General features: G+C 45.2%; 1 protein-coding gene across 1 annotated transcript; it reads right to left on the bottom strand.

The window, feature by feature from the left end:
* Positions 1-43,215: 43,215 nt before the first annotated feature.
* LOC143927993 (uncharacterized) lies at positions 43,216-113,443 on the bottom strand. The gene is made up of 4 exons (XM_077452536.1): positions 113,279-113,443; positions 58,783-58,942; positions 51,406-51,518; positions 43,216-45,434 (listed from the first exon to the last, which is right to left on the bottom strand). The coding sequence occupies exons 1-4, from the start codon at positions 113,331-113,333 to the stop codon at positions 45,424-45,426; spliced, it is 339 nt and encodes a 112-aa protein (XP_077308662.1). The 5' UTR covers positions 113,334-113,443; the 3' UTR covers positions 43,216-45,423.
* Positions 113,444-144,179: the final 30,736 nt, after the last annotated feature.

Genomic DNA, 144,179 nt, shown 5'->3' with positions numbered 1-144,179 from the left:
TCATTAACCACTACTCTCTGAATTCTGTCTTTTAGCCAGTTTTCTATCCATTTACAAACTGATATTTCCAGGCCTGTAGATTTTACCTTACACATGAGCCGTGTGTGGGGAACTGTGTCGAACGCTTTTGTGAAAATCCAAGTATACAACGTCCACAGCCACCCCTCTGTCCAAGGTTTTACTTACCTCTTCATAAAAAGAAATCCGGTTTGTCTGACAACTTCTGTTTTTCATGAATCCATGCTGTCTGTTTAAAATGTTTTTTTTTCCAGCAACAACTCGTCTATCTGGTCTTTTATTAAATGCTCTCCAGTATCTTCCCAACTATAGAAGTTAAACAAACAGGTCTATAGTTACTTGGTAAAGACTTTGATCCCTTTTTAAATATAGGCACCACGTTCACCCTGCACCAATCCAGTGGTACTATTCCTGTCATTAATGAGTCCCTAGAAATTAGATACAATGGCTCTGAAATTACAGAGCTTGATTCCTTTAGGATCCGTGGGTGGATGCCATCGGGGCCAGGTGCTTTATCCACCTTTATTCTGTCTAAATATTTCTGGACCATATCATTTTTGAGCCATTGTGGATCATTAAGGGCTGTGTCAATACCACCCCCATTATGGACATGAGCTCCCCCATGCTCTTTTGTATACACAGAGCTGAAGAAAGTATTTAATAAATTAGCCTTCTCTTTGTCCCCCAGTGACCCACTCTAGATTATTTTGTAAAGGACCTACATGCTCAGACCTGACCTTTTTACTATTAATATATTTGAAGAATTTTTGGGGGTTTGTCCTATCTTTTGCAATCTGTCGTTCGTTTTGATTTTTTGCATCCTTGATTTCCGTTTTACATATCCTGTTAAATTCTTTGTAACATTTAAATCACACTAGTGTTCCTTCATTTTATATTTTTAAAAGCTCTTCTCTTATTGTTTATAGCTTTTTTAACTTTGGCCGTGAGCCACATAGTTTTTTTTTTTTTTAGCCTTTTAAACGTATTGCCCGTGGAAATATACTTTGCAGTGAGGTCCCAAACTGTTTTTTTTTTTTTTTGAAGAGTTCCCATTTCTGTTCTGTGCCCATTGATGCCAATATTCTCTCCCAGTCTAAGTCCTGGAGAGCAGCCCTCATTCTTGGAAAATTTGCTCTCTTGAAGTTAACTGTTTTTATCTTACCCGTATGTATTTCTTGTTTAGTGCTAACATCAAATGAAATCATGTTATGATCACTTCTACCCAGGTGTTCCTTTATCTGGACATTAGAAATAAGCTCTGCATTGTTTGAGATTACCAGGTCTAACAGAATTTCATTCCTAGTTGGGGCCTCAATAAACTGGACCATAAAATTGTCCTGTAATAGGGTTATCATTTTTTGCCCTTTAACTGTCCCAGCACTGCCATTACTCCAGTCAATTTCTGGGTAGTTAAAATCCCCCATTATTATCACTGTCCTAGCCCTTGCAGCCCTTTCCATCTGTGCAAGGCGCTGAGTCTCCACCTCCTCATTAACATTCGGTGATCTATAACAAACTCCAATGATTAACTTTGAACCACGCCCATCTATATGCAGTTCTACCCATAATGCTTCAGACTCATCACATCAACCAGGTCCTCTTTCACACTTGCTTTGAGATCACTTCTCACATAGAGACAGACCCCGCCACCTTTCCTTTTTACCCTGTCTCTCCGAAAGAGTGCATAGCCAGGAATATTAATAGCCCAGTCATGTCAGAATTGAAGCCAATTTTCAGCAATACCAATTATATCATAACTCTGCTCATGCGCCAGAGTGTCCAACTTGCCTATTTTGCTTGCCAGACTTCTGGCATTGGTGTGCAAACACTTTAATGCATTATTACATTTTGCTCTAGTGTTTTTTCATATCATTTTTAGTAGTACAAATGGCAACTATAGTTTCCAATGGCTGTTTGCAACATGGGAAATTTCTAGTCACCTGCCATAACCCTACCTCCATCTATCCCCATTCCACCCTCCATTAATAACTGACCTGTCTGCCCGATGTAATTCTGGTTCACCCTCCCCCCTCAATCCAATTTAAATACTCCTGGGGGGAAGACTTCTGCATTTTGCAGAAGTCTGGCAGAGGGAAACTCAGGACAGATGGTCTCTCTCCACAGTGACTCTAGGATACAAACTAGAGTTTCAGGAGTTACCATCTCACTTTCTGAGATCAATCGTTCCCAAGGATCCAGGGAAAAGACAATCCCGGTTTCAAGCATTAGACCGATTATTGACTCAAGGGATAATCATACAGATCCCCACATAAGAACAAGGTTTAGGTTTCTATTTAAACCTGTTTACTGTACCATGGAGATGTCAGGCCCGTTCTGGATCTAGAAAATCTAAATCGGTTCCTAAAAATTCACTGATTTCGAATGGAGTCGATCAGGTCCGTGGTCTCCATTCTACAAGGTAGAGAACTTCTGGCGTCCATCGACATCAGGGATGCATATCTGCATGTCCCTATATTTCCTGCTCAACAAAGGTTTCTGCAATTCAAAGTGGAACAACGCCACTTTCAGTTCGTGGCCTTACCCTTCGGGCTAGTTACAGCACCATGGGTATTCACAAAAATACTGGCCCCACTTCTAGCCAGGTTGAGGGCACAGGGCATAACAGTGTTGGCGTACCTAGACGATCTATTAATAGACCAGTCAGTGACTCACTTAAGCCAAAGAGTACGCATTACAACCAGTTACCTGGAAAGTCTTGGTTGGATCCTCAACCTAGAGAAGTCTTCCTTAAAACCAGTAAGAAGGCTGGATTACTTAGGCCTAATCATAAATACAGCCCAGAAAAGGGTGTTCTTGCCTCCAGCAAAGATCAGTTCCATACAAGAGCCAGTATGGATGGTCAGGTCAAAAGCAAATTCTTCAATTCGCCTTTGTATGAGGTTCTTAGGAAAGATGGTAGCTTCATTCGAAGCAGTCCCCTATGCCCAGTTCCATTCAAGACTGTTGCAAAACAGAAACATCTCTGCTTGGAACAAGACGATCCAAGCTTTGGACTTGCCAATGCAGCTGTCCCCAAGAGTGTCTCTAAGCCTCAGTTGGTGGTTACGAAGCCAGAATTTGCTAAAGGGGAAATCCTTCAGATCAATAATCTGGAAAGTAGTAACAACAGATGCCAACCTCTCAGGCTGGGGAGCGGTACTAGAGGAGATGACTGTCGGGGGCGTGGCTTAGCAGCGAATGTAGGCGGACGTGTGTTCCCGGAGCTCTGCCGCCCATCCGTGCAATTTTCCTTCCCAGGCTTCCCCTGGACAGCGGTACGCCCCAGGATTGCTCCGCCGGGCACCGGGAGACGAGCGGGCTCTGCCACTACCCGCCGAAAGACCCCTGACCAAGATGGCGCCGGCGGGCGGCGAAAGATTGTTACAAGGAGGCCACACAGAAACTCCTGTATGGGGGAAAATTGTACAAGGATGCCCTGGCTGGCCAGCCTACATCGGGGGCTACCCCTGGAGGGTCGCCGGACGCTGATGATACTATCCCCTTGGAGGATGCAGATGGATTGCCAACAGTGTGGAACACAGTGAGTACCCCCAATGGCGATATACATGGGTCGCAAATTCACTCCCCTAATGCTGATATGACAGAACCCACGCTGAGAGACATATTTACTGCGGTTACCTCATGCAATCAATCCATAACTGCTCTCTCTGCTGATATAAAAGGGGTAAAAGCTGAAATTGCATTCGTCCACCATGACATGCAAAAACTGAGAGAGGGCCTCTGCCCTGGAAGGGAGGTTGAGCACAGTGGAGGATGACATGGTACCTATGCAGAGGGACTTGAAATTTCACCTCATGTGAAATGTCATCTCACTGAACAGCATGCTATGCGACTTGACGAAATGGAGAATCGCATGAGGCGCAGTAATATTTGTGCCCTGGGGGTCCCGGAATGGGCCGAGGGCAAGAACCCAGTAGACTTTATAGAGAATTGGTTGATCTCTACGTTTGGCGGAGAATCCTTCTCCCCAATCTTTTCTGTGGAACGTGCCCACGGGGTGCCCTCTCGTCCGCTACCCCCGAGTAACCATCCCAGACCCTTCCTGTTTAAGCTACTCAACTACAAGGACAGGGATGCAATACTGTCCAAGGCAAGGGGGTTTTCTGGCAGGATGGAGATTGATAATTCCAGAATCTTGTTGTTTCCTGATTTTTCAGCTGAGTTGCAGAAAAGGAGGGCAACATTTGCTGATGTTAAAAGGAGGCTCAGGGATCTTAATATCCAATATGGCATGCTGTACCCTGCTTGACTTCGTGTTACCGCCCTGGGGATGACCCATTTCTTTGAAAGTCAATGGCTGGACTGGGAGGATAAAGCTCTTGCCAGACAACAACGGTCTCCTGCATAATTAGAGACCCGGATGCATCCTTCTGAAAGGGACTATCTACATGCAGATTCGGTGGAGTGAGGAGAACGCAGAGGTGACTTCTACCTAAGAGTTGACTTATGTTGCTTGCTCCAGTGAAACCCCTTTTGTTACCTGGAAGTGATTCCTTTGGGTGTTTCCAAAGCCCCCCCCCCCCCCCCCCACACTCCGTTGTGTTGGGGCCTTGTTACACCTTAGCCTTGCAGGAACTGAGCCCGGTTGGCTCTGCAAATGATGATTTTACAATCTCAAATTTTTTGATTATTTTCTTTTCTTCTGTGTTCCCCCCCCCCTTTTTTATTCCTTTTCTCAGAACCCCTCGGATTACACACTTCTCTTTTTATTGCCATGGAACTACCTTTACAACCTATTTTCAGGACTATCACTGGAGACCCTCATTTGTCCTGCTCGGGTATCTCATTATACAGAGTGACTGTGCTTAGGACGATGGACTTGGCGGTGTCCACTTACTTAACCCTACTACTGTTGATGTATATGTTGTGTATGCACCTTATTATGTTATTTCCCAATGACAGTAACCGTTAAATACCTCTCCTGGAATGTTAGGGGGCTGAGTAATCCTGTGAAACGTTTGGCGGTCCTGAGACATTTAAAGGCCATGGGTGCAGGAATTGTTTGTCTGCAGGAAACTCGTTTTGCCCTAGACAATGTACCTAGTCTTACCCCCAGGGTATACACCACCCAATATCACTCTACGTTCTCTGCATTTGCTAGAGGAATGAGCGTCCTGATTCGTCAGGATGCTCGCTTCTCCTGCTCACAAAAACTCATTGACCCAGGGGGAAGGTATATATTCCTACTAGGTAAAATAGCTCATCAGGTGTGCATTGTAGCTAACATTTATATACCACCCCCTTACTCAGCTCTTAGATGTCGGGCCAAATTCATGGCCCTGCATCCCAATGTCCCCTTGTTGGCGTTGGGTGACTTTAATAATTACCTAAACTACAGATGGGACAAGATACCTGTCCCCCCTCCCATGCCTACCTGCCCTAATGGTGATACCCCCTTTGCAGATTTACTGGCTGAACTTGGCTTGACAGATGTGTGGCGAACCGCTCATCCCCTGGTCAGACAGTACTTGTGTTGCTCCTCAGCTCACGGGGGCCTGTCGAGAATTGACCTGGGGCTGGGGAATGCTGCCTTGCTTCCTCTGGTTATGGACTCTGGCTACAGGGAAAGACACATTTCTGATCACTCATCTTTTTGGGTTGAACCTACATTGTCCACTAGTGTCAAGCCTAGAGGGTGGAAGTTAAACCCTTTCTGGCTGGTGCTATTTCCCTTACCCAATCCCATAAGTGATGACCTTAAACTTTTTCTGCAGGACAATCTAGACTCCATTGGGTACTGTCTGGGACACGGCGAAAGCCTTTTTAAGGGGGCAGTTCATAACTACAATTAATTCTATCAAAACGAACACCAAGGCCTGCGAAAGGGAGGTGTGTAGGACACTTAGGGAGTCGGAAGACCAATATGTCAACCACCCCTCAGACGCCATTAGGAAGGCCTGGCTGGGAGCTCAGGCTATGGCTAGCCAACTTGCTCTCCAGCTGGTGGAAAACAAGAGATTTTTTTTGCAGCAAACACACTTTGAGGAGGGTGAGCCCACTGGACACATGCTGGCGCGGACCAAGGGCTCTGGCTTTTTCTATAAACTGGAACAAATCGGTATTACTGCCCCTGGATCCCTTACCAGCTTCCCTACCTGACTGTGCAACTATGATTCAGATAGTGTACACTTTTAGATATTTGGGGATACAGGTCTCCCAATATATCCCCCTTAACCTGGTGCCTCTGCTGGCTAAATTTAGGGAGAAGTGCAAAGCTTGGTGCAAACTACCACTATCTGTGGTGGGACGAGCTAATCTTCTAAAAATGGTGTGGGCACCCCAGCTGCTATACGTCTGTCATAATTCCCCGATGTGGATCCCTAAGCGATGGTTTGACAAAATAGACTCCCAGTACTGAGAATTAATTTGGCGCAAAAAGACTGCCAGAATTGGTTTGAGGACGCTACAATATAATGAGGAGGGGGCCTGGCAGTCCCACATGCCAGGGCCTACTTTTTAGCCTCCCAACTACAGCATCTTGGTGGCTGGGGTCTGGAGTATTTACTGAACCCCATACGGAGATTGCTAGACTCCCCAGTTCACCACCGCATAGCATTCTCAAATTTGGAAGCAGGTTTCCCTCAACTACATAGGGGCGCACAAACCCTAGCCATGTTGAACACACTTTGGGCATACGTTAAACGGTTGTTGAAGGTGAGGGGTTTTCTCTCTCTTACTCCTATTTGGGATAACGCTCATTACCACCAGCTAATGAAGCTCAAGGGTTTTAACGGCTGGAAAGTAAAGGGCATTGAATATTTGTCTCAACTATACAATGGTCAGGTTCTCAAGTCCTTTTTAGAGTTACAGATGGATTTTGAAATACCACGAAATTACTTCTTTAGGTACCTTCAATTGAGGCACGCTCTACAGGTACAATCCAGAACCACACCGCTTTGCCTGACCGACCATACCGTCGTGCAATCGATAATAATGGCAGATGGTAAGAAGGGTATGATCTCAAAGGGGTATGGCACTGTTCTTGGTGTACTTCAGGATTTAGCCACGTTGCCAAGTAGGCGCAAATGGGAGGAAGATCTGGGACCGATGGATGGGGAGACTTGGAATCTTTGCCTCGCCTCTGCCCCCTTGGTCTCAGTGTCGGCCTCCCAAAAACGATCGCATCTTTATTTGCTACATGGAGCTTACAGAACGCCAGCCAGGCTCTATGGTTGGGGCCTGCGTGACTCACCCATGTGTCATAAATGTAAAAGAGACCATGGAGACCTTCTCCATATGTTCTGGAGGTGCCCCAAGCTGGTTCGGTACTGGACTGGGATTCTGGAGACTATTACTCAGGTATTCAGGGTTACCATTCCAAAAAATCCTGTGATCTGCCTGCTGGGGGCCCTGTATGAGGAAACCCTAACTCCGGCCGCACACACGGCGATACTTCAGCTGCTCTATGTGGCCCGGAAATTGATAGTACAATTGTGGATCACGCCCAGGGTCCCCGGCAGGCAACAGTGGATTGATCAGCTAAACAAAATGCCGATACGAGAGAAGCTGACATACCAACACAGAAATGTTCCCCAAAAATTGTATAATCTCTGGCAGGATTGGCTTGAAGTCCCCGGCCTAGCGCCGCACCTGTTGATCCAACATAGGCTGTTACTAGGTTGACCCAACCCTATGGTATGTAATTTACCTATTTAGAGTTTATGTACACCATTGTTTGGGGAGTGGCGATGGTCACTACTGCTGTGTCAGCTCCAAGGGAGCTTTTATCTCTGCACGCTATAACTCTCAGGGGTTTCTGAATCTTTTTACCCCCCTTTTTTTTTTGTTATTTTTCTTTCTGTTAGGTTTTCCTGTTTGGATAGCTACTTTTTTTTGTTACTACTGCACTTGCTTTACATTGTCATGATAAATGTACCCCTCTGTTATGTTATTGCTGTGGAGACTCTGTATGGTATACAGGTTCAATGCTATGTATTTTAGTGCACTGAATTTTCAGTGTTACTGGTGACGTGTACCATTCTGTTTTCTAATAACTTTTCTGATTTAAAAAAAAAAGAGGAGATTACTGTCCAGGGACAGTGGCCAAAACTCGAAAGAGCCCTGCCAATCAACATCCTAGAGATTCGGGCAGTGTATCTGGCTCTGAAAACCTGGACCTCCAGGTTAAAGAATTGTCCAGTCTGGATTCAATCCGACATTGCCACAGCTGTGGCCTAAATCAGTCACCCAGGGGACACCAAGAGTCTCTCAGCTCAGAGAGAGGTGAACCATATGCTAACTTGGGCAGAAAGGAATGTCCCATCCCTATTGGCAGTTTTCATTCTAGGAGTAGAAAATTGTCAGGCGGACTATCTGTCACCAGCAGTTATTCCCAGGGGAATGGTCTCTTCAACCCAAAGTGTTTCAGGCTGTTTGCCAAAGATGGGGGACTCCGGACAAAGATCTTCTAGCGTCCAGATTCAACATGAAGTTAGTCAACTTTGTGTCCAGAACAAGGGATTTACTCGCATACTGAACAGATGTGCTGGTAACTCAACGGGATCACTTTTCACTGATCTATGCTTATCCCCCGATTCAGTTGCTGCCTTGACTTCTTTGCAGGATCAAGCTGGAAATAAAGCTTGTAATTCTGGTAGCACCAGCATGGCCCAGAAGGTCATGGTACACAGAGATCATAAAGATGGCAGTGGAGGGTCCTTGGCCTCTCCCACTAAGGCCAGACCTGCTATTGCAAGGGCCGATATTCCATCCTACTTTACGAACGCTATATTTAACGGCTTAGCTATTGAAACCCACATCCTGAAGAAGCGTGGACATTCCAGGTCTGTTATCTCAACTTTAATCAATGTAAGGAAACCATTTTCCAGAGCTGTATATTATAGAGTTTGGAACGCTTACGTTTCCTGGTGTGAATCCAAGGGTTGGTACCCTCGGAGATATATTATAGGCAGAATCCTTGCCTTTCTACAATTGGGCATAGAGATGAAGTTGGCCCTAAGTACTATTAAGGGCCAAGTCTCAGCCTTATCGGTTTTATTTTAAAGACCGCTTGCTACACATTCTTTAGTCCGGGGATTTATGCAAGGGTGATGCGGATTAATCTGCCAGTCAGCACCTTTAACCCCTTGAGACTTGAATTTCGTTTTTCCAGTGTTATAAAAAACACCATTTGAATCATTACAGCATGTTCCCTTAGTCCTTCTGACTAGGAAGCTGATATTTTTGGTTGCTATATACTCAGCAAGGAGGGTTTTATATTTGACTGCTCTTTCTTGTAAAGAGCCATATTTGATTATTCATCTAGACAGAGTGGTATTATGCCCTCGTCCAGACTTTTTGCCAAAAGTGGTTTCAGGCTTTCTGAATGAAGACATTGTCCTGCCATCGTTTTCCCAAAACCATGTCCCAGGGAAGAAAGTCACTACATTGTCTTGATGTGGTGGGAGCAGTGAAAATCTATTTAAACTGCTCAGATTCGTAAGACTGATGTCTTATTTATTCTGCCAGAGGGTCCTAAAAAAAGGACAGACAGCATCAAATCCACTGTTGCTAAGTGTATTCGGCAAGTTATAATTCAAACTTATGATTTAAGGGGTAAGATTCCCTCTATTCAAGTTAAGGTGTACTCTACCAGAGTGGTTAGTGCTTCTTGGGCAGTGCGTCACCAGGCCTCCTGGGCTCAGATCTGCAAGGCTGCCATTTGGTCTACGGTCCATACATTCACAAAATTTTACCAAGTGGATGTAAGAAGGAATGAGGATATCGCCTTTGGGCGCAGTGTGCGGCAGGCAGCAGTATAAGTCCTCATGGTCTGGGGGTGCCCTATGGGTTGTCTTCCCTCCCCTCAAGTAGCATTACTATGGGATGTCCCACTAAGTAAATACTTAAGGCTCTGTGTCCAATGATGTATGATAAAGAAAATACGATTTTTATAACAGCTTACCTGTAAAATCCTTTTCTTGGAGTACATCATAGGACACACAGGTCCTGCCCCTCTTGTTTTATAGGGTTTAAGTATATCGTGTGGCTACAAAAACTGAGGTACTCCTGGAAGGAGGAGGGGTTATATAGAGGAGTCAACTTCCTGTATTGGGTGTGCCAGTGTCAACACCTGAAGTAGCTATAACCCACTAAGTAAATACTTAAGGCTCTGTGTCTTATGATGTACTCCAAGAAAAGGATTTTTATAGGTAAGCTGTTATAAAAAAAAAAATATTATTTTTCCCCAATCATATTTATCTAGGTGGATGCAGAATTGGTCCGCTGTTGTATCTGTCCCCCGGCACCTCTGCACTGAAAACCGAGTGATTGAACACCGCCAATCGCTCAGTTTTCACAGCTCCATGAGCAGAGAGCTGTAGATTGTCTGTCAGTTACAGCTCTCTGCTCATTGGAGCGCTAAGCTGGACTTCTCCTTTAACCATTACTAATATTTTTATGTAAAGTATTTTATCTTAGTAATTCGCAAAAAAAAATCCTCTCTGCTTTTTTTTTTTTTTTTTTTTTTTTTTTTTTTTTTAAGCAAAGAAAGGTGTGTAAAGTGTAACTTTTTTGCCGTGTTTGTTAGTGAGCTTCATTAATGACCAATATTCAGTTTTAGACATCAATGCACTTGCTAGCACATGGCCTCAAATGCAATCTAAACCTAGCTTGAGAATATGTCCCCTATACATCCAAAATGTCTTCAAGGACAGCATATGAAAGAGATGGAACAAACAAAAAGGCGCCCGTAAGTGCAGCAGTACAAAACTTTAATAGCCGAAAAAGGGTTAAAAACACTAGACAAAATATAAAACGGCTCATCCTGGTAAGTAAAATGGGTTAATGGTCCAGTGTCGGAGTGGTCTTGATTAGGTGGTCTGGTGTGCAGTAGGGGGCTCCCAGCCGACCAGCAAAGGGAAGCCACAGTGGAATTAGGCACCTGAAGGATCAGGCAGGGTGTTTTTAACCCTTTTATGGGCTAATAAAATCTTGTACTGCTGCACTTAGAGGTGCCTTTTTTTTTTTTTTTTTTTTTATCTTTACTAGAGATCGCTTCCCTCATGAAGTGCTGCCCAAGTGTTAGACACCACCCTGCCTGAATTGCATCTTTCCCACGTTGCAAACATTGCCTCTGACCAGTGCTTTTATTCAGAGGGCTCTACACCTTTATGAAAGAGATGGGCACCGCCTTCAACAGAAACCAAAAACACATTCACAAAAAAAAAAAAGAAAGGTAGTCCCTGCTAAATTGGTCAATGTTTGTGAACTTTCTACTGGAACTCTAGGTTGGTGGAAAAAGCTTTTGCGCTGTTCCCCTCCATCTTTCTTGGTGTTTTATCACGGTTACATGATGGTTTGTGTGTGCGCACCCTGGTACGAGACTACCTTATTCCAGTTTTGACTGTGGTATATACAGGTCTAGTTGGTAGCATTTTTACCAATTATTACTACCTTTTTCCAATAGTTATACCTTTTAAGGAAGGTGGCATACATTCCTTAGTCAGTTTGGAAGGACATTCCTATAGTGTGAAGTCATCTAAAGTAAAACCATCCTTATATGGCCCTTTACCAGGTTTTTGGAGGCATTCTTATACATTTGTAAGCTACAATCAAGCGGAGGAACCGTTCTTCTCCTTCCAATGTTGACATGATGCTCTCTCTGGCTGTAATGCCAGGGACGCGTTACACGGCGACTTATATAGGCATAAGGGGCGGGGTCACCAGGTGATGTCACATGGTGACCCGCCCCTATGATGTCACAGTCCCGAGCAAGACCCCCGGAGCTGCCTAATAAACTACTTTAAAAACCTGTGTTTTTTTTATTTACACTTTTTTTTTCCCCAGGTGAATGGGTAGGGGGTACATCATACCCCATACTCATTCACCTAGAGTGGTGGGGCCGGAATCTGGGGGCACCCTTATTAAAGGGGATTCCGATAAGCCCCCCTCATATCGACATGGGGACAAGGTGCTTTGGGGTGGGGCGCCCCCTTCCCCAAAGCAACCACCCCCCATGTTGAGGGCACGTGGCCTGGTACGGCTCAGGAGGGGGGGTGCTCGCTCGTCCCCACCCCCTTTCATGACCGGCCGGGCTGCGTGCTTGCATAAGGGTCTGGTATAGACTTTGGGGGGACCCCATGCCGTTTTTCGGCATAGGAGTTACCCTTAAAACCCATACCAGGCGATGGGGCTCGCGAGGTGTCAATCTCGCTTGTCCCGACGTACCTGAAGTCACGTTCAAAATGAACGGACTATAGTCCTTGTGTGGACAAGTCCGTTCATTCAGAAAGTCCGGCGGACCACCGCCAAAAATTTTCCGGAAAAGTCAGTTCGTGTGTGAGCAAGTCCGCTCGTTCGGAAAGTCCGATGGACCCGCACTGGAAAGTCCAGCGTATTGTCCACTGGATAATCTGATCTTGTGTATGCGGCATTAGAGTCTGCAAAAGACTTGAGACAGAGGTTAGAGGTTCACCTTCTAGCAGGATAACAACCTAAACATATAGCCAGAGCTCCAATGGAATGGTTTAATTTAAAGCATATTCATGTGTTAGAACGCCCCAAAGTCCAGACCTAAATCCAATTGAGAATCTGTGGCAAAACTTGAAATTGCGGTTCACAAACTCTCTATCCAATCTGACAGAGCTTGAGCTATTTTGAAAAGAATGGGCAAAAATGACTCTCTCTAGCTGTGCAAGGCTGGTAGAGACACACTCAAAAAGACTTGCAGCTGCAACTGCAGCAAAAGGTGGTTCTACAAAGTATTGACTGTGACCATGTTGTGTACTGGGAAAAAAAAAAAAAGACATTTAAAGGGTCTTATACATTTCAGTATTCAAAGACACAGACACTCCCCCTACCATAAAGTCAAGAGTTTCATAGATCGCCCCACAATGGTTGTCCACATGCTCTAAGAAAAATAAAAACCTTGAAGATTAAGTATCCTTGCCCCGCATTACTTTCTTTCTCCAGGAAATTTGTATACTTTTGTGCATTGAAAGAATCAACGTTAATCCACTGTTTCCACAATCCTTAATTAGAAGAGTGAAGCAGGTGGCACATAAGATGGTGGGCTTGATGTATAAGGTCAGAGAGCAAGGTGTGAGAAGCCAAATCACAAATACTTAAAATGGGTAAGTAGACAACATAAGTTAAGGCCTCCTAATTAAACAATGCTGTTGCCACTTGTGCCTGCAATCAACAAGGTTTTCTCCTCAGATATATGATCCTGAGGACACAGTAGTAGTATGTACAGACTACCTAAACATGCACAGGATTCCAGGTTTGTGTCCCTGTTACAGAGTCCAGAATGGAAAGTAGCCCACCAGAAGCCCACTCCCTCCCCTCGTGATTACCAGGCTGGAACCCAAGGCCCAATCCCAGTCCTTATTGGAAGGACGGCACAGTGGTGTAGTGGTTAGCACTCTTACCTAGCAGTAAAAAGGGTTGCTGGTTCAAATCCCAACCACAACACTACCTGCCTGGAATTTGCATGTTCTCCCTGTGCCTGCTTTGGTTTCCTCCAGGTACTCCAGTTTCCTCCCACGCTCCAAAGACATGCAGGTAGGTTAATTGGCTTCTGTCCAAAATTGGCCCTAATATATGAATGGGGACTCCTTGAGGATTGTGTGTGAGTGTGCAGTGTGCAATGTGATGTGTGCAGATTGTGTGTGAGTGTGCAATGTACAGGGATAGGGGTAGACACCCACTCAGGATGGACTGGTGTCTTTATTCAACCTTACTATGATGCTCAAGATCACCAGTTAAGGAGTTGCAAAGCTAAATGCAGGATTGGCCCAAAGGACCTGCAACTCCCAGGGTGGTTGAGCCTTGGGAAGTCCTGGATACCCAGGATCATGAAACACAGAAAGGAGGCCTTACCTGTCAATGGTATACTCATTCACATAGGGTGGTTGGCTGGAATCTGGGTGTCCCCTTATTAAAGGGGGCTCCAGTATTCTAATAAGCCTCCCACCCGCAGACCCCGACCAACCAACGGCCAGGGTTGTCTGGAAGAGGCTCTTGTCCTCATCAACATGGGGACAAGGTGCTTTGGGGTGGGGGGGTGGCATGCAGCCTGGTACGGCTCAGGAGGGGGTGCCCGCCCGTACTGCATGCTCGGATTTCGGCGTAGGGGTTACCCATAAAACCCATACCCGGTGACGGGGCTTGCGCGGTGTCAATCTCGCTAGTCCCGTCGTACCTGAAGTCACATTAAAAATGAACAGACTTTAGTCCGTTCATTTGTAAAGTCCGGCGGACTAGCACACAGATGAGTGCATTGTCAGCCAGAAAGCCACATCCGGCAGACTTTGAAAAAAGTCTCGACTCAAAATTGCCTGCCGGACTTGGCAGAGCCCTCACTCTGGTCCGCCAAATAGTCCGATCATGTGTACGTGGCATAACAGGTTTTCTGCTAGAAAATACAGATTGCCCTGTATTTGGCTCCATCCATCTTCTCATCAACTCCGACCAGCTTCCCTGGCGAAGAAAAGCATCCCCACAATATGTTGCTACCACCACCATGTTTCACCTTGTGGAGGGTGTGCTCAGGGTAGATCAGTATAAAAGCGTTTCCAAAACCAATTTCCAAAATTGGTGTTTGGCAGAGATATCCGGTTATCCCCAGCATGGACCTGACCTCTTTCCAGACTTTCATTAGTAGCTGCACTGTGGGGCATTTAGCAGGGACCCTAGGAAACCCCATTTCCATTTGAGATAGGGCAGTGTAAGTTGTATCCGGGCTTAGGAGTAAACCCTTGGAAGAATCTTCAACTGTCTCAAGATCCCAACCTGTGAAATGGTGTAGCTGGGCTGCATAATAGTCATTGGTGGAATGAACAGCCATTCCACCTTGATCCTTAGGGATCTGCAGGGTGGCAAGCTTAATGTGTGTCTCTCCAGATGAGGTCCCTAAACTGCGAATCTATACGTCTGAACCAATACTGTGGTATCCAGACCGGGCGTTATGTAGAATGTACAGTAATTGCGGAGCCCAAATCATCTTTATTAGATTAACACGTCCGGTCACTGACAGCGGTAACTTACACCAGCTGGTATGTTTATGTTGGAGCTTTTGAAGGATTGGTTTCAGATTCAAAGTTATATAGTCTCTTGGGTCTCTAGTAACCACTATTCCTAGATATCTAAATTAGATGACTAGCTGTATATGAGACACGTCGTCTGGCAAAGAGGATCCAAAGGTAGGAGGGACGATTTTATGGCAGTTAATCGCAAAACCCGACATCTGCCCGAACCGATCAATCCCTGGTGTCTCCTAGGTACAGCAGGGTATCATCTGCGTACAGGGAAATCTTGTCCTCCCTTTGTCCCCTGCGGAAACCCGTTATGTTGGGGGATGCTCGCACCATGGCTGCCAGGGGTTCTAAAGCAAGGGCGAACAAAAGGGGCTGACAATGGATACCCCTGACGTGTCCCCCGGAACAAAGGGAAAGGCTGGGGAATCGTTTATCCGTATTCTCTGCTGTGTTCAGGGTGATGTGCAGTATTAGTTTTCCGTCACACATTGCATTTTGCTATTAGGAAAAAATGTTACATTTTGGTGTCATCTGACCAGAGCACCTTCTTCCACAAGTTTGCTGTGTCCCCCACATGGCTTCTTGCACACTGCAAATGAGACTGCTTATGGCTTTCTTTCAACAATGGCTTTCTTCTTGCCACTCTTCCATAAAGGCCAGATTTGTGGAGTGCATGACTAATAGTTGTCCTGTGGACAGATTCTCCCACCTGAGCTGTGGATCTCTGCAGCTACTCCAGAGTTACCATGGGCCTCTTGGTTGCTTCTCTGTTTAATGCTCTCCTTAACCAGCCTGTCGGTTTAGGTGGAAGGCCATATCTTGGTAGGTTTGTAGTTGTGCCATACGCTAGATTTTAGTTAGGGGTATCAGACAAAAGGGGGCACGCCACACTTTTCAGATTTTTATGTTTGAAAACCATTTATCATTTTCCTTCCACTGCACAAACATGTGCCACTTTGTGTTGGTCTATCTCATAAAATGCCAGTAAAATACATTTACATTTTTGGTTGTAACATAGGTGGAAAATTTAAAGGGGTATGAAGAGTTTTTCAAGGCACTGTATACTTATGGAGATTGAAGGTGGTATACATCAAAGAAATTTTTTTTTGAAAAGGTCTAAAACAGATGCAGATTTTCAGACCGGGCTGTAATATAGTCCATTGTCATAGCAGGCACAAGTAGCCTATATCAAGCTACCTCTATGTCACTAAGACATTTAGTAGAAGCAGCACCCTTTTGTATCATCTGATGGGGTTAAAAAAACAAATAATGGCCCTTTATAGTACAAAAACATACAGCTGCAGTTAATCCCTACTTTAAGGGGTTAATTTAAGTCATGATGCATATAATAAATATAACCAGAAGTAGGATATAGCGGGTAATTTAACTATGAAGCTACATGAAGGGTGGAGATATACATTTGAATTAGTACTAAAGGCTGAGAATATTTTTGCAAGGATACAATCATTTTTAAATATAATGCACAATACTAGTAAACATTTACTTTAAATTTAATTGCTTTTACCTCATCTATCAACCTCCACCGTCTCTGCGTCCGTATGCTGTTCTTCCCTGCACAGAACCCTTATATCACTTCCTACTCCTGCCTATGACTACATGTGCCATGGGGCATTGCTCCTTGCACATTCCCAAGTTCTCAGGCACTTACTAACATGTATGGATTGTGGAATTGAGGTGCAGTTCTGTATAGAAACCAATTAGCTCTGTTTATTCTTTTGGCATAGCTTAATTGAACAAACTGAATTTAGAAGCTGACTGGCTAGAATGCACAGCTGCACACAGATTTTGCACAATTTAGTAAATCAACCCCTGTGTACTGAGCTATATGTGTACTGCACTGTGTATACTGACATCTAAACAAATAATGCATTCTAAATAAGAGTGAAACAATCATCAGTAATAAACCAACAATATTCAACAGCATCGTGGACAAATTTTCAAAAATGGTAAAAAAAACATTTTTTAATAAATGTGCACAAAATTAGTTGTTGGAGAAAAAAAATGTGTATATAAACAAGTAGTAAATAAGTTCTCAAGAAAATAAATCTAGAAAAAAAAGTGTGAAATCTTGTCACCAGAGAAGCACCTTCATTCCTCCATCAAAGTGATACTTTGAGCCCCTCTTTTTTTTAGGAATAACATTCACCAGACCAAATTGCCACCCATTCTCATGAGTAGGCAATATCTCTTAAAACAGATGTTATAGCTCCTTTAGAGCAGTGGTCATCAATAGGGATGGCCGAACGGTTCGCCCGGCGGTCGTTTCACGGCGAATTTCGGCTGTTCGCCGCCCGCCCGATCGGCGGACTATTGGCGCCGTTCACCCGGCGGACTTCCGTGTTTACTGTGTAAAAGAACTTTGACCTATGATGACACATCCATCATGGGGTACAGGACAGCCAATTGAGACATTACAGCACATGGGCACTTGGACATTCCCCCTAACTTATAAATAGACCCGATCCGGCGGCCATTTTACATTCTTTCTTCTGTCACTATAGGGAGAGGTTGCTGTGTGGAGCAGGGAGAGACTTCAGTGACCCAAATCGCTATCTATTAGGTCCACAAAAGTTCTTTTAAGGACTGGTATCATGGTAGAGGTGTTAGGTGTAGTTCAGGATATAGGTTTGAGGCAGTGCTGTGCTAGTGATTGTTGCAGCAGCCTGAGTGTCTTTTGTCAGTGTAGAGAAAGGGACAGGACGCTGTGTGCTGCAGGGACAGTCCGTTTAATCATTAGCTGTTACTATTAGGTCCACAAAAGTGCTATTCAAGTTATTGTTCCAGCAGCCTGTGTTTTGTCAGTTTAAATAGGGACAGGCAGGAAGCTGTGTGTGAGGCAGTGAGGGACAGTCAGTTTAATCAGTAGCTGTTACTATTACTACCACAAAGGTTCTTTTCAGGACTGGTATGGTAATAGGCTTGTACACGTATAATATTCTTTCTTCCAAATATAGAAAGAATATTATACTTGACTGCTGCCCTTCTGCTGCAGTCTGCTAGTCATTCACAACCTACTTGTTCCACAAAGGTCCTTATAAGGACTGGTAAGGTCTAGGGTGCTACAGTACATAGGGTTGAGTGAGGTACAGTCTGCTATTTCTTAAGGACTGGTATAGGTCCACAATACATAGGGTTGAGGTGCACTACTGCTGACCGCTGCCCTATACTGCAGCAGTCCTTCATCAGTATAGGGACTGACGTACAGTCTGCTAGTCATTCACAACCTACTTGTTCCACAAAGGTCCTTATAAGGACTGGTAAGGTCTAGGGTGCTACAGTACATAGGGTTGAGTGAGGTACAGTCTGCTATTCCTTAAGGACTGGTATAGGTCCACAATACATAGGGTTGAAGTGCACTACTGCTGACTGCTGCCCTATACTGCAGCAGTCCTTTATCAGTATGGGGACTGAGAGTTTTGTCACAGGGTCATTTAAAAAATGACAGGCAGAGGAAGAGGCAGGTCCTTCCGCAGTGGTGGTAGGGGTAGGGCAGGAGCAACAGACTTGAGCCAAAGTGGGAAGTTGCAGAAGGTGCGTTCAATTCATTTAAAGGATGCACCAGACTTGGTTGAGTGGCTCACTCAGCCTTACTCTTCTGCACCCTCCTCATCCTCTTGATCTGCACCCTCTTCTTCACTCTCTGCTATGTGCACCCCCAAAGACACTACCACCAACAACACCACCACCACCACATACCTTCCGCTTGAGTCACAGGAATTATTTTCCGATCCATATCAAGACATTTCTGCTGCGCAGCCACTCTTGGTATTGGATCAGGAAGAGGAGGTAGCAACAACCGCTACTCAGCAGTCTGACGACAGTACCCAGATCAGCCCAAGGAGGAGGTTGGTCCCCGGTGTTGCTGCCTACTCCGAGATCTCTACTTATAGCGGTGGGGAAGGTGACGTCGATGATGACGTGTCTAGTGATGTCACGTGGGTGCCCACAAGAGAGGAAGAGGAGAGAAGTTCAGAGGGAGATATGGACCAGCAGATAGGGAGGAGAAGCAGGAATAACTTACATTGCACAGGAGGGACAAAGCAGACTGCATCTGGCGCTCCCAGGACACCGGCACATGGCTCCGCATTGTGGGCTTTTTTTAACGTGTCCGCTGCTGACAATAGCGTTGCCATCTGCAATCTTTGCAGTGAACGCATTAGTCGCGGTAAGCCCAACACTCACCTAGGGACGACCGCCTTAAGAAGGCACAAGAGCAGCCATCACCGAGCCCAGTGGGAGCAACGGAACACACAAAGCCACACTCCAGGCTCTCATCGTCCAGCCTCGTCTTCTACTTCTCCTTCTCCTCACAATTGTCCTCCACTCCACCTTCCATCACGCCAAGCTCACGTTTTCAGGCTTCCGTGGGCCTAATGTTCGAGCGTAAAAAAAATTATGATGCCGGATAACCCTCTTGCCCAACGGTTGGCGGCTGGCTTGTCAGAACTGATAGCCCACCAACTACTGCCATATAAACTGGTGGACTCGGAGGCCTTTCGCTAATTTGTGGCCATTGGAACACCACAATGGAAGGTCCCAGGAAGGAAGTATTTCTCACAGAAGGGCATCCCAGAGCTATATGGCCATGTTCAGCGGCAAGTGAATGTATCTCTGGCTCACAGTATCGGTGCCAAGATACATCTGACTACAGACACGTGGTCTAGCAAACATGGGCAGGGAAGGTATATCACTTTTACTGCCCAGTGGGTGAACCTTCTGACGGCCGTCAAGTATGTAACCCATTGCACCCGTGTAGATTTGGTTTTACCGCCACGGATTGCATGCAGGCCTGGCTCTTCTTCTCCTCCTCCTCCTACTTCATCCTCCTCCCTCTCCTCCTCGGCTGACTCCTCCTTTTCCGCTGCTAGCGTCTCTTCCGCTGCGCCGCCCAAGCTCCCCAGAACCTATTCGACATGCCAGGTGAGACGTTGCCATGCCGTGCTGCGTCTGTTGTGCCTGGAAGCCAAGAGCCACACTGGCCCAGCACTCCTTTCAGCTTTGCGTTCACAGGCAGATCAGTGGCTAACACCGCTCAATTTGACAGTTTGTAAAGTGGTGTGTGACAACGGTGCCAATCTGCTTAGCGCATTGAAACGGCAAAATTACGCACGTGCCATGCATGGCACACGTCTTAAACTTGGTCGTGCAGCGATTCGTTGTCAAATACCCTTAAGTCCAGGACATCTTGCGGCAGGCAAGGAAAATCTCGGCCCATTTCAGAAGATCGTACACGGCCATGGCTCGCCTTGCTGACATTCAGCGGCGACACAATCTGCCGGTCAGACGTCTTATTTGCGATTGCCCGACGCGATGGAACTCAACCTTCTATATGCTTGATAGGCTGCTCCAGCAGAAACGTGCAGTTAATGTATTACCTGTATGAACTCTGCGGCAGAACAGGTTCTGGGGAGCTGGTGTTTTTTTCACCGCGCCAGTGGCTGCTCATGCGCGACGCATGCAGACTTCTGCGGCCATTTGAGGAGATCACCAAACTGGTCAGTCGCAGCCATGGCACCATCAGTGACATGGTACCTTATGCCTTCTTTATGGAGCGTGCATTGTGTCGTGTCATTGATCAAGCTGTGGAGGAGCAGGAGCGGGAAGATGAGGAAGTCGCAATGCTGGATGAATTCCCAGGGGGGGGCTACTCTATCTGAGACAAGTCAACAACAGAAGTCTGAAGAGGAGTCAGAGGAGGATGGTGCCAGGGCGGATGAGGAGGAGTAAGAAGAGCATGCTTTAAATTCTTTATTTACGGATTGCAGGTAATACAGGGAAAAACTGTAAAAGACATAGATCACTCAGTTTTCCAGGGTAACAAAAACACTCACATAATCAACCAACACTTTGTGGGGGATCAGGGAAAACCAATCAGTTTGCTAAAGCAGTGGCCCCAGCCTTGTCTAAACCATCACGTTATCGTAGTCAAATTATCTGGCATCCCAGTGTCCACTTAGAAATGAGGGCAAACCCCGGGGCAACGCCCTTCCAAGCCCAGGTCGAGGGGTAGCCGACATCGGTCACTGTCATTTTATCGGACAAAGAGCTCAGCCGGGACCCTCCCAAGGGACACCCACCCCTAGCTGGGAAACCGAGGAAACAAAAAGGAGAGGTTTGTGCAATCACCGTGCATTTTAACTATATGAGGGGGTTGGGGGGTAGGGAAGGAGGGGGGGGCAAGCAGTGAGGAGAAAGGGATGGGGGTAAGCAGAGTGAAAGTTATGGGGGGTTAAGAGTGCTACAGAGCAGGTGGGAGAGAGTGAATCAGAGTGGAATATGAGAAATGATGGAAAGGAGGAGGACTCCAATGGATTCCCACGGCCGGGGCCCTTCCCCTGTATACGTGCCAGAGCCTACAGATAGGATCTGTAAGCGTCGGAAAACCGGAACAAACTCCAGGGCAACCATCGAGCAGTGTGTTCTTCCTCCTTGTCGCCCAGAGCCGAAGTGAGTTGTTCCATACGGCAGATGTCGCAAACTCTCGCAAACCAGTGAGACACCGTTGGAGCGGCCCGCTGCTTCCACACGCTAGGTATGCATGCCCTGGCTGCACTCAGAAGATGCTTTAAGAGAGACTTGTGATACCTCTTGTGCGAGAGTGGGGTCAGATTGAGGAAAATAGAAGAGCATGCTTTAAACCTTTCTGGGATCCCTGTTGTTGTGCGTGGATGGGGAGAGGAGAATGAAGAGGACGACATTATCCTGGATGATGAGCAGGAGCCAGGCCACCACACCGCTTCCAGTTTAGTGCAAATGGGGGCCTTCATGCTCCAGTGTTTTAATAGGGACCCCCGTATAAAAAGCATAAGGGTCAAGGACCAGTACTGGGTGGCAACGTACTTAGACCCCCTGGTACAAACACAAAATGGCGAAAATGTTACCGCCGTCACAGAGGGCTGTCAGAATGGAGCACTTCCAGGCCTTGCTTCGAGAAATGCTGCATTCTGCTTTTGCGTCTGCAAGAAGAGGCCGGTTTGAAGATGTGTTGGTGACTTCGGATATGAGGTCATTCTTTCAGCCAACCCATCAACAGGTGTCATCCGGATCCAGCATCAGGGAACGCCTAGACCGTCAGGTGTCCGACTACATTGGGTTAACGGCCGATGTGGATGCTCTGAGGAGTGATGAACCCCTGTACTACTAGGTGGGCAGGCTTGCCCCTGGCCAGAGCTTGCCCAATTTGCAATCGAACTGTTGGCTTGCCCCTCATCCAGTGTCCTGTCCAAAAGGACGTTCAGCGCAGCAGGGGGGATCGTGACCGATAAGCGTACTCGCCTAGCTCACGACAGTGTTAACTACCTCACATTTCTAAAAATGAATGAGGCATGGATCTCGGAGGAATTCAACACATGTGACCAGTAGACCATGTATATGTCTATAAACAATTTTTTTAATCGAGCACACAGACCTTCTTTCTTCATTTGGCTCACTTCCTTGTCCAAAAAAAGCACACCGTACTATATGCCCGTACCCTCCTGTTTGAAGAGGTTGAGCAGTGTCATATTTCTACTGGGGCTTCTTATTATGAGGGGCTCCCACCATCCCTGTGCTGTGCTGACTTCCTCCTGGGGCTGTACCTCTGCTGTGCATATTATGAGGGGCTCCCACTATCCCTGTGCTATGCTCATTATGAGGGGCTCCCACCATCCCTGTGCTGTGCTGACTTCCTCCTGGGGCTGCTTATTATGAGGGGCTCCCACCATCCCTGTGCTATGCTGACTTCCTCCTGGGGCTGCTTACGGTGCAGGTGTCAGTGCTGTATATCACGGTGCTGGTGTGAGTGCTTTATGTCACGCTGCTGATGTCAGTGCTCTCTATCATGGTGCTGATGTCAGTGCTGTATATCACGGTGCTGGTGTTAGTGCTTTATGTCACGCTGCTGATGTCAGTGCTCTCTATCACGGTGCTGTTGTCAGATCACTCTATCACGGTGCAGGTGTCATTGCTGTATATCACGGTGCAGGTGTCATTGCTGTATATCACGGTGATGGTGTCAGTGCTGTTTCTCACGGTGCTGGTGTCAGTGCTGTATATCACGGTGCTGGTGTCAGTGCTTTATGTCACGCTGCTGATGTCAGTGCTCTCTATCACGGTGCTGGTGTCAGATCACTCTATCACGGTGCAGGTGTCATTGCTGTATGTCACGCTGCTGATGTCAGTGCTCTCTATCACGGTGCTGGTGTCAGATGACTCTATCACGGTGCAGGTGTCATTGCTGTATGTCACGCTGCTGGTGATCATCTCCTGCACCCTCTTCTTTGCCTACCCTGACCTTCCCTCTCCTCCATTGCCTTCATGAGCTCCACAGTCCTGAATTGTCACAACAATTTCACATATAAAAAAAGAATGCTTGTAGTTGTCGATCCCAGATTCACCTCATACATGTGTTATGTCATTGGCCATGTGGTAGGACTATGTTTGCACAGCTATTAATTATTTTGTGGCTGCAAATTTGACCTGTAGGTTTGCAAAGTTCGCCTCCCATTGAAGTCAATGGGGCCCGCCGCGAACGTTACGGTTCGCGAACTATCGGCCGCATTCGCGAAACGTCCCGTCGGAAGTTCGTCCATCACTAGTCATCAACCCTGTCCTCAGGGCCCACTTACAGGCCAGGTTTGCAAGATAACTGAAATATATCACGTGATATAATTTGATGCTCAGTGATTGCAGTGTTCTAGTGTGCATCTCCTCAAGGTCATACATAAAACCTGGCCTGTTAGTGGTCCCTGAGGACAGGGTTGATAACCACTGCTTTAGAGAAACTCCAAATGGCCATTCCACCTTCATTTTATAATTTTAGATCACAGAAAGTATATGTAGAAAGAAGAGAAAGCTTCCAATAGTATATTATTTCAAACACCACGTTATTTATTCAGTTAAAAGATATATACTCTACTCAGACACACCCGGGGGTGTGGCCGGGATATGGCTGAGTGAGGATGTATAGTGCATGAGCTCCATTCGCTCCATCAGTTATAGATTGGCCCTTCTAATATGGCTTGAAAACAGCGGGACACTAAAACCTCCAGTAAGGCAGTGAAAATAAGTGATACTCAACTAGAGATTCAGCATTACTTCAGGTCCCACAGAAATGGGGATCTGGGAATAAAATGGCAAATCTTAAATGATCTAAGGACATTAATACAAGCACTCCCAACAAGGACAGACATGGAGGCTCTTATTAACAAAGTGGAGGACGCTCATCATATGGAAATACAGCAGGTGCAGATGGAGGTACAATCACCAGCAAACAGCACATGAGGTAACAACGATCTCCCTGGAAGAGAGAGTAGTTATGTTGGAGAGAGAGAGAAACGGTGGCGGCATTACAGCTTCGGATCGAAGAACTTGAGGACCGCAGCTGCCGCAGTAATTTGCGGCTCTGAGGTATTCCACAAGCCACGGACCAGGAGAACCTCCAGGACAAGGTAATAGCTATTTTCCATAAAGTTTTGGAGGTTAGGATACCGGCCAATATGGACCTGGAGAGGGCACATAGGGCAATGGGTTCTAAATCCTTAGACCCCCAACGCCCCCGTGACATAATCTGCTGCCTTCACCGATTTACACACAAGGAGATTATACACCAGAAAGCTTGGGAGGCAAGTATAATTGAATTTGACGGGGCATTTGTTAAAATACTACCCAACCCGAGCTACACTAAATGCAGAGCTCTGCTCCATCAGGTATTGGACAGAGTGCATCAGGAGGGCTGCACATGTTGGTGGAGGTATCCATTAGCAGTAACAATAAGGAAGGGTCTGTCTTCATTCACTGTCAGGTCACAAAGCGACCTTCCAGACCTTTTTTCCTTTTTAAAAGTGGAGTCTTTTGCTGTTCTGAACTGGCTGCAACCATTATCGCAGACAAAAAGTCGCATGAGAGCTAAGGCCTCACAGAGAAATGCTCCTATGGACCAATTGGAGATCTGGACTGGAACAGGAATAGGACTTTTTTTTTTTTTTTAATTCCTATAGGAGATTGGAAGAACATTTAAATATGGTGGACTTAAGGATATATAAACCCGCTCCATCTTAAAAAAAAAAAAAAATTCTCCTCTCCCCCTTTGTTTTATCTTTTTTTGTCTTGTCTGGGAAACTACTGATCTTAAAGGAGCCATCCCAGTTCTTGTCTCATGAGTATTTCCCTAACTAAAGGATTTAAATAATGAAAGTATAGAGACTAGTAGAACTTCGCTGGTTTGGGTCCGGCTCGCACGTATGCGATGCTGGACGTCACATGTGATTCGCACCGCGTAGCTGTACGGATCGCATGCGGTGTCTGAACAATGCAATTGCAGCCATACAAACTGTGTGGCAGAGATCACGCCACATTCACAGTAAAACGGTGTGGGACCCTTTTTTTTTTCTTTCTTGGCGTCGGATCGCATGGGTGTTTGCACTTGTATGGTATGATTCCTGCACCAGTCCACAATTTGTCATCTGCTGACCAATCTGGGGGGTCATTGACTTTGCATTAACAACCCCAGCAGCCCAGCGGTTCGTGGATCTCGATGTGAAATACTGTGCGATGCGGGGGCCCGTACTGGATTTGCAGGATTCTTGCTTCGCAGTGGTGGGAACCGGCACTTATATAGTAAGGAGGGAATTGAGGCCTGATATTTTGCAGAAATACATGCCCTACCAAGATGGAAGGAAAAGGATTGTCAAATAGGGACTTTTCATGATAAGAACTGGGAGGACATGGGAACACTGACCTCACCCAGCTATAGGAGGAATGCATGCAGATATGTAGATCAAATGTAAAGGGATAGGCAAAGTGTGATGAGTGGATGTAGGGGAAAATATAGAAGACAGGAATGTGTGTGTGGGGGGGTATAGAAGATAGGGGTAGTAGCAGTAGGGGAATGAATGGATTTAGTAAGAAGCGGACAACAGTGGAAGGAAAGAGAGAATGAATTGAAGAGTTGAGAGTGAGAGATTTAGAGATAGAGTGAGAGGTTAGAAAGGTGAGATAGTATTAGATCAAGTGGACAAGACAGCCTGGAATGAAGGGGGAAAGAGAGATGGCACTTAGAATACATAAATATATTTTACTTAATTTTTATTGCGAGATAGACACTATGGTTTTGGATTTCATAATTTACATATTCTCTTAATTTTTTTTATATTATTTACCTTCCATCTCCCCCCCCCCCCTTTTTTTACACTGGAAAATTATAAAATCCACTATTGGATCACTAATTTCACGAATACATGAAGTACAAAGGGGGGAGGGGGGTAAGTAGGTGAATAAGAAGGGGGAAAGCACGTATAATATATGAATACATTTATATGAATAATTCTCACTTAAATCCCTGTTAAGGGAAACAAACGTTTGTCGTTCTTGTAGAATATATGAATATATACACATTTTTATTTTTTTATCACTGATTTTTATTGGGTGTTTGTTTTTATTTTTTTAACCCCGGGGGGGCTTTTGGTTTGAAGGGCCTTCTTTATTTTCTTTTTTTTCTTTTTCACATACTCTCCAATAGAGGAAAAGTTTCCCACAAATAAAGGGGTAGACCCCCCCCCCCCCCCCCCCGAAAACTGAGGATATAACAAATGAAAGGGATGGAGAAGATAGAGGTACTAGGGTGGATAGAGAATGGTCACGCCTGCCTGGAAAATTGCTACAGATTGTGTAATAAATATATATATATATATATATATATTTTTTTTTTTATTGCTATATGGTATATGATAAGCCTATTGATGCATTAAAACTGATAGAGCCCACCTGGAAGCTCAGCCTAGAGCAGCCATGTATAACTGCCCCCCAATTAGACCAGCACTCATAGAATTGTAGGAATAGAAGCTGAGTGCTTAAAGCAGAGTTGCTCTAGGGACCTTCAGATGGCTGCATTTAAGCGACCAATCTGATAATCATTAGGTAAATATAACCCCCCCCCCCGTTGGAACGGTTCTCCTCCCTCCCTAGAGTCGGTGTACACCCGTGATTAAGGGGTAGGGTACAGGAGGATGGATACCCTCTCTATAATGTCCCTTAATGTAAAGAGATTAAATATTCCTGAAAAGCGATGTATATTGCTTCAAGATTTAAAGAGATTACGGATAGATATTGCATTTATTCAAGAGACACATTTTAGAGAAAATAATCTCCCTCTGCTTAGAAATAGAAGTTATCGATTGGTGTACCATACGTCTAATCCCAACAATAAAACTAGAGGAGTGTTTATTATGATTTCAAAGTACCGCAGAACTGCACAGACACTTGGATAGATACAAAAGGAAGGTATTACTTAACCACTTCAGCCACGGCATCAGAGGCGGCTCTCTAATTAGGCAAAGTAGGCGGTGGCCTAAGGCCTTGCCCTCCTATGGGCCTTGCTCCCGCCTACTTTGCCTAAAGAGTCGCCTCTGGCTATCCTCATACATCAGTCCCAGGTGCCTCCTCGTTCAGAGTACAGTCAGCCCGCCCCACTCCTGTCAAGAAAACTTCACTGAAAGTGGAACTGCAGTGCAGGTGTCCTTCCAGTCAGAACACCGGATAGAAACCGTCAACTGCCCTGCCCCGCCCCGCCCCGCCATGAAATCCTGTCCGTCCTTTCTTGTGCAAGGGCAGGGCACAGCTAGCATCTGAGCACAGGATCGCCGAGTCTACCCTCCTTCCCTGATGGAGGTGGAGCCAATTCAGCCTGTCTGTGTGCACTGTGCAGCCGACGGACTGAACTATGAGGGGTGTCAGTGTGCTCTCAGTGCTGGTGTCAGTGTGCTCTCAGTGCTGGTGTCAGTGTGCTCAATCTCAGCGCTGGTGTCAGTGTGCTCTATTTCAGCGATGGAGCACACTGACACCAGCGCTGAAATAGACCACACACTGACACCAGCGCTGAGATTGAGCACACTGACACCAGGGCTGACATTGAGCACACTGACACCAGTGCTGAGCACACTGACACCAGCGCTGAGAGCACACTGACACCAACGCTGAAAGAGAGCACACTGACACCATTTCAGCGATGGTGTCAGTGTACTCTCTTTCAGCGCTGGTGTCCATGTGCTCAATGTCAGCGCTGGTGTCAGTCTGCTCAATCTCAGCTCTGGTGTCAGTGTGCTCTATTTCAGCGCCGGTGTCAGTGTGCTCTCAGCGCTGGTGTCAGTGTGCTCTATCTCAGCACTGCTGTCAGTGCGCTCTCAGCATTGGTGTTAGTGTGCTCTATCTCAGCGCTGCTGTCAGTCTGCTCTCAGTAATGGTGTGATTGAGCACATTGACACCAGTACTCTTAATATATGCAATTCATTTTTATTGCTTGAATTATTATTTTTTCCCCCCATTATAGACGTGAGTAGGGCCTCATGTCTAGGTTATGCCTAAGGCCTCACAAAGCCTAGAGCCGCCTCTGCCCGGCATATAGTCATATGACGCCCACAGATGGGATCTCCCATCCTGGGTGGGCGTTATATGACGTTCTCTGATTCCCGGCCGTCTAGGGGGCGTGCGCACCCACGGCATCGCTCGGGACCCGGTGCGCGTGCCCGGCGGACATCGCGGCCGCTGGGCACCTGCGTTTGTCCAGGAACACAGCAGGACCGTGGATCTGTGTGTGTAAACACACAGATCCACGTCCTGTCAGTGGAGAGGAGAACGATGGTGTGTTCCCAGTACAGAGGAACACCGATCGGTCTCCTCCCCTTGTGAGTCCCCTCCCCCACAGTTAGAATCACTCCCATAGGGAACATATTAACCCCTGCAGCGCCCCCTGGTGTTAACCCATTCCCTGCCAGTCACATTTACACAGTAATCAGTGCAATTTTATAGCACCGATCGCTGTATAAATGTGAATGGTCCCAAAAATGTGTCAAAAGTGTCCGAAGTGTCTGCCATAATGTCGCAGTCACAAAAAAAAAAAATCGCAGATCGCCGTCATTACTAGTAAAAAAAAAATGCCATAAATCTATCCCCTATTTTGTAGATGCTATAACTTTTGCACAAACCAATCAATATACACTTATTACCAAAAATATGTAGAAGAATATGTATCGGCCTAAACTGAGGAAAAAATTTGTTTTTCTTTCAAAATGGGATATTTATTATAGCAAAAAGTAAAAAATATTGTGTTTTTTTTTGCAAAATGGTCGCTCTTTTTTTGTTTATAGTGCAAAAAATAAAAACCGCAGGTGATCAATTACCACCAAAATAAAGCTCTATTTGTGGGGAAAAAAAGGACGTCAATTTTGTTTGGGTGCAACATCGCATGACCGCGCAACTGCCAGTTAAAGCAACGCAGTGCCTAATTGCAAAACGTGCTCTGGTAAGGAAGGGGGTAAAATCCTCCGGGGCTGAAGTGGTTACGGGAACAATTGGACGGACTAGAGCAGGGATATGCAATTAGCGAACTTCCAGCTGTTGCAGAACTACAAGTCCCATGAGGCATTGCAAGACTCTGACAGCCACAAGCATGACACCCAGAGGTAGAGTCATGATGGGACTTGTCGTTTTGAAACAGCTGGAGGTCCGCTAATTGCATATCCCTGGACTAGAGTAACTTTGGCCTCCTATTATGCACCCAATATTCAGCAGGACCTCTTTTTTTAAAACACATTAGATAAACTAATGGAGTTTAAAGAAGGACAGTTGATTATGGGAGGGGATCTTATGCCTCATCAGGTGTATCGTTAGTTACACCGAGTACAAGGAAGAAGATCTCCCAGACAATTGCAGGAGCGAGAATAGTGGATATATGGCGCCTTTTCCACCCAGGGGAAAGGGACTATACCTTCTTTTCCAACCCACAAAGTATATTCACGTATTGACTATTTTATTCTGCATAAAGAATTACACTCCGTTGTGGAGGTTTCCATTGGGTAGATCCCTTGGTCGGACCACGCTCCAATTTTTCTAAAATATAATCTTATTGACAGTTGTTGTTTAGGTCCCATGATGTGGAACCTCAATGAAAACCCTCTACAAGACCCCTCTGTGATAGAGGATGTCCAGAGGGAGGCAAAATGTTTTTTTCAGATAGTCCAAAACCCACAAAGCAATAATACGGAGTGTACCGATTAAGCATGGGGCAAGAATTAAGAAGGAAAGGGAAGCAAAATTATTAATGATGTTGTCAAATATCCATCGACTAGAGGCGCAACACAAACATGCCCCTACTATAGAAATAGAACAAGAACTCTTAAGTATCTGTAGACAAGTGATTGATTTACTACAGTACAGAGCTAAAATGGCACTTCAAGTGTACGTTCCTTCAATCTTAAATACCAAGGGAGAAGAATTTAAATTACTTAAATCGCTGAGGTGTTTGGGGATTTCTACGCCTCACTTTATAATTTGAATCTGGATGTACCAAACCAGAGTCTGACAACCATCACACAGGAGGAGTTGGAATCACCAATTACACTAAAAGAACTACAAACTGTAATGAGAACAGCAAAGATGGCAAAGGCACCGGGACCAGATGGTTTCACAGTTCTACTATAAGCTTTTATTACACATTTTGAGGTCGTATCTAGTTAAGATGCACAATGGTTTGGGAGATACAACTACCTTCCATTTAGAATCTTTGAAAGACATGATTTCGGTGATACCAAAAAAGGCAAAGATCCTAAGCAATGTGGAAGTTACAGGCCGATATATTTATTAAACCCTGATGCAGAGAAGGCTTTTGATAGGGTTGGCTGGGGGTTCATGTTTTCTGTTCTACGACATATAGGATTAAGAGAAAAAAATGCTCAAATGGATCGCAAGTATTTATAAAGGTCTACAGCCCAAGTCAAGGTAAATGGAGCTATATCTCCTTCCTTTGCGATCACAAATGGGACAAGGCAGGGATGCCCACTTTATCCCTAAAGCTGCGTACACACGGGGCGGACTGTCTGGCCAACTTAGTCCGTCAGACAATCCGACGGACAGTCCGTCATACTTTCGAATGAACGGACTTGCCCACACACGGCACTTTTTGAGCGGACTAATACGGCGTACTAAGTCCGCCATACTATCCGCCCTACTTTTGAAATGAACGGACTCGCCCACACACGCGGAGGAAAGTCCGCTCATTTCGAGCGCGTCTCCAGGTAGGCGGGGCCCGCGAAGGAGACGTCGCTGGCCCCGCCGCCTGGAATGGACTTAAAGGGGAACCCCAACGCCGAAAAAAATCGGCGTGGGGGTCCCCCCCAAGTCCACAACAGACCCTTGGCCGCGCGGCCCCCCCACCCCAAAGCACCTTGTCCCCATGTTGATGAGGACAAGGGCCTCTTCCCGACAACCCTGGCCGTTTGGTTGTCGGGGTCTGCAGGCGGGGGGCTTATCGGAATCCGGGAGCCCCCAGATACCGGCACCCCCACCCTATGTGAATGAGTATGGGGTACAATGTACCCCTACCCATTCACCTGTAAAATAAAAGTACAAAAAAAACACAACACACGAGATAAAATACTTTATTGCACAGCTCCGGGGGTCTTCCGTCTTCGGGGGTCTTCTCGCCGGACTCCTCCGCTATCTTCTTGTAGCTCTTTTGCTAGCGGAGGAGTCCGGCTTTCTTCCTCGCCGCCGGCCTCTTCTCCCGACTTCGGGGGTCTTGTCCCCCTCTTCGGTTCTTCTGCCGGGCCACCACGCCTTCTTATAGCTCTTTTACAGGCGGTGGCCCGATCTTCTGTCGCCGCCGTCGCCGCCGCCTTCCGTTCTTCTTCTTCTTCTCCAGGAGATGTTGCCTCGACGATCTCTCCGGCCGGAATGCCAGGGACGCACTGCGCGGCCACTTATATAGGGACAAGGGGCGGTGTCACATGGCTTTATGTCACATGGGTTGATGTCACATGGGGACTATGACATCGTAAGGGGGCGGGGTCACCATGTGACACCAACCCATGTGACATAAAGCCATGTGACACCGCCCCTTGTCCCTATTAGTATTTTATCTCGTGTGTTGTGTTTTTTTTTGTACTTTTATTTTACAGGTGAATGGGTAGGGGTACATTGTACCCCATACTCATTCACATAGGGTGGGGGGCCGGTATCCGGGGGCCCCCTTATTAAAGGGGGCTCCCGGATTCCGATAAGCCCCCCGCCCGCAGACCCCGACAACCAACGGCCAGGGTTGTCGGGAAGAGGCCCTTGTCCTTATCAACATGGGGACAAGGTGCTTTGGGGTGGGGGGGCCGCGCGGCCCCCCCTTCCCCAAGGCACCCCCCATGTTGAGGGCACGCCGCCTGGTACGGCTCAGGAAGGGGGGCGCTCGCTCGCCCCCCTTTCTTGGCTGGCCAGGTAGCGTGCTCGGACAAGGGTCTGTTGTGGACTTGGGGGGGACCCCCACGCCGATTTGGCATTGGGGTTCCCCTTTAAGTCCATACCAGGCGGCGGGACCAGCGACGTCTCCTTCGCGGGCCCCGCCTACCTGGATACCCGCTCGAAATGAGCGGACTTTTCTCCGGGCGGGAAAAGTCCGCTCATTTCAAAAGTACGGCGGACTGGCACACACACGGGCGGATTGTCCGCCGAAATGCGAGTCCGACGGACAGTATTACGGAAATTCCGAATTACTTAGTCCGCCAGACTGCACGCTGAAAAAGTCCGCTGAAGCCCACACACGAGCGGACTGTCCGCTGAAATGGGTTTTGGCGGACTAAGTAGGCCAGACAGTCCGCCCGTGTGTACGCGGCTTTATTGTTTGCCCTGTCTCTTGAGCCATTTCTGTGTAGAGTCCAGCTGAATGTGGATATTCAGGGGATAATGGTGTAAGGAACACAATACAAAGTGTCAGCGTATGCAGATGATATGTTTTTTTCAATGACCAATCCAATTTCTCTCCCGAATCTCTTTAGGGAAATAGGGCTTTAAAGTGCATTATCTTTTTTTTAAGATAAACTTTTGTAAATCTGAAACCATGGGGGTAGCGATACCGAGTGAAATGGTAAAAGTAATGAAGTTAAACCACAAATTTAAATGGACGGACCAGTCCCCGAGGTATTTGAGGACCTCCATTCCTGCAGACCGATCGCGTATATATATATATGAGCTTAATTTTTTGCCATTGTTATGTAGGGTGAGAGATCTGCGGGAGGGATGGCATAAGGGACTTCATTCGTGCTTTGGTAGGAGTAACATAATAAAAATGAACATCTTAACAAAGTTTCTATACCTTTTTCAAGCTATACCCATTGCTATCCCCAGGATATTTTTAAGAACTATCCACACACTATTCACAAAATGTATTTGGGCACATAGACATGCAAGGATTAGAAGGACACTCTTGATGCTGCCAAAATAATACGGGGGGCTAGCGATCCCCGATATGTACAAATATTATTAGGCAGCCCTAGGAAGTCGAATGATTGACTGGTGCCAACATTGGGACTTAAAAATGTGGCCAAGATTAGAACAAGCACAGGGTAGGGAGTTACTGCTGAGGGCACCATGGTGCTTCAGGGATCTCCCATTCATGACTAAGTCACAACCAACTATAGGACCAACTTTACGCTTTATGCAATAATCTTTTTGCCAAGGGTAAGCTATCCTGAAGGGATTCACCCATAGACCTTATTTTGGGGAACCCACAATTCATTTTAGGTTTAAGGAAGGGATTCTTTGACATATTGATAAAGCAGGGATTATATCAGGCCTCACATTTTTTAAGAGCAGGATGTCTGCAACTGACAGACAGAAATGGCGCTTTTCAATTAGACTTTTGGCAGACGGTACAGCTAAGGCCGCGTACACACGGGCGGACTGTTCGGCCAACTTTGTCCGCTGAACAGTGTTTGGGCGGACAGTCCGCTCGTGTGTGGGCTTTCAGCGGACAGTTTCAGCGGACAGTTGGACGGACAAGGTTTTTCGGAATTTCCGAAAAACTGTCCGCTGAAACCTTGTTTCAGCGAACAGTCCGCTCATGTGTAGGCTTGTTCGTCAAACAAAGTTGCGCGCATGCTCAGAAAGGATTTTCACGCCGAAAGCTTTAATGCAGTGTATAGGACGTCGTATTTTTCGTCCCGTCGTACGTGCCGTTCACGTCATCGTGCACGGTTTCAGCAAACTGTTCGTTCGTCGTGTGTGGCCATGTCCGTCCATGCTAATTTTGAGCGGACTGTTTGCCGAAACTGTTGGACGGACAAAGTTGGGCGAACAGTCCGCCCGTGTGTACGCGGCCTAAGACATTTTTTTTACATACTATGGGTCCTCCTGAATCCTTGGACCGCAGCCTGCTGCCATTTGAGAAGTATTGTATGGAAAAAGGACCACTTTTGCATACGCTCTCTAAGATCTATGCGTTCTTGGTTAAACCAACAGAGAATTACCAGTTGCCTTTTTTACAAAAATGGCCTCTGCACGGTGGAACACTTTTATTATTAAATTAATGCATTCTGTTTGCAGGCCAACTGTTTGGCTTAACAACTATTCGATAATAAAAATAGTTGAGAACTATTTTTATAATCAATTGTTTCAATTGACATCTTGCCCCATGGGTATCCAAATGTATTGACAATAAAAAATAAAAATAATGATTCATAAAGAATTCATATATAATTCTTATATCCGTGTAAATCAATATTTTACAGCAATAGTAATGCATCTAAAAGTAAGTAATGATTACAATACAAAAACATATAATAATTTTTACCACCGATGTATAGGCTTTAATTTGATCTGAATTATTATGAAACAGATGTTGTAAATCGAGACCTGCAGTTCCGGTTTACAGGAAAACATTTTGGTAAAATCCCATAAAGTTTTGAAGAATTTTCGAGCGTTAAGTACCGACACCAGGTGTAATTAAATGAGCTACACCAACTTGATGATCAAACAATGTTTAGTCAATCTGATGGGAAGAAATTGCCAATGATCTTCCCTCTGAAGTGTTGAGAAAATAACATAAATGTATTCTAACCTAAAGAGTAGAGTTTATGTGACATGTTCTCGAGTCTGCAGAGAGAGAGTTAACAATATACAGTATTCCCGAGATGAGAGAGTGAGCATGATTGAACGTAGGTACTTTTTCCTGAATTCTCTGTAAAATCTTTCTGAGCATTATAAAAAAAAAAAGAGAAAAGTCCCCTCCTCTTTTTGCTAAGTGGACAGGCGAACAGGAGTTTACTTCACTACTACACTTGAAAAACTCAAGGAAGCAAGGTCCTCTACTCTCTGCTATGTCATTTTGGCTATATTGTAATCTAAGGCCATACCTGTTCCAAATTTGAACAATTTAGTTAATCTGACTTAACTGTTCTGTATTCAAACACCCACACATGCTTTGTTAATTTTATTAATATTATAATTATTAATTTTTTACTTTTTTTTTTACAAAGGAAGTTTGAGGCCAGGGGCCCCATAAAGACGGGGGGCCATGGGGCAATAGTCCCTTTTGCCCCCTTTAAATCCGGCACTGCATGGGATATACCGCAGGAGAGGAAACTATTGTTTACAGACCAACAAAAACTGTGTGATTAGGTTTTGATAAAAGATAAAAGCAACTATTCTTGGACTTGGGTCACAAAATCGTTCTGGAACGAGTGAAGCTAAAATCGTTCTCTGAGGCATCAGGAAGTTTGTGGCACCCGATTTGGAAATGGTGCTCAATCATAGGGGGTTATTTACTAAAGGCAAATCCACTTTGCACTGCAAGTGCACTTGGAAGTGCAGTCACTATAGATCTTAGGGGGACATGCAAGTAAAATAAAAATCAGCATTTTAGCTTGCACATGATTGGATGATGAAATCAGCAGCGCTTCCCCTCATTTCAGATCTTCCGCTTAGATCTACAGTGACTGCACTTCCAAGTGCACTTGTAGTGCAGAGTGGATTTCCCTTTAGTAAATCAACCCCATTGCATAATTATATGTGTGACGCCGGAGCCTCCGCTCTCGAGTGCTGCGACCCGCGGAGAGAGCGGCGGCACACACACACCGCTGGCAAGCAGCGACCCCCAAGGCCTGGGATCAGCATTCGGCAACAGGGCCCAGCACCAACAGGCCACACGCTGAGGAGGAGTACACTCTGGAGGCTGAGGTAGGCGGTGGCCATCTTGGTACACCCAGTTCACCATAACAGGCCCCTCACACTCCCAGAGACAGATCCCAGCCCCCCCCCCCAGTACTTTATAGCACCCACTTGATGACGGTGGCCCTGGAGGGCCCTGGGATGGACATATAAATTAAGTGGGGGCGTATGCGCGGACGCTGGGAAGATGGCAGCATAGTTTCCTAGCGCCGCGGGAACATTTCACTTGGTGGATAAGGCATATCCCGCTAAAACTCACTGTCACATCTACCCCAACCACTGCGGGCACTATCGGAAAACCGGCGGGTATGCATAATACGCCCCGAAAGCGTCCCCACAACAGAAATCCTCTCCGGTCCGGGGCAAGGCGAAGGGGAAAGGCAAGATGGCGCCTGAACCGCCGGAACCTGATGATGCCATGCAGCACTCAGACGATAGTCTGTCCCAGTTCCCTCTAACCTAGCAAGCCCTGTGGACACTAGATCCGAAGTTCTGCTTCAGAAATTCCGCACTATAGTGAGGGATGAGATCAACGCAGCCTCTCGCAAATTATCTGCTGAGCTGGTGAAGGGTCTTAAAGAGCTAGGACACTAATCAGTTGGAAGAGAGGATGGATCTGACAACCACAGTACTGGAGGGGCATGAGGAGGAGGTGGAAAAATTGAATGCTGAACTTATTAATCTCCAGGACAAACTTGAGGACTCAGAAAATATGGCTCGCAGAGGTAACTTGCGTATACGCGGCCTCCCGGAGACCATTACAGACCTCCAGGGAACAGCTACAGCGTTTTTTCAGGAGCTTGCACCTGATATCCCGACGGAACGCCTAGAATTCGACCGTATACATAGGTCCCTCGCCCCCAAGCCCACTGAGGGTCCTCCCAGGGATGTAATCATAAAATTTCACTTCTACAGAACCAAGGCTTCTCCAAGCGGCCAGGGAATTGCCAGACATTTCATTTCAGGGAAACTCCCTCCAACTGTTTGCAGATCTTTCCCCGGTCACTATCGCTAAAAGGCGGAATATGAAGCCCTATCTGCAAATCTTACAAGCCAGAAACATCCGTTTATAGGTGGGGGTTCCCCTTTAAACTTTTACCACCTGGGACCTCAGTTTCACACTTCATCCTTGCCGGATCTACGGCGGCAATTCTAGGAGCTGCAGTTTGACCTCCCTCCTTCTCAACCTGAAGCTTCCACGGCCCGCCCGGGTCCCTCCTGGGCCCCAACGAGATCCCCGCAATCCTCTCAGCACGGATCCCAAGCCCTCCGTTCTCTCAAGGCCCAGGGATTCCATGAGCTTTCTACACGCGGACATCACTAGAAGGCTGCAAATATCCCCCTGTTTTTTCCTGCCGCCGTACAACTAGCCGGCTTATAGCTCTTGAGCCTGCTGCAATTTATGCCGCCAGGCGGATGGAGCGAATCACCCCTGAACCCCATCTGTGACTCTGGTAAGAAGCAAACCAGTCTTCCTTTGAATTCAAGATGGACTATGCAGATCCACAACCCCGGACTATAGCAGCCCATCTTACATGCTGGTGATGGTGGACTGGGGAACCACCCTGAACTTTCCTTGGACAATTGTTGCACTCAGGTAATGACTGCCTTCACCCCCCCGTTACATACACTTTTTCAATTTTTTTTCAGATTTTTCCCAATATTGTATATTTTTATATATTGTGTTCTAATTTTTATTTTAATTTTTCATTTCTTGTTTTTGAATTTTTCCTCTTCCCCCCTTACTCCCTATTGTCCAGGTCATCGCTTACTGCAGTATTGAGCAAATACGCCCCCCCCCACCCCCTTTTTTTCTTTTTCTGCTCCTTGTAGGCTTGACCAGCTGTAAGCCATGACACACGGTGTCTGGTTTCCTATTGACAGCCAGGCACTCGCAGTCCAGGGGGCCTTCTATCATGGCCATCTGAGGACTATGGAAAATGTATTTTTGTACATACGATATGGGCTTGGACCCTGATTGCTAATGCCCTGACGGGGTGAAGCCTTGAGCCCGCACCGCGGTTTACAGGTTCACTTGTTTTTATGTCCAACTCAGATGGCACCAGGTTCATGTTGTTTGTTTCTAAGCTGAGGTTCACCACATACACAAATCTGTTTCCCAAGCCTTTGGTCACTTGTTTTTTGATGTTCACACTTATATGCCACTGTTGACATGTTCTCTAATATTCATAAATTACGGTTTATGTTACGCCAAGTGGTTTCCGACAGACCACTGCTCTCCATGTGTTGCTTCTTGGCCCAGACTAGTGTTCGAGTCAACACCCGACCAAGTAGTGGGACTTTAAACCCACGACCAATAGCAATCTCGCTGTATAAAAGTTATTTGTAAACAGCACTGCATGATTCTACTACCTTTTCTGACATGACACTTTCTATTTCTTTTCTGTCCCCCTCTTTACTACTTCTGTCCCTTCCTATCTCCTCTGGGTTCGTGGGGTGTGCACTCTGGTTCCAGGTAAGCGGCCACCCGTTGCTATCCCAATGACAATTAATTGGTTATCCCTGAATGTGCAGGGCATGAACTTCCCCCATAAGAGAGTGAAGGTTTTTAAATATCTGCGCAAACAACAAATTGACATTGCTTGTTTACAGGAGACACATTTTTCTGAGGCCTCCCATCCCAAGTACTTTGATGCTCAGTTTCCTCAGGTCTTTTTGGAAAATGCTCCAACTAAGCAAAGGGGGTTCTCGTGGCATTTCGCAAACCAGTTCCATTTAGTTGCACTAAACAGATTGCAGACCTTGATGGCAGGTATTTACTGCTCCAAGGCACCATTTATTACACGGAGGTTACCATAATGACGTACTATGCCCCTAATGTGAACCCGGGGCCCCGTATTGACCCATGTCTGTGCCCTTCTGACATCCCACTGCAAAGGCACCCTCCTTCTTGTGGGCGACTCTAATCTAATTTTAAACCCTAAACTAGACAAGCACCCATCGGAGAGAAACGGCCCGTCGGCAAGCGATAAAATGTTTACTCGTTCCTTGCAAACACATGACCTAGTTGACCTGTGGAGGGAGTGTCATCCACAGGACAAGGACTATACCCATTATTCACACCCTTATCAGGTTCATTCAAGGATAGACCACATGTTTTTGCTTATACGCCACCTTCCGTTAATGGTTTCGGCCTCAATCTTGGCTGTCCCGTGGTCGGATCACGACCCGGTGCTGGTTGTCTGCCATTCCATCCTGGATAGACCCCGATTTTTTCCCTGGGTGATGAATGATTCGCTCCTTTCTCATGCAGGGGTAACAGAGGAAATTATTAGGGCTTCGGAGGACTACTTTCGCGACAATCTGGGCTCGGTGAAGTCGCCGGTGGTCCTCTGGGAGGCTTATAAAGCGGTGCTAGGTGGACGGATAATTAGCCTGGCTTCGGCCCGTAAGAGAGCTAGGGAGACAAAACAGAAAGAGCTTGAGTCCCGATTGGTGTCGCTATCTGAGACGTTTAAGCAATTTCCCACCCCGGGTAACCGTAAATTACTGGAACAAGCCCGATCGGAGCTTGATCTGTGCCTCACTGAGGGGGCTGAGCGTGTATTACGCTGGTCCCGCCAGAGATGGTATATGAGAGCAAATAAGCCGACTCGAATGTTGGCCAACAGACTCTGAAAATTTTCCCCTAAATTAAACCCAATCACCCTGCGAGATCGAAACAACTTCCTATCAGGGAATCCAAAACATGTCCTAGAGGAGTTTGGGTTTCGCCTTGCGAAGCTGTACACGGTGCCGGAGGGGACTGCTGCTCAGAGTATGGCGGACTTCCTTGAGAGCATTTCGCTCCCATCCTTGACGGGGGCTCACGTTACCCTGGATAGGGACATTCAACTTTCAGAAGTTTTACAAGCAATAAAGGAATTTAAGGTGGGAAAGCGACCCGGGCCTGACGGGTACACCTCGCTTTATTATAGGAAGTTGGCACCAGTAGTAGCGCCCCATCTGGTAGCTATGTACAACTCTGTAAAGAATGGTTGTCCCTTCACCCTGGATCTTCTGACAGCAAACGTAGCGATGATTCCTAAGCCGGACCGTGACCACTCATCTTGGGCCAATTTCATCTCGCTCATTAATGTCAATATGAAACTCCTGACAAAAATTTTGGCGACTCGCCTGAACTCTTTTCTCCCTCGCTTGATAAAAAAAGACCAGGTTGGCTTTGTGCCCCAGAGGCAGGCTGGCGATGCAATTCGACGTATAGTGCAACTCCAGCATATAGCACACACTCGCTCTCTTGAATCCATGCTTCTATCCCTCGATATAAATAAGGCCTTTGACACCTTATCTTGGCCCTACCTCATGTCTGTTCTGCAGCATTATGGCTTCGGGACCTCATTCATGACTTGGATGTCAGCCCTATATGATTCCCCCTGGGCAAAAATTTAATATTACGGATTTGAATCCCTCATTTTTGATATCCGAAGGGGAACCCACCAGGGGTGTCTGCTGTCGCCCCTTCTTTTTGTATTGGCATTGGAACCCCTGGCGGAAGCAATAAGAATTCATCCAGATATTAGGGGCATTGAAATAGCAAGTTGTCCCCATAAGATTTCCTTATTTGCCGATGACATTCTTCTTTCTGTCACTTCTCCTAGAATTTCCCTACCAAACCTACACACACTGTTACAGGCTTTTGCAGCTCTCGGGACTCCAGATTAACCCATCAAAGTCGAAGGCACTGTCGACTAACCTCTCTCTGGAGTTACTGCAGGACTTGCAGTCGGCCTTTCCTTATCAATGGGTTTCCTCCTTGCCCTATTTGGGAATCCGTCTCACTTCCACGTATCAGGCTCTATATCAGGCGAATTATCCACCACTGTTCAAAAAATTAATGGATACGTTGTCATCGTGGTCCTCTTTACCTCTTTCATGGTTCGGTAGAATATCAGCCATCAGAATGGCATATCTCCCGAAGCTACTATACTATTTTCGGGTTCTTCCTATTCCGGTTCCTTCACATATCCTCAATACCCATCAGCGTAGGATCTTACAATTTATCTGGGGATCGTCTTGCCCCCGCATTAACAGACAAATCATGTTCGCCAAAAGAATTAATGGGGGCCACCATAGCTCCGCTCTCCCACCTTCATGAGACGTATCAGCTCCCACTATGGGCTACTATCGATCTGCTTGAAGTTGACCCCACCCCAATTTCCTCTTTACCCTGGCTCCCACCTACACACTGCCCTGCGATTACGGGGCCTTGTATGATTCACACGTTGCGAGTTTGGGACTCGGTGAAGTACTCTGCGGGGCTGGTTTCTCCCCATCTCCCTCTAATGCTGCTCCTTCGTTGTCCACTTTTCCCCCCGGGCCTTGATAACTCAGCACAATTCAAATGGTGGACCATGAATGGATTTGTTGACGTACATTCATTGCTTACTCCCACTAGGATCTTATCATTTGAAGCTTTGGGCTCGAACGACTTCAGGTATCTACAGATCCGTCATTTCCACCAAAGTCTCATTAAATTTCAAGACGCCCCATACAGGTTGACACCGTTTGAGAGCATCTGTAGATCTAGGCCCCACTCTCCTGGTCTGATATCTCTGATATACTCAGCTCTGATCTCTATGAAGAGACCTCCGGTGCGGTTCTATCATCTGCAGTGGGAGGGGGAGTTGGGAAAGAGCTGGACCCGGAGGACTGCCAGGCAATGACCCTAGCTTTATCCAAATGCTCGCGCAACGTAATAATTTTGGAAAATGCCTATAAGGTCCTGTATCGGTGGTATTACACCCCGATGCGCCTGGCCCTCTTTGTCCCAACCTGTTCCCCTCTCTGCTTCAGGGGATGCGCCCAGGAGGGCACCATGGCCCATATTTGGTGGACGTGTCCACGGGTGTGTAGGCTATGGGTCAGGGTTTACGCATTACTCAGTAGTCTACTTCGAGTAAATCTTAAAAAAAGATCCGTTTGAGGCACTTCTTGGCAAACCAATCACAGCATTACTACGCCCAGAACGGCAATTAGCGCAACATCTCTTTACTGCGACTAAGTTGACAATAGCGAGAACATGGAGAACCCCAGCCCTGAGTTTTGAGGCAGTCAAGAACCGACTTAACGATGTTATGGTCAATGAAAAATTGTCTTCTGTTCTGTCTGACACTCATACCAAATTTCTCAGGGTCTGGCAACCCTGGATTGAATATCATTCTCCTAGATTCAATGTCACTTTACTGTCACTGTAGGAGCTCGGCTGGGCACACCCTGTGAACCCATTCCCTTCTCCCTTTCCCCTTCTCTGACTTCTCTTTCTTCTCTTTTGACCCTCGCTACTCCTCCCCTGCTTTCCATTCTAAAATCTCTTCTAATCTATTCTTGACCCTTTGTACATCTCCTTCTTCCCTTCTCCTCTTTTCGTCTTATCAATTTTCTGAAAATGATTACTATGGGCTTTCTGTATATTGAACGACAGGCTTGTGTCCAGGAATTGTGTACATTGCTAGGCAACAGCCTGCTTGAATTTGTACTATACTGTGAAACACCTGTACTGAAATCTGAATGTAAGCCTATTGTATTGGAACATAAATTTAAAGAAAAACTTTAAAGTATAACAATTTATAAGGTATTTGCAGGAATGTCATTATATATTGTGGCCTCAACTGGAATGTGCACAGTACTGCACAACCTGCTGGATTCTAGGAAATGTCAGATGCTGCTGTGGGCTCACACACTGGCAGCCTAAATTCTAGACCTTCTATGAGGCCTGTATTTATGCATTTAATTGTAGGAAGGTGGAAGGATCCATGCAGGTTTATTTACTAAATTCAATTCCCCTTTAACTACTTCCCTACCAGTCCAGTTCTGACATACATGTAAAGATCAGTATTTGTTTGCTAGAAAATAACTTGGAACCCCCCAAAATTATATATATTTTTTAAGCAGAGGTCCTAGAGAATAAAATGGTGGGTGTTGCAATTTTATATATCACAGTGGTTTTTCAAATGCACATTTTTGGGGAAAAAAATACACTTTAATGAATTTTAGTGAACACAAACACAATATGAGCAACATTCCTTGTGATAGCATGGACCATGACAGGTCTTCTTTACAATATATTTGATATGCCAATATGTTAGCTTTTATTTCTGCCGCTGCATCCTAGGAGTATCTTTTCTCCTGGAAAATAAAGACGTTTAGCACTGGTGGAAATAAAATTTTTACTGTGAACAAAAAGTCTAAAGACTAATTAGGTAACAAAATATAATTTTATTGCTAAGGATTACATACCTTAAAAGTGAACCTTCACCCTTTTTAATCAGTTAACATAAAATTTCTGTCTCTTCCCACCTCCTACTACATAATTGGACCGATGAATTTTGTCTTCCATCCAAATATCTTAATAACAGGACTCAGGCCTTAGACCCCATACACACTATACAACTTTTGTTGTCTGATTTCCTTTAGATTTACCAAAACCATGTAGAGCAAGGGCCTCCTTGATTGCATACACATTTAAACTCTTAAAGTTTGACCTTATATTATATGGTTTTGGTAATTCTGAAGGAAAAAAATCTATAGAAAATTGTATAGTGTGTGTCCAGGTTTACACTTCTGGCCTACTCACGCCACTGTGTGTCATCAGGGGCTGGCTGCAATACCCTGGAAGAGACAGGCAGCTCTGATCTCAAAGAATATGGTAGCATTCTCAGAACCAATGTGTCTCAGGATGCACTGGGTACAGTGAGTAGGAAAATAAAATGTAAAAGGGAGTGAAATTTCTCTTTAACACCCAGATCTCTGGAAAAAAATGCCTTTAGTCCATTTACAGTTCTTCACATCTATTAGTCACAGGGCTGACTTGTAGATAGTAATACATTGTAACAGGATCATAAACAGGAAAGGGACAGGCAAGGAAGATATTGCAGTCAGTGGAGCTGAATGGGAACACATTGCAAGCACATTGTTCATATGATATATAAGAAGCAGGATAGATAAAATGCAAGAAATTTGTATTACATTCTATTATATCAATAATTACAGATAGTAGTAAATGCACCCGCAGATACATAGCGTAGTGGCCAATCATTACAACTGTTAAACATTCAAACAATGACCTTTCCAGCAGCACAAATGTAGTACTAATATGACTGCAGTGTAGAATGAGATTCAAGTGTGATTCTCTTCTGGTCAGATGGCTATGATTGGCACCAAGTAACATTTCTATACATACGGTATAATATAAAGACATAAATTCCTGCAAGTGACACTTGAGCAGAATTTGAAACCAGAACATTGTTTTTATTTAAGCGAATGATAATACTCTAAAACATAACATAAATGTTCTGCTTGCATAGTGGTTTGAAAGTTTGGAAAAACATCAACATTTTCTGTACAAATTCTCTGCAAGTTTCAATAATTTACTAACTGCAGATAGGAAATAAACTTGGATGTGAAGAGGAAGTGATGAAATATAAAGGGAACCTAAAGCCCAACTCTGGGATATTTGAAAGTTGTCCCTTGCAGTGGGGCTATGCCAGCAAATACACTTCCACTTACCTGATGCTCCACTTCCCTTGCATTCGTCTGGATGATGTCAGAATTTTGTACCACAGGTGGAGAAGACACTGCAGGGACCAGTCTAACAGTGTGGAGGAACAGAGGATCTAGTACGCAAATCTTGCCTATGCTCTCTACTCTTAAACAGCAGATAACCCTGGCAGTGCATGCGCAGCCCCACTGTAATAGAGAGTTTTTATGTTTTTCAGAGATGAGCTTTAATTATTTTTTCATTGGGAATTGTTTTTCTTGGGAAGTAAAAATCTTGATAGGGGTTGCATCTATTTTTAATTAGACTTTTAGGGACGGGTTAAGAGTATAACTTTTGTTTTCTTGTCTACACGCTATTTTCTAGAAGGACTGTTTTCACACCATTCATGCCACTGCCATCCTCTCCCCTGCACAGATCAGCTATTATTTTAACAGATATAAACTGCATATTATGGCCCAATGCTGCAGATAATCAGCATTTCTTGTATTATAATTATTTTTTAATATTGGTGATAAGGTCAAAACAAACAAAAGAGGAGTGCCCACGGTGCCATGGTTGGTCAGCTATCATCACCAGTGCTGAGAAGTAACTAAAGCCAGTGTGACCTCCTGGGCCGCCATACTTTTTCTTATTTTTTAATTGGATACACTTGCTAAATGACCAAAAATAATGTATCTTCTGACATCAAGAAAATAATCAAGAAATTTGATTGCCATTTAAAAAAAAAACAAAAAAAAAACACACAAAAAAGGTACTAATTATTGCTTTTTTTTCTGCTTGTAATAGCTTGAGTTTGTCACGGAATATTCCAGTTTGCTTGTTGGTCTATTCTGTACCCTTAATACTGTAACCCTGCAGGAAAATTTGCTTCTTAAAATGCCGAAGTTCCAGTGTAGACATCTTCCGTTAGATTATATCTAGAAACAAATTAAAAAAAGATATTCATATTGTCACTTTTCTTATCACCAGTAGGGAAAGAAGTCCTAGAGACACAAAATAATGGCTTAGCTCTGGTTCCCACCGGTGCGGCTTTGAAATTGCGCTAATTTGGCGCAATTTCAAAGTCGTGCATCAGTGCGATTTGCACTGCCAATTTCATTGCGACTTCATTTAACAGAGATCTATGCAAATCACAATGACATTGGTAAAAAGAAGTGCAGGAAACTTTTTCATAATTGCTGCATCATGAGTCGGGGGCAATATGAATGGCTCCATTGCCGGCAATAGGATGTGATTTGGAACTGTGAACGGGGGCTTAGTGTTTTCTGTCATAATACAGAAAACATATGTAACCGATCACACTGATGTTTCATGTGTGCAATATCAGGGGGAAACTACACAGTTTTTTGAGTTTAATGTTTAAGATTTTCAGGTTTAGGTACTTTTAGAAAATTCTATGTGCCTATCTACTAAAATCAGGCAAATATAGCCGCATTTGCCTTCCTAGCTGTCCTACATTTGCCAACATTTGCCCTGTACATTAACACTGCAACGTAAATTTTAGGTGGAGGGTCCTTGTTTCCCACAAATGTAAAGGATATCCATGTCACACATTTAAAACTTCAGCCCAATAACTGGTAGAATGGCATATTGACATCAGCATCACCACAATCAGTGATGCAGGAGCGAAGAGTATAGCTAAAAGGGGTGGGGGCAATCTGAGCCACAATGATTACTACTATCATTTTATTGCTTATGTATGCATTTCCACCAAAAATTATTTCTTATCCAGGTATTGTCTTGGTGTCCAGTGTACACTGCATTAATATTTGCTTTGTGTTGCTCTTATATTGCTACAGTTGCCAGTGTGCTGCCTACATATAGCCACAATTGCCATTGTGCTGCCCACAAATAGTCACGATTGTCTGTTTGCAACCCACATTTGTCACTACTGTATCATTAGTATTGTCAGTGTTTTGCCCACGTTTATTGCCCATATATTCACACTATTTCCTGTGTGTTGTCCACATAATGTCACAACTGTTTCTGTGTTTTGCAACGTATGCATGTCATATCACTGTTTAACGCTATGGTTTCATTTGTGTGAGAGTTTAACCAAGTCATGAAAGGGGCCTAAAAAGTTAGACATAGAAACCAAAAAATCTGATGTACAGTGCCTTGTGAAAGTATTTGGCCCCCTTGAACTTTTTAACCTTTTGCCACATTTCAGACTTCAAACATAAAGATATAACATTTTTATTTTTTGTGAAGAATCACCAACAAGTGGGACACAATTGTGAAGTGGAACGAAATCTATTGGATTTTTGAAACTTTTTTAACTAATAAAAAAAATGAAAAGTGGGGTGTGCAAAATTATTCGGCCCCCTTGCGTTAATACTTTGTAGAGCCACCTTTTGCTGCGATTACAGCTGCAAGTCGCTTGGGGTATGTCTCTATCAGTTTTGCACATAGAGAGACTGAAATTCTTGCCCATTCTTCCTTGCAAAACAGCTCGAGCTCAGTGAGGTTGGATGGAGAACAGCAGTTTTCAGCTCTTTCCACAGATTCTCGATTGGATTCAGGTCTAGACTTTGACTTGGCCATTCTAACACCTGGATACATTTATTTGTGAACCATTCCTTTGTAGATTTTGCTGTATGTTTGGGATCATTATCTTGTTGGAAGATAAATCTCCGTCCCAGTTTCAGGTCTTTTGCAGACTCCAACAGGTTATCATCCAGAATGGTCCTGTATTTGGCTGCATCCATCTTCCCCTCAATTTTAACCATCTTCCCTGTCCCTGCTGAAGAAAAGCAGGCCCAAACCATGATGCTGCCACCACCATGTTTGACAGTGGGGATGGTGTGTTGAGGGTGATGAGCTGTGTTGCTTTTACGCCAAACATATAGTTTTGCATTGTGGGCAAAAAGTTCGATTTTGATTTCATCTGACCAGAGCACCTTCTTCCACATGTTTGGTGTGTCTCCCAGGTGGCTTGTGGCAAACTTTAGACGAGACTTTTTATGGATATCTTTGAGAAATGGCTTTCTTCTTGCCACTCTTCCATAAAGGCCAGATCTGTGCAGTGTACAACTGATTGTTGTCCTATGGACAGACTCTCCCACCTCAGCTGTAGTTCTCTGCAGTTCATCCAGAGTGATCATGGGCCTCTTGGCTGCATCTCTGATCAGTCTTCTTCTTGTCTGAGCTGAAAGTTTAGAGGGACGGCCAGGTCTTGGTAGATTTGCAGTGGTCTGATACTTCTCCACAACAGTATTACGGACCTGCCTGGTGTGTTCCTTGGTCTTCATGATTCTCTCTGCTCTTTCAACAGAACCCTGAGACTATCACAGAGCAGGTGCATTTATACAGAGACTTGATTACACACAGGTGGATTCTATTTATCACCATCAGTCATTTAGGACAACATTGGATCATTCAGAGATCCTCGCTGAACTTCTGGAGTGAGTTTGCTGCACTGAAAGTAAAGGGGCCGAATAATTTTGCACGCACCACTTTTAAGTTTTTTATTTGCTAAAAAAGTTTAAAATATCCAATAGATTTCATTCCACTTCACAGTTGTGTCCCACTTGTTGGTGATTCTTCACAAAAAATTTAAATTGTATATCATTATGTTTGAAGCCTGAAATGTGGCAAAAGGTTGAAAAGTTCAAGGGGGCCGAATACTTTCGCAAGGCACTGTAATTAATCTTAACAACATTTACTGATCTTCTAAAAGCTTGTTTCTATGTGTAATTGGTAATCATAAATGATTGTGGGGGCAGCTACATTCACTTACTTCATAGATATGCTTGGCTTACTGCATTGCATCTATGCAGCAGTTAAGTTTCGTTTCTCCTTCTTACAAAGATAGTCTATGAGTCATCTAACTCATTGAATACAATGCCCTATGTGTCCTATTGCTTCACATTCCTTTTAGCAATTGTTGAGATAGCACTTCAGCAACACAGCGAGACTGATTTACGAAAGAAGTTGAGAACCTTCAGTGAAAAAATTGAGTGAGCATTCATTTTAATTATTCAATCATGTGAAAAGCATCTGCACATGATTGGGTATTCAAAATTATCTGGAATTAGCTTTTCACAAGATTGGATGTGTCTGAAATGCTATCTGATCAGGTTTTAAAGGCAATGTGTAGTGGTTTTGTACAAATTTTGTTCTCTTTTTAACGCAGATGTTACATTTTTTTAAAATAAAAAGATAAAAAAAATGTCAAAGCTAAATCTGAAATAATGCGTATATTATTTTTTTGTGTTTTTATATGCAATAAATTGGTGCAGCTTTAGTGTCCTTTCACACGGACCGGATCAGTGCTGATCCGCCCCGTGGATATCCGCTTGCTCAGCGGGGATCACCGGAGCGATCTCCGCTGAGCAGGAAGATGACAGGTCAGTCTCTGCACACTGCGCAGGGACAGACCTGTCACAGCGCCGCTCTCTCCTATGGGGGATCGGGTGACGACGGACCGCAGTGTTAGTCGTCACCCGATCCAATGACAGATGGAAAAATTGCTTTTTCCTCCGTCACACTTTTTCGGATCGGAGCGGGTTAGATGTCAGCGGACTTGTCACCGCTGACATCCAACGCTCCATAGACCTCTATGGAGCATCTATTCAGGTCCACCTGAAAAACTGACAGGCGGACCTGAAAGGATTGTCCGTGTGAAAGGGGCCTTAGGCTCCGCCTGAAAAACTGACAGGCGGACCTGAACGGATCGTCCGTGTGAGAGGGGCCTTAGGCTCCGCCTGAAAAACTGACAGGCGGACCTGAACGGATCGTCAGTGTGAAAGGGGCCTTAGGCTTCTCATCACATTTGCCTGCCTTTCTTTACTACTCTTTACCAACCTACTGTTGGAGGAGCTCAGTGGCTCAAGATGAAATTTACATACACAAAAGTGAAAAAAGTCAGAGCAGTAACTCATCTTTCCCTTACTGCCCCCATTCCTTTAATAGGGTCTATTCAAATGTTTAAATCAGAGATAACATATCTGAAAAATAAAAACTTTCTGCTAGAACCCATGGAAAGTGTGTGTCAAGGGTCAACACCGTATAAAATGTTTACTTGTAAAGCTTAAGTCTATGAATAAAATAAATAATAAAAGATATGTATAAGATGAATCATCAGTATATAAATGTAAAACAAAGAATTACCTTGTGATTGCTGAAAGCTACTTTAAAAAAAAAAGAAATTATTACTGGAACCTCCCTCTGAGAAATGGCTAATTCAGCCCTAAATATAGTGGCAATGTGAAGGTCTGAGCATAGCACTATAGACTTATCTGCCTATAGTGTGTCTATGCAACATTAATAACCAGAGTTCCAAGCATCTTGTGAAAGGTATTCTAAGCCAAACACTGTTAATTAAGGTGCATTGCTAGGACTCTTTACGGAGAGTGCCAGTGTCTACTCCCCTTTGAAATGCAATCTGTAGTGAATCACATTTTAAGGTGGCAGAGCAGCTTTTTTTCGAAAAATCACAATAGGGATTTTGTGTTTAACATACTGTAGTGCTGGCTCCTGAAGAGCACACGCTATATGTTTTGAAATTTAATGTTACCCTCAAAACCGCAGTTTGGTTTGGGTCTAATTGTTCTAACTCAGCTTCAGTCTAACTGGACTGCAGGGTGTTCTACCTGGCCATGGGGGGCGCTGTCACTTTTGGCAGGCATGAAACACAGTCTAGTTAGGTGCATTAAGGTTGCTCTCTTTCAGAATCAGCCCAGTGAGAGTGTCCCTCTTGCTGTGCTTTCTGGGAGGGGGTACTTAAGGTGCGGATGTCACGTGTTTCAGGGTTCCGGTCCAGAAGCATGTTCTGACTGCATGGTCCTGGTCCTCCTGACCAGCCCCCAGGACTTCCATGGCCTGGGGTGTGGATCCATCTGACTTTACGTCTCAGGGCTGGCTAGCCCGAGGCAAGGAAACTAAGGGAAGGATTCGGAGGTGGTCTGGTGCCATCTCGGTTAGTGGAGAGGCCCAGCAACTGTGAAGTTACCCAGGGGAGGACTCTTTGGGAGAAGGCCACGCAAGGGTTGGCTTCTCAACAAAAGCCTGGAAAAGCTGAAGGACCTAAGCGAATCCAATCTCGTGGGGTATCGCCAGACCGGCTTCAAGATACTGGTACCACACGAGTGCTCAAACACCCTGTTGGCTGCTAGGCCTGGTGAGAGAAGGACTATCCAATTAGGGTGAAGATCCAGCTGTGAATGGCTATTCTCTGGATTTATTCAATGTGAGAGACTGTTTTCTATTGAGTTTAACAATAAGAGTACCTGGACTTTTCACCTAAACCCTCTGATCCTATGTTGAGAGACTGTGTTGTTAACTACAGTTTGCAAATAAAAATCCCTTCAAGTGGCTCTGTCGTCAGTCTCTACAGTTCTTGGGCCATCTACCTTGGGAAGCCCCTAGACGCATATGAGGTAATGGTAAGCCCAATTAAATCAGCCGCTCCTTCGGGAGTCAGTGCTACAATATTATACCGCAACCGCAGACCAAACATTTGGTGCGTGGTTGTAGCGTTCTCCCATTTACCTTAACGGGTGCGTTTGACAGGTGGTGGTGCCTGTCAAACTCTGCAAGCTGAGTTAAAACTGCTGCAGCCACAATGAAAAGCATGGTGGCAGTGACATGTGTAAAACCCTGTCTGACTGCAATGACAGAATTTAGCTGGGCGGTAAAGCCATGGCTCAACAGTCTGTTTTTACCACCCTCAAGTGGCCCACGTGAAAGGGCCCATACTGTTTTAGAAGATTTCCATATGCAAAAAATAATGTGTGTGATAGCAATCTGAATAATTTTACAACTACTGAACTGTACTGAATTGTGTCCTAAAGAACATCCTAAATAGCCTGTGTTTTGCTAACTTTTAGCTTCTGTTGGACTGCACTAGTAGAATATACCCAATTTACCTCCCATTACATTACTTACGCTGTGAGCGGTTTCCAAGGCAAGAACTGAACATGCATCTGCAAAAACAACAGACGATGGAGCCAGCTAATAATAAGAAGAGTGTAATGCCAATTCCAATGACCACATAGAGGCTGCAGAAGAAACACAAAATCATTAAAAAAATTACAATGAGAACATTAGAAACACACAGACTGTTTTTAGGGTTACCATAAAAAAAAAAAATAGAACTTTTTTAGCCCTACCTTACCATTGAGCTGCACTGGATTGGACAATTTGGACATGGACAGATTGGATATGGAAAGATTCTCATAAGCAGCAGATGGGGGGGGGGGGGGTACCTCTGCTGCCCTAATGAGCACAGACTGATGCATGTTGGGACCCTGAAGTTTGCCACATGAGCCCCATATCTGGTTCATATATTGATTTTGTTCTTTAACCACTTCAGCCCCAGACCATTTTGCTGGCTTAAGACCAGACCACTTTTTGCGATTCGGCACTGCGTCGCTTTAACTGACAATTGCGCTGTTGTGCGACGTGGCTCCCAAACAAAATCGACGTCCTTTTTTTCCCACAAATAGAGCTTTCATTTGGTGGTATTTGATCACCCCTGCGGTTTTTATTTTTTGCGCTATAAACAAAAATAGAGCGACAATTTTTTAAAAAACGCATTATTTTTTACTTTTTGTTATAATAAATATCCCCCAAAAATATATATAAAAAACTTTTTTTCCCTCAGTTTAGGCCAATACGTATTCTTCTACATATTTTTGGTAAAAAAAACGCAATAAGCGATTATTGATTGGTTTGCGCAAAAGTTTTAGCGTTTACAAAATAGGGGATAGTTTTAATGGCATTTTTATTAATATTTTTTTTTTTACTAGTAATGGCGGCGATCAGCGATTTTTATTGTGACTGTGACATTATGGCGGACACATCGGACATTTTTGACACATTTTTGGGACCATTGTCATTTATATAGCAATCACTAAATCATGAAAACTGACCAACATACAGATAAATGCTACGAGATAATCACTATCCACAGACATACACTGTTATATTGATCAAGCAGCGCTATTATAGTCCATAAATTATCTTGATCATTAATACTATAGGTGGATATCTATTGCCATTAATCAATGAAGTATAATTAATCAATAAATATAATAAATAAATCAATCAAAAAATCAATAAACTAATGAATCACAATCCATCCCTATATCTGTACATCACTATAAATCAGTCCATCTTTCATAAAAGATGCCCCAGAATAGGTTCTTTGTGCTGGAAAGTCCTTCACCACCACCCGTCTTTCTACACCACCTTCACACGTGCATTCCACTCAAAGGAGGTTTGTGATGAGTGAAGACTCCCTTTTGGTAATATTCTTACCAGAATACACTGATATGGTCAGCGTTTCGCAAACACATCAAGCTATTCCATATTGGTTTTGGTTTTCCTTCTTCCACAAGACCTTGTCATCACACTAACTCCAATTCTCCCAAATGTTGGTTATGTAGAAAAAAGGGGACCACATATAGTGTAATTCCGTAAAACACCATTAAACTTTATTCAAATAAAGACAGCAAGTTATCCACTCACAAACACAAATTCTTCAATAGGCACAAAATAAGAGTCACAGAAGGGTCATCAGGTTCTCTAAGGCTCACAGTGCTGCTCACCCATCCCTGGAAACTGCGTGGTTTACATGAATCAGCCACCTCTGATCTCTCCACTGCGGCTATAGGTTCCTTTATCGTACGCTACCACTCTGGTGCGTTTCGTCGTAGAGACATCATCTGATGGTCCCTGTCAGATATCTGCCTGAGATTTTTGTTTCCTTATACTGTACATATTTTATTGTAGTTATCGATTTTATGTTTGATGCCTTGGTTGGTGACCCCCATTGTGTGGTTCCTGTTGGATGGTTTCCTACCCTTTTCACAGTTCCCGGACAAGATGTCTCCCTTGTGGCACCTTCCCATTCACCTCATTGCTTTTGCCAGAGAAGGAATCTATATATATTTTTACATATGTTGTCTGATTGGTGGGCAAGTTATGCATTGCACTGTTTGACAACTATTTCTGAATAAGCCATTTCCTCAGGGCAGATACTTTGTGATTTCTTATTTTATAATATTATTGCCTCCTGAAAAAGTGATGATTGCTGCATGAAACGCATCGAGTGTTGGGATTTCAACTGACTACTTCTATATGAAAATGTGTTACAATCATTTATCGTTCTTTCTCGATCGGGCCCCCCCCTCCCGGTGCCAGCGGCGGTCGGATTCCGTGCAGGAGCGATCCGGGATGAGGGGGCGGCCATTCATTCATGGCAACCCCCTCGTGATCGCTCCTGACGAATGAAATGCTTCCCCTACATCACTTCCTCTCCTGTATTGTAAACACAGGCAGAGGAAGTGATGTAATCTCTCCTTGTGTTGGTCTTTTTCGTTCCGGCACCGAGGAGAGATGATCAGTGAGTTGCACCAACACACTACACTAACAGTAGAACACGCCAGGCACACTTTCACCCCCCTTAACCCCCCCAATCACCCCTGCACCCCCAGTCACAGTGACACCAATTGCATTTTTTTTATTTTTTTATTATTGCATTGGTGTCATTTGTGACTGCAATAACAGTTAGGGTTAGCCCCCTTTAGGTCTAGGGTACCCCCCTAACCCCCCCAATAAAGGTTTAACCCCGTGATCACCCCCCGTTGCCAGTGTCACTAATAAGCAATAGTTTTTCTGATCGCTGTATTAGTGTCACAGGTGACACTAGTTAGGCAGGTAGGTATTTAGGTTCGCCGCAGCTTTTTATAGCGTCAGGGACCCCCATATACTACCGCATAAAGCCCCATGATTGCCCCCTAGTTAACCCTTTCACCAGTGATCACCATATAACTGTTACAGGTGACGCTGGTTAGTTGGTTATTTTTTTATAGTTTCAGTGCACCCGCCATTGATTACCTAATAAAGGTTTTACCCCCTGATCACCCGGCGGGTGATATCAGTTTGAGGTTCAGATAGGGTCTGTGTCGCCCCAGGCAGCGTCAGGGTAGTGCCAGTACCGCTAACACCCACGCGCAAACCATACACCTCCCTTAGTAATATAGTATCTGAACAGATCAATATCTGATTTGATCAGATCTATATTAGCGTCGCCAGCAGTTTAGGTTTCCCAAAAACGCATTGTTAGCAGGATCAGCCCAGATACCTGCTAGCACCTGCATTTAGCCCCTCCGCCAAGCCCAGCCCAGCCCACCCAAGTGCAGTATCGATCGATCATTGTCACTTACAAAACACAACACACATAACAGCAGCGTTCACAGAGTCAGGCTTGATCCCTGTGATCGCTAACAGTTTTTTTTGTAGCGTTTTGATACAGTCGCTGACAGCCTAGGTGCTTTTTTACCTGTGAGTCTCACTAGTATACCCCTAAATTTAGAGCCCAAAATGGCAAAGCGAAGGTACACTAGTGAAGAGGCCTACACGTTTCTGAGCATGACAGATAGTGAAGAGAAAGTCACTCATCTGTCAGATTCAGGCTCAGAATACGATCCTGTAGAGGACAGCGGCTCCATGACAGATAGCTCTGATGACGGAGATGAGGTCCCTGTTAAGGGCAGGCATACCCGATCCCAAACTTCTTCTGTTGTTGAGGTGCAAGAATCGCAGGTCCCTCGTATGGAGCAGAGACGTACTAGAGCCGCTCATCCTTCTGGTGAACTGGCAAGCACCAGCGGCCTAGTACACCTTGAACGTACATCCAGCACTGCAGTAGCACGTGGTGACGTGGCGAGTCCCATAAGTGCAGTTCAAGCTGGCGAGGTGGCAAGCACAAGTAGTGTCCCGCTGCCACCAAGACAAAGACAGGCCCGTCGTACCCATAGTGCCCTTCCTGCAGAATTCGCCAATCCTGATTACTCACTGTTTTTCACAGAAGATCGCTATAGATCTATTGTGGACCAAAGCAATTTCAACACATCGCCACTATTCCCCGGTCCGCCCTTGCCAGACATTGGAAACCAATTACGGTTTCCGAATTTAAGATCTTTCTGGGCCTCTCCCTCAACATGGGCATAACCAAAAAGAGTGAGTTGCGGTCATATTGGTCCACTGACCCAATTCACCATATGCACGTGTTCTCTGCTTCCATGTCCAGGGCACGATACAAGCAGATTTTGCGGTTCATGCACTTCAGCGACAATGAACTCTGTCGTCCTCGTGGAGACCCTGCAGACGACCTTAGAAAGCCTGAAGGCGGTGCTTGGCTTTCGGGGCCCCGTACGCAGCTAGGCTCCCAAAAAATCCCACGCATGTGGTATCTCCGTACTCAGGAGAAGCAGCAGAATTTATTTTGGGGTGTCATTTCACATATGCCCATGGCATGTGTGAGCAATATATCATTTAGTGACAACTTTGTGAAAAAAAAAAAAAAGTTTGTAATTTTCTCGCAACTTGTGGCAAAATATAAAATAATCCATGGACTCAACATGCCTCTCAGAAAATAACTTGGGGTGTCTACTTTCTAAAATGGGGTCATTTGTGGGGGTTTTGTGCCATCTTGGCATTTTATGGCCTTCAAAACTGTAATAGGTGGTGAGGAGTGAAATCAAAATGTATGCCCTTAGAAAGCCTGAAGGCGGTGCTTGGATTTCGGGGCCCCGTACGCGGCTAAGCTCCCAAAAAATCCCACACATGTGGTATCCCCGTACTCAGGAGAGGCAGCAGAATTTATTTTGGGGTGTAATTTCACATATGCCCATAGCATGTGTGAGCAATATATCATTTAGTGACAACTTTGTGAAAAATAAATAAAAATAAATAAAGTTTGTAATTGTCCTGCAACTTGTGGCAAAATATAAAATATTCCATGGACTCAACCTGCCTCTCAGCAAATAGCTTGGGGTGTCTACTTTCTAAAATGGGGTCATTTGTGGGGGTTTTGTGCCATCTTGGCATTTTATGGCCTTCAAAACTGTGATAGGTAGTGAGGAGTGAAATTACAAATGTATGCCCTTAGAAATCCTGAAGGCGGTGCTTGGCTTTCGGGGCCCCGTATGCGGCTAGGCTTCCAAAAAGTCGACCACATGTGGTATCCCCGTACTCGGGAGAAGCAGCAGAATGTATTTTGGGGTACAATTCCACATATAACCATGGCATGTGTGAGCAATATATCATTTAGTGACAACTTTGTGTAAAAAAATATATATATTTTTTGTCATTATTCAATCGCTTGAGGCAAAAAAATAAAATATTCAATGGGCTCAACATGCCTCTTATCAATTTCCTTAGGGTGTCTACTTTCCAAAATGGGGTCATTTGGGGGGGTTTTGTACTGCCCTGCCATTTTAGCACCTCAAGAATTGAGATAGGCAGTCAAACTAAAAGCTGCGTAAATTCCAGAAAATGTACCTTAGTTTGTAGACGTGACAACTTTTGCGCAAACCAATAAATATACACTTATTGACTTTTTTTTTTTTACCAAAGACATGTGGCTGAATACATTTTGGCCTAAATGTATGACTAAAATTGAGTTTATTGGATTTTTCTAATAACAAAAAGTAGAAAATATCATTTTCTTTTTCAAAATTTTCGGTCTTTTTACGTTTATATTGCAAAAAATTTAAATCGCAGAGTCAGTCAAATACCTTTAAAGAAAGCTCTATTTATGGGAAAAAAAAGGACGCAAATCTTGTTTGGGTTCAACATTGCATGACCGCGCAATTACCAGTTAAAGCAGCGCAGTGCCAAATTGTAAAAAGACCTCTGGTCATTGACCAGCAAAATGGTCCGGTCTGAAAGTGGTTAATCACGTATTTGAATAAAAACTCTGATCTCATTCAACATGCCTCCCGGAGGAAGAAGTTGCGGCAGTCATCTGGGAGGTGGAACTAGCTTTTGCCACGGCTGAGTTGAAACACCACCCCTTGACCCATACTAGAGGTCTTGTTGATAAATTGTGCCGTGACCTGGACCTTTGCCTGACAGACATGGCGGAGTACCATCTGGATTAAACAAGAGTTTTAAGATGGGTTTGTTATTGGCTAATCATTTTAACTTCTTTGAATCTTGGGACCCAGCTTTGTCACTTAAAACAAGGTTTTACGGTCTGGACATCTAATCCAGTTAAGATCTTGGACGAATTCAATTTTATAAGTAACTGAAATGAATAAATACATTTTCATCTAGCGAAATTTTCCTAGGGGGCTACTCTGCCTCTAGTGCCGAGCTTCAAGCTTTCCTACAGTCTTCAACCCTACCTTCTCTATGATGGTCCCACAGCACTAAGCTGGGTCCGATATTACAGAAGACGAAGTGTGTCTTGTTATTAAAACAGTGCATAATTGCCCTGGGTCGGATGAGTTCACGGCCTTATTCTGTAAGAAACCATCAGATATAGTGGTCCCTCACTTCTCAACTATGTTTAATAGTCTAAACAAAGATGAACCTTTTTCATACATATTACGGGCCAAAATAGTGATGTTTCTGAAACCTGAGAAAGATACATAGTAGTCATGGGCAAATTTTTGACCGATCTCCCTCATTGACAATTGAAACTCCTAACTAAGGTGCTTGCCAATCGCTTGAATCAGATTTTGCATCACCTGGTTTCAAAAGATCAAACTGGTTTTATCCCCTCTTCAGCAGGCCATTGATATTATACAGCATATGCTCCTTCTTACCCATCTAGCTCACCGTCGAGGCTATAGCCTTGATGTTATTGTCTTTGGACATTCGGAAGGCGTTTGATACTTTATCATGGGCATATCTGAAAGAAGCCCTCCACTATAGGGGCCTGGGGGATCCCTTCTTACGTTGGGTCAATAAGTTATATTCCCAGCTGACAGCCTCAGTTAAATATATTGGGTACGCATTCTCTAAATTTCCCATTTCACCTGGTATGTGTGAAGGCTGCCCATTGTCCTTGCTCCTCTTTATAGAAAATGATAAAAAAAAATTGTTTGGGTACAGTGTAATGCAGTTGTACCAAAGTCAACCAGTAGATTGACTTCTTTATAACCTCCCTGTCCATATATTGGTTTAAAATTTCTATTAGAATTATTCAGAATTCAAATTATATTAGGTGCTGAAAGTTCCTTCTTATTCTTGCTTGTTTGCACTTAACAATTTGTTTAATCTCAAATATAAAAAGGTAACGCCCCTGTATCTCAGGAACAAATCTAGCCACTTGACCCAGATTAATGAAAAAAATTAATAAGCAACCAATCGGATATGGGCATTCCAGTGCAAATTGTGAAAGGACAATGAAAATTTTACCATAAAAGGGAATACACACACATTATATTTCAGACCTAGAGAGGAGAATTGATGTTCATTCCCACAAAATCAGAATGATTCAGATTCACGGAAGAGACAGCTACTTACTTGTTCAAAATACACATAAACTGGGTCTGATCCAGTTCATTTACAGGGATTATAGCACAATATCGGTCTGTGCATGACCCTGAGCAGAACAAAAGGCAGGACTGAGTTTTTTGGAGAGTGAAGTCTGGACGCACATAAGGGACACAGTCATTTGCCCAAACTGAAACCAAAAAACAAAATCAGTTGGTTAATTATTATTATAGATAAACAGTGACAATTTACACACCACTTTATATACTGTACATTCATAGTTACATAGTCGGTAAGGTTAAATAAAGACACCAGTCCATCCATTTAAACGTGTGTGTATTTATGTCAGTGCCATTCTCCAAATCCCTGTACATGGTGTTCACTGAGAAACACATCTAAGAGTTTTTGTAATGTATCTGTACTCCCTGCTGACACCACCAACTGTGGAAAGGAGTTCCACATCTTTACTGCTCTAACAGTAAAGAATACCTTACGCATCTTAAGATTGAACCGATTCTTGTCCAACTTTAATGCATGGATACATGTCTTCTTTAGAGACCTTAGATTTAATCATTTTCTCTCAATGATACGGTCACCATTTAAAGATGTATATATTGTACTCATATCCCCTTTTAACACCTCTTCTCAAGGGAGAGTATGTTTAACTTTTGTAGTTGTGCCACGGAACTGAGGCTCTCCTGCCCCCTTATTAGTTTTATTGCTTTTCTATGGACTTTCTGCAGTTCATGAGCATTGGTAACCAAAACTGGACTGCATACTCAAGATGTAGCCATACCAGAGTTTTGTAAAGTGGTAGAATTATGGTTTTATCTCTTGAATAAATACAATTTTTAATGCATGGTTATAGTCTGCTACCCTGGCTTGCTACGGCTTAGCATTGCATGCAATTACTGAGTCTGTAATCTACAAGGACCCCCAGATCCTTTTCCATACTCGATTCCCCCAGGGGTTCTCCCCTTAGCAACTAATGCATGTATATTTTTGGCTGTCAAGTGCATTACTTTATATTTTTCAATAATAAACCTTATCTGCCATAAATTGTAGCTGCCTAACCTTCTATTTTATCTAGGTCTTCTTGTAAAGTTGCTATATCCTGCTGAAAGGTTATTACCCTGCTTAGCTTTGTATCATCAACAAACACTGAGATTTTACTGTTTGTTCCAACCTCTATATTGTTTATGAAAGAGTTAAACAGAACAGAATTAACTAGATAGATGCATGCCCTTTTTCAACCTGATTAAATATGTAATGCACAGAGCCCTGGGGCACATTGCTCACAATTCTAGAACTAAAAACTATTCTCTGGATGCGCTCCTGTAACCAGTTTTCTATACAAGTACATTCAATACTATCAATGCAATAAGATCTTCATTTGTAAAAGAAGCGTTTGTGGGGTACTATATAAAAAGGCTTTGTGAAATCTTGATACACTCTACATCCACAGGCCTTTCTCTATCCAAATTACAGCTCATCTCTTCATAGAATGATATCTGGCAAGAATGGTCTTTCATAAATCCACGTTGGTTACTACTACTTTTTTTAAACATTGATACCATTTTTGTTTCTTGCCAATCTGTTGTTACAATTCCAGTCAGTAAGCTGTTCTTTAAAATTAGGAACAATGTTCTGACCGAAACATGGCTAAGTGCTCTGAGCTCTCAGCTATAAGCCATCTAGTCCCGGTGTTTTATTAACATTACGTTTTTCTAGTCTTTTTTGAACACAAGATTCTGTCAGTCACAAGGGTACATTCAATACACAGTAAAACCTTGGTTTGAGAGCATTTTGCAAGACAAGCAAAATTTTAAAATACATTTTGACTTGATATACAAGTAGTGTCATGTCACAACTGGATATAAAACAGAACAGAGGCGCCTTTAAGTATAGCAATATTGTTACATTTAATGAAAGTACAACATTTAGCAACTCACATGGTTGATGATTAAAACAGGCACATCTAAGTATACAAGCATTCGGGGTAAAGCTGTCCACATAGACCATTCTCCACAACATCCATCGATGTCATCCCCTCCACGCTGCGCTCCATGAGAGCTTCAAGCCTTGCTTTCAAATCGCTGTACTGCAGGGTAGTCTTCCTGGTCACTATTGCAGACTGAGAGCAATAAGAGTCGGCGGTGTGGAGGACGGTGGAGAGCTTTACTCCAGGTGCTTGCATACTTAGATGTGCCTCTTTTAACCACTTGCCGCCCACCATATAGCAAAATGACGGCGGCAAAGTGGTTGTGATATCCTGACCGGACGTCATATGACGTGATCAGGATTACATAGCCGGCGCGTGTCCGTGGGGGCACGCATTGTAGCATTCAAAGGTGCAGTGTGTCAGTCTCACACACTGCAACTCTGATCGTGGTATGAAGCCTCTGACAGAGGCTTCTTACCATGTGATCAGCTGTGACCAATCACAGCTGAGCATCATGTGAACCTGGAAGTGCCGTAAGCGGCTTTCCTCAGTTCACGCTAACAGGGAGAGCCGATCGGCAGCTCTCCCTGTCAGAGGGGGGGGTCTGTGCTGTTACTCAGCACACTGATTATCAGCACAGCCCCCATCAAAAGGTTTCGATCAGCTACCAATGAGTGACCAACACCTGCCCGCCTGTCCCCATAATATAAGCCTGACAGTGCCAATCAGTGCCCAAAAAGTGCCAATCAGTGCCCCATCAGTAATGACTGTCAGTGCCCCAAAGTGCCAATCAGTGACACTCAATGCCTGTCAGTAGATCCTCATCAGAACTGCCTATTCAGTGCCACCTATTAGTGCCCATCAGTGCCACCCATCAGTTTTTCTTTTTTTCTTAATAGCGCAAAAATTAAAAACTGCAGAGGTGATCAAATACCACCAAAAGAAAGCTCTATTTGTGGGAAGAAAATGATAAAAATGTAAATGTGGGTATAGTGTTGCATGACTGCGCAGTTGTCATTCAAAGTGCGACAGCGCTGAAAGATAAAAATTGTCCTGGGCAGGAGGGGGGGAGTGCCTGGTATGGAAGTGGTTACTCATCCAGCATGCGAGTTGCTAAATGTTGTATCCTGATTAAATGTACCCATATTGCTACACTTAGAGGCACCTCTCTTCTCTTTTATACTCTGTAGCTCCTGCTGGATTTTGCTTCTAATCCCCTTGTGGAGGCTGCCATTTGTGGATGGACATTTTATGGTTACACAATTTCACATTGCTATAATCTCTTTTTTATGGACTATAAACTGAAGGACTTCTGAATAAATGGTTGTGGAATGAATCATCTGAGTTTCCATTATTTCTTATGGGGAAATTCGCTTTGATATAAAGTGCTTTGGATTACAAGCATGTTTCTGGAACAAATAATGCTTGTAATCCAAGGTTTTACTGTAATGTATTAATATTACCATTTTGTTTTTTATCCCCCTCTTTTTCTTTCATATAAACTGAGAAGAAGAATGTATTTAATACAGTTTCCCTCTCCCTGTAACTTCCCAAATTCCCCGATCATCTTTTATGGGGCCACTATGTTCTGACCTAGATTTTTTGTATGTTGTTATACAATATGTGACTTTTTTTTCTGGCAATCTGTCTCTTTTAATCAATTTTAGCTGCTCTGATTGTATTTCCTATTGCATTCTGTGTAGTTTTGTAATTTTTATATAATCTGTATTTGTAAAGAATAACAAACAACTAAAAAGGCAGAGGAAATATTTGTCAAGCATTGACCACAATGAGCAAATGAACATGTTCAATTCATAAGGTACAACTTAATAACATGGAATCAAGGTACTTTCTTCTAGGTAGATCAACAATTCCACTGGGGGGGAAACTCGCCCACCCAGTTTTCACTCCTATCTGCTACAATTTCCAGGAGTTAAAGGTCAAAATTCTCAGGGAGGGCCTGCCTCCTCACTCCTCATATGGGGAGGGGGGCCACAATAGCTTCCATCAAACCCTCCTCTGGCCAAAATCAGGCTTACGGGCGTGGGGAGGTAAAGGACCTGGTTCCTCTATGAATCCCTTCCCCCCAACCAGACAGGGAAGAGACCACTTCTGTTTATAAATAACAAGCCCACAAGTAGAACCTAACCCCGCAGCCTGCATGCTACCTAGGCGAGTAAACATGTGGAGATCTAGAGTTTAAAACAAAAACAGAACGGGGAACAGCAGAGTAGAAAAGTCAGAGACAAAAGGAAAGGATAGAGGAAAACAAGACCACCTCCACCAGACGCGCATGCATATCACTTCGTGGCACTTCCGCTTATTGGCTTACTATAGCGTTCAGCTCAGTTTGAGGACTCATGTGTCTCTGGTCTCCACCTCTGAGACCCACACTGCTCTGTTCCTATGTCCTCGCAGGGAGGGCTCCGCATGCTCCAGAAGAGCAGTATCCAGACTCGAGGGAATAAACCTCTCGTCAGAAGTATGTTGCAACCATGCAGCCCATATGGTTTTAAAGCGATCACTTGTGCCATTGCAGGCTGCCACCCATTCCTCTGCCTCCATGATCTCCCGCACCTTCCTGGTCCAATCCTCCAGACCAGGTAAATGAGCCTGCTTCCAGTAAATGGGACGCAGGCATTTGGCTGTGTTTAGGGGGTGCAGTAGTAGACACTTCCTATAATGGCTGATCGGTATAGAAGGTACATGGAGGAGAAAATGCATTGGCAAAAGTGTGACATTGATATCTAGTATGACCTTAATTCGTGCCTGGATTGTCTCCCAAAAAGGTTGAATTTTTGAGCATTCCCACCATATATGAAGCAGGGTGCCCCGGAGGCCGCAACCTCTCCAGCAGCAATCAGGCACGGTGGGGTAGATGCGTGAGAGCACAGCCGGCACCCTATACCACCTTGACAGTAACTTATAATTTGTTTCTTGAGTTCTAGACTCGGTAGAGCTAGAATGAGTCAGGCGGTAAAGGGGGGCCAGCTGCGCCTCGGAGAACTCCCTCCTCGGGTCTCGCTCCCACTCTCTAATGTAGACCGGCTTGGTTTCCGCTTCAGACGAGTGACTGAGGGAGCACTATCGGTAGAATTTCTGACTTCGAGTAGTTAATTTAAAAATTAGATAAGGTTACAAACACTTGAACTTCTTTCAGGAGGCTTGGCACCGAAATAAGAGGCTCAGTAAGATGGAAAAGAACATCATCCGTATATTCCGATAGCTTGTGTTCCATATTTCCCCACTGTCAGTCCCTTAATGTCCCTGTTTGCCCTCACCCTGTGCAGTAAAGGTTCCAGGGTAAGGGCAAACAGGAGGGGGCAAGAGGGGGCAGCCCTGCCTTGTGCCATTCTTAATCAGAAAACTAGGGGAGAGAATGCCATTCATTTTAACCTGGGCGCTTGGGGTCGAGTAGAAGGCCATGATCCAAGTCAACATAAGTGGGCCCATTCCCACAGTCTACAGGGTTGTTTGCAAAAAGGACCAGTCTACCTGATCAAAGGCCTTCTCTGCATCCGTCAAGAGGACCAGGTATGGGGTCTGTTTTGGATTAGAGCATGCCCAATGAATAAGATGGATAGCTCGTAGCGAATTGTCCCGCGCCTTGTGTCCTGCAACAAACCCCGTTTGATCAGAGTGTACAATATGTGGAATGAGATGTTTTAAGCGGCTGGCCAATATTTTAGCTAAGATTTTAACATCTACATTCAATAATGATATTGGCTAATAATTCTGAGCCAGGGAGGGATCCTTACCCTCCTTAGGGAGCACCGTAATGTGGGCTAATAAGGCCTCGGGGGGGGGGGGGGATCGGGTCCCCCCTGGCTGTCAAGTTAATGTATTTACACATAGGGCCAGCCAGTAAGGGGAGAATGGTGCTGTAATACATCTTTGAGAAACCATCAGGACCCGGGCTTTTTCCCTTAGGCAAAGATTTTATTATTGCTTCGATGTCAGAGGGCACCACAGGAGACTCCAACTCCGCCTGTTGTTCCTCGGTCAAGGAGGGAAGTCTGGCGTTTGCCAGGTATTCCTGAATATCGTGATATTTGGACGCCGCAGATTCAGGCGTTGTGGCCGAGTCTAAAGAGTAAAGCTTTGCATAATAATCACGGAACAAAGAGGCAATTTTGGAGGAATGGAAAACCACCTCACCCGAAGCAGATTGAAGTTTGTGAATGAGAGTCTGGGCCCTACGTTTCCGGAGGGCCCTGGCTAGCATCCCACTGCATTTGTTACCATGCTCATAATATTTATGAGAAAGGTAATGGAGCTGCCTGCAAACCTTGCTATCCAAGAGTCGAGAAAATAGTTCTCTTAGCTCCAACAACCTCTCCAAAGCCTCCAGATCTCCGCAACACTTATGATGAAGCTCTGCTTGCTGCAGACTTGCCAAGACCCTCTGGAAGTCAGCCTGTCGTGCCCTCTTGCACCTAGCCCCTTGCAAAATCAGTCCCCCCCCCCCGATGACAGCCTTATGGCCCTCCCAGATCATCCCCCGCACAGATATCTTCAGTGGAGTTTTCTTTAAAGTAATGTGTCATAGCCTCAGAGACCTCCGCCACCAACACAGTGTCATCCAAGAGATTCTCATTAAGGCACCAAGACCATGTGCGCTGAGCACCCTGTGGCAATATCAAGGTGACTGTTACCGCCGCATGGTCAGACATGGTAATGTTCTCTATGGATGCCTCCTGTAGTAGCTCGAGGGTATTCTGGTCTACATATAGGAGGTCTATGCGGGTGTAAACATCATGAACTTTAGAATAATAACTGTAGTCCCTAGCTGAAGGGGGCAGTACTCACCAGCTGTCAAACAGGAGATGGGATTGGATGTTTTTTAGAAACCTTTTCAGGAACGCATGGGAATGAGCAGAGCGACTATGAGAGGTGTTGAATAGGGGATCCAGGCTGATATTAAAGTCCCCCCCAGGATCAGGTGTCCTTCCCTAAATTCAGTCAGTCGGTCTAGTACAGTATCAATGAATGTCAGCTGATTAGAATTAGGAGCATAGATATTAGCAAAAGCATAAAGAGTGCCAGCTATCTCCCCTTTCAATAAGGCAAAACTGCCCTTTGGGACTGAGAAATGTGCTTCGAGGTGGAAGGAGCAGGATTTGTGTATTGTTATGGCCACACCCTTAGCCTTAGGAACCATGGAGGTGCTAAGAAACCATTGGTTAAATAAATGGGTGGGGAGTTTCAGAGTGGATTGGGCAGTGAAATGAGTTTCCTGTAGGAACACTATCTGGGTCCCCAAACGCTTTAATTCCAACCATAGCTTGCTCCTTTTGTGTGGAGAGCAAAGACCCTGAACATTATAGGATACTACTTTGATCAAAGCCATGAAAACCCGGGAGGTTGGACAGTGCCGGTGAGTGGTCGTTGGTCCCAACCAGAGCAATTTGGAGGTAGGTGTGCTGTGGAAGACTCCAGGTGGAGGTAGAGGAGGGGGTGGGAAGGAGAGAGGAAAAGATCCATGTGAAACAGAGCGAAATCAAAAAAAAAAAAAAGACATGAAAAGACAACATGAGCACATTTATTGTTTTTAAGGTTGAACTGGATGGACTTGTGTCTTTTTTCAACCTGAATAACTATGTAACTATGTAACATATTGGATAACACGATTAGGCAGGTCGGGAGCCACAACCCACCGGAGTGGGCCATGCCTAGCCAGCCCGCCAATGAAACAGATGACGAGTCCACCTTCCCTAGAAGGGAGTACACCCAATGTGGGTAGGCCTACTCAGGGAACCTTGGTCAATATGGGGGAGATAAAAGCCCCACTCCGCTCACATGACCTCTATAGAGCATCTGATTACTTGCGGGGGTACTTTAAGAGCACGTCCCTATCAGGACATCCGGGGCATAAAGAAGAGTGTCAGAAGTCCCGGAAGTGGGATGGCTACAAAACCCTTCTCAGTAAGGGGGAAAAAAAAAAGAAGAAGGGGGCAATTCACAAAAACCCCCCTGAATACAAAATTCAGGTGACCTTGGAGCAGTAAATTTAAGAAAAAAAAAAGTAATGATAGAAAAAAAAAAGTGGGGTTAACAAAACAACCGCAGGCTCATATATATCCAAATGTTAAATTATAGTGTAGCGCTATATAAAATATGATTAAACCACTAAGTGAAGTGACAATAATATATAAGTATCAAAATTGCATGACATACAAAAGTGCTTGCCCAAACTGCCCAGCAATTGCATGAATAATGAAAAAATTATAATGAACCCAAAAAAATGTGAAAACAGTCCAAAAAATCTGTTATTCGATTAAATCCAATCCACACGTGAGAGGGAAAGAGCCATCCACCTTCGTCCTATGAAGACCACATGCAGGCACCCTGTGGCATATCCATCACCAAATAAGATGTAGGCTTACCAGATAGAATGGATCCAAACGAATATACATTCGAAGGATCAATCAAACTTCAGAATATTCTCATATAGAGTTGTCCAACATAAAAAGGCTCTCCTGGGAATTCTCAATCAAGTATTCAAACGATGGGAAAATCTTCCACTTTAAACCTCAACGCCCATTGTAGAACTTCTTCTTCTTCCTCCTCCTCCTGCACAGCCTCCCCCTCCTCTTCCTCCTGGTATTTGAATGTGCTCAGGTTTCTGAGCACATTCAAAGTTTCTGAGCACATTCAAATACCAGGAGGAAGAGGAGGGGGAGGCTGTGCAGGAGGAGGAGGAAGAAGAAGAAGTTCTACAATGGGCGTTGAGGTTTAAAGTGGAAGATTTTCCCATCGTTTGAATACTTGATTGAGAATTCCCAGGAGAGCCTTTTTATGTTGGACAACTCTATATGAGAATATTCTGAAGTTTGATTGATCCTTCGAATGTATATTCGTTTGGATCCATTCTATCTGGTAAGCCTACATCTTATTTGGTGATGGATATGCCACAGGGTGCCTGCATGTGGTCTTCATAGGACGAAGGTGGATGGCTCTTTCCCTCTCACGTGTGGATTGGATTTAATCGAATAACAGATTTTTTGGACTGTTTTCACATTTTTTTGGGTTCATTATAATTTTTTCATTATTCATGCAATTGCTGGGCAGTTTGGGCAAGCACTTTTGTATGTCATGCAATTTTGATACTTATATATTATTGTCACTTCACTTAGTGGTTTAATCATATTTTATATAGCGCTACACTATAATTTAACATTTGGAATTTTCTTCACTACTGTATATCCTTGTGATTGTGTTAGCAGCTTTTTTGTATGTAATTTTTGGGGTTAGCGCAGTGTTGATTGTCATTGACAGTTTTTTTGGATACTCATATATATCCAAAAAAGAAGTGCGGTAGGGTCGTTTTCCACTGAAGGGCATTGTCTTCTCAGTCTGGTAGACACAGGGCCAGAAGAGGTGCTGGCGGAGCAATGTCTGTTTTTCCTCCTGCGCCTTTTACCACTCACTGTTTGCCAAGGCTGCGGAAGAGGGAAAGCTGGTAGATCTGATGTTCCTCCCCAGTCAGGGAAATCCACATCTCTAAGGTGCAGAGCCGAGAGGAAGTGTGGCAGGTCATCCTTGTTACGTAGTGTTACATGACGTCCCTCTTTCATTACTTGTAGGCTAAAGGGAAAGCCCCATCGGTAAGTTAGGCCTTCATCCTGAATGGCTGTGAGCAGGGGTCGCAGGGCCCTGCGTTGCATAAGGGTGCATCGGGAGAGGTCTTGGTAGAAAAACAGTTTAGCCTCATCAAAGTCAAAATAAGGTTTATTCCTCATCTTATGCATTATACCTTCAAGGTATACTTATGGAGTTTACAGATAATGTCACGTGGGGATTCAGGGTCTTGAGAGGGTGGCTTCAGGGCTCTATGGGCCCGGTCAATTTCTATCTGAGCGGTGGCTGGAAGTCCCAATATTTCCCTGAACACCCCCTCCAGAGATGGGATAATATCCCGTGGAGCAGTGGCTTCGGGCATGTTGCGAATGCGTATATTAGCTTGCTTGCTGCAATATTCAAAATTATCCATTTGGGATATTAAGGCCTCCATCTTGTGACTGTGTATTATATTTCTCTTGCAGCATGGCTATGCAGGGGAGAGAGTCTTCAAACCGTTGCTCTAAAGTCTCTATTCTGCCCCCCAGATGTACAGTGTCAGTTTTTAGTTGAGCTATATCCAGGGTAAAGGCTTTCTCTATCCTGGCAGGGAAGCGCTCTAGGTCTTCTCTGGTGGGGAGAGACCAGATATGGTGCTTTAGATCCTCATCACCCAGCAAGTCTGAGAGATCTGGGCCTTGTTCCAGAGAGGATAGGGAGCCTGGGGATGCAGGGGGGGCCGTGTCACTCACCAGCTGAGATGGAATCTGGGATTTTGTAATTTTTAAAATGACAACCTTTTCTAATTTTTTACCTTATCTTTTTACCTTACCATTTAGTCATCCAGGTTTAACTTTTGTTCTCTTATATTTGTTGCCACTTCAGTCCCAGGAGGTTTCACCTCCTTCCTGACCAGAGTATTTTTTGCAATGTGGCACGGCACTATATTAATTGGTAATTGCGCGTTCATGCAACACTGTACCCAAACCAAATGTATGTCCTTTTCCCCCCCACAAATAGAGCTTTCCTTCAGTGGTATTTGATCACGTCTGCATTTTTTATTTTTTGCGCTATACACAAAAAAGGCCGACAATTTTGAAGAAAATGCACTGTCATTGTACTAATGACACTGGCAGGGAAGGGGTTAACATCAGGGGCGATCAAAGGGTTAAATGTGCTCCTAGGCAGTGTTTGCAAACTGTGTGGGAATGCTTTGACTGGGGGAAGAGAGAGGTCTGTGTTCCTTCTTAGCAGAAACACCAGATCTCCATCTTCCCTTCTGACAGAACAGCAATCTACCTTGTTTACATAGGCAGATCACCATTCTGCCTCTCTCGGGAGAGATCGCTGTGTGCTGGCAAACATCAGGCCTGCCGGACTCGCTGATTGACTCCCACTGTGTCCATTCACAGTGGGAGTGGGTCGCTGGAGGCGAGCGCGTATGCCCCAGACCCAGAAGAACCTGTGATGTACAGATACATGATTTTTTGCTAATGGACCACCCTGCTGCAGTAAAAGTATGTGGAGCGATCTGGAAGCGGTTAATATTTCCTTAAAATACTTCCACGTTTCTCCAGTGCTCTTTGGCATAAGAGTTTGCAGAGTAAAGTTGGCGCTTTTGAAATGTATTGTTCGTGTCCTAAGCTCATGTTTCCCTTTCCTATCATTTATGGCAAACATGATTACAGCGATTTTGCAACATCTACAATCAGCTGTGTTTGGAATAGGTCTAGCAGAGCAATTATTTTTAGTTAGTAGTAGGGGCTTCCACCATTTGATGAAATTGTCTTGCATTAGGTTCTTGAAATTACATTGCTTAGTTGAGTGTCCTGTTCCATCTGCCCAATCAATATCAATATATGAATATAACATTGCCCTGCCTCCCTGCCATATTTTCTAACTGTGAAAGGAAATGGGCATGCTCCTCATCCTTGAGGTTAGCCATATACCCAAAATGTATTTACCATTTGTTTTGTCCATTTAAAACTCCAGCCACAAAGACTCTTAGTCCCATTGATAAAGTCATCTCCCATCAAATAATTCTTTACATACAGACACCCTTTCCCCTTTCTACCTACCCTGTCCTTCTGAAACAGAGTGTTCACCATGGATAGTCACAAGCCGCTCATATGAGCTGTCAAACCAGGTTTCTGATATTCCCACAAAATTCAACTTTTCCTCAATTATCCAAAGGTTTAGTTCTTCCATTTTATTAATCAGACTTATAGCATTTTTGTACCTTTTAATTGTGAATAAGTGTATAATATTATATCCTTGCTCACTCTTGAGTTAGTTAGATTCAGCAAGCCTACTAGCATTGGACTTGGATACCTTAGTTTCCCTACCATCTGGTTTGAGGCCCCCAAACTCTGCCCACATCTCATTGAGTGCACTTTGACCCTTGTTCACTGTACAGTTTACCCCTCTCTGCTTCCCCCCACCTCTACCTATCCTAGTTTAAAAGTTTTTTCAGCCTTCTGACCATCTTCTCCCTTAATAGAACGGCACTCTTTCTTTTTAGGTGCAGTCTGCCTCTACTGTAGAGCCAGTAACTGACTGCAAAAATGGTCAGTTCTCCATGAACCCAAACCCTTCTTCTCACACTAGTTTTTTAGCCCTTAAAGCTCCTGCTTCATCTGGCGTGGCTCATGGTACAGGAAGTATTTCTGAAACTACTACCTTGAGCATCCCTCTCTCTCTTTCTTTTTAAATCAGATCCAACAGATTTTGTCGTCGGAAAGTCCGACCGTATGTACTGGGCATTACAGTTACAAACAGATCCTGGTAGAACTTCTTCTACTAGAATATGAAGACATAAATCTTTGTTGCTTGTGCCCATTAAAAAAAAAGGAGTAGGAGCATGGCCTGGACATGGCTGAGGCAAGACACATGTCTACTGAGCTCCTGGCCTCCCCCCGATTACCCAGGCCTATTTTGCTCCATTAATACGGCATGCTCTCGGCAAAGAAAAGGAAGGCGAAAGTCAGCAATAAGGCAGCTAGGAATGTTAAAACCTGAGGGGAAATAACACATTTCTTCCTGAATACTCCAGCGGCCTCCCCCGATTCCAAGATAGCGGAATTGCACGAGGCTCACCGCACACGGCCTCGGACCAACTTGACCAACCTGCTTCCCCTGCTGCCTCCATAGTGTTGGAAGCCTACTCAGACACTCCTGCAGTTCTCTGCTCGGGCTCACAGAGCCCCTCATTCCATCCTCTCACCCTACGAGTGCACACAGAACTACAATCACTTCTCCAAACCCTTTCGACCAAGGCAGACATAGAGACTCTCATCAGCCACCTGGAAGAAAAGCACTAAAAGGAACTACAGGAGGTCAAACAGTCCCTATCTTCTAGGGGAAATCCTCGTTGGTGACCTTGGAACAGCGAGTTCATACACTGGAGTCCCTCCAGGATGCTCACGTTGAACGCCACGGTAACCCTGCCACTCCACTTGGAGGGCATGGAAGACGGGAGTAGGCTCCAAGGACTGCCTGAGCCAACGGGGCCCGAGGACCTTGCAGAGAAAGCTGCTGTCATCTTTCGCAGGGGATACCCTCCCCGCATGCCTGGAATTCGCTTGGATTCATAGAGCCTTAGGCCCCCGCGATGGTAACCCTGTAACTCCACTTGGAGGGCATGGAAGACGGGAGTAGGCTCCAAGAACTGCCTGAGCCAACGGGGCCCGAGGACCTCGCAGAGACAGCTGCTGCCATCTTTCGCAGGGGATACCCCTCTGCATGCCTGGAATTCGCTTGGATTCATAGAGCCTTAGGCCCCCGCCCCTCAGATCCTAACCAACCACGAGATATGATCGGCTGACTCCATCATTAAACCCATAAGGAAAACGCATATGCAAGGAGTGGGAGACTGGGGATATTGCCCGCATTGGGGCAACTGTTTGGATTTTACCTGACCTTTCTAGAGTTACCCTGCAACACCATGTCCTGCTCTGCCTAGTCCTGGATCTAGCCCAACAGCTGGGTGCCACCTACAGATGGGGCTTTCCCCTCTCTATCAAGACCAGCGATCATTCACCCTTCAGGCGCCTGGAGACCTCCCGGCTCTCTTCGCGTTGCTGGAATCTGACCCCATTTCAGTTCTGAATTGGCTGTTCTTTCTACAGCCAGCTGGCCATTTGGGAATGATAGCGCCATGGAGGACCTCCCAACCTAGACCACAGAGAACCAGGTGGCAGTCCCGGGTGTCCTCTCCAGAGGGTCCACGTGAGTCCTAAATGGCAATTGCTACCATTTAAATTTGTTCTCCCCTCAATTCGCACCTACCGTACTCCCTGTGCCTATATGTTCATTTGCCACCTTGCAGCTCTGTGGTGCAACGCTATACTGACTATGTTGATTCTTTCCCCATGTGACTGCTCGAAGGACATGAAGTGGCTCTAAACCCCTATATTACTCCTTAGAAGGGCTTGGTTCCTTAATATCTTTTCTTTTATGGGAAGGCACAAGACACTTCTTACCGATTTCCGGTGCAGAGGCCGTCCATACTGTCAAACCCCAGACAACAGCTAGTTGTCATCAGGCCACTTCTCCTATACCTCATTTAATATAACATTTGGAGGTCTTAGTGCCTTAATAGTTTCACTGTTATCAGTTTAATACGCTTAGCTGCAGCTACATTTCATGTTATGTCTGATGGCCTTTTCACTGCATTACTGTTATTTGTTCTCATGTAGTAAAGTGGGGGAATTGTTTTTTTGCACACCAGAAAACGCTGCTTCATCCTATTCATGTTGGGGACTTCGTTGCAGGTTTTGCCGACTACTCCTCCCTCCCTTTTTTTGGGGAGGGCCTTGCTCCCTGTGCAGTTTCAATTCAGGGAGCGGGTCCTCCTTCCTTGCCATTTGACAGCCTGGCCTCTTGGGATCCCTCTGCTTGACACTCTTTACCCTGTGCCACCCTCCTCCCGTCCATAGTGATACCTATGTGATGGGATAGGAGGGTGGTGAATGGTGGACTATTGTGCAACACACTTGTAGTTTTACAATGCAAGAGTGGGATAGTACATGTACAACATGGGTCAATACAGAAGGAATAGGAGGGCTCTGCTCGTGGAGCTTACAATCTAAAGAAAGGGTGGAGGTAATAACTGCAGGGGGTGATCTGATGGTAGTGACTCAAGTATAGTTTTTTTTAGGTGGAGGTGGGGTAGGCATCTGAATAAATGAGTTTTCAAGGATCACCTTAAAGTGGACAGATTAGGAGCTGACTGGACATACTGGGTTAGGGAGCTCCAGAAGATTGGAGAGGCTCTGGAAAAGTCCTGGAAGCAAGCATAGGTGGTGGTAACAAGGGCGTTAGATAACAGGATGTCTTGGAAGGAGCGGAGACAATATCTGCAGATGTGGTTGCTGATGTAGCACGGGCCAGTGTTGTGGGTGGCTTTGTACGTTGAAGTTTGTATTTTTTATTTTATAGTTGGGCTAGTGGAAGCCAGTGAAGGGCAGAGAGGGACAGCAGTCACGGATCATTTAGCAAGATGTAGAAGTGTAGCAGCAGCAATCATATTAGACTGAGGGGGATAGACTGTGTAAAGGTAGGCTAGTAAGAAGGGAGTTGCAGTAGTCAAGGTGGGATATAACCAAGGAATGACTACATTTTTGAGATGTCATTAGTCAGGAAGGGGCAAATTCTAGAAATGTTGCAGGAGGTTAAAAAGGTAAGATTTAGCCAGTGGTTGGATGTGGGGCCCGAAGAAGGGGTCACAGTCTAGGATTACACCTAGCACCCTGGTATGAGCAGAGGGACCAATGGTTGTGCTGTTGATCTTAATGTTAAAGCCATGGGGGGGGGGGGGGGGGAACAGATGGGAGGAAATATTGCTCAGTTTTAGAAAGAGTAAGTGAGTTTGAGGAAGTGGTGGAACATCCATACTGATATGTTGCTCAGTATATTTGTGATATGTGAGGAGATTCAGGGGGTGAGCTGGGGTGTCAACTGTGTCAAAGGCAGTGGAAAGGTCTAAGTGTATAGCCCCGTACACACGAGCGGACTTTTCAACATCCAAAGTCCGACGGAATGATTCCGTCAGACTATTCGATCGCGTGTGGGCTGCAACGGACTTTTGATTCGCAAAAGTCTGACAGACTTTAGAAAATGGAACATGCTTCAAATTTTTCCGACGGAACTCCGCCGGACCCAGTTCCTACCGAAAAATTCACTCGTGTGTATGCTATTCCGACGCACTAAAACCGACGCTAGGGCAGCTATTGGCTACTGGCTATGAACTTCCTTATTCGAGTCCAGTCGTACGTCATCACGTTCGAATCCGTCGGAGTTTGGTGTGATTGTGTGTGGCCAAGTCCGCTCAGTCGAAAAGTCCGTCAGAACTCTGTCGGAACTCCGGCAGAACTCCTTCGGAAGTCTGTCAGACATAAGTCCTCTCGTGTGTACGGGGCTTATGAGTATGGAGTAATGCTCATTGGTTTTAGAAGTTGGTAGGTCGTTATTGAGTTTTAGTAGGGCAGTTTCAGTTGAATGTTGCAGGCAGAAGCCAGACTGTAGAAAATAAAGAAGGTTGTTGTCGGTGAGGTTGCAACAGTTGTGCACAAGGGATTCAAAAGCTTGGAGGCAAACAGGAGTTATTCAAACAGATGGGGTCCAGTGAGGTTTTTTTTTTGTTTGTTTTTTAAGTCTGGGGGTAACCAGTACATGTTTGAGTGGGGAGGGAAAGGTGCTAGTGGAGAGATAGAGGATTAAGATGTTGGTTAAAGAGTTTAGGATAGAGCAGGAAGGAGGTTGTATTAATTGTGAGGGGACAAAGTCCAAGGGAAAAGTGGTGAGGTGGGCCTCAGAAAGGAATTTGGCAACTTCCTCAGTGGTGACAGGGGTTGAAGGAGGAAACTATTGAGTGAGTGTTGGACCTAGTATGTTGGTAGGAGGAGAAAGCTGGACACTGAATATCTCATCAGGAATTATGTCTGCACTGTCTTTTTGTGGAGGGGACCATTTGGTAGTGGCAGGGTTTTGCTTCCTCTGTGCTTCTAGGAAGAAGAACAGCAAACAGCACATTAGTGACAAACTGTAGTTATGAAATTTTAGGTATAGTAGTGCACAGGCACCTTCAACAGGAAGTTTATTGCTATTTTTCAGAAGGAATTCCAGTCAAATAGAAAAACATTTCAAGGTACTACTTAGACACAAATAACATTTCTTTTGTGTTCCCTATAACAAAGCAAATTTGACTATTCACTATTTGAGTTCAGGTCCACTTAAAAGTCTCCTTAACTCCTTAATAGCATTCTCTATTTGGTGCATTGACACATATTGTGTTGTCCTTTCGTTTTCAGTGGGCCGTCAACATGTGAGCCAAAGAAAATCTCTTTTTGTTTTCAGTGCACTGCAAGACAAAGCCTGTATTGTTTAACACATGTTTTGATGCACTGGGTGGCAGGTGCATTGTTCGCATCACAAAACCTGTTTTTCTATTACCCAATGCCTACCCAATTAAAGTAAGTGTTGATCTGTAATTTCAAAGCATGTCTTGACAACTCCAAGCATAATGGAGCACTGAACAGCAATGTCAAGCCTCCCTTCCCACTTATTGTTTACTTTATCTTGGCTGGAAACTTTTTTCAACCATATACGTGTACCAATATCTAACAGCGCTAGTGCAATACAATAAATGTAAATATAAGTGCAGAGTGCAATAATATGATACTGAAAAGTGACAAAATAAAGTGGCAAGTGTTTCCAATGTCAATTTACACAGCCAGGTAGAAAGGCGTCTCAGAGAACACTCAAAGGACACGCTTCCCTCTTGTGACCCCACCTCACAAGAACTCGTCAACGCATTTCCGGTTTAACATACCAGTGGTGCAACTTCCGGTATCCATGGAACACGCGCTACAGATGCAAACCCGGAACACACTGCTGCCTGTTTTCTCAAGCCGTCCCGTGAGTGGCATTTGTTAAATGTGCAGTTATCCAGTGCCGGTAGTACTTCATTATGCTACTTTTTTCTCTTTTCCAAACATATATTATCCTCCTCAGTCTGCATGAATATTGTCTGGGGAAGCATCTCTGATTCTGGATCTATATACCACAACCCCATTAAGCATTTCTGACCCCTGGACTGCAAAGCTGACGGTCCATAAGTTCTGGTGAGTGGGTCACAAGAGGGGAGTGTGTCCTTTGAGTGTTCTCTGAGACTCCTTTCTACCTGGCTGTGTGAATCGCCATTGGAAGCACGTGGCACTTTATTGTATCACTTTTCAGTATCATATTATTGCACTCTGCACTTATATTTACATTTATTGTATGTTACCACATATTATTACTTATATTGCACTAGCGCTGTTAAATATTTGTACACTTATCCTCTAAGGTTTTAGCTCCTTTGTAATAGTTGCTGTGTTTTCAATTTTTTTTGGTACCATTTATTTTATTGTTTATCATTTCATTAGGGCGAGTTTTAGTTTGTATAGTATATTTTTTTCAACCGTATGTTTTAACAGATTTTTTTTTTCATTCTTTATTTTATTTTATAAGATTAACATCATACAAAAAAAAAAGAAAAGCAAAAGGGAAACATACATTTACTTATTCATTATGTTAATCAGATCCATTTCCCATCCCCCTCCCCCCACCTTGCCCCATCCTCTAAAGGCGATTTATTTTACTATTTGTATTCATCCCTTTACCACCCTTTTCTCATATCGGTTTTTAATTTATTGAGTAATCTCCACTACATATCTCCATGTTTGTTTTTTAAACTCGTTCCACTCTTCCCATTTATCCTTTCGTTCTATCTCTTCTGCCTGTTCCTCCCCCCTTTCATCTACACTCTCCAATTTTTGTATAGTGCTTACCCCAATTATCCAGTCCCGGATTTTGGGGCTCTCTATTTCCTGCCATTTTTTTGGTATTAAGCACTTTGCTACATTGAGCAGAGTAGGCATTATAGATGCTTTATATTGTCTCATGGGGCTATCTGTCCCATGAAAAAAACATGTCCACGGGTCATCCAGAATATCTTTGTTGGTAATTATCTTTATTAATTGAAGAACCTCCTTCCAAATTTTTTTTTTATAATAGGGCAATCCCACCATATGTGGAACATTGTACCAACAGCCTTACACCCTCTCCAGAACTCGGGGGGACTTCTCCCGTTGAAAATTTCTCATTTTATTCGGTCTCGCATACCATCTTGCCAGGCACTTATAATTTGTTTCAGCCATTTTAGAATCTATTGTGGAGCTATGTGTCAATTTCAAAATTTCTCTATCTTGTGCTTACTACAACGTGTTCCTATTTCATTTTCCCATTTCTTGATATATGGTGGGACATAAAGTCCTTCTCCATCCAATAGGATTTTATAGATTCGTGATATGTTATTTTTTGATTTTTCCCTCATACATAGCCACTCCATCTGCTTATAATCTTCTCCAAATCGGATTGGTTTTGTCAATTTCTCCACAAAGTGCTTCAGCTGGATGTACCTCCATATATCAATCATCATTAGCTCAGTGTCTAAATCGTAATTCTTGAAATGTGCTTATTTTCCCATTCTTTATTATGTCTCTCAGTTGTGCATTTTCTTTTTTTATCCAATTTCCCCCCACTGACCTCCTACCAGGTTCAAAAAAGGAATTTTCCTTTAAATAAATCAGCGGAGAATTATACTCCCTTTTATTTTGTGTATGCAACCTGTCCCATATTTTAAGTGTAGTACAAGTTACATTGTGCATGTTCGACACCCAGTGTCCTATATTGTGGTGGGTTCCATATTACATGACCTAAGTGTGTATTACTTATTATATTTTCTATATTGATCCACCTCTTATCATTTCCCTCTTTTGTCCATTTTATCACCCGTGACAGTGACACTGCATTATAATATTTTTTTTAAATCCGGTACAGCTAAGCCCCCCTGTTTTTTCTCCCTGCTCAGTACTGTGGCTGCAATTTGTGTTTTTTTATTACACCATATGAACTTAGAAATCATACCTTTTAGAATTCTAAAATATGATTGTGGGGTGGCTAAGGGCAGCATCTGGAATTTATATATAATTTTCGGGGTTAACATTTTTACCGAATTTATTCGCCCTATACATGAGAGAGGACGCATTGACATTTTTTTAATTTCCGTCTTGATCTTGTCTAATAGAGGGATATAATTAATCAGATTAATTTTACTCAAAGTGTCAGTCAGTCTCACTCCTAAGTATTTTATATCCTTTCTCCATGGAAATTGGAATTCTTTTGAGAGCTTTGCTTCTTCCAATTTGTTTATATTTATATTTAAGATTTGAGACAATCCAACATTGATCATAATAAACACTGAATAGAAATAGAAATAGAAATAACCAAAGGTTACAGCTGTCAACAAAATTCACAAAGAGCATATTATTGAAACTGGGCATTCACTGACTGAACAGACCTGGCCTCTTGGGATCCCTCTGCTTGACACTCTTTACCCTGTGCCACCCTCCTCCCGTCCATAGTGATACCTATGTGATGGGATAGGAGGGTGGTGAATGGTGGACTATTGTGCAACACACTTGTAGTTTTACAATGCAAGAGTGGGATAGTACATGTACAACATGGGTCAATACAGAAGGAATAGGAGGGCTCTGCTCGTGGAGCTTACAATCTAAAGAAAGGGTGGAGGTAATAACTGCAGGGGGTGATCTGATGGTAGTGACTCAAGTATAGTTTTTTTTAGGTGGAGGTGGGGTAGGCATCGGAATAAATGAGTTTTCAAGGATCACCTTAAAGTGGACAGATTAGGAGCTGACTGGACATACTGGGTTAGGGAGCTCCAGAAGATTGGAGAGGCTCTGGAAAAGTCCTGGAAGCAAGCATAGGTGGTGGTAACAAGGGCGTTAGATAACAGGATGTCTTGGAAGGAGCGGAGACAATATCTGCAGATGTGGTTGCTGATGTAGCACGGGCCAGTGTTGTGGGTGGCTTTGTACGTTGAAGTTTGTATTTTTTATTTTATAGTTGGGCTAGTGGAAGCCAGTGAAGGGCAGAGAGGGACAGCAGTCACGGATCATTTAGCAAGATGTAGAAGTGTAGCAGCAGCAATCATATTAGACTGAGGGGGATAGACTGTGTAAAGGTAGGCTAGTAAGAAGGGAGTTGCAGTAGTCAAGGTGGGATATAACCAAGGAATGACTACATTTTTGAGATGTCATTAGTCAGGAAGGGGCAAATTCTAGAAATGTTGCAGGAGGTTAAAAAGGTAAGATTTAGCCAGTGGTTGGATGTGGGGCCCGAAGAAGGGGTCACAGTCTAGGATTACACCTAGCACCCTGGTATGAGCAGAGGGACCAATGGTTGTGCTGTTGATCTTAATGTTAAAGCCATGGGGGGGGGGGGGGGGGGGGAACAGATGGGAGGAAATATTGCTCAGTTTTAGAAAGAGTAAGTGAGTTTGAGGAAGTGGTGGAACATCCATACTGATATGTTGCTCAGTATATTTGTGATATGTGAGGAGATTCAGGGGGTGAGCTGGGGTGTCAACTGTGTCAAAGGCAGTGGAAAGGTCATTTCATTTTCCCATTTCTTGATATATGGTGGGACATAAAGTCCTTCTCCATCCAATAGGATTTTATAGATTCGTGATATGTTATTTTTTGATTTTTCCCTCATACATAGCCACTCCATCTGCTTATAATCTTCTCCAAATCGGATTGGTTTTGTCAATTTCTCCACAAAGTGCTTCAGCTGGATGTACCTCCATATATCAATCATCATTAGCTCAGTGTCTAAATCGTAATTCTTGAAATGTGCTTATTTTCCCATTCTTTATTATGTCTCTCAGTTGTGCATTTTCTTTTTTTATCCAATTTCCCCCCACTGACCTCCTACCAGGTTCAAAAAAGGAATTTTCCTTTAAATAAATCAGCGGAGAATTATACTCCCTTTTATTTTGTGTATGCAACCTGTCCCATATTTTAAGTGTAGTACAAGTTACATTGTGCATGTTCGACACCCAGTGTCCTATATTGTGGTGGGTTCCATATTACATGACCTAAGTGTGTATTACTTATTATATTTTCTATATTGATCCACCTCTTATCATTTCCCTCTTTTGTCCATTTTATCACCCGTGACAGTGACACTGCATTATAATATTTTTTTTAAATCCGGTACAGCTAAGCCCCCCTGTTTTTTCTCCCTGCTCAGTACTGTGGCTGCAATTTGTGTTTTTTTATTACACCATATGAACTTAGAAATCATACCTTTTAGAATTCTAAAATATGATTGTGGGGTGGCTAAGGGCAGCATCTGGAATTTATATATAATTTTCGGGGTTAACATTTTTACCGAATTTATTCGCCCTATACATGAGAGAGGACGCATTGACATTTTTTTAATTTCCGTCTTGATCTTGTCTAATAGAGGGATATAATTAATCAGATTAATTTTACTCAAAGTGTCAGTCAGTCTCACTCCTAAGTATTTTATATCCTTTCTCCATGGAAATTGGAATTCTTTTGAGAGCTTTGCTTCTTCCAATTTGTTTATATTTATATTTAAGATTTGAGACAATCCAACATTGATCATAATAAACACTGAATAGAAATAGAAATAGAAATAACCAAAGGTTACAGCTGTCAACAAAATTCACAAAGAGCATATTATTGAAACTGGGCATTCACTGACTGAACAGAGGAATACACACACACACACACACACACACACACACACACACACACACAATAGAAATAGTGTAAAAGACTTAAAATGTAACAAATTGAACCTACCATTTCTAAATTTACAAAAGGGGTAATGTGAATAAATCACCACCATAACGAATATTGGATAATAAATAATAGGTCTAGGTCTGCATTTAGTACCCTAGGATGTAAAGTATTCAAATGATGGATCCATTTTATCTACTGTTTTTTCAATTGTAATTTTCTAATTCTCTGTACCCCCTCCTTCTGAGTGATGGAACATGATCAGTATCAAGATATTCAAAGGGTTATTTAAGTAAAATGTCTAGAAACAGGGAGGTCTGTAAATTTACCTATGTTGGAGTATTTATATGGAGTGATTCTTTCTTTATGAAATAAATTGCTAAAGTGCTGATATGAGAAACAAACAACCTACAAACTATAAATAATTGACTAATAACATTCATGAAAAACAGCTGCAACTATTTGAAATGTGTTCTGGAACCACATATATAATGAATAATAAAAATAATACTACAGCGCTAAATTTTAAATATAAACTCAATAATACACTCCAGTGAATATGTGACAAACAGTGATCTTAAAATATGCAAAAAGTCCACATGCACAATAAAAAAAAAAAAAAGAAATAAATAAAAAGTTCCTTGATTGCTAAAGGAACGTGAATAAACTCAATCCATGCTCTGTGACAGTCTCTGCAGAAATAATTGCTAATAGGTAATCATCACCACCTCCGTGTGTAATGCCTGGGTAGATTGGCACTTTTAATAATAATCCACAGATGGGTCGGCTCGATCGTACACAATTTTTCGGCTAATGGCTCCGGGAATACCAGGACCTTTCCATAGGCAATTTCTTTCTCCAGAATACAGTTTCATGTGCTTATCTTCAAGTACCTTTGGGAAAGATGCCAAGGGGACCAAATCAATTTGTATGCTGGTCAATTCATCACCGCTAATCCCCAGCTAAACCTTGCCAGAGAGCTCTGTGACAGGGCAAAAGGCTATACATATAGTTTTATGGTTTATGAGGGAAGGAGATTAGTTACGTAGAGCTGGAGAACTGCCTAGACTACATAGGGAGCGATTGTGTGGGTGTCACCGTAATTCGGAAAGGGGTACCACTTGTATGTGGACAATCATTACACAAGTGTGCCCCTTTTTAGTCACTTGTTTGATCATGGAATTGGCTCATGCGGCTTGTAGATTCCCATCTTAGACTGGGGGAGAGAGCCTGCTTGAGATGTAACAATTTGCTCGCTGTGAAGTGAAAGAATAATAAGAATGTTTTCGGTCTGTCCTTCCTTCACACAGACACGATGGTCCAAATTCCTAAGGCGACTGGTGTTGTGGAGAAACCCCTATGTGTCCACGAATATAACCTTAATATGGGAGGAGTGGACCTCAATGACCAGTTGTTGGCACCATACCTAATTGCCTGTAAGGCCAGACGCTGGTATAAAAAAAAAAAAAAATAAGTGTCTGTCTACTTATTCCAATTGGCTCTGCTGAATGCTTATGTGCTATACAAAGCTTCAGAACTAACTGAATCCTTCCTTAAATTCCAGGAAGAGATCATCACAGCCCTTATTTCCAAACGGTGCTGTGGCCCAACTTCCCAATCCAAATGCAGTGAGCCGGCTCCATGAGAGGCATTTTGCGCATGTTCTCCCTGGTACCTCTACCCAAAGAAATCCCCAAAGAAGATGTTGTGTCTGTAGAAAGTGCGGATATAGGCGTGACAACCGCTTTAATTGTCCCTCCTGTCCTGACCAACCTGGTCTTTTGCATTGGTGACTGTTTGGAACGCTACCACACACTAGTGGAGTATTAGCGTAGGGTACAGCATTGCACAGTCCTAGGCACACTTACACAGGGTCTCGAAAGATGAGATGGCCATCATATTTTGAGAGACCCCAATCTGGAACGTTTACAGTTTATATAAAAGTGCAAATAAATAGCCAAAAATACTTATGGTTTTATTTTTCTTCTCTCTTTATTGTTTTCTCTCTTATGTTCGCTCTCTATTGTCCTCTCTATTATTCCCTCTCTATTGTTCTATAGCTAATTTTCTCTCTCTATTGTTATTGTATTTTAAAACGGTAATGTTTTATTTTTACCATGTTTTATTGCATTTGCTTTGCAGGTATGGTATGTCTTATGCCGCGTACACAGGGTCAGAATTTCGGCCGGCAAAAGTCCGATGAAAGCTTTTTTGTTGGAAAATGCGACTGAGAGCAAGTTCTCAATTTTTCAGACGGAAAAAGTTTCTATTGGAAATTCCGATTGTGTGTATGCAATTCGGACACGCAAAAACTCACGCATGCTCAGATTCAACTACAAGATGGAAGCTATTGACTACTGGGTATTGAACTTCCTTTTTGTAGTCCCGTCGTATGTGTTGTACGTCACCGCTAGGGATGAGCCGAACACCCCCCGGTTCGGTTCCCACCAGAACTTTCGAACGGACCCCAAATTCATACGAACTTTAGAACCCCATTGAAGTCTATGGGACTCGAACGTTCGAAATTAAAAGTGCTAATTTTAACGGCTAACATGCAAGATGCTGTCCTAAAAAGGGTTTGGGGACCTGGCTCCTGCCCCAGGGGACATGGGTCAATGCCTAAAATGTTTTAAAAAATGTCAGTTTTGGCGTGAGCACTGATTTTAATGACGATTAAAGTGAAAAAAAAAAGTGAAATATTCCTTTAAATATCGTGCCTGGGGGGTGTCTGTAGTATGCCTGTGAAGTGCCACGTGTTTCCCGTGTTTAGAACAGTTCCTGCACAAAATGATATTAAACGAAAAAAAACATAATTTAAAACTGCTTGCGGTTTTAAGGTTATATCTGGTTCCTGCAATATGGTTGAAAATCATTGAGAAAAAATGGCATGGGTAACCCTCCCTGCCCATTACCAGCCCCTTTGGGTCTTGTATGCATATTAAGGGGAACCCCGTACCCATATTAAAAAAAGGAAATGCGTGTGGCCCCCAGGCCCTATATACTCAGAACAGCAGTATACAGGCGGTGCAAACAAGACAGGGACTGTGTAGGTTTGTTGTATTAAGTTGAATCTGTTTGTAATTTTCAACTGGTACATTTTTAAAGTGTAGCTCCAGTCAAAAAAACTATTTTTAAGCTTTTTGGAAAACATAGGAAAACAATTATACCCCTGTATAATTTGTTTTGCCGTCCGTCTTTTTTCATCTCACTTGCTGTTGTCTCCTTCCGTTTGCAAGTAGGAGATGTTTGTAAGTTGGATGTTTGAAAGTAGTGGCATGCCCTATATGCTCTGCAGCAATGGCGGAACAAGGTGTTGGTTTTGCCACAACATTGTAAGCCCTCAAAGTGACTCTTGGTGGGCACTGGAGCGCCCTGCTGTGAATGGTTATATCAAGAATTGTAATTACATGCCATTGTTGAACAGTGGTAGAAAAATTGACCTTTGGTGGTTGTGGTGCTGGTGCCACAACACTATAAGTCCTCACAGTTACACTGGGTGGGCACAGGAACGGGCCCTCCTGTGAAATATTATATCAAGAATTGTAATTACATGTCCCTGTTAAACAGGGGCAGAAAAATTGGGCCTTAAGCACTGGTGCTGGTGCCACGACACTGCAACCTCTCCCATATACTCTAGTTTTATTGCAGGAATTAGCCCTGCTGCAAAGCATTGCATCAAAAATTGTAATTAAACGCCCGTTAAACAGGGGCAGAAAAATTGGGCTGATGGCATCACCCAGAACCAGAAATGTTCTTCCAACATATCAGCGGAGGAGGAATAGGATAGACAATCAACATAACAGGACAGTCACTCAGCATCAGCATAGGCAGTCTTGAAGGGATGTGATATTTCAAAAAAAATTATTCGGTTACATCAGCTTCAGGTGCTTGGTAGCTGTGGGTTATCCAAGACTGATTCATCTTGATGAAGGTCAGTCGATCAACTGATTCGGTGGACAGGCGCACCCTGTGATCAGTAACAAAGCCACCAGCAGCACTGAAGGTGCATTCCCAAAAGAACGCTGGATGCAGGACAGGCCAGTAGCTCAATTGCATACTGTGCAAGCTCTGGCCAGTGATCCATCCTCAAGACCCAGTAAGCCAGAGGATTTTCGGTGGGAAAGGTGTCCAAGTCTGACCTTGCCCCTAGGTATTCCTGCACCATGTAAATCAGACGCTGGCGATGGTTGCTGGAACCGATCATACCTTGGGGCTGCGGACTAAAAAATTGTCTGAAAGCATCGGTCAGACGGCCACCTTCTCCACCGCTCCTTCTGACCGATGCCTCAGCAACACGCTGTCCAGGACCAGGAGTTTGTAACCTCCCAGTCTCTGGGAACGCGTTGCACAGACCTTTCTGCAAGGCCTCCTGGAGATGTCTCATCCTCTGCTCCCTCTGCGATGGCAAGATAAGGTCGGCAACCTTACCCTTGTACCGTGGATCAAGGAGAGTGGCCAGCCAGTAATGGTCCCTCTCCTTGATCCGAAGAATACGAGGATCCTTCCGCAGGCTTTGCAGGATCAGGGAGGCCATGCAGCGTAGGTTAGCTGAGGCATTCGGTCCGGAGTCCTCTGGGTCACTAAGGACAACATGATCCGCAGCTACCTCCTCCCAGCCACGTACAAGTCCACGGGTTTCTTGGGACTGTAAATCATCCCTACAAGACTGCTGCTGCTGCTGATGCTGAGTGCCAGCCTCCACCTCCATGCTGACACAATCATCCTCCTCCTCTTCTTCATCCTCTTCCTGTGTGATGGGTGGGACTGCAGGAACACTGTCTGGATAAAGGGGGCCTTGAGAGGCAAGGAAGTCCTCCTCTTCCTGCCTCTGTTCTGCCTCAAGTGCCCTGTGCATTATTCCACGCAGGGTATGCTCCAAGAGGTGGACAAGAGGTACAGTGTCACTGATGCATGCACTTTCACTGCTCACCATCCTTGTGGCCTCCTCAAATGGTGACAGGACAGTGCATGCATCCCTGATCATGCCCCACTGGCGTGGTGAGAAAAAACCAAGCTCCCCTGACCTGGTGCCGTAGCCGCACAGGTACTCATTGATGGCCCTCTGCTGCGTGTGCAGCCGCTGCAGCATGGCCAACGTTGAGTTCCACCTTGTGGGCATGTCACATATAAGGCGGTTCTTGGGCAGGTTCAACTCCTTTTGGAGCTCAGCCAGCCGAGCACAGGCATTAAATGATCGGCGGAAATGCACACATCGGCGGACATCCTGTAAGCCCGGGTACCTGCCCAAGAACTGCTGCACCACCAGGTTAAGGACATGAGCTACACAGGGCACATGGGTTAGTTGTCCCTGTCGGAGGGCGGAGATGAGGTTGGTGCCATTGTCGCAAACCACCATTCCTGGCTTAAGCTGGCGTGGCGTCAACCACCCCTCGGCCTGACCCTGCAGAGCTGACAAAACATCCGCCCCAGTGTGGCTCCTGTCCCCCAAACAAACCAGCGCAAGCACGGCATGGCATCGTTTTGCCTGTGTACTTGCGTAGCCCCTGGAATGCCTACGGAGCACCGCTGGTTCTGAGGACAGAGCACTGGAAGAGGCCATGGAGGAAGAAGAAGAGGAGGAGGTGGAGGAGAGAGGTGTGTTACAACCAATAGTAGCATTTTGGAGGCGTGGTGGCGGAACAACCTCCAACACTACTGCACCTTGTCCTGCATCCTTCCCAGCTGCCAGAAGAGTGACCCAATGGGCCGTGAAAGACAGGTAACGTCCCTGTCCATGCCTGCTGGACCATGAGTCAGCGGTAATATGCACCTTACCGCTGACTGCCCTGTCCAGCGAGGCAAGGACATTGCCTTCCACATGCCGGTAGAGAGCCGGAATCGCCTTCCGTGAGAAAAAGTGGCGTTTGGGGACCTGCCACTGAGGAACAGCACATTGTACAAACTCACGGAAGGGGGCCGAGTCTACCAACTGAAAAGGCAGCAGTTGAAGTGCTAGCAATTTAGCCAAGCTAGCATTCAACCGCTGGGCATGTGGATGGCTGGGAGTGAACTTCTTTCGCCGGTCCAGCAGCTGGGGCAGGGACATTTGCCTGCTATAATCGGACGTGGGTGTACTGCTAGCAGAGTGCCCGGAAGCACCTAATTCTACACCTTCATTCCTCTCAGAGCAGGTTTCAGAGAGGACTGAAGGTCTAGTGGGGTTGGAGATGCCAGCTGATGAGGAGCAAGGAGAGGTCGACTTTGTTCTTTGGTGTGGGTCTTTGAGGTACGCTTGCCAACGAGCTGCATGGCAGGTCAACATATGTCTGGCCAAGCATGTGGTGCCCAAATGGCTGATGTTTTGGCCACGCGAGATACGCTTGAGACATATGTTGCAAATAGCAGCGGTGCGATCTGATGCACTCGTCTCAAAAAAGGCCCACACCAAAGAACTTTTAGAATAACGCGCAAAGGCAGCGCTCTGCACAGGCGGAGCTCTGCGGTGTGATTCAGTCGGTGTGCTGCCCCTAAGCTGGCCCCCGGAGGGCATCCTGCCTCGTTGGACATGTGCCTCCTCCTCCTCTCTCCTACCAGGCACCCACGTGGAGTCAGTGCCCTCATCATCCCCTCCCTCTTCATTGCTGTAGCAAACCTGGCAGTATGCTGCAGCTTGTGGAACATGACTGACAGATTGCTGTCCTTCTTGAGAATCCCCTCTCTCTGCATTCACGCTACTGCCTTCCTCTAGCTGAGTGTCATCATCAGAGCCTACAAAACACTGGGCATCCTCCTGGAGCATGTACCAGACACTGTGCTCAAAGAGTTCAGGAGACTCCTCAGGAGGACGTGGTGGGTCTAGGGAAGGAGTCACTGATGATGACATTGAGACGAGGGAAGACGATGCGTTGGCAGCTGCTTTGCTAGTACCCTGAGACTGGGTGAGAGAGGATGAGGAGGATGAAGAGAGCTTGGTCATCCACTCTACCAAGTCGTTGGCATGTTGCGGCTCAACATATCCAGCTGCCGAAAAGAAGGACAAGCGTGTCCCATGGCCACGTGCTGATGATGACGATGCACCGCGTCCACGACCAGCACTGTTGTCTCTAGACACAGAGCCTGCTTGCCCCCTTTTATCGGCTCGCGCCTGTCTGCCTCTCCTTGCTGGCCTTCCAGACATGGTAATGGCCTGAAGGGAGTTGGGTTAAACAGCAATTGGGTAGTGTATATTGTGCTGGAGGCACACAACACCCACTAACTCCTGCAGATGCCTTTATTATAGAACACCAGCAATAAAGGGTAGATAAAGGGGTATACTGTACTGGAGGCACACAACACCCACTAAGCCCTGCAAATGGCTCTATTAGAGAACAGCAATAAAGGGTAGATACAGGTGTATATTGTGCTGGAGGCACACAACACCCACTAACTCCTGCAGATGCCTTTATTATAGAACACCAGCAATAAAGGGTAAATACAGATGTATACTGTGCTGTGCTGGAGGCACACACAACTTCCAATAACTCCTGCAGATGGCAATGGCTCAAATAGAGAAGAGCTATGTAGGTGGATATAGCGGTGTGTACTTGGTACAGAGCACGCAGACAGCAAGCACAAGCTCCTAACACTGACTGCAAGCTCTATTATAAAAGATAGATATATCGCTAGCTATATAGGTGAGGTGAATATAGCGGTGTATACTGCTGTCAGGGCACACAGACAACAAGCACTACAGAAGAGCAAGTTTGAAAAATTGCCCGATAACGATCGGTGTATACTGTGTTGAAGGTACACAGAACACCCACTAACTGCTTCAGACACCAACACACTACACGAGGTCGCCGCGCTGGCGGCCTTATATAGTGTGGGGCGTGTACTACACAGCCTGAGCTATGATTGGCCACAGGCATCCTGCCTGTGGCCAATCATGGCTCTCCTCGCTGCCGGCGCTGTGATTGGCCAAGCATGCAGGGTCACAGTGCATGCTTGGCCAATCATGAGCTAGCAATGCACTGCGCCATTGCAGTGCATTGTGGGCCGTGAGCGCCACACGAATTTGGCGCGAACGGCCCATAATGTTCGGAATTCGCCGAACGGGCGAACAGCCGATGTTCGAGTCGAACACGAAGCTCATCCCTAGTCACCGCATTCTTGACGGTTGGAATCTGGTGTGACCGTGTGTATGCAAGACAGCTTAAGCGAAATCCCGTCGGAATTCCATCAGTAAAACCATCAGAGCTTTTTCCAACCAAAATTCCAATCGTGTGTACATGGCATCACTGTTATATTGTAATGTTACTTAGTTTCATTGTTAACCATCATTTGCTTAGCATGTACGCCATTCAGTTGCAGCACAAATGTATTTATCTTGACAGCAACAGCGTTTGCTCCGACGGAATGTAAAGCTGTGACTCCAGCACTGTCGGAGGTGATTTCACCACCACAGTAAAAAAATAAATAATAAAAAAAATAAAATAAAAAAAGCATATATGCCGAAGCATGGGGGCAGGGGTGGAGGAGCGATTTGCTCCTAACATTAGGGGCGGATTGCCCCCATGCTTTGGCATATATTTTTTAGTCACAGATTGCGTTAAAAAATCAAGTTGTTTTATTGAGTTAATGTTTTATCAATACCATTGTTTGCTTTTAAGGTACGCCATTCAGCTGCAGCACTGATTTATTTATCTTGACAGCAACAGCATTCACGATATGAAAATCAGCGTCTCCATCACTGTAGGAAGTGATTTCACCACCACAGTTAAAAAAAAAAAAAAAAAAAAAAAAAAAAATGGTACATGTATGCCCATCATTAGAAGTGGGTGGATGAAGGGCGATATTCTAATGGTGGGCATACCCACCGATCAATCTCTTTTTCGTTCAGCCCACAGGGTGCATAAAAAAAAGAACATTAGAATATATGCCCAAAAAGGACAAGCAACGTCCTCGTATGTTGCTGGAATTTGAGTGGTTATACCAGAATGATGCCTGCAGGTTTAGGCATCATCTTGGTATCATTCCTTTCAGCCACCGGTTGGCTTTCATGTAAAAGCACCATTGGGAATTTGAGAAAGCATTTTATCACGCTGATCTTGGTATGGTCATATGCTTTGAGGGTAGAGGAGAGATCTAGGGTCTAATAGACCCCAATTAAAAAAAAAAAAAAAAAAAAAAAAAGAGTATCTGTCACTACCTATTGCTATCATAGGGGATATTTGCATTTCCTGAAATAACAATACAAATTATAAAGAAAATAAACAAATAAATAAATGCAAGGAACAGTTTAAAAATAAAACAAAAAAATCAAAAAAAAAAAAAAAAAAATTAAAAAAAGCATCCCTGCCCCCCGTGCTCAAGCGCAATGGCGAACGCAAGCGTCGGTCTGGTGTCATATGTAAACAGCAATTGCACCATGCATGTGAGGTATCACCATGAAGGTCAGATCGAGGGCAGTAATTTTAGAAGTAAAGCCGCGTACAGGACCCCAAAAACCAAGCACCACCTTCAGGCTTTCTAAAGACGTAAAATTGTGATTTTACACCTCACTACCTATCACAGTTAGGGAGGCCCTGAAATGTCCAGATAGCATAAACCCTCCCTCCCCCCATATGACCCCATTTTGGAAAGCAGACACCCCAAGGTATTTGCTAAGATGCATCATGAGTATTTTACAGCTCTCATTTATTTTTTTAAATTAAGATAGAAAAGATTTTTTTTTCCTTTCATTTTTCAAAATTCAAAACTTTGTGACAAAAAGCGAGATCTGTAAAATACTCAATATGCCTCTCAGCAAACAGCTTGGGGTGTCTACTTTCCAAAATTGGGTCATTTTGGGGGGGGGCCCTTGTGCTATCTGGGCATTTCATGTGAAACTGTGATAGGCAGTGACGAGTTAAATAAAATATGTACGCCCTTAAAAAGCCTGAAGGCGGTGATTGGTTTTCGGCAAGGCTCCCAAAAAGTCTCACAGCAATATATGATTTTTTTTTTCCCCCAAATCTTTTTTATTACATTTCTTAATTACAAACAAAACACAAAAAGACTCAACAAAACATCACACACTGAACTAAAAATATAATAATACAATTTACAAAATCTAATATAAGAATTATTAATCCAAAAGGGAAGGAAAAAGGAAATTTATATACACACACACACACACATATAATCAATCATATGGGAACGCACATATTATACACAATAGTTCCCGTGAGCGTTCAATGCTATATACGGTTTGTCCAGCCACTTTGCCCATACATTATCGTACTTACTAGGGCAGCCCCTATTTATGCAAGTATCTCTATACAGTGGAAGATTATTATTTACCAATTGCTTCCAATATGAGAGCGTAAGGGGGATCAGGTTTCTCCCAATGCATTGCGTAAAATAATGCTATATTAGCAAACACTCCTTCAGACACTGTTGGAAAAATAGTCTCTACCAAACCCACTAAACAAACAGACATTGAGACCGGTAAAGGAGCGGAAGTGATAGAATTCAATGAATCCACCCCTTCCACCCAAAAAATAGCTATATATGGGCAAGTCCAAAAGATATGTGTAAAATCCCCCTGAATTGCTCCACATCACCAACATTCTAAAGACGCAGAGGATTTTAAGTAGATTGTCTAAATCATGAAACTATGCTGTGGAAATTGTGCATGAAAAGTACGAAGAAGCTGGAAGTATCTAAATAAACGGGAACTTGGAACAAGTAGAGGTAAGTGTAGAAAAAGTAGATAGTTTCCGATCAGTAATCACTTGGGAAAGAAATTTAATATTATATTTAGTCCATGCAATAGGCTCTGGTGCTTTAAAAAATTGAGGAAGTGTAGGAATAAGCCATAAAGGGGCACTTGGGGAAAAGGCATCCTTGGGATAATGATGACATCTAAGACTGGCCCTCCAGGCTCGAATAGTAATAAGCATTGAAGGAGTCAACTGGATTGGTGCCTTACAGCCCCTAAATAAAAGGGCCTTAAGGGCATCTATAGAGCCTACTACTGCCGCTTCCAGCCGGGTAGAGGAATTATATATATCAGGATTCAGCCACCATGTGGCCGTAACCAACTGAGTGGCTAAAAAAAGATTTATATAGGTCCGAAAAAGCTAGTCTTCCCTGGTCACAAGGGTGCATCAGGGTGGTTAATTTATACCTGGGGTTCTTCACTCCTCATAAAAAAAGATGAAAAAAGTTAATTTAATTTTTTTTAAAAGGGCATAGGAAGCCACTGGGGGGGTGTCTATATAAGTACATAGATTTTGGTATAATTTTAATTCTTAAAAGATTAATACATCCCAATAAAGACAATGGCAAAGACTTCCATGCCTTCAATGTTGACCCAATATCTCCCAAAATCAGGGTCAAATTCAGAGAGATAAATTCGGAAGCTTGACAGGAAATAACTCCTAGGTATTTAAAATTCTCTACCCACTGCAATGGAATATCATTAGAAGCCATACTACAGGCCTCCATATCTATTGGAAACAGCAAGGACTTGCTCCAATTTCCCTTCAGCCCTGTGACCATTGAAATGGAGTCCAATATCTTCAAAGCCCCTTGGAGAGAGGGTCCAGCATCATTTAAAAATAATAAAAGGTCATCTGCGTACAAGGCTACCCTCTCCTCCAACCAACTAATCCGCAGTCCCTTAATATTAGGGGAGGTACGTAAAGCCTCCACCACAGGCTCCATAGCAATCGCAAAGAGGGTCGAAGAGAGAGGGCAACCCTGCCAAGTTCCCCTAAACAATGAAAAAGCAGTTGACAATCCTCCCCCATCTTCACTGCAGCTGTTGGATTTCTAAATAAGACCTGCAACCATTTTATAAATGCTATTGGAAAGCCCATTCTGCAAAGTACTTTCCACAAAAAGGGCCACTCCGAAGTATCAAAAGCCTTTCTATATGTCTAGGGAGGCCAAAATTTTGGGCTGTGTACAAACCATATCTCCGGAAGCGGTACGTATTTCTGATATCGAAACACTAGGTTGTTCATGTTGAGCCATCATGGCCAAAAAACTACTAATACGATCTCCGTGCTCAAAAAGCTTGTGTTTATTTTGATATCAATCCAACCTTGTGGCCTCCACCATATGTAAGTGAAATACAGTTTGTCATGGAGTAAAGCATTAAAATTTGACTCTGAAGGATCCGCAGCATATTGGCATGTTTTTTCCTCTACTATACATTTTAAAGCATCACTGCTTATTTGCCACGCCTTAATAACCACTTTAATAGCAGATAAATACTGTCCCCTTGTATAAGCCTTAAAGGCTCCATGAAAGTTTAGGACGTTGCTGAACTTCTTGAGAATAATCTGGGAAAAACAATAACTTAGTATTTTCAAAAAGTATTTCTTGTTTAGCCCTAGCAGCTGTCAGAACCCTGTATCTATCTCGGTAATTCAATAATTGTAACAGGAAAGGCCTAAGGGGCCCCAGGTTGATGGTTTTGGTGGGACCCTATGTGCCTGCTCCACCACAAAGGTAGGCGATACACTACTCAGGCCCAAAACTGAGATTAATAATTGCTCAAATTCAGTAGGTTTAGTCCCTTCAGCCCTTTCTGGTAAACCCAAGATACGAACATTATTTTTTCTAAGACGATTTTCAGCTCCTGCAACCGACTAACTTATAGCTGTAAAGCCTGCAGTTTTCTAGAGTCCAATTTAGTAGAGTTTTCTAATGTGGAGACCCTATTTTCCAGCTCAGAGACCCTATATTTAAATCCATCCAGGTCCTGGCGGATCTGAGAAACATCTGAAGCTATAAGATCCATTTGCCCCCTAAGAGTCTCTTTCCACTTCATATTAGCTGCCAGAATGGGTGCAGCTGAAGAAGAATCCTCCACAGAGGTGGCTAACATGTCCTTAGGTGATTTAGAAATGGCAGCCATGCCTGCTTCTTTTTTTTTACTATCTTTGCTTTCCTTATTTTGTTCGTAGGAAAAATGTCTACTGCAGGGGTTGACTCTAATGTTGATTTATTTGATGTCGCTGAACGAGTCTGGGGTTAAGACATCTATCCCCAGCCCCCCCCAACCCCCCCCCCAAAAAAAAAAGATACAATATACAGTTTTTCTTAAAGTGGTGTTTCCCCCCAAAAAATCCTAAAAAAAAAACATTTGGAAAAAAAAAATATTTAACCCACCTGTTGCTAGGTCCCTCGTAGTCTGCCTCCTTCAGTGCCCGGGCTTGTGACATCACTTCCCCTCGGTGCAGTCAGTCATCTGGGACACGTGACAGGTCCCAGATGACTGTGCAGCGTATCACGGCACAGTGCGCCACTCATGCATGTGCAGTGGGTGCCGGGTTGTGAAGTCACAGCCGGGTGCCCACAGTAAGAATACCGGCGCCACCGAGTGGAGCGGGGAACGATCGGGGCTTGGTTCCCCCGCATCGCTGGACCTTGGGACAGGTAAGTGTCCGATTATTAAAAGTCAGCAGCTGCAGTATTTGTAGCTGCTGACTTTAATATTTTTTTTTTTTAAGAGGCACCCCACTTTAATGGCTGGTATTCAAATGGCTGCTATACTGCAGTGCTTTATTAATAGCGAGGGGGCCTGACCGGATGAAGGGGTGAGTGTCTGAGTGGTGTGTGGTGATGAGCTCCTCGTATCCTGCCGTCCTGGCTAGCTACAGATATCTGAGATGCCAGCTGTAGACCTCTGAAACACGAGCCGCCACAGAGTCCTGAGATGAGCTGAGCTTAACCAGTATCAGAGCCGCTGAGCCACCGAGCCGGCTTTAGCATCCTGAGTCACCGAGCTGAGCCGCCATTTCTGCATGAGTACCTGCAAATTCTGCTGCTATGGTCGTTTACAGGGACCTGCGGACGCTGGGATGCTGAAACATCAAGATGCTGCTCCTGTGATAACCTGCTGCTCCGATTGCTCTAATCAGCTTCAGAGATCTGTACTGCCGAGACGCTGCTCTGGGAGATCTCTTGACAGGATCTCCTCATATCCTGCCATCCTGACTGACTGGCTTCAGAAGACTGAGAACTGAGACCTCACTGCTTGTGATACAAGGGGTTGCTGACAGTTGCCGCTGGCTCCTGGCTTCCTGGCTTCCATAGCTCTTGCAGAGTAGCCATAGAATTTACCAGTTGTTTGTTTTGTCTGCTGACTGTTCTGGCTATTGTACAGGCTGCTAACTATCCGACTATCTGGCTTCAGAAGTAAAAATGGAAGTAAAGAAGATTTTTATTTTGGTTCCTGGGTCTCCTGATTTCTATAGACCAGTAATATAGTAATATAGCAGTACAGCTAATAGACCCATAATAAACCCATAGAGCTAATTTTCTAAAACCACCAATTCATCGCTTATTGCTGGTTTTGGTCTCTGGTTTTTTTTGTGGCCCTATTGGATCCCATTTGTGGCCCCGTTGGCCCTCACTGTACAGTTATAGAACTCATTTTGCTTGCTGTTGCCCTGCTGTTGGTTCCTGGGGCCTAGTTCTCTTGCCTCCCGTAGAACACCTACAGAGCTAATAGAGCTAATTCATTGCTAATTTATTGTTTTTTGCTGCCTGCCTGCTGTTATCCTGCGGTTGGCTCCTGGCTCCCCAGTCCTTGTGTTTTTGGCTTCCAGCTCCCGATTCACTGCTTCTAATCCCAGGTCTTGGTTCCTGGCTTCTGGTCCCTGGCCCCTGGATGGTTGGCTCCTTTGTGCTGTTTTTGAGTCTGCCTGCCTGCTGCTTGCTGTAATAGAGCTGATATAGGTTGCATCCTGAGATATGTTTATGAACTTTATAAATAGCATAAAAATAATATAATATTCTGAGCAATGTATCATTTAGTGACAACTTTGTGTAATTTTTCAATCACTTGTGACAAAAAAAATAAAATTAATGGGCTCAGCATGCCTCTCAGCAATTGGGGACAGCCTTGGGGTGTCTACTTTCCCTGCCCTGCCATTTTAGCACCCCAAGAAATGAAATAGGCAGTCAAACTAAAAGCTGCGTAAATTCCATAAAAAGTACCCTAGTTTGTAGACGCTATAACTTTTGCAAAAAACAATAAATATACACTTGACTTTTTTTTTTTTTTTTTACCAAAGACATGTGGCTGAATACATTTTGGCCTAAATGTATGACTAAAATTGAGTTTATTGGATTTTTTTTATAACAAAAAGTAGAAAATATTTTTTTCAAAATTTTTGGTCTTTTTCTGTTTATATCGCAAAAAATTAAAAAAATTGCAGAGGCAATCACATACCATCAAAAGAAAGCTCTATTTATGGGGAAAAAGGGACGCAAATGTTGTTTGGGCACAACACTGCATTACCGCGCATATTACCAGTTAAAGCAGTGCAGTGCCAAATCCTCCGGGGCTGAAGTGGTTAATCATTTATGGTACAATAAAGACAATTCACAGAAATGCTTTCATCAGTTTCAGACAATGACCTCCGCCCCTCCTCAAACAAGGAACTTATCTAGTTTAAGAATCACAAAACAATGAAATTTAAAAAATAAGAACTGAAGCTGTGGTCTGTGTAAAGAAGAAAACAGTGATTGGAAAGCAGTCAAATCTCCTCAGAGACATATAACAGTTAACAAATTTGGGGGAATTCCAAAAAACCCTAACAGCGCTTTTATGGCACAATGGCCCTGTAAAAATCCCTGCTGCTCACTTCAGTAGACACATGTAGCAGATTTAGGTAGTTCATAGTAGTGGCACTTTTACAAAGTGGTACTATTAATAAGTCAAATTCCAAAATAGTTACCTCCAGTTTACAGATAATGAAAGTAGAGGTAATTAAGATCAACTTTAGCTTGCTGTACAAAGGCAGACAGAGTGAATGTCTCTGTACACTATGTAGCAGGTGCCATATTTGCAACCGCTACCTCCTCCCGTCAATTTTTTGTCCATTTAATTCAATCTTGTTTTATTAAGAAAAAAATGTAAAGTAGACAGTTATGTCATTCAATAACACAAAAATAGAAATAGACATCATTGCAATACTGGTAACATATCGTCTCATGGTTTAGACAATTCATGGGCTTCGTTTGATTTAGTTTGGTATATAAGCCTGTATAGCTATATTATCTAACCTGACTTATTAAGGGTAGGTGAGCACGACTATCCACTCAACAAGTGGCATCCAACTATTACAAACAAGCTAGGGCTTTTCTTGCTATGCTAAACACGTTTTCTCTGAGGGGGAAGCTCTGTATGTGCCACACTATCGGTCTGATGAGACTAGATATTATGATTCAGGTGATCGTGTAGCACTGCAACATATAAAGGGAAGGGGAAAAAAAAGAAGTGTGGGGATAGAGGGGACAAGGAAATAAGGAATATAGATATTAAGAGAAAGACATTCCACTCTGATTACACAGTTCCGTTGGTGGAGTCCTCTGTAGCCCATGGAATAAATTCCGTGGAGTAACGAAACATAGACTACAAGGTCCAGGTCTTGGAGAATTGCTCCTCCTTACCTGTTTCCTGCAAAAACATTCATTCCAAGCTATTGATTTGGTCCACTTCAATTGCCCAATCCCCCAGGGAAGGCATGCTTGTCAACTTCCAATGTCTGGGCAGAACCATTCTAGCTGCCACCAGAAAGTGACGCAGAACGTTTTTTTTTTTTGACCGATTTAAGTGGGCCAGGGAGCATAGATATCAGAACTACCTCAGGAGAGGGTGTAACTGAGGTCACCATGAATCTGCAGTACAAGTCGAGTATGCCAGAACCTCCGTACAGGGGGGCATTCCCACCAAATGTGGAGGAAGGTTCCCTTGGATGACAACGCCAGCAGGTATGCAGGCGTGCCAGGCTTATCCAAAGCAAAGTCAACGGGTATCTGCATCAACGGGTCCATCTTGAATCCTTTTTCTTGCGCCTTGGAGGCCAAGGATATTTTGTGAGTCAGAATGAAGCACTTTTGCCAATCTACAGGTGAAATTGAATGACCCAAATCTTCCTTCCAGGCCTGTGTGTGTGTGGGGGGGGGGGGGGGGGGGGCAGGATTATAGATCCATATCTAGTTGAGAGACCATATGTGTAGGGTCAGTCAGTAAGAATATCAGGCAAGGGTGGGAAGGTTCGAATAAAGTATATCACCTGTTGCCTCTGCAGCCAATGCGTCAAAGTATGGGAAGATGGGCCGGAGGGAACGTCTTGAATCAGAGAAGAATCTGAAAGCAGGACTTTGGCAAGCCGTCTGTGGTCCTTCTTACACCAAGGGCCAAAACTCCCTCCCTGTAGGGCCGGTGGAAAAGCCAGAGTTCTAAACAGTGGAGTCATGGGTCCTTTCAGAGGAGACAGTGTCTTGAAGGAATTCAAGAGGTTGCTCAGGGGTATCCCCCTTTTAGGAATTTAGTAGGCATCCACGGTAGGGCACGGAGGTCTATTGAATTGAGATGGCTCTCTATTTGTACCCATAATTTGGTGGAGGAAAGATGGAACCAGTTAAGCATACGTGTGAATACTGCTGCTCTATATTATATAGAGGCATCTGGAGCTCCAGCTCCCCCACAAATCTTGGTGAGCGATAGTCTCATAGCGTATCTGAGGACGAGCCCCCCCCCCCATATAAATTAGAATAGTTGGCAAAGCTTCTTAAGGAACCAGGAGGGTATTGAAATAGGAATTGTCTGGAACAAATAGAGAAACCGAGGGTGGTCATGCATTTTTAGAGCATTCACCCTGCCTAGCCATGATAGGCGTTTCTTTGTGTAGTTTGATAGCTCTGTCTTGGTATTAATCAGAAGGGAGCATAGTTCAGAGAGGACAATTGGGACCTTTCTGTGGGTATTTGGATTCCGAGATAACGGATGGAAGTGGAACCTGTTTAAAAAGGGAAAACTTAATGTAGACTTGGCAGAGGGCCTCCTGGGACAAAGAGATGTTCAGGATTTCTGACTTAGTATGATTCACTTAGAAATTGCTCAGCATCCCAAACCTCGTGAATTCACGCAAAATATGTGGTAAAGATAGTTGTGGGTGGGTTACAAACATTAACAGGTTATCCGCAAAGAAAGCCAGTTTGGAATGAGTAGGGCCTATCGATACATCCGAGATGTTAGGGTTATTGCGCAAGGCAATTGCCAGGTGTTCCATGACAAGGACAAAGAGTAGGGGAGATAGAGGACAGCCTTGTCATGTCCCGTTATGGATGGAAACTTTAGGTGATAATGAGCCATTCACCCGAACTCTAACACCTATCTGTTTTAGAGACATCTGGAGGAATTGCCAGTTGACTCGGTCAAATGCCTTTTCCGCATCGACCATCAAAAGGGATAGAGGGACATCATGTGTGCGTGCATAATTGGTAAGAAGCAGGGTTTTCAGTGCGTTATCCCTTGCCTCGCGACCACTTACAAAACCCACCTGGTCCAGGTGTATGAGGCGGGGGAGCAGCGGCTGTAGTCTAGTGGTTAAAATTTTGGCATATATTTTCAACTCCACTCCAATTAACAATATGGGCCTATAAGCGCACAAAGTAGGGTCCTTATCCGGTTTTGGAATAATGGTAATGTGGGCTTCAAGCATTTGTGGAGGAAATGCCGAACCTTCCAATAGGGAGTTGAACAACTTAGCCAAGAAGTGGGTCAGTAGGGGAGCAAATGTCTTGTAATATTTAGGGGTAAAACAGTCGGTGTAATTACCTGCTCCAGCTCTTCTACAGTACCACCATCCAATGTACAGAGCTCAGTTTCCTCAATATAAGACTGTCTATCAGTCTCAGGGGTAAGGGTGGGACTAGAGGAGACGGGCGATAGATTGTATAGTGTTTGGTAGAAATCTCGGAATGTTTGTGATATCTAGGAGGGCTCACTGAGCATTTCTCCAGAAGGGGCCAAATCTGGGGTATAAATGTGGAAGATGTGTGTGGGTGAAGGGTGCGAGCCAACAGTCTACCGCATTTATCTCGGAATCGGTACTAATGTAACGCAAGTCTGTCCGCATAGGTACGAGCCAAGGTCTCATACAAGTCCTTGAGTTGGGATCGAGCCATTGAGACCTCTGTACGAGTCACCACCTTTGGGGCTTGTTTGTGTTGGGTCTCAAGGTCTCGAAGCTTTTGCATTGCTGAGGTTATTGTGACTGAATGAACCTTCTTCAAACGGGTCACCATCTGAATGAAGATTCCTCGCAGGACAGCTTTAAAGCGGAGGTCCACCCTAAAATGGACCTCCGCTCATCTGATCCCTCCCCCCCTCCGGCGCCACAATCGGCACCTTTCAGGGGGGAGGGGGGTGCAGTTACCTGGATAATCCAGGTAACTGCACCCACTTCCGGGCTAGCTGTCTGCGGAACGAGCGTAGGTTACGCCCCCGTTCCGCAATGCCCCGCCCCCTTCAGCAAGTGCCCCGCTGCCTGCTGGGAAACACACAGCTCCCAGAGGCAGCGGGGACCGTCCGGATTGCGCCGCGCGGCTCGCGCATGCGCAGTAGGGAACCGGGAAATTAAGCCGAAAGGCTCCATTTCCTGATTCCCATACCCAAGATGGCGGCGGGACCCGGCAGCCGAGCGAGCGATCGGCTTCGGGTGCCGACATCGCGGGCGCGCTGGACAGGTAAGTGTCACTATTTAAAAGTCAGCAGCTGCAGTATTTGTAGCTGCTGGCTTTTAAAAAAAAAAAAAAAAAACGCGGAGTCCCGGTGGACTCCCGCTTTAAGCACCTTCCATTGTAAGGGTAACGAGGTAGTGTCTCGAAGCATCATCTATTAATAAATTAGAAATGTTTTCTGAAACCTTGTGGAAACAGTCAGAGTTTGCGAGAAGAAAATCATTCAGCCTCCACGCCCACTCCCTCACCAGGGTGGAAGGGATTGTTAGTGTCAGATAGGTGAGTGGTCAGACCAGATCATTGAGTCTATCTCACATTCAGGTGACCAATCCAAACATCTGTGGTCATGGCGAAAATAGTCAATACGACTATAAGATTGATGGACCTGTGAGAAGTGGGTATAGTTGCGATTTTATTGGGAACAGATCCTGCCAAATGTCGATTAGACGTAGATCATACATAGCCTGTTTGAATGCCCTTAGCTTAGTAAAGGATATGGACAAGTGAGAGGTCGAAGAGTCTAAAAGTGGATCCAGGGGGGGCATTAAAATCCTTGTCTACCATTAGTTTACCTTTTGCAAATCCTGACAAGATCCTCATGTACCGCAGAGCAGACAATATTTGATTAGTGTTTGGTAGATAAAGGTTGGCAATAGTGAATTTTGTGACCCATAAGGAGAACTTTACAAACACATATCTTCCCTGGGGGTCCGAGAGCTGGTCTATCAGGTCAATTGGAAGTGCTTTTTTAGAAGGCAATAGAAACGCCTTTGGTTTTCTGAGGGGGTTTGTACTGTGCAACTGCAGGAATGGGTGGAGTTCGTGTGGAAATGATTTTCCTGTAACAGTAACACATTGACCTGTTTATACATTTGGTAGAGAATTTGCCCTTGGATGCAATATTGAGGCCATTTACATTGTAGAAGCAGGATTTCAGGTGAGGATGAGATAGTACTGTGTGAGCCATAGTGGAATGAGAAAAAGAGTGTCAGATTATAGACAGCAGCGGGATCGTCTGTGAAGGAGGGTGGCAGTCTGTGTGGGCAAATGTCTCCGCACAAGCCCGTCCTCTCTCCCTCATAGAGGAGACATCAATCCATGAAATAACATCATGGGGGGGGGGGGGGGGAGTAAACATTTTCAACATATGCTATCCATATATCCCAACAGGGGCCCCGGAAACAAATCTGTGTAGTAATACTAAAATCAGTAACAATGTGTAGTAACATTTTAAGGCGAGACTAAGCGGTGTATGAGAAACAGTATACAGAGAGCTAGAGGTGTCCACGTGGACAATGACAAGACCCAGCCAGTCCATCTGTCGGCCCCTCCACCTGTATCCAGGTGGGACACTTCCGCTAAACAAAAAGATTAGGCCAATGTGGTAAAATATATTAGAAGCTCAACAATTGAATATCCCATCCCATCTCCCGAACCCCAGCTAGGTAAAGCACACTAGTAAAGGGCAAGGAGAAGGCCCGCCAATGTTTTGCACCAGCTATCCTGAGACATTGGGGTATGGAGCAGGTTATTTTGTCTCCCACGTAACATATCCAGCTGCAATCAGGTGGAACAAAGGAGTAAAAATGTAAAAAGAAAAGAAAATCCCCCTCAAAAAAATTCTGTACGGGGGGTGGGGGTTCCAAACATTGACCTAACCAGGAGACAAGAGATGATCAGGGTCCTGGGATGGTGCTAGTCATATGGGGAGCTTTGGAATGGCTTGCACCCTGATGTGGTCATCCAACAGGTCCAGTCAGTTCGGTACATCAGTTGGGTCTTGTTCCAGAAAGCTGAAAAAGGCTGGGCGTTGATCCGGGTCAAAAAGGATAAAATTTATGCTCAGCCCTGGTCACCTCAATACTGAAGGGGTGTCCCCACATGCAAGTTGCTCCGGCTTGATGTATCAGGTCTAGTAGTGGGTGGACCATGCGGCGCATCTGGAGAGTGTTGTGAGAGAAGTCTGGGTATAGGTGGATAGCAGAACCATCAAAGTCCAGGGGACCCAAACGCCATGCCTTGCGCATAATTTCTTCTTTAAGGGTGTAATAATCACTATGTTCTCTCCTTGGCCTCTCCACTCTGTGCACCTGGTCTAGTTCAATGGGGGATGAAGCCTCTCTTCCCAGGACTATGTTGAGGATGGCAGTGACAGAAGGTTTTAAGTCTGTACCCGCCGTGGCCTCCGGTATCCTTGTATTCGTATATTATTCCTGCAGCTATTTTCTCCGTCTTCTATGCGCAATTGATGGTGTTGTATATGGTGCAGGTGCTCCCTGAAGGGGGCAGCAGGGGTTCCAGACCTGGACACCACAGCTGGTAAGTCTGAGTGCAGGACCAGGGGGGTCATCCAATTCCTGCTGTCTGTCGGCTGAGCGGGGCAGCTTGCATTTCCTCGGGTTTTGAGTCAGTGCCATCTTGTCTTTGGGAGTGTGGGGAGCAGATTGAGATGTGCGGAGCAGGTATCGTTGGATTGTGCCCTGTTGCAGGTCCTTGGACTCAGTAGATCGAGTACTGTGTGCAGACATGCTTTTCAAAGATGTGCTATGACTAAAGGATAGCCTGTCAGCTACAGACGGAGCTCAGCAGCTCATTGCTTTAGCCATACATGGTCGGTCATGCTCCTCTCCAAAGTTGTACGGATGGGGATCACAGGTGGGCACCGACCCTGCTGGGCTAATATTGTGGCTGTGCAGGGAGTGATCCAGGCTCCAAGGGGTTAGGAGTCCAGGAGCATATGTGGGTTCTGCAGCTTGGGTGGAGCAATATGGCCACCACTCGTGGTCGGGGCCATGGTCACAGTCTGTGTACTGATGGGGGTAGATGCTTGTTAGTGTCTCCATTGAGGGCCACAATCTGCCAGGCCAGGGTGCCCCCAGGGGTGGGTGAGGCTGAGATTAGGCCCAGAGGAGACAGGGGGCTGCCAGGGTGTAGCAAAATGGCCGCCACACTCAGTCTCTGGGACCAGGGCTGTGGCTGAACCTTGAGCACAGATGGGATGAATGTTCCCTTAATGTCCCGATCTGGGGTCTAGATTGGCCAGGCCAGGGTGCTCCTGGGGGTGGCTGGGGTTCAGATTGGGCCCAGGAGAGACAGAGAGGCTGCCGGGTGTAGCAAGATGGCCGACGGCACTTACCAGGTCCCACTGGCAGGCCTCCTAGTGTGGCACAGGGAGATCGCGGTCACTGAGTAGCAGGCTGGATGTCCCCAGTTGTAGTGCAGGAGGAGATTCGGTCTCAGGGCAGGTATAACAGCAGAGTCAGCACCAGCATGGCATCCGGGGAGAGCAAGATGGCCGCCGTTCCCTGTGAGTAGGCCGGAGCCGCAGCCTTTCCTCTTAAAATCACCGCAATCTCGATCCCAGATGGCGCCCTCTTAGTCTGTGGGATTCCCTCTGGTGGGGTCAGCGCCGGCCCTCGGGTGAGTATATACCGCTCCAGGTGCGTTCTATGCCTGGAGGAGCTCACTCCAAGCACGTCTAATCAGATCTCTTTTCGGCCATAGTTTCCTATGGGTCGTGTTCACATCTGTGCATTTTATGGAAAGGTCCAGGGACTTTTTCAGTTTTTTTGGATCCATAGACTTTAATGGATCAAAAACGTGTATTGAAAAACACAAAATGCACCTAGAATATGCAAACTGAAACCTGCATAGGTGTGAACCAGGCCTTAAGGGGGGCATGGCAGGGTGTGTGTCCTATGCTTACATACTTTTGCTAATAGGTGTCCCTCATTTCCATCTCAGAAAGTTAGGAGGCATGCACTGGATGAAGTCTGATGGGGAAGCTGAGATCCAAATTCCCCATCAGGTCAGCTCTCTCTTGTGAATGGCAGGCAGAGTCTATAGCCAGTAGCCACCCACCCAGCTACAAAACTACCCGAGTGATAGAGATGTCAAATTTCTGGATATTTGCCATGGGAAAAATATTTTTTTGCCAGAAAAAAAAAAATTGTGGAAAAATTTAAAACAAAAAAAAAAAAAATCATTGTGAAGTAGTTTTACATACTAAAAGTAATTTTGTTACACTGGGAAGGTGAATGCAATGTATAAAAAATTATTATGCTTGAAATAAAAATAGAGCTTATTCAGCTGTCTTAAGGCTGGATTCACACCTATGCATTTTAGTGCTTTTTGCATTTTTCAGATTTGCACTACAGAACGTGTTCCATATGAAACCATAGTTACATAGTTAATAAGGTTGAAGAAATACACCAGTCCATCCAGTTCAACCTGAATGAGTGTGGGTGCATGTCTACAATTATCCCTATTTATTTAAAGGTACCAGACCGTCAATTTTACGCAGCGCTCCACACATACATTCCACACTGGCATCTATCCCTACCCTCATGGAGCCCACAATCCAAGGTCCCCAACTCACATTCATATACTAGGGCCAATTTTTGGACAGAAGCCAATTAACCTACCAGCATGTCTTTGGTCTGTGGGAGGAAACCGTAGTACCAGGAGGAAACCCACGCAAGCACAGGGAGAACATGCTCCAGGCGGGTAGCGTTGTGGTTGGGATTTGAACCAGCAACCATTTTTACTGCTAGGTGAAAGGGAGGTGCCTGGCCCCTTATGGCATAAGCCTGAACCACAATCTGTCTGATCCACCAAGAAATGGTGACGACGAGACCGCCAGGCCACTCTTCGAACCAGCCACCGATACAAACAGCGAGTCCGACCTCCTAAAAGGAACTGTAGCAGACAGATACACCCACAGAGCCCGGACCACGTCCAAGGAATGCAAAGCCACCTCGTTGGGGTGTCACGGGCGAGGACATAAGGATGGAAGCACAATGTCCTCATTTAGATGAAAAGCCGAAACAACCTTTGGAAGAAACGAAGGCTGTGGGTGCAGCACCGCCTTATCTTTGTCGAGGACCAAGTAGGGAGACTTGCATGACAAGGCCGCCAACTCAGAAATCCTCCTGGCAGATGTAATAGCCACTAGAAAGACTACTTTCTGAGAGTGTCAATAAGGGAATCTCCCTAATGTTTTAAAACAGCGGTTTCTGAAGCACTGAGAGCCCCAGATTCAAATCCCACGGAGGCAGCGGTGGTCGAACCGGAGGGGCCACATGCCGAACTCCCTGAACAAACATACTCACCAATGAATGAGTTGCCAAGGGTCACTGAAAAAAGACAGCCAAAGCTGATATCTGCCCCTTAATAGTGCTTAAGGCAAGTTTCTGTTTAACTCCCCACTGCTAAAACAGCAAGATCCTGGAAACTGAGTATGTGCGCGGACGCCACCCCATCTCCTCACACATGGAGATGTAGACCTTCCATGTATGATGATAAATCTTCTGACTTCCGTGCCCTCAGCATTGTGGAGATTATCAAATCCAACAGACCTCGGTCCCTTAGCACCTGGCTTTCAACAGCCATGCCGTTAAAGCCAGTGACGGTAAAGCAGGATGAAGTATTGGACCCTGCAAAAGAAGGTCCTCTCACATCGGCAGCCACCAAGGAACATCCGCCACCACTCATACGGCATGTACTCATGTCAGCGTACCATGGACGCCGAGGCCAATCTGGGGTAATCAGAATTACCGGAATCCCCTCAGCCTCCACTCTGCGAAGCAGACGTGGTAGAAGTTTGAGTTGGGGGGGCATTAATCAGCCGATAATGCCCCCATGGAGCCACCAACGCATCTGCTGCGTCTGCCCAGGGATCCTTTGACCAGGCCACAAACCTCGGTACCTTCTGATTGAGTCGAGAAGCCAGGAGATCCACATCTGGCATGCCCCACCTTAGGCAAAAGGACCCAAAATACATCCGGATGTATCGACCATTCCCCTTGGTCCAGCATCTGACGACTTTCCAGTTTTCTACACCCGGAATGTACACAGCCGACAGAGCCGGCACGAGCCGCCCTGCCCCCCGCAGGATGCAAACGACCTCCAGTGCTGCAGCCAAGCTTCTTGTTCCTCCTTGATGGTTGACCGCCGTGGCGTTGTCCGACTGGATCCTGACCGGACGCGCCTGCAGCCTCTGTGGCCATGTGTAGAGGCTCGGCCTGATCGCCAGAAGTTCCAGCACATTGATCGGCAGGCGGGAATCTTCCTGGGTTCAGCGACCCTGGACCAACTGTATGCCCCAAACTCGCCCCCAACCTGTCAGGCTGGCATCCGTTGTGATCACCGTCCAATGAAGAGGAAGGAACGACTTCCTGGACCGAATCGGAGGCGACCTCAGCCACCAGAGCAGGGAATCCCCAACTAGCTGACTCACCCGAATTTGATCTTCTTTTGCAAGATTCAAGTGTGGAATTGAGCATACGGTACCGCCTCAAAAATGGCTACCATGAGACCCAGGACTCGCATACAAAAACACAGCAACGACCAGCTGCAGGACACTAACAACTTCACCGCAGCTTGAAGAGTCTGCAGCTTGTCCGAAGAGAGAAAGACTCTCGCCTCTGAGGAGTCCAGAAGCAAGCGCGGGTACTCCAGCTGTTTAGTTGGCACCAACACCGACTTCTGTAGGTTTAGTACCCAACCAAACTCCCTAAGAGTTTGCATGGCGATTGCCACATTCTCCCTAAATTCTGAGACGGAAGCTGCCCCCAGGAAGTTGTCCAGGTAACCCACAATTGCGATCCCTCGCTGCCTTAGTAAAGCCAAAATTGGGGCTAGCACCTTGAAGACCCTTGGTGGCGACGCCAGGCCAAAAGGGAGAGCTACAAATTGGTAGTGCTCATCCCGACTGCAAATTGCAGAATCCTCTGATGCTTGATGCATATGGGGACATGCAAGTATGTATCCTTGATGTCCAGGGATGCCAGAAAATCCCCCTGATGAAGTGCAGCGACGATCAGGATTCCATCTGGAACCTTTGTACTTTCACAAAGCTGTTGAGGGCCTTGAGATCCAGGACCGGATGGACCCCTTCCTTCTTTGGGACTGCAAACAGATTGAAGTATAGTCCCTGAAACCCTTCCGATGTCGGCACAGGCACCATCCCCCTGCACAGCAGCAGGTCCTGTACTGCCCCGAACAGGGCTTCCCAATGAGCCAAAAGAAAATGAAGGTTGGAGGGAAAAAAATCTGTTTGGCGGACAAGAAAGAAACTATCTTGTATCCTGATGAAACCAGTTTGCAGACCCACTAGTCAGAAAGTAGGGAGGTCCACCGAGCTGCAAACTCCCAAAGACGACCCCTGACCCGAGAGTCGGGCAGGGGAAAACCTTCATGCGGTAACAGGCTTGTTCGGCTTGCGAAATCAGAGACACTTTAGTCCCTCCGCGGGCACCTTGTTGGACTGGGAACACTGCCGACCCAGGCAGATGAAAAAATATGCTTCTGAGCAGAAAAGTAGGGCCCTTGCCTATGGCGTGGCTCCTTACCTTTGCTGGACTGTGGGAGCAACATACTCTTACCCCTGTAACATTCTTAATAATGTCATTTGGTTCTGAATAGCCTCTCTCCCTGGAAGAGCAAGTCCGCCAGTGCTTTCTTAGATGCCTGGTCTGCAGACCAGCATTTCAGCCAAATCAGGTGATGTAGCACTACTGGTGATACTGAGGCTCTAGAGAGCAAGGGGGCCATATCTAAGGCTGCATCACAGACATACTTAAGGCCCTGCACCAACTGGTCCGCCAGCTCCACGCAGACTGGGGAAGCCTGTTGCTTCTCCAACTCAGGGTGCAACAATTTTATCCATTCAGCAAACGTCTGTGACACCAGGGCCGTGGCTAACACTGGCCGCAATGCTGACCCCACCACCGTAAACATGGATCGGGCAACCACCTCGACCCTCCTGTCAGCAGGGTCCTTGAAGGCAGGGGTCCCTTCCACCGGAATCGTGGTTACTTTATTTAAGCTGGATACCGTGGTGGGGGGGTCAACAATCGGAGGAGATGTCCATTTATTCAGGAAACTCCTCAAAAGGTGTAACGCACCGCCATGCATTTCGGGACTGAAAAGGCCCGCTGCAGTTTTCCCCACTCCTTGTAAATAAACTTATCAAAATAAGTTGGGTAAGGAAACACCTAAGCCGTGCGGGTCGGCTTGTGGGACCCCGAAAGGGACAGACATCTCTGTAGATGCCCCCCGCCGTATCCTCCATCTTTAGGGTATCCCACACCGCTGTGATAAGTGCCCCTACAAGCGCCTTTTCCTGCGCTGACCCGGACACGGAGTCATCCTCACTGTCTGAACGGTCCTTTTCCGCATTCTCTGACATGTCAGAACAGGGGCCTCCTGCCACAGCGGGGCCCAAGTCTGAATTAGAGCTGTCCCCAGAAGACAATGGGGGGGAGGGGGCATTTTTTACCCTCCTTGCTCCGCACGCCGCTTCCGCCCTGGCAACAAAGGTCTCTAGGACCGCCGACAGTGTCCATAGGCAACGCAGGTGCAGGGGAACCGGGTACCATAACAGGGATGTCTGGGGAAGAAGCGCAAGCTTCTGACGCCATGCTGACCCACACTCGCCTGTCACCACTTGAGGACCTAAGGCAAGTCACACAAAATGTCCACCCTCCCAGCTGCCACAGACCCTTGCAGGACTCAGCACCCTGACACAGGTGGCTGTGCTGCTGCTGCTGTCCGCTCTCCCCGGTGTTGGACGCATTCCATGGACAGACCCATCACCTGAGCAATATGGGGTGGCGGTCGGCAATGGCACACTGTGACACGGACAGCAGTAGCCCGGTCATATGTGTGCCCTGGAGCATATAGCTCACCGGCCGCCCCTGGATCAGATGGGGCATGTCGTGACTAACCCAGTGCGTAGCTCACGCTCAATGGCCAGGCTGGGGAGACTACCAGGACCTATATAATCTAGCCTGTCACCCAGCCCGTCTGTTGATTGTAGATCACAGGAATCAAAAATGCAGAACAAAAAAATTCCAAGGACCAATAGTCCCACCGGGAGCCAGGTCCTTCTCCTACACTAGGCAGAAAAAAAACTGAGCCGCTGGATGCAGTGTGAGGGGTTATAGCCAGAAGGACCGCCCCCTATGTGGTACTGTTCAGTTTTGATGTTTTTAACATGTTCTGCCTAGTCCTCTCCTGAAGGTGGCAATATAACCCTAAGGTCAAGATGAAGATGCTATGTCCGTCAATGAACGAAAGAGAAAGCACCAAAAATGCATAGGTGTCCAGAGGGTCCAGGCTCTTTGGTCAGAGTTCATTCTTAATTGTGGTGGCGGTTTACTCACCTGGTGGAGGGATTTGGATTTGTTTTTCGTCTACATGAGTGTCACTAATTCAGGCACATATGAAATCTATGAATCTGAGAGACTGTTGCTAATCTTGGACTATTATTTGATCTTTTTTGATTGTCAATATATATCTACACATGTGTTTATTAGCGCAACTAATTCATTGCTATTTGTCATTAGTTGTGCAAATATCGCACATTAGTGCTACTGCTTTTAGATTCATATTTGCAATTTTTCACAGGCGCAGTATTTTTTTTGGAGTTGAGGAACGTCTTTCTTTGCATTTCTGCAGGTAGGATAGGCCATTGAAGTGAATGGGCTGCCTAAATGCAGAATGCAGGATGCAGTCATGTAGCCTCAGGTTGCAATTTATTAAAAAAAAAAAAAAAAAATATATATATATATATATATATATATATATATATATATATATATACATACACAATAGATATGTACAAAGCAACCAATAATTGCAAAGGCAGCCCTTCATTAGACCACAAGACAATACTTTTGCAAAATGACACTGCCATATACAAATACCAAGTCTGACAAACCAAACAAGAGTCAAAACACAATGCATTTTCTTCCCTAATATTACTCTTACTAACCATACAATCTGTGCCAGTTACAAGTTACGTAACAAAGCAATAAATAAAATAACTCAGTACAACCATACCATGCCTCAATTTTACAAAATACATATAAATCACAATATATTTCTGTCTGGGTCACTAGTAGCTGGGGTACCGACATCGCAGGCTCCCTGGACAGGTAAGTGTCCTTATTTTAAAAGTCAGCAGCTGCAGTATTTGTAGCTGCTGCCTTTGAATTGTTTTTTTGGCAGAACTCCGCTTTAATGGCTCATGCACACTGCAGCTCAAAAAAAAAAAAAAAAAGCTGCTTTTACAAGTATGTGACCTTTTATTTCTCTTCCTAAAAGCTTGAAGAATCTTGTGCTTTTTTGTGCACTTTTGCAAGTTTTTATTGAGCTTTTTGAAGTATACACTTTTTTTTTTTCTTTTACACAAACCTTCCCCATCGCTCATCATTCCTTACTTTGTGTGTTTTCAAGCTTTTCTTCTTAAAAACGCAAACTTGGTGGGGTTTATTTCTGCTTGTAAACTCCTCAAAAAGCCATAGCGTGCATGGACACATTAGCTAACATGGAGGGGAGTTTACAGGCAGAAAAAAAACTAGAGCTTCAAAAAGAAGCGCATTTGTGAGGTCAGGACAAGATCTCTAATTCATCCCAAACGTGTTCTATCAGGTTAAGGTCCGGACTCTGTGCAGGTCAGTGAAGTTCCTCCACCTCAAACTCACTCATCCAGATCTTTATGGACCTTGCTTTGTGCACTGGTGCACAGTCATGTTGATTTAGGAAGGGTCCATCCCCAAACTGTTCCCACAAAGTTGGGAGCATGAAATTGTCCAAAATGTCTTGGTATGCTGACACCTTAAGAATTCCATTCACTGGAACTAAGGGGCCAAGCTGTTATAGCTGCAAAGGTGGCTAACTCAATATCGAACCCTACGGACTAAGATTGGGATGCCATTAAAGTTCATGTGCGTGTGAAGGCAGGTGTCCCAATACTTTTGGTAATATAGTACACACACACACACACACACACACACACACACACACACACAAACACACACGGGTGTGAGATACTGTATATATTTATGCATATGAAAATTCAGGCATATAACAAGCGATCCACAATAGCATGCACAGTTTATATTATTTCAAACCAGATCATCATTACATGATACTGCCAGGGCACTTTCACCCCCTTTCTGCCCAGGCCAATTTTCAGCTTTTAGCTCTGTAACATTTTGAATGACAATTGCGTTTTTTCCCATGCAAATAGAGTTTTCTTTTGGTGGTATCTGATCACCTCTGCAGTTTTTATCTTTTGCTCTATAAACAAAAAAAGACCGACAATTTTGAAAAACAAAACAAAACATTTTTTACTTTTTTCTGTAATAAATATCCCAAAATTATATATATATATATATATATATATATATATATATATATATATATATATATATATATATATATATATATATATATATGTGTGTGTGTGTGTATATATATATAAAAATGTTTTTCCTCAGTTTAGGCCAATATGTATTCTTCTACATATTTTTGGTAAAAAAATAATAAAAAATTGCAATAAGCTTATATTGATTGGTTTGCGCAAAAGCTATAGCGTTTCCAAAATAGGGGATCGTTTTATGGCATTTTTATTAATTTATTTTTTTTTTTTACTAGTAATGATCAGCGTTTTTTTTTTTTTTTGCACAAACCAATCAATAAACACTTATTGTGATTTTTTTTTTACCAAAAATATGTAGAAGAATATGTATCGGCCTAAACGGAGGAAAAAAACGTTTTTTTAATATATTTTTGGGGGATATTTATTATAGCAAAATGTAAAAAATAATGCGTTTTTTTTCAAAATTGTCTCTCTTTTTTTGTTTATAGCACAAAAATAAAACCGCAGGGGTGATCAAATACCACCAGAAGAAAGCTCTATTTGTGGGGAAAAAAAGGATGCCAATTTTGTTTGGGAGCCACATTACACGGCCGCGCAATTGTCAGCTAAATCGACGCAGTGCCGGATCGCAAAAAGTGCTCTGGTTAGGAAGGGGGTAAATTCTTCTGGGGCTGAAGTGGTTAAAAAAAAAAAAAATTAAATGAGGGTTTACAGCCCCTTTAAATTGTATTTCTATGCAAAGTATCTCTCCTTTTGGAGATAAATACAAAAAACATTCCGTTAAAAAAAAATGATCCAGCCACTGTGGGGAGTTGCTACCAGAGTAGTGAAGTTCTAGTACAGTGGTGTTTCATCCCTGAGCCGTGGATCCCTCTAACTGTTCACCAGCAATATCAGACCTCACGGATAGGAATGTTGTTTATGAGTAAGGATGAGCTCAGGCGTGTTCGCATGGTCCACGTACAGAGCCTCTGCAGCCACGCATCGGGGCAATGTCTCACTGCCTGTGATTAGCGCAGCGCTGCGCCAACTTCCTGGCGGGCTCTGCACGTGGACTATGCGAACATGCCTGAGCTCATCCTTATTTATGAGTATAAAATGCAACAAACTCTTTTGTGATCCTTTTCTAGACTTTGTTGCTATAGAATTGTATAGAGACTATCATATGCAGTCGCACGTTACCTGATGACGTACAGAGACATTGCTGTGATGAGCCCATGTTTGTTCAGCTTTCATTACCTGCCGTGTACTCCGCAGTGTATGCCATTTGCCATTCTGACCCTGTTTTGTATTATTCTACTTTGGACTTGTTTAGTTACCCCCCTGTGTGATCATTTGGCAGATTATGGATCCTATCACACTATTTTTCTATATGGATATATGTTTTATAACATCAAGCATACTTACTGTTCCCTCCAGCATTGGGCACAAGCAATCCAATATTAAACACAAAGACTCCCTCTTTACCCCAAGATTCCACCCAAGTACCTCCTATGTCATACATGTGCACACACAGTTACATTCCCTCTCTAAATTCCATGTGCTCAGCCACCCATTGCAGTCAATGACATCATAGCCAAGCACAATAAGTTATACACACAGCACAGTTTCCTGATCAACAAGCTCCAGTTCAGCATCTTATAGAAGCAGCTCCAATCCTGACATACTCCATCCAATACCCCAATAGGAAGCTGCTTCTGCCCTTGTCTAGACTGGCACACTACCCACCTCCAGCCATGCACATTAGGCACAGAGCTGTGATCAGCCTGGGAGATTGCTCCATGATGAATGAGGTCTGTGATGGTGAATAGGTTCTGTGTTTGCTGTCTGCAAGATGGCTTTCTAGTGTGCTGAATGAGAACTCACAAGTACAGCCCCAGCCACCTCCCTACATGACTGCAGCCTCCTCCTCTGTGTTTCCAGCCAGGATGTGATTCATTCTGCCAACAAAAGATTTCCATTTTTTTTTCTGATCTGCCTATTTATTCAGAAACATGAATGTCTTATCTGAAAGAATGTTACTCATATGCCATTGCAGCATCTGAAGTGAAGAAATGAAACTGATTTTAAACAAACACCATTTCCCCATTCTAGTATGAGCAACATTCTCCCCCTCTGATTGTTCTTCAGCTTTAGAACTAATAAATAGGGATAAGCTCAGGCGTGTTCGTATACGCCACATGCAGAGGCCGCCAGGAAGTCGGCGCAGCGCTAATCACAGGCCGTGAGACATTGCCCCAATGCGCGGCTGCAGAAATCAGGCAATGTCTCGCTGCCTGTGATTAGCGCAGCGCTGACTTCCTGGCGGGCTCTGCATGTGGAGCATGGGAACACGCCGGAGCTCATCCCTACTAATAAATGATCTCCATACAGTAAACAGCAGTCCCAAATTGTCAGCCCTCCTATTCCCAACTGTAATGTACTGTAGCTCCAGTTCTTTTCTTTAAAAAAAAACAAACTGTTATTTAAAGCGGTAGTAAACCCGCATTTTTTTTTTTTTTTTTTTTAAAACCTGCAAAGCAAAAGGCATAATGAGCTAGTATGCACCGCATACTAGCTCATTATGAAATACTTACCTTAGAACGAGGCCCCGACATCTCGCCCGATCCACGCCGAGGAAGCCGACATGCTCCCTCGGCGTCTCTTCCGGGTATCGCGGCTCCGGCGCTGTGAGTGGCCGGAGCCGCGATATCGTCACTCCCGCGCATGCGCGCGGGAGATTTAAATCCGGCCGGACGAGCGCTGCCGGATTTTCGCGGAGAGAACCCCCTTGTGCGCATGCGCCGCTGCAGTCAGCGGCGCATACCGAGGGGAATATCTCCTAAACCGTACAGGTTTAGGAGATATTTTTTTTACCTACAGGTAAGCCTTATTATAGGCTTTCCTGTAGGTAAAAGTTAAAAAAGTGGGTTTACTTCCACTTTAACCACTTCCAGACCAGGCCTTTTCTGTTTATATGTAACAATCAGTGCTAGATAATAGACATGGGCGCCGTGTTTCATTTCGTTTGAAAAAAAAAATCGTAATTCGTGTACGAAATTCAATTTGGATTTGTACGAAATATGAATTTTCGTTAGGTTCGTAAACTTTTCGTAAAAATAACTAAAGTTCGTTATGATGAATTTATCATTATGAGGGGTTCCCACCATCCCTGTGCTAAGTTCCCAGGTCTGAACACCTGCTGTGCCCATTATGAGGGGTTCCCACCATCCCTGTGCTGAGTTTCCGGGTCTGAGTGTAAGCCCGCTGTGCCCATTATGAGGGGTTCCCACCCTCCCTGTGCTGAGTTTCCGGGTCTGAGTGTACACCCGCTGTGCCCATTACAAGGGGTTCCCACCATCCCTGTGCTGCGCTGACTTCCTCTGATTGGTGAACAAAACACCAGTCACAATTCTGTTAATTTGGATCCGAAATTCCAAAATTCGTTAACGAAATTTCATATTTCGTATAAAATCCGTAAGCATAGAAATTCCCATAGGGTTCCCACCATCCCTGTGCTGACTTCCTGGGTTTTTAACTTTTAGGTTTGTTAACTTTTCGAAACAATTACGATTTTTCGTTATGAAATTGGATCCAATTAAATTAAATTTCTTAATTCGTATGCATAAAAATTCTTATTTCGGTTTTGTATGAATTTCCGCAAAGTCGTACACATTTTCGATTCGTACGAAACTAATAGCACATGTCTACTAGATAATTACTAAGAGCCGGTTCACAGGGGCGACTTAGCCGCCTGACAAGTTGCGTTCCGTTGTGTACAATGGAACCATTCTCGTAGGAACAGCTCAGGTCGCTTCGACTTAGAAAAAGGTTCCTGTACTACTTTGGGGGCGACTTGCATTGACTTCTATATAGAAGTCATTTTGCAAGTCGCCGTTGAAGTCATGTGCAGGCCGACTCTGTGAGTCGTGTTGCCCCTGTGTGAACTGGCTCTTAGAACCCACAAACATTATATATATATATATATATATATATATATATATATATATATTTATTTATTTATTTATTTTTTTAAACAGGAGCCCTAGAGAATAAAATGGCAGTCTTTGCAATTTTTTTATGTCACACTGTATTTGCGCAGCGTTTTTTCAAACGCAATTTTTTGGGGGAAAATACACTTTTTTAAAAATTTTAATGCACAAAAAAACCCATAATAAGTAACCCAATTTTTTGTACAATATAAAACATGTTGTTACGCCACATAAACAGATACCAAACATGTCATGATTTAAAATTGTGCACACCCGTGCAACGGTGACAGACAATGTTGATCTTACTATCCATAGGCGACTCTTTAAAAGCCTTTACAGGTTATCACTTTAGATGTACAGAGGGGGGTCTAGTTCTAGAATTACTGCCCATGATCTGATGTTACATAGTTATAGTAAGTGAGGTTGAAAAAAGACACAAGTCCATCGAGTCCAACCTATGCGTGTGATTATATGCCAGTATTACATTGTATATCCCTGTATGTTGCGGTCATTCAGGTGCTTATCTAATAGTTTCTTGAGTTTATCGATGCCCCCCGCTGAGACCACCGCCTGTGGAAGGAAATTCCACATCCTTGCCACTCTTATAGTAAAGAACCCTCTATGTAGTTTAAGGTTAAACCTCTTTTCTTCTAATTTTAACGAATGGTCACGAGTCTTGTTAAACGGTGATACCTCACATGTAGGACGATTGCGGTTTGTGTGCATGCAGGACCAATGTACGCATTTCCACACAAGCACAGGGAGACGGGGGCACTTTACTTTTTCTTTTTTTACATCTACATCTATAAGACCCCAAATCCCTCCTCTGCCCTTAAAAGCATTCACAACACCAAAATCTGTGTTTTGAATGCTTTCACTTTTTGAAAATTGGTGCCGTTGACATCCAGGTAAACCAGAACTGATGTCAGGTCATCACTTGTCTACCATAGCAGAGAGGCGCTCAAAGCTGATCCCAGCTTTGTTTGGCTGTCCGACCAGACGGATCACCAGGTGAAAACAGAGGGGAAAAAGCCTTACAAAAAAGAAAACTAATGCAGCCAACACATCTAATGATGATGCAGGCCGGCTGCCCAGAATCAGGTAAATATAAGTGATTGCTTATTTCCAGGGTAGGGGGCGCACCAGCGAGCCCGCCAATCTGAGACCAAATGGTGGAGAGGATGACAGGAGAGAGATTTGTATTGTAAACAACACAGATCTCTCTACTGACAACGGGGATGTGGCAGTTTTTGTCTGCCTACAAAGCAAGGAAAAAAACTGTCACAACCCTTAATAAAAGTACCACATAGTAAACACATTACACATTAACCACTTAAGCCCCGGACCAATTGTCAGCCTAAGGACCAGAGGTCTTTTTACAATTTCGCACTGCACTGCTTTAACTGGTAATTGTGCGGTCATGCAATGTTGTACCTGAACAAAATTAGTGTCCTTTTCTTCCCACAAATAGAGCTTTCTTTTGATGGTATTTGATTGCCTCTGCGAATTTTATTTTTTGCGATATAAATGGAAAAAGAACGAAAATTTTGAGAAAAAAATATATTTTCTACTTTTTGTTATAAGAAAAATCAAATAAACTCAATTTTAATCATACATTTAGGCCAAAATGTATTCAGCCACATGTCTTTAGTAAAAAAAATGTCAATAAGCGTATATTTTTTGGTTTGCGCAAAAGTTATAGCGTCTACAAACTAGAGTACATTTTCTGGAATTTACACAGCTTTTAATTTATGACTGCCTATCTCATTTCTTGAGGTGCTAAAATGGCAGGGCAGTACAAACCCCCCCCCCCCCAAATGACCCCATTTTGGAAAGTAGACACCCCGAGGAAATTGTTGAGAGGCATGTTGAGCCCATTGAATATTTTTTTTTGTCCCAAGTGATTGAATAATGACACAAAAATAAAAAAATAAGAAATGTTTACAAAAAGTTGTCACTAAATGATATATTGCTCACACATGCCATGGTTATATGTGGAATTGCACCCCAAAATATATTCTGCTGCTTCTCCTGAGTACGGGGATACCACATGTGTTATACATTTTGGGAGCCTAGCCGTACGGCACCCTGAAAACCAATCACCGCCTTCAGGATTTCAAAGGGTGAACATTTTTGATTTCACTCCTCACTACCTATCACAGGTTTGAAGGCCATAAAATGCAAAAATAGCACAAACCCCCCCCCCCCCCAAATGACCCCATTTTGGAAAGTAGACACCCCAAGCTATTTCAAGCTATTTGCTGAGAGTCATGGTGAGTATTTTACAGCTCTCATTTGTTTTTGAAAATGAAGAAAGTAAATAAAAAAACATTTTTTTTTCTTTTTTCAAATTTCAAAACTTTTTGACAAAAAGAGAGATCTGCAAAATACTCACCATACCTCTCAGCAAATAGCTTGGGGTGTCTACTTTCCAAAATGGGGTCATTGGGGGGGGGGGGGGGTTGTGCCATGTGGGCATTCCATGACCTCCGAAACTGATTAGCAGTGAGGAGTGAAATAAAAAATGTACACCCTTAGAAAGCATGAAGGCGGTGCTTGGTTTCTGGGGTCCCGTACGCGGCTAGGCTCCCAAAAAGTCCCACACATGTGATATACCCATACCCAGGAGAAGCAACAGAATGTATTTTGGGGTGTAATTCCACATATGCCCATAGCATGTTTGAGCAATATATAATTTAGTGACAACTTTGTGCAAAAAAAAATATACATATATTTTTCCCACAACGTGTGTCAAAATATAAAATATTCCATGGACTCGACATGCCTCTCAGCAAATAGTCTAATTTCCAAAATGGGGTCATTTGGGGGGTTTACAACTGTCCTGGCAGTTTATGCACAACATTTAGAAGCTTATGTCACACATCAGCCACTCTTCTAACCACTTGAAGACAAAGCCCTTTCTGACACTTTTTGTTTACATGAAAAAATATTTTTTTTAAGAAAATTACGTTGAACCCCCAAACATTATATATTGTTTTAAAGCAAAGGTCCTGCAGATTAAAATGGTGGGTATTGCATTTTTTTTCCCTCACAGTATTTGCGCAGCGATTTTTCAAACGCATTTTTTTGTGAAAAAATACACTTTATATTATTTTAATGCACTAAAACACACTATATTGCCCAAATTTTTGATGAAATAAAAAAAATGATCTTAGGCCGAGTACATGGATACCAAACATGACATGCTTTAAAATTGCGTACAAACGCGCAGTGGCGACAAACTACATACATTTTTAAAAGCCTTTAAAAGCCTTTACAGGTTACCACATTAGATTAGCAGAGGAGGTCTACTGCTAAAATTACTGCCCTCGATCTGACCTTCGCGGTAATACCTCACATGCATGGTACAATTGCTGTTTACAAATGACGCCAGACCATCGCTTGCGCAAGAGCAGAGGGGACAGGGGTGCTGTTTATATCCGGGAGGGGGGACATTCCCTCCCACTGCTTGTAAAAGCAGTCTAGAGGCTAATTAGCCGCTAGGATTGCTTTTACATGAAAGCCAATCACTGGCTGAAAAGAATGATACCAAGATGATACCTAAACCCACAGGCATCATTCTGGTATAACCATTCAAAGTCCAGCAACATACCAGTACGTTGCTGGTCCTTGTTGGACATATATTGTAATCTTTTTTTTCATGCAGCCTGTTGGCTTAATGAAATAAAGAGATTGATCGGTGGGTATGCCCACCATTAGAATACCTCCCTTCATCCACCCACTTGATGATGGGCATACATTCACCATTTATATATGCCAAAGCATGGGGGCATCCTCCCGCAAAAAAGTTATGCCGTGTACACACGGTTGAACTCTTCCACGGGCAAGCCCTCCGTTGGAATTTCGACCGTATGTACGCAGCATTAGGAGCAAAATCACTCCTCCTCTCCTGCTGCCCCCATGCTTCGGCATATATGCTCTTAACTCTTTTTTAACTGTAGTGGTGAAATCACCTCCTACAGCGTTGGAGTCACGGCTTTATGTATTGTGGGAGAAAACGCTGTTGCTGTCAAGATAAATAAATCCACGCTGCAGCTGAATGGTGCACCTAAAAACAAAAAAATGGTTAACAATAAAACACAGTAAACAGTAAAGTATAAAAAAAATTACATACCTGAAAAGCAAGCATGATAAAACATAATAAAAATTTGCATAATAGAATACAGTAAAAAAGAGCATCAATAGAGAGAGAAGAGGAAGAGAGAACAATAAAAACGGAAAATTCCTATCAAAATACTTACCGTAATTTTCCTTTCCTGATGGACTCCATGGCAGCAACGTGTGGGTTAAGTCCCGCCTCCACTACCCTATAGGACACTACTCCCATAAATCTTTGCTCCCTGCCCATGGCCGTGTTCGATAACTAGCCTACTCCAGCCATTTTGGGAGGGAACTCCTGCTGCCATGGAGTCCATCAGGAAAGGAAAATTACAGTAAGTATTTTGATAGGAATTTTCAGTTTTCCTGACAAACTCCATGGCAGCAACGTGTGGGAAATAACTCGCCAAACACACTCGGGTGGGCAAAAATGCTGAACAAAAATTTATTTAACACTGTCCACCGACAGCACCTTTAAACCAAAATCAACGGAAGATAAACTGGCAGGTTCGACACAATAGTGAGCCATAAATGTATGAATGGATGACCAAGAGGCAGCCTTGCAGATAACCTCAGGAGCCACATGACGTGAAGCTGCCCAAGAAGTAGAGAGACTTCTCGTGGAATGTGCCGTAACCGCCTCAGGAGGAGCCAAGCCCTTCTCTTTATAAGCCCACTGGATCGCCTGAACCACCCACGTGGAGATGGATCTGACCGAAGCCCTAAGGCCTTTGCTTTTACCATGAAAAAGAACAAAAAGATAATCTGATTGCCGGAAAGAAGCTGTCGCCTCCAGGTATCGTTTCAGAATAACTCCCATGTCGAGAGGATGAAGATCCTGACTCCCAGCAGAATTAAAGGTAGGAAGAGTAATATCCTGATTTTCGTGGAAGACTGAGGTAACCTTTGGATTCGACCCCAGCATTGGCACTAGGACCACTCTGTCAGGGAAAAATGTGAGGAAAGGTTCCTTTGATCCTAAAGACTGAATCTCAGAGACTCTCTTTGCTGAGGATATGGCTACCAAAAGAGATATCATTAGGGACAATTCTTTGACTGAAAGTGTTCTGTCCAGTTGTGAGAAGAAGTCGAGAACCAGCGGTAAATCCCACTTGGGGAATCTAGGTTTCCTCTGTGGTCTAAGTCTAATTGCTCCTTTAAAAAATTGCTGAACCAAGGAATGTTTAGCCCAGGATACTCCAGAAAAGGCCGAAATTGCCGAGACTTGTACACGAAGAGCGCTGACAGATAGGGGAATGTCTAGTCCGGACTGTAAGAAACCCAAAACATCCTGAACCGTCAAAGTACCATTGGAGCAAGACCTGGAAGACAAGTGACTTGTGAATCTAGACCAAATCCTCTCATACACCTGGTTGGTACTTTTCCTCCTTGCACTCATGAGAGTAGGAATGGCCTCCTTTGGACAACCCAGAGCCTCTAACCTTCCCCTCTCAAAAACCAGACCCTCAGACATAGATGGGCCGGGCAGGGATGGAGCTTCGAGCCCTGGGATAGAAGATCGGGTCTGAGAGGTAAGGGAATCGGATCTCTGACACTGAGGAGCATTAGAAGCGGAAACCATGGCCTGTTGGGCCAATAAGGTATTACAGCTATCACCTCTACTGCTTCTGATTTGAGTCTCCGCAGGAACTGTAGAATAATAGGAGTCGGAGGAAAGGCGTAAGCTTTGTTGAAACACCATCGATCCGTCAGAGCATCCACTCCGTAGGCCTGAGGATCCTGAAACCTGGAATAATACCTTGCCAGTTTCTTGTTGCAAGGGGAGGCAAATAGGTCGACCTCTGGGGAGAACCACAACGTTAGAATCCACCTGAAAACTTCTTCGTAAGGGACCAACCATTCGTTGTTGTCCAGACTGACTCGAGACAGAAAGTCCGCTTGGACGTTCTGCGTTCCTGGAACATAAGTTGCTGTAATGTTGACCAGGTTCTTCTGAGCCCAAGACATGATTGGCTCTACCTCCTGAAGAAGGGACAGACTCCGAGTACCTCCTTGTCTCCTTATATATGCCACTGCTGTTGTGTTGTCTAGTCTGAGTAGAACCGAGGTTCCTGAGACCAGATGACGAAAGGCTAGGAGCGCCTGGAAGGCTGCCCTTAATTCTAGAATATTCGACACCATCCTCCTGGAAGGGAAGTCCCAGGTGCCTTGTGCTACTTCCGTCAAACAGTGGGCGCCCCAGCCCCTGTTGCTGGCATCCAAAGTTATTGTTATCCATGAGATGGGGAGAATGGAATTACAATTGAATAGGTTCTCCTTCCGAAGCCACCAGGGCAGAGAGATTCTCATTGAAGATGTGATCCGGATAGGTTGAGTCTTGTCGCCTAGCCATTGGTGAAGAAACCCTTTTTGGAACGGTCTCATCTTCAATTGGGCCCACTTCACCATTGGAATCGTGGCCACCATAGTGCCAATAATTCTCAGGCACTGAAGAGCCGGGAGGCTGAGAGGGCCGGACGAATTCTGTCCCGAATTACCGCTACTTTCTCTTCGGGTAATGAGATGGTACCCTTCACTGTGTTGAAGAGTGCGCCTAGGAATACAAGAGACTGGGAAGGAATTAACTGACTCTTTTCTAGATTCAGGATCCAACCGAATTCTTGAAGAGTGGAGATAACCTGATCCTTGTGCAATAACAGACGGTCTCTGTCCTGGGCTAGCAGCAGAAGATCGTCCAAATAGTGGTGAAGACGAATTCCCTTGGTTCTCAATAGAGCCACTACGGCCAACAACACCTTTGAAAACACTCGAGGGGACGTTGAAAGCCTGAACGGGAGACATACGAACTGAAGATGTAGTTTTCCTACTGAAAATCGCAGAAACTGCTGAAAATCTTCTGCCACAGGGACATGAAAGTAAGCGTCCTTTAGATCTATTGAAATCATCCAGTCGCCTGACTGGACTGACTGTTGTATTGTTGACAAGGTTTCCATCTTGAACCTTTCCTTTTTGATAAAACGATTCAGATGTGTAAGGTCTATGACTGGCCTCCAAGAACCGTTTTTCTTTTGGACCATAAAAAGAGGAGAATAAATTCCTCTCCCTCGTTGATCGTCTGGCACGGGTACGGCAGCGCCTTGAGCCAATAAAGATTTCACGTAGGCCAACAAGATCTGCCTTTTTTCTTCTGAGGCCGGAAAGGAGGTGGGAACATACTTTAGTCTTGGGGACCTGCTGAAGGTCCAAGAATGGCCTGAAGAGACCGTTCTGACGGTCCAGAAGTCCTGGATTGAGGCCGCCCAGACATGCCGAAAATGTAGAAGACGAGCCCCCACCTGGCCTATCTGAGCGGGCCCAATCTCAAAAAGATTTGGTTGGTTCCCTCTCTCCTGTCGCACTGCTCTTGGCGGATTTCTTAAAGGAGGACTGCCTTGACTTCCATGATCTGGAATATTCCCGACCCGGTCTATAGCTACGGGCCTCCCTGGCCTGCTCTTGATATTGCTTTTTAGGAAAAAATCTCCTCTGGCTTTTTAAACGTCTATCCTAAGGAAGAAACCCCGACTTACCACCAGTGGCCCGGGTTATGGCATTATCCAACTTATTCCTAAAAAGGGAAGAACCCTCGAAAGGGATACGGCACCACACCTGTTTAGACGCTGGATCAGCCAGCCAGGGACGGAGCCAAAGGGCCCGTTTGGCGGTTACAGCTGAAAGCATAACCCGAGACACTAGGCAGATGATGTCAATCGAAGCCTCCCCCAGAAAAGCCGATGCAAGCCGTAACTCCTGGATAGGAGGGTTTTTAGCGACTTCATCCGAAATGTTTCTGAGGGTATCATCCACACCGTCCGTCCAGACTTCCATGGCCTTGGACATTGCCGCTAAAGCCAATGCTGGCTTGCATGCCATACCAGCAGTGAGGTAGACTCTCTTTAAATCGGAATCAATCCGCCTATCTAAGGCATCCTTGAATTAAACTGTATCTTCCAATGGAAGGGTCACATGTTTTACTAGTCTCATCACCGCTGCATCCACGAGTGGAGCTGGTTCCAGATACTTGACCTCATCCTCCTTAAAGGGATATAACCTTAGGACTTTTGAGAGCATACTATTCTTTTTCTCAACTTTACTCCATTCATCCATGATGACCTCACCAAGTTCAGACAGGAATTGAAAGTTAAGAAGCTCCCTTTTAAGTTGATTAAAATACTTCCTCTGTTTGGAAGGATTAGCCACCTCATCTTCCCAGTTCAAAGCCTCTCTGATAGACTTCCGGCGGATGTGATCAAGGCAGCAGTGGCGTCTCACAGCTCCGTTCCTCCTATAGCCATCCGACCGTTGTGGAGCGACTCCCGCACCCGCCAGGCATCGTACCGAGTAGGGGATACTGCGCTGCGGCTGAGGATGCCTTCGTCCGCCGCAAAGAAAGCGGCTAAAGCCTGCAATACCCCGCGGAAAGCCACCGCCGCATGGAACATGGAGGCTGGCCCCGCCCCCGCCATCTTGTCTTCCCCGCCGAAGCCACGGGGCTCCGTGCTGCAGGAGGGAGGTATGTCACAGATACAGGAGGCTGAAGAAATCCTCCCAGGCCAGGCACAGTCCACGGGCATTGAGGTGACTGACATTACTAAACCTATCCTGGAGGCGATTAATGCCAGCAAGGCAGAACTTATGGGGCGGATTGACCACCTGTCCTCTGAATGTACCCTGATCAGGCATGATCTGGACAAGATTAGGGGCCGCCTTAGTACAGTGGAGATGAGGGTGTCAGCAGTGGAGGACGTGTCCGATGACTATGGAGCCCAGTTGGCAGAGCTCAGGGACCAGGTTAGGTCCCTGCAACATAAGGCTATTGATGCTGAGGACCGCCAGAGGCGCAATAATGTCCGAGTGGTGGGGCTCCCCGAGGGGGCGGAAGGTGATTAGCCAGCTCAGTTTGCAGAACAATTTTTCAAACAGCTCCTGTCCTTGCAAGAGGTGTCCCCTGCGTATGTAGCGGAAAGGGCACACCGGGTCCCTACTGGCAGGCGCCCACCTGGAGAGTTCCCTCGCCCTTTCCTGGTTCGTTTTTTGAACTTTCGGGATCGGGACATGATCCTGTCCTGCGCCAGGAGACTGCCGGAATTGCGCCATGAAAACGCAAAAGTTATGCTGTTTCCAGACTTCTCTGCAGCCACGCAACAGAAACGAAGATCCTTTAATGACGTCAGGAGGCGGCTCAGAGAAAAGGAGATCAAGTACAGCATGCTGTACCCGAGCAAGCTCCGTGTTCAATACAAGGGCTCAGTACGGTTTTTTGATCACCCGGAGGAAGCAGTCGACTGGCTGGATAAGGAATTTGGAAGGTAGACCTCAACCTATGGGTACGGGGAGACGGGGTACCATTTTGAGCTGATGGGGGGGGGCTTTCCGCATCCGACCTGGGTCTGTGGGACTGGACTGGAGCGCCCATGGCTTAGCATGACTCACGGGGTGTAACTCCTGCAGACTGCCACTGTTGATTGGATGCCGGGGGGTTGGGGGTCAGAGTGTTCTCCTGCTGTTTGGTCCACTTGTTTGATTGGGGGGTCTGTGGTGCGGGGGTGGGAATGGGGTGACGTTTCCTGGACATGGATGCCGGGGTGGTGTGCTTTACCATTCTGGAGGTTGCTCTACCGTTGGTGGTCTTTTTGGCTATCACGGCGCCCTGTCACCCACCCTATACTCTTGTGCGGATGTCCTACGTGACCCCCTCAGCAGATGCTGCAACGGTTAGTTGTCCAATGACTGATTGCTATGTAGGGCCGCTTGCTAGCCTTGGCTGGCGGTGCTGTCGGGCCTAGCTCCTGTTCTGCTGTTCGGAGCTTGTAAAGACACTACGGAACAACTAAGGAACTGCAGGACTTTTGATTAGTGCGGCGGGAGTGCACAGTGACAGTTATGGTCACTTTTTTTGGTTTTGGGATTAAGCTTAGTGCCGGACTTGTTGGGGTTTTTTCTGGCATGCAAGCAAGGGAGGTTTTTTTTAGGGTCACAGCTCGATACAGGGGATTAAGTGATGTTACAGTTGTCTTAATGTTGTTGTTGCTAACCCCATGGGAGAGTCAGCTCCCGCCAGTCGGGGCATGCTGGCTGGACGCGGTAGCCACGTTTGACAATGGTGGATGAATTAAAAATTGTGTCTTGGAACGTTCGAGGCCTTAACCACAAACTTAAGCGGGCCTCAGTGTTCCAATTCCTTAAAGTTTATAAGCCGCACCTGGTTCTCCTGCAGGAGACACACTTAGACGGAAGTAGGGTCCTTGCCCTGCGCAGGCCGTGGATACAGAGGACGTTTCATTCCACTTACTCCACGTTTGCGAGGGGGGTTTCCCTCCTGGTCAGCAAGAGTGTGCCCTGCGTGATTCATCAGGTTGTGTCAGACCCAGATGGGAGGTATGTGGCGCTTGTCCTAGATGTGTTCCATAGGCAACTAGTGGTGGTAAATGTATATGTGCCTCCCCCATTTCACTCAAAGGTGTTATATGAATTACTGACCAAGCTTGCGCCATATGGCCATCTTCCGACTATATGGCTTGGGGATTTCAATGCCGTTCTTGATGCGGCTTTGGACTCCTCCAATCCAGGCAGGGGGGACTCTGCCGGCCTGGTTGGCTGGAGCACTATGGCGGGGTTGACGGAGTTATGGTGCTGGCGGCATCCATCAGACAGGTGCTACTCGCACATATCGAGCCCACCACACACAGGTCTTCAGCCAGGATTGACCTGGCCTTTGGTAATAATGGGTTGTTGTCGTACGTATCTGAGACCTCATATCTGGCAGGAGGGTTGACTGACCACAATCCTCTGGCTGTTACCCTGACTTTTGGGAAGGGGAGGGGTAAGAGTGGTTGGCGGGTCTCTCCAGGGTGGATACAAAATGAAGGGGTTTCTGCTCAGGTGAGCAAAGCTATGCAATCATACTGGACGTCAAATGATGGCACGGCTGATCCGGGGATAGTATGGGACGCCTTCAAAGCAGTGGCACGGGGTGAGTTTGTATCAGCCATTAAAGTTGCGCGGAAGTCGGATAGCGAGGAAGTTGCAGAGTTGACGCTTCGGGAGAGGCGGGAGGCAGAGGCGCATGCGGAATCTCAGTCTGAGGAATCGTATGGGGCCTTGTTGATGGCTAGGAGAGCTGTGTCCTTACATTTTACGGGACAGGCCAGGGTGGAATTGACGAAGACTGCTCAGACGGTGTTCGCGGAAGGGGATAAAAACTGGAAGCTCTTGGCGATGCTGACAAAGTATGGCACACGTGGTTCAACTCTGAATCAACAGTGGGATGAGAGGGCTTGGAGTCACATGGTTGTTCGGGTGCTGGGCATGTTGCTGCTGAAGTAACCGGGTGGTGCTTTCGTGACTTCTGTATTACATCTAAGGGAGTATGACAACTGAGGTTATGATACTGGGGTTTCCTTGCTAGGGTGATGCCAGACAACGGATGAATCCGTCAGACGATCGAGCTGTGACCAGGGGGGGGGTTTGGGGGATAGCTAGTTGTATGATGTTAGTTAACGGCGGCTGGCCGGATGGACGCCTCCAGTTGAGGTGTTCACTGTTTGTATTGTACGGTTTTATGACAAAATAATAAACAGAATTTTGTAAAAAAAAAAAAGCCTCTCTGATAGCCTTCACCAAGGGGGAAAGTAAGGCAAAGTCAAACCCCACACAGGGACTATCTTCCTCAGATTCACTGTCTGATGCAGCAGCTGAAGGGTGGCTTGTTAGAGAGGACTCCCAGAGCTCTTGAGCATGCGACTCCCTGACTGGTGACTGAGGTGATTCTGACTGAGGCACAGGGGTCTGACTGGCCCCGATCCCCTTGAGGGATTCTTTCACCGCTTTTTCCACAAGGGATCTTAGTTGCTGGTCCGTACCCCCTCTCTCACTAGAGGCTTTGGAAAAGCAGAGGTCACACAGGGATTTCCCAATAGGAACTTGCGATCTGCATCCCCAGCAAGTATTAATAACTGAGCGGCTGGAATGAGCCCTGGAGGAGCGAGATCGATCCTCGCTACGGCGCCCGGATCTTGAGGGTGAGCCGTGATGTTTAGACTTAGAATATGAATGCCGGTGGTAAGACTTAGAAGAATCGCTTCCTCTATGCGTTGAGCTGCGTTGCTGTTCTGATCTAGATGGGCTAAGACAGAGATAGAAGAGACATACAGATAAGGAAAGATAACAGACTGACTAATACCGGACCCCCCCCCCCCCCCTACTTTCCCCCCAGACAGTACCTATTATGAGAGGGCTGGCCACATACAGGTGGAGGTGAGTCCATATCTCTAGGGGTTTCCATAAATGCTGCAAAGATATATAAGTAAGGCTGAGAGCACCATACACACACACACGCCCACCCCCTTCTTCCCAGAAGGCCACCTACCTCCACAGAAGAAATCCTGGACATGGGGAAGTCACGTAATAACCTGCAAGCATTCCCAAAGCTTGTAGGCTATTTTCTATGTTTAAATAGGGCGCCTTAGTGATGTCATCACCGCGTCCTGTGCGCCGCTACTACGCATGCGCGAAAAGCGTCATTTTGCCGATATCGCGCATGCGCGAACCAAGCCTCGATCCTGTGCCGTACTCGCGCATGCGCAGAACGAACGTATCTAACGAAAAACCAGGAAGTGAGCGGCGGCTGGAACGCAGGCTAATCCAGCCGCCATGCCTATACCCACATACATGGACACACAAAAAATGAACGAAAATGAAGGAAAAGGCAAGGAACAAACACAAACTGCTGCCATGAAAAAGAGGAACAATCTTACCGCTCCCACACGATCGTCTCCAGGCCGAAGGTAAGAACAATACATACCGGACTTCTCAGGGCAAAATAGGTCACCTGCTATTTAGCTGGGCTATCTGACCGAATGCGCAGCCTGCCTGCCAGTGGCTAGGCTCCTGGCTTCCTCCAGCGCTTATATCCAATGCCCACTCCATACCCCGCTAGTAGCTAGGGCTTAACGGAGTCATGCGATAATTCCATCCACAGTCGCTATTCGGCCACACCAACAACGGAACCGTGTGGGAGCAATCTTCAGGTAGAAAGACCGTAATGGGTCCTACGGAGGAGGACAAAAAAAGAACACGGCCATGGGCAGGGAGCAAAGATTTATGGGAGTAGTGTCCTATAGGGTAGTGGAGGCGGGACTTAACCCACACGTTGCTGCCATGGAGTCTGTCAGGAAACTACAACTATTTTTGGTTTTTATATTTTTTTACGTTTTCTTTTTTTTTTACACTTTTTTTTGGAACTGTAACAACTGTAAGGGTTCGGGTCTCTCATAATGCGATGGCATCTTGGGAGACCCTGTGTAAGTGTGTCCGAGCCTGTGAAATGCTGTAACCTACGCTAAAACTTCACTAGTGTGTGGTAGCATTGAAAACATTCACCAATGTAAAGACCAGGATTGCCAGGACAGCGTGGACAATAACAACGGTTGTCACGCCTATATCTGCGCTTGGTACAGACACATCTTTTTTGGGGGGGCTCGTTGGGTAGGGATACTCTCGAGGACATACAGAAAATGCCTCTCATGCAGCCGGCTTACTGCATATGGTTGGGAATGGTGAGGTGCAGAACCGTCTGGATACAGAAGGTCTGTGACAATCTCTTTCTGGAATAAAAGAAAGGATAAAGTACCGACTGAAGCTCTGTATAGCACATGAGCGTTCAGCAAAGTCAATTGAAATAAGTAAACAGACACTTTTTTGTACCAGCGTCTGGCCTTACGGGCAACTAGATACGGCTCCAACAACTGGTCATTGAGGTCCACCCCTCCCATATTTTGGTTATATTCGTGGACACAGAGGGGTTTCTCCACAACACCAGTCGCCGTATGAATTTGGACTGTCATGTCTGCATGAAGGGAGGTAAGAACGAAAACATTCTTATTATCCCTCCACTTCATAGCGAGCAAGTTATTACACCCCAAGCAGGCTCTCTCCCCCAGCCTAATACGGGAATCTACTAGCCCCTGGGGAAAGCCCTAGCGATTAGGTCGCACGGTGCTACATGCTCCAATCTGATGATCAAACAAATGACTAAACAGTGGCACGCTTGTGTAATAATTGTCCACGTACAAGTGGTACCCCTTTCCGAATAAGGGTGACGCCAAGTTCCACACTAGCTTGCCAGCGCTCCCTATGTAATCTGGGCAGTTCTCTGGCTCTACGTAACTATCTTTTCCCTCATAAACCGTAAAGCTCCATGTATAGCCTGTTGCCCTGTCACAGAACTTATAGAGCTTGACCCCGTATCTGGTACGCTTGTTGGGAATGTACTGTTTGAAAGACAAGCGGCCAGAAAATTGAATCAGGGACTCATCAACGCAGACAACTTGATGGGGAATAAACAAGGCTGCAAAATGTTGGTTGAAGTGGTTTATGAGGGGCCGAAAGGCCCAGAAAGGTCTTAAATTCGGAAACCGTAATTGGTTTGCCAATCTCTGGTAAGGGAAGGCAACTGGGGATTAGTGGCGATGTGTTGACCAGCATATAAATTAGTTTGGTCCACAATAGATCTATAGAGATCTTCCGTGAAAAACAGCGAATAAAAATCAAGTGGCGTAAAATCAGCTGTTTCCACCTGAATACCGGGTTGACCAGTGAATGGGGGAAGTACTGGTGCTGCAGAAGTGGTGGGCACCCAATCAGGATTGGCGAATTCTGCAGGAAGGGCACTATGGGAATGACGGGCCTGCCTTTGTCTTCTTTTTGGTGGCAGCAGGACACTACTTGTGCTTGCCACTTTGCACTGCACTTATGGGACTCGCCACGTCACCACGTGTTACTGCAGTGCTGGATGTACGTCCAGGGTGTACTAGGCCACTGGTGCTTGCCAGTTCACCAGAAGGATGAGTGGCACTAGTACTGGCTCTCTGCTCCATACGAGGGACCTGTGGTTCTTGCACCTCAACAACATCAGAAGATCGGGGTCGGGTACGCCTGACCTTAGCAGGGACCTCATCTTCGTCGTCAGAGCTAGCTGTCATGTCTCTACAGGATCGTATTCTGAGCCTGAATCTGACAGATGAGTGACTTCCTCTTCACTATCTGTCATGCTCCGAAACGTGTAGGCCTCTTCACTAATGTACCTTCGCTTTGCCATTTTTGTCTCTAAATGTAGTGGTACACTAGTGAGATTCACAGGTAAAAAAAAAAGCACCTAGGCTGTCAGCGACTGTATGAAACGCTACCAAAAAAAACTGTTAGCGTTCGCAGGGATCAGGCCTGACTCTGCGAACGCTGCAGTTATGTGTGTTGTGTTTTGTAAGTGACAGCGATCGATTGATACTGCACTTGGGTGGGCTGGGCTGGGCTGGTCGGAGGGGCAAAACGCAGGTGCTAGCAGGTATCTGGACTAATCCCGCTAACAATGCATTTTTTGGAACCCTAAACTGCTGGGGACGCTAGTATAGATCTGATCAGACCAGATATTGATCTGTTCAGATACTATACCAAGGGAGGTGTATGCTTTGTGCGTGGGTGTTAGCGGTACTGGCACTAACCTATCGCTACCTGGGGCAATGCAGACCCTATCTGACCCTAAAACCTAATTGATATCACCTGCCGGGTGATCAGGGGGTTAAACCTTTATTGGGTGCCCTGATGCTATAAAAAGCAAACTAAATAACCAGCGTCACCCGTAACACTTATACGGTGATCACTGGTGAAAGGGTTAACTAGGGGGGATCAGGGGGTTAAAACCTTTATAAGGTAGTATATGGGGGTACCTGACGCTAGATAAAAACCTGACGGGGAACCTAAATATCTAAATAACTAACTGGCTAACTAGCGTCACCAGTGACACTTATACAGTGATCACTGGTGAAAGGGTTAACTCTAGGGGCAATCAGGGGGTTAAAACCTTTATTATGTTGTATATGGGGGTACCTAACACTATAAAAACCTGGCGTTGAACCTTAAAAATAACTAGCTACCTAGCGGCACCAGTGACACTAATTCAACGATCAGAAAAACGATCGCTTAGTGACACTGGCAAAAGGGGGTGAAAGGGTTACCTGGGGGGGCAATCAAGGGGTTAAACCTTTATTAGGGGGTAGGGGGCTACCCTGGACCTAAAGGGGCCTAACACTAACTGCCCTGACACTTTGTGACTGGGGGTGACTGGGGTGAAAAGTGTGCCTATGTGTACCTACGTGTCAGTGTACTGTAGGTGCACTTACTTGGATGTCTTCTCTCCTCGCCATCCGGTCAAAAAGACCGCCATGAGGAGAGTGACATCACTTCCTCCTGCCTGTGTTTACACTTACACAGGCAGGGGAAGCTTCTCATTCGCCAGGAGCGATCGCGAGGGGATGGGCAGAAACCAATGGCCATCCCCTCATCCCGGATCGCTCCTGAAGCGAAACGGACTGCCGCAGCCAGCGGCCCCCACCCACTGGAAGGCAGGCACGTACAGGTAGGTGCTTGTGCCTGTCCGTGCCATTGTACCGACGTATTATTACATGCGGCGGTCCTTAACAGGTTAAGAGGCACACAAGTTACCCTTTGATTGCCCCAGATGTTAACCCCTTTCTATCCAGTGTCATTAGTACAGTGGAAGTGTATATGGTATTATTAGCAATAATCACTGTATTAGTGTCACTGGAGATGTCAGTGGAAGTTAGTCAGTTCCCATTCAGTGTCAGTTAGTGTCTGATTTCTGGCCACCAGGGCCATCTTTAATATTGATTCGACCCTAAGCAAACATTTTCTTTAGCCCCTCCATGCAATTTCACTCTCCATCTGCTCAGAGACATACAATAAATAGGCAGCTAGACTCAAAATCAGTTTACCGAATTGAATCAGGCAGTGCTAGCAATTTGTTGCTAGATGTTACAGCATATAATTACGGCTCACTGGTTAGTTGCTAATGGTTACAGCACATGATTTCTGCTTGTTAATTGGTTGCTAGGGATTACTGTACATCAATACTGCTCACTGGTTGCTAGAGGTTAGTGCACATCATCTCCTCACTGCCTGTATGGACTGGAGTTGTGAGCAGACCCATCAATAGACAGAAAACTCCCAGTGATCCTAGAACTCCTGGAATCAGTGGTGGTGTTGGGGGGAGGGAAGGGTGTGATCAATGGCAATGCTGTTTTTTTTTTATACCGATTACCAATAGAAAGAGGAGTTTCAACACTGGCCACCAATCTAATAGGGGTTTACACTGACCACTAATGTAATAGAAGCATTCACAGTAACCACCAATGTAAGGAGGGATTCACACTGACCACTAATGTAAGGGGGACCTTCACATTGGCCACTAGTGTGAATAAAAGGCTTGTACACCAAGCCCCAATGTAATAAGAAAATTTACACTGACCACCAATGTAACTGAGACATTTAGCCTGCGTTCACATTTGTGTGTGTTGGAAACTATGCAAAATCGCTTTCCTGACACCACAGAAACATGCTGCCCTTTAGCAGATACACAGCAATGCCATCAATTGTTAATGGGACCATCACATATCTGCTGACATGTGCTGTGGAACCGTGTGATTTTTAAAAAGCGTAAGGGACTTTCTTCCACATTTCTAGCGCATGGAGCAGCCCTACACACTACCTACATCTTTATCCACCTTGTCAGTACACCATTGCATCCTAAAACCCCTGCTAACCTCTGCACCTCCCCCATCCTCTCCACTCCAACCACCCCTTTAACTTTACCTGCCTCCTCTGCTCATCTTTGCACCCACTTTCCTTACCTCTACACATTTCTTTCTCACCTGTGCACCCCAAACTGTAATTCCTTCTCTGCCTACCTCTGCACACCCTACACTACCCTCCCCCCACCAATTTGCTTACCTTTGCAGAACAGGCGAATGTTAGGCTTAATGACCACAGTTGCAGGCAGGACTTTCAAGCATGCCCCTTTACCTCTCCAGTGGGCAGCATTCAATATAGGTGACCTCAGAGGGGGCATAATATACGTATGAATGCCACCTCTATTTTCATATGAATGCAGTCAGTCTGTGGCTATTTACATATGAATGCCGGTTATTTACATGTAAACACAGGGGCTGCAGAGCTTGGAAGCATTAGTAGCAGAACTTCACACTGAAATATCAAGACACAGCTGCTTTGGGCCCCACAACAATGACAGTGCCCAGGGCAGCTGCCTCTTTTGCCCTGCCAGCCACACTATCCCGCTATAAGTCGCTGATCGCACCATTTATAGTATAATAAAAAATAAAATAAAAAATTCCAGTAAATATACAGTCATTTGTAGACACTATAAGTTTCATGCAAACCAATTAATATACACTTATTGGGATTTTTATTTTACCAAAGACATGTAGCAGAATATATTTTAGCCTAAATGTATGATTTTTTTTTTATTGGATATGTTTTATAACAAAAAGTAGTAGTAGTAGTAGTAGTAGCAGTGGTGATCAAATACCAACAAAAGAAATCTCTTTTTGTTTGAAAAAAATTACACGTTTCAGTGTTGCATGACTGCGCAATTGCCAGTTAAAGTAGTGCAGTGCCTAATAGCAAAAAAATGCCCTGGTCATGAAGGGAGTAGAGATGAGATGGTTAATTGGAAAATGTAGTAGTAGCTAACTAAACTAATACATACATCATTTTATTAATAAACAATACTTGCTGGGATGTGTTTCTGTCCTTATTAGAGTACATTTTACAGTGTTGGGTGGGATTCTTATTAAAAGCTGTTGTGCATGAATTTTTAACCCACACCTGTGGCCATGCCCCGGTTTTTACCATCGCACACTATCCCTGCCAAATTCTACCCTTTTTAAGCTGCCTCCCTTTGTCTATTTAAAAAGTTGGGAGGTATGCAAAAAAAAAAAAAGGTAAACAAACCACTAACAATCATAAAAAAAAACATTCCAATTACTAAGTAAACAAGTAAATGTTATTGTTAAAATAATGTGGGTTTACAATAAGCAGATAAATTGGGGGGGGTGGAGGATGGATTCTCATATATAAAATCTAGAAATATAAAAAAAAAATTTTTTCTATACTAACAATAGTTGCTTTTGGGATATCTGGATCATTAGACAAAAAAAAACAAAAAAAAAAAAACAATGGTACAATAGTTCTGCATACACAGTATTGTAGGTCCCTCTAGTGGAGAAAAATGGTATGACATGTCAATAATCATTGGAAAAATGTAATGCGTCACTAAAGTCAAATATTTATTTTTTTAATTAAAATAACACGTTATACTTATCTGCTCTGTGCAGTGGCATTGCACAGAGTGACCCGACCCTCCTCTTCTGGGGTCCCTATTGGCAAACTTGGCTCCTCCTCTTCTTTTGAGGGACTACCATAGCCAGTCGCTGGCTATGGGTAGAGCGTAGTCCCCGCACTCGCGACCTGTGTGTATGGAGTCAGGCTCCATAGACTTACACAGTGGGACTTAGGTCTGCCCCCACTTCCTCCTCACTGCATCTGATTGACAGCAGCAAGATCCAATGGCTCCTGTTGCCTCTCGAACGCAGTGTGAAGAGGAAGTAAGGACAGAAAAGACGCAACCGCGAACGACACTGATCTCTTCTCCCCTCTCGCACAGGGACACTAAAATAGTTTTTTACCGTAAAGGGGTTGTAAAGCTTCGTGTTTTTTCACCTTAATGCATCCTAGGCATTAAGGTGAAAAAACATCTTGCACTCTCCGACCCCCCCCCCCCCCCCCCCACCAAGCCCCGAATCTCCGTGGGCGTGATCCCACGTTGCTTTCCCCCAGCTCTTGTGGGCTCTTCATTGGATGATTGATAGCAGCGCAGCCATTGGCTCCCGCTGCTGTCAATCAAATCAATGACGTGGGGGGGCGGGGCAGAGTGATACACTCAGTGGCTATGGCCGCTGACTGTATCACACGGGAGCGCACCTACTAGCTAACCCCCTTGGGAGAGTGCTTCCCAGAGGGGGGTTAGCTCTTGCTGGGAGGAGCAGAGACAGCCACCAAGGGACCCCAGAAGACGAGGATCGGGGCCACTCTGTGCAAAACTAATTGCACAGTGGAGGTAAGTATGATATGTTTGTTATTTAAAAAAAAAAAAAAATTAAACCTTTACAACCCCTTTAATGCAGCAATGCATTGAGGTAAAAAACTTGTTTAGGTTTAGTAACACTTTAAGTTGACAGATATTTTTATTTAAAAATATTGATTTAAAAAAACAGCAGTGAGTTTTTGCTGAAATTCAACAAGGAGGAGGTAAATGGATTAAAATTAGTTCTGTCTAGGAACTGCGGCAAAGCAAAAAGCATTCAAGTAAATAAAAAAATATAGATGGGACCTTAAGTTGTTATATATAAATAAAATGTTTTAAATAATTTTCCTGATGCCAACATGGCAGCATACATGTTACATACCCTGTTTCCCCGGAAATAAGACCTAGTGTGATTGTTGGTGATGGCTGCAGTATAAGCCCTACCCTCCAAATAAGCCCTGTTTCCCCGAAAATAAGACCTACAAGGACTTTAACTAGGCCTTATTTGGGGGGTAGGGCTTATATTGCAGCCATCACCGATAATCACACTAGGTCTTATTTTCGGGGAAACAGAGTAGTTAGATGAGGTTGAAAAAAGACACAAGTTCATCAAGTCCAATCTGTGATTATATGTCAGTATTACATTGTATATCCCTGTATGTTGTGGTCATTCAGGTTCTTATCTAGTAGTTTCTTGAAACTATCGATGCTCCCCGCTGAGACCACCGCCTGTGGAAGGGAATTCCACATCCTTTCCGCTGTTACAGTAAAGAACCCTCTACGTAGTTTAAGGTTAAACCTCTTTTCTTCTAATTTTAATGAGTGGCCACGAGTCTTGTTAAACTCCCTTCTGCAAAAAAGTTTTATCCCTATTGTGGGGTCACCAGTATGGTATATGACCTGTTTAAATCTATAAAATGAAAGCTAGAGCAACCTCGCCTATTCTCCCTTTTGTCCTCAGTATCTACACTCACAGGACTATGATGTTGCAATAATTCCCTACCTGCTGATTTGAGTTGGAGTCCATCTGGGTTCAGCCTCTCCCAGGTGCAGTAGCACATCCTAAGTTGATAAATGCGCCAACAAGGTGGGGAGCCCCTTCTGGTGGTTCTTTGTAGCTGAGGAGTTCTCTAACTAGAGGCGTCAGAACCTCATGTGGTGCACCTGAGCTGGTAATTGGCTGCTGAAGTCCATGCTGCATGTGTTTCGCTGCACACCTGAGCAGAATCCTGGTGTTGGAGCTAGTACTGCCTTTTCTTTTCTCCCACAGGTTTGTTCAAGCCTTTTTCCTCCCTTGCCTCTACCTTCATTAGGCTTTGTAATTTTGTTTTTGTGGGAGTGATTTGGGTTTTTTCTTTTGTCTGCATATTTTTCCTTTCATCTGTAGCTTTTCTTGTGACCATACTTCCCAATTTCCAAACTTGAGAATGAGGGACACTTAAGGGAGTTACAAGCCTTCAGTGCGCAAAGCACACCGCTCCAAAAAATGGGTGTGGCCAAACATTGCAAAGGGGGGGGGGCTTAACTGACGTGGTTAAACAGAACCCAAGCTCCAGGCATGTGCTGGGGGAGGGGAGTGGCTTTGGGAGGGAGGACTTGTGCTAAAATGTGGAGTAGAGTGGGGGACAGATATATACTGGGGCCGCGTACACACGGGCGGACTGTTCGCCCAACCTTGTCCGCTGAACAGTGTTTGGGCGGACAGTCCGCTCGTGTGTGGGCTTTCAGCGGACAGTTTCAGCGGACAGTTGGACGGACAAAGTCTTTCGGAAATTCCGAAAAACTGTCCGCTGAAACTGTGTTTGAGCGAACAGTCCGCCCATGTGTGGGCTTGTCCGCTGTACTTTCGAAATGAGCGGACTGTTCCCGCTCGGAAAGTCCGCCCATTTCGAGCGCGTGTACAGGTAGGCGGGGCCCGCGAAGGAGACGTCGCGGGCTCCGCCGCCTGGAATGGGCTTAAAGGGGAACCCCAACGCCGAAAAAAATCGGCGTGGGGGTTCCCCCAAGTCCACACCAGACCCTTGTCCGAGCACGCTACCCGGCCGGCCAGGAAAGGGGGGCGAGCGAGCGCGCCCCCCCTCCTGAGCCGTACCAGGCCGCGTGCCCTCAACATGGGGGGTGCCTTGGGGAAGGGGGGGCCGCGCGGCCCCCCCACCCCAAAGCACCTTGTCCCCATGTTGATGAGGACAAGGGCCTCTTCCCGACAACCCTGGCCGTTGGTTGTCGGGGTCTGCGGGCGGGGGGCTTATCGGAATCCGGGAGCCCCCTTTAAGAAGGGGGCCCCCGGATACCGGCCCCCCACCCTATGTGAATGAGTATGGGGTACAATGTACCCCTACCCATTCACCTGTGAACTAAAGTACAATAAAAAACACAACACAGAGAAAAAATATTTTATTGCACAGCTCCGGGGGTCTTCCGTCTTCGGGGGTCTTCTCGCCGGACTCCTCCGCTATGTGTGTGTAGCTCTTTTGCTAGCGGAGGAGTCCGGCTTTCTTCCTCCCCGCCGCCGGCCTCTTCTCCCGACTTCGGGGGTCTTGTCCCCCTCTTCGGTTCTTCTGCCGGGCCACCGCGCCTGGTCCGGTGGCCCGGTCTTCTGTCGCCGTCTTCCGTTCTTCTGTCGCCGCCTTCGGTTCTTCTGCCGGGCCACCGCGCCTTCTTGTAGCTCTTTTACAGGCGGTGGCCCGGTCTTCTGTCGCCGCTGTCGTCGCCGCCGCCGCCGCCTTCCGTTCTTGTTCTTCTTCTTGTTCTTCTTCTTCTTCTCCTGGAGATGTTGACTCGACGATCTCTCCGGCCGGAATGCCAGAGCCGCGCTGTGCGGTCACTTATATAGTGACAATGGGGCGGTGTCACATGGTATATGTCACATGGGTTGGTCACATGGTGACCCCGCCCCCTTACGATGTCATAGTCCCCATGTGACATCAACCCATGTGACCAACCCATGTGACATATACCATGTGACACCGCCCCATTGTCACTATATAAGTGACCGCACAGCGCGGCTCTGGCATTCCGGCCGGAGAGATCGTCGAGTCAACATCTCCAGGAGAAGAAGAAGAAGAACAAGAAGAAGAACAAGAACGGAAGGCGGCGGCGGCGGCGACGACAGCGGCGACAGAAGACCGGGCCACCGCCTGTAAAAGAGCTACAAGAAGGCGCGGTGGCCCGGCAGAAGAACCGAAGGCGGCGACAGAAGAACGGAAGACGGCGACAGAAGACCGGGCCACCGGACCAGGCGCGGTGGCCCGGCAGAAGAACCGAAGAGGGGGACAAGACCCCCGAAGTCGGGAGAAGAGGCCGGCGGCGGGGAGGAAGAAAGCCGGACTCCTCCGCTAGCAAAAGAGCTACACACATAGCGGAGGAGTCCGGCGAGAAGACCCCCGAAGACGGAAGACCCCCGGAGCTGTGCAATAAAATATTTTTTCTCTGTGTTGTGTTTTTTATTGTACTTTAGTTCACAGGTGAATGGGTAGGGGTACATTGTACCCCATACTCATTCACATAGGGTGGGGGGGCCGGTATCCGGGGGCCCCCTTCTTAAAGGGGGCTCCCGGATTCCGATAAGCCCCCCGCCCGCAGACCCCGACAACCAACGGCCAGGGTTGTCGGGAAGAGGCCCTTGTCCTCATCAACATGGGGACAAGGTGCTTTGGGGTGGGGGGGCCGCGCGGCCCCCCCTTCCCCAAGGCACCCCCCATGTTGAGGGCACGCGGCCTGGTACGGCTCAGGAGGGGGGGCGCGCTCGCTCGCCCCCCTTTCCTGGCCGGCCGGGTAGCGTGCTCGGACAAGGGTCTGGTGTGGACTTGGGGGGAACCCCCACGCCGATTTTTTTCGGCGTTGGGGTTCCCCTTTAAGCCCATTCCAGGCGGCGGAGCCCGCGACGTCTCCTTCGCGGGCCCCGCCTACCTGTACACGCGCTCGAAATGGGCGGATTTGCCTCCGCCTTACGTGGGCGAGTCCGTTCATTTCAAAAGTTGAGCGAACTGTTTGCCCAACCTTGTTCGTCAAACAGTCCGCTCGTGTGTGGGCAAGTCCGCTCATGCAAATTTTGAGCGGACTGTTTGATGAAACTGTTTGCCGAACAAGGTTGGGCAAACAGTCCGCGCGTGTGTACGCGGCCTGGGGGGTGCTTTAGTAGAGGAGAGGACTTTGCTGGGGGGTCAGGTGCTCACTGAGGGTTAAATACGTACTGGGAGTGCTTTGGGAGGGGAACAGACTTGTGTTGGGGAGGGCTTTGGGAGCGTAGATGACTTGTGTTAGAATGTGCGGTGGATATGTGCTTGGGGGGCACTTTGGGAAGGGAGTGGAATTGCACTAAGGGGGTCAGATACACACCGGGGGAGGAGCAGAATCATGCTGGATGGGTCAGATATGTACTGAGGGGGGTGCTTTGGGAGGGCAGAGGACTTGTGCTAAAAGGTGGGGTGGGGGCACAACTCTAGAACATATCCTCCTACACCCTTGTAACTTTCCCCCCTCCACCCCCCCCCCCTTTCCCTGTCACTGTTAAAGGGATGTGGTTAAATAAAACAAAAGCCTTCTTGTACCTTTAAAATATGCTTAGATTGGTACGCCAGTGGGCTGAACAGGAAAAACAAGGAGATTCCTCTATCAAACACAAATTAGGTGTATGGAGGAATTCCTCCCACCGGCCACCCAAACCTTTACCTCTATACCATTGTGTCACACAGGGCCACCAAGAACACTTACCATTATACCACTGTGCCATAATCGCCCCTTTACCGTTGTACCACTGGAAGCTTTTTGTTGAACCATGCCCTGCTATCATGCTATCATGCCTGTCCCCAGTACAATCCTCCCCCTGGATTAGTCTGCAGACCAGTAAAATTCCACCCCCCCCCCCATTGGTCTGTCCCTCAGTGCAACCCTCCTAGGTTAGCATGTGCCCAGCACAATTCCCCCCCAGATTTGTCTGTACCCCAGTATAATCCCCCATCCCACCTCAGATTAGAAATACTGGGACGGGAGATCTCATTTCTCCTGGGCTCCAGATGACATCAGCCACCCAACCGCACCAGAGATGCTGATCCCACCCCTACAACTGCCTGCAGCTCCAAAAATAGGATCTGTATATGGCTGCGAGTGGAGTCACACAGGATCCTCTCTGACAGGAGTCACATTACCAGCAGTGATAGGAGGCAGAGCCAGACAGCTGACAGTGGCAGGAGCCAACATAGTGGGCATTGACAGGAGGTGGAACCATACAGCCACCAATGACAGGATGCGGGCACATACAGCTGGCAGAGCCCCACAGCTGGCAGTGACAGAACCCTGCAGCCAACAGTGACAGAGCCCTGCAGCCAGAAGTGACAGGGCCCTGCAGCCAGAAGTGACAGAGCCCTGCAGCCAGAAGTGACAGAGCCCTGCAGCCGGAAGTGAGAGAGCCCGCAGCTGGAAGTGACAGAGCCCTGCAGCTGACAGTGACAGAACCCTGCAGCCAGAAGTGACAGAGCTGAGCAGCCGGCAGTGATAGAACCTCGCAGCGGGCAGTGACATAGCCCCACAGCCGATGGTGACAGAGCCCCGTAGCCAGAATGACAGAGCCCCATGGGGTGTCCATGCATGCACTGTGCAGAGGGCCTCATATGGTGGCCATCTTTATTAAGGCATGTCCTGGCTCATGCATGTGTGAGGTGGGTTTTGCACCAGAAACATCTTCTGTTTTCCCTTGCTTATACTGCAGGTGAATGGGGGGGAGGAAGAATGCAATTTTGGCACATCTATGATCTGTTTGTTTCTTTCTTTGAGTCTCTTTCATTTTTCATTCTGCGTAGTGCTGACATCCTTGCTTCAATATGAACTTTCTGCCACATAGCCAAGACCTACATGTACTCAGGTAGGGACTATCAGCGTGGTAAGTAAGAAGAGGAAAAAGTGCCTTTCCATTGGCGTGGTATTTGTCTTCTGGGGCAACCTAGCCCACTCTTGCTTAAAGTCAAGCTAAAAGGGCATTGCCATTTCATGACAAATCCAGTGTGGACAGTGGCTCATCCAGCCCCGCAGGTCTCGTCCAGGAGGCTCAGAAAGTTACTAGTGAGTGTCAGTATTCCTCCTCCCCTGAGAGCTAACAGCAACAAATGGATAAGAAGTGTTGGGCCTGCGGCACGGACCTATTATCAGACTAAAATGTCTGTGGATATTACCACCGAGACGTCTCTAAGGGCAAAAGACACTGTGAGTCAGCAAGTCATGGTACTTCATGGGCAAGTAGTGAGCCTCTGAGTTCTCCAGCCACTTATGCCAATGGACTCTGGGCACAAAGTGAAGGACGCAGCTCTGAAGATGAGTTCAGGGCATCACAGTTAGCCCTCCTAACCCAGGAGGGACTGAGCCTATCACAGCTATTTTTATTCCTGGCTCTGAGGGAACCTTTATCCAAGCCATTCACCCCTGACTTACACCTGGCTTCATGAGAGTTAGAAGGTGGACAAGTAAGTTTTGAGTATCTTTGGTCCAGCCATTTATTATGAAGTTTAAGCTTGCTCCGAAAGGAATTACCCAGATGACTGCCTTCAAAGTCAGAACATACTTCATGTTTTCAAGGCACAACCCTCCATACTCCCAAAGAATGGAAAGGAGAAGAGGTAGATTTTGGGGATGAAGTAGCATTTATTGATTATCAATGTTCCCGTAAGGCAGTGCTGCATTCAGTGACAATGAAGAGGGCTATAAAGCCCAGTCCTTGGTCAACAAAATCCATCCTTCATAGTGATGGTGCTCACAGTCGGCTCTTGATTGCTGTATAACAGTGTTTAAGTTTCAAAGAGCAGCACACATCCTTGGAATGTTGAACACTCTTTATTGATCACAATTAAAAGTTACATGTACATACCAACACTAAGCACTTTTTCAAGAGCAATCAATGGTTAGCCTGGCCTTCCTCCTCATAGGTGGTTGAGGCTCCGGGGAGTTCTCTCTGATAGTTTGGCCTACTCAACATTACAGAACTCAAGATTCTTTTGCCAGAATGGAAAACTTCAAGAGCAGATTTAACAGTGTACAAGGGTACCTTTCTGAAGGACGCACAGCCACGGTTCAGGGGGGGGCGATTGTGCGCACAGATGGTAAAGTCTATTTTTTGTGATCCATGGGTGCCTTCTATGGTAACACTAGGTTACATTTGGTGGTTTAGAAATCCCCCTCCAAACATTTCTTCATCCTGGCCAGAATAGCACATTCCGCTCAGGGGGTGGATGTCTTCTCTCAGTACATCAATATTATACAACTGCAATGGGGAATGAATCTTGAGAAGAGGAGATTAAGGGGGGATATGATCAACATGTACAAATACATAACTGGTCAATATAGTGAACTTGGGGTTGAGTTATTCACTTTAAGGTCATCACAGAGGACAAGGGGGCACTCCTTACATCTAGAGGAAAAAAGATTTAAATCTCCAAATACAGAAAGGTTTCTACACAGAGCTGTGAAAATGTGGAAATGACTCCCTCCAGAGGTGGTTCTGGCCAGCTCAGTAGATTGCTTTAAAAAAGGCCTGGATTCTTTATTAATGTACATAATATAACTGAGTACTAACCTTTATAGGTAAAGTTGATCCAGGAAAAATCTGATTGCCTCTCTGGGGATCAGGGAGGATTTTTTTCCCCTGCTGTAGCAAATTAGAGCATGCTTTGCTGGGGTTTTTATTGCCTTTCTCTGGATCAACTGTGGGTAAAGGATTGTATATATGGGATTGTGTTTTTTTTTTTTTTGGTTGAACAAGATGGACTTGTGTCTTTTTTCAACCTATGTAACTAAGTTCTCCCTCAGAGAGATTTACAGGCTTTTATTCTCATCTATGTCTTGTACAAAGAAGACCAGAGACTGGATTTGAATTTAAAGAAACTGAGTCTCGGTGCGAGACATTATCAGTTCACGTGTCTTCCTTTTAGGGCTCTCCACCTTACTGATGACCTTTATGGAGGTCCTATTCTCTGTGTAGCCCTTCTGAGGAAATGGGGGTGCATCGAATCCATCATTACTTGGATGGCATTCTACTGTTGGTTTAGAGTCCAGATGACCTACTAGTTCAAAAGGAGATTCTTCCGGCCTGCTTGAGAAGTTTGGGCTGGATAGGAGGTGTCAAGACATTTAGAGCAGACCTGACTATTCATCGATAGCCAGGCCCAGTTCAATGCTCAAGCAAGAACTTTTCTCCTTCTCAGAACGGGCCAAGCAGTTGTAAGCTTCCCAATGCAGGGGTCTCCTGGAAACAATGATGTCTTTTTACCTATGCTACCCTGGGCACACTGGATTCTCTGGACATTTTAAAGAATTTTTATTTTGCAACGCAGAAGGCACTTGGGCCGATTCAGAATGCTTCGTCTCAGATGCACAGGAGCCTCTGATGATAGATCAGGGGACCCTCACTCGATCCTGTCTGGTACATTCATTATCCTTGATCATCGGATCACCACCTGCAGTCATCTCAAATGCAAAACAGATGAAGTTTCTTGACAGATGGGATATTCTTCAATGTGCAGAAAATTTTAGCAGTTTGGATAACACAATGTGCGCTGTCATCTCACATTCAACTGGTTATTGTGCACAAGGTCAACAC

Source organism: Lithobates pipiens, unplaced genomic scaffold (assembly GCF_037356315.1).
Source record: "Lithobates pipiens isolate NorthernLeopardFrog02 unplaced genomic scaffold, aLitPip1_a1.2 Scaffold_23, whole genome shotgun sequence".
In the NCBI taxonomy this organism is placed as follows: domain Eukaryota; kingdom Metazoa; phylum Chordata; class Amphibia; order Anura; family Ranidae; genus Lithobates; species Lithobates pipiens.
The sequence above is the reverse complement of the archived record's forward strand: the minus strand, read 5'-3'. Positions and strand labels throughout refer to the sequence as shown.

Bases quoted from the DNA above. Each gene is read 5' to 3' on its own strand.
- LOC143927993 (XM_077452536.1), bottom strand. From the start codon at position 113,333: ATGGAGCAATCTCCCAGGCTGATCACAGCTCTGTGCCTAATGTGCATG. The intron at 58,943-113,278 runs GTGGGTAGTGTG...TTTTGGTTTCAG, and splicing joins CCTAATGTGCATGGCTGGAG to TTTGGGCAAATGACTGTGTC. The intron at 51,519-58,782 runs GTAAGTAGCTGT...TTTCTTCTGCAG, and splicing joins TTTATGTGTATTTTGAACAA to CCTCTATGTGGTCATTGGAA.